General features: G+C 41.8%; 2 protein-coding genes across 2 annotated transcripts; one reads left to right on the top strand and one right to left on the bottom strand.

Moving 5' to 3' along the window:
* The first annotated feature begins 14,279 nt into the window (after window positions 1-14,279).
* On the top strand, window positions 14,280-28,114 carry LOC124803457. Its single transcript, XM_047264646.1, has 2 exons — window positions 14,280-14,651; window positions 27,746-28,114. The coding sequence occupies exons 1-2, from the start codon at window positions 14,280-14,282 to the stop codon at window positions 28,112-28,114; spliced, it is 741 nt and encodes a 246-aa protein (XP_047120602.1).
* Window positions 28,115-44,207: 16,093 nt separating this feature from the next.
* On the bottom strand, window positions 44,208-135,600 carry LOC124802651 (caseinolytic peptidase B protein homolog). The gene is made up of 10 exons (XM_047263556.1): window positions 135,092-135,600; window positions 129,035-129,086; window positions 128,758-128,948; window positions 91,727-91,953; window positions 86,405-86,519; window positions 77,380-77,558; window positions 52,664-52,825; window positions 51,903-52,059; window positions 51,548-51,741; window positions 44,208-44,695 (listed from the first exon to the last, which is right to left on the bottom strand). The coding sequence occupies exons 1-10, from the start codon at window positions 135,420-135,422 to the stop codon at window positions 44,387-44,389; spliced, it is 1,917 nt and encodes a 638-aa protein (XP_047119512.1). The 5' UTR covers window positions 135,423-135,600; the 3' UTR covers window positions 44,208-44,386.
* Between the last annotated feature and the right edge of the window lie 8,579 nt (window positions 135,601-144,179).

Raw genomic sequence — 144,179 nt, 5'->3', positions numbered from 1 at the left:
TCTTTTAACCTTCTTCACACATTGTTTATTCAGGTTCCTTTGGAGAAGCTATTATGGGTCTCACCAACTCTTTCCATTTGTTTTATTTTCTAAACCAGATTAATTCATCTTGGCCTGTACTCAGTTCAAGAAATGTTCATCCTTAGCTTCTCCACTTTCTTGGGCCACAGTCTTACACATTCCATCCCATCAGATCAGGTTTGATCTATCAGCATCTATGATGCTCTCCAAGTCCAGATAATCTGTCCAAGCATACCCAGTTTCTTTGAAACTTTTGTGCTTGTCTGTTACAAGTGGGTCATATTTACATCTACATCTATACTCTGCAAACCACCATGATGTGCATAGCAGAGGGTATATCCCATTGTACCAGTTATGAAGTTTTCTTCTTGTTCTATTCAAATATGGAGCATGGTAATAATGATTGTTAGAATGTCTCTGTGTGTGCAGTAATTATTGTAACCCAGGGACTTGGTGTTTGTGTTGTCCTCATCATCTCATCACCATTCGGGAAGTGCCAAGTGTGAAAATGGAGAGATTTGTAACTTGTACGGGTGATGATGACCACAATGTTGAGTGCCCCACCAACATCATTATCATCATATTACACTACTGGCCATTAAAATTGCTACACCACAAAGATGATGTGCTATAGACATGAAATTTAACTGACAGGAAGAAGATGCTATGATATGCAAATGATTAGCTTTTCAGAGCATTCACACAAGGTTGGCACCGGTTGCAACACCTACAACGTGCTGACATGAGCACAAGCAGCACTTGACCGGTGTTGCCTGGTGAAAGGTTGTTGTGATGCCTCATGTAAGGAGTAGAAATACGTGCCATCACTTTTCCGACTTTGATAAAGGTTGGATTGTAGCCTATCGTGATTGTGGTTTATCGTATTGTGGCATTGCTACTCATGTTGGTCAAGATCCAATGACTGTTAGCAGAATATGGAATCGATGGGTTCAGGGGGGTAATACAGAACACCGTGCTGGATCCCAATGGCCTTGTATCACTAGCAGTCGAGATGACAGGCATCTTATCCGCATGGCTGTAATGGATCGTGCAGCCACGTCTCAATCCCTGAGTCGACAGATGGGGACATTTGCAAGACAACAACCATCTGCACGAACAGTTCGACGACGTTTGCAGCAGCATGGACTATCAGCTCAGAGACCATGGCTGCAGTTACCCTTGATGCTGCATCACAGACAGGAGTGACTGCGATGGTGTACTCAATGACGAACCTGGGTGCATGAATGGCAAAACGTCATTTTTTCAGATGAATCCAGGTTCTGTTTACAGCATCCATTTTTGGCGACATTGTGGTGAACGCACATTGGAAGCATGTATTCGTCATTGTCATACTGGCGTATCACCCGGCGTGATGGTATGGGGTGCCATTGGTTTCACATCTTGGTCACCTCTTGTTCACATTGACAGCACTTTGAACAGTTGACGTTACATTTCAGATGTGTTACAACCCATGGCTCTACCCTTCATTCGATCCCTGCGAAACCCTACATTTCAGCAGGATAATGCATGACCGCATGTTGCAGGTCCTGTACGGGCCTTTCTGGATACAGAAAATGTTGGACAGCTGCCCTGGCCAGCACATTCTCCAGATATCTCAGCAATGGAAAACGTCTGGTCAATGGAGGCCGAGCAACTGGCTCATCACAATACGCCAATCACTATTCTTGATGAACTGTGGTATTGTGTTGAAGCTGTATGGGCAGCTGTACCTGTACACACCATCCAAGCTGTGTTTGACTCAATGCCCAGGCATATCAAGGTCGTTATTACGGCCAGAGGTGGTTGTTCTGGGTACTGATTTCTCAGGATCTATGCACCCAAATTTTGTGAAAATGTAATCACATTTCAGTTCTTGTATAATATATTTGTCCAATGAATACCCGTTTATCATCTGCATTTCTTCTTGGTATAGCAATTTTAATGGCCAGTAGTGTAATTATTCTAATCTATCCTCATGATCCCTCTGTCAGTGATGTTAGCAGCTTGTAGTATATTCCTAGAGTAATCATTTAAAGCCAGTTCTTAATCCTTTCTTAACACACTTTCTTGGGTAGTTTAGGTCTGTATTCAAGAGTCTACCAGTTCACTTCCTTCATGATGTCTATGACACTCTCCCATGAATCAAACAAACCAGTGACCATTCGTGCTGCCCTTCTCTTTATACAGTCAATATCACCTGTTAGTCCTATCTGTCCCACACACTTGAGCAATATTCTAGAACCATTTGCATGAGTGATTTGTAAGCAATCTCTTCTGTTGACTGATTGCACTTCCCTAGTAATCTACCAACAAACCAAAGTCTACCACCTGTTTTATTCACAACTGATCCTACATGATCATTCCCTTTCATATCCCTACAAAGTGTTACACAGAGGTATTTGTATGAGTTGGCCAATTCCACCAGTGACTCATTGATATTATAGTCATAGGATACTACATTTTTTCATTCTGTGAAGTGCAAAATTTTCCATTTCTGAATATTTAGAGCAAGTTGCCAATGACTGTACCACATTGAAATCTTATCAAGATCTGACTGAATATTTATACAGCTTATCTCAGATAGTACTTCATTATAGATAACTGCATCATCTGCAAAAAGCCTGATTTTACTATTAATTTTGTCTTTGAGGCCATTAATATGCAACATGAGCAGCAAGTGCCCCAACAAACTTCCTCTGCAGTACACCCAAAGTTACTTTTACATCTGACAAGGACTCTCCATCCAAGATTACATGCTGTGTCCTCCCTACCAAAAAGTCCTCAGTCCAGTCACAAATTTCACTTGATTGTATTTTGACCATAAGCATATGTACAGTACTGAGTCAAATGGTTTTCGGAAATCAAGAAACACTGCATCTACCTCAGTGGCTTGGTCAAAAGCTTTCAGTATGTCATGTGAGAAAAGTGCAGGTTAGGTTTCACATGACTGATGTTTTTGGAATCCATAATGGTTGGCACTGAGGAGGCCATTGTGTTCAAGTTACATCATTACGTTCAAGCTCAGAATATGTACTAAGATTCTACAACAAATTGATGTAGGGGTTATTGGATGGTAGTTTTGTGGATCACTTATACAACCTTCTTGTAGATTAATGTGACCAGTGCCTTTTTCCAAGAACTGGGCATGGTTTTCTGTTTGAGAGATCTACAATAGATTATATTTAGAAGAGGATCTAACACAGCTGCAAATTCAGTATAGGGTCTGACAAGGATTCCATTGGGGACTGAAGCTTTCTTCCATTTTAACTATTTCAGCTGGGCATGAAGCTTTCTTCAATTTCAATGATTTCAGCCGTTTCTCAACCCCATTGACATTAATATTTACTTCATTTATCTTTTCGGTGGCACGAGGATTAAACTAGGGCAATTCTCCTGAAATTTCTTTTGTAAAGGCACATTTGAAAATGGAGTTGAGCATTTCACTTTTGCTTTGCTATCTTCAGTTTCAGTTCCTGTCTCATTCACTAGGGACTGGACACTAACTATGGTACCACTAAGAGCCTTTACATACGACTAGAATTTCTTTGTGTTCTGCAAAAATCACCTTACATTATTCTGCTATGGTAGTCATTGAAAACATCATGATCATGCATTGGTCTCTTGACAGCCAAACGCATCTCATTCAGTATCTCTCTATCTATAGCGCTGTGCTATGCTTTACACCTATTAGGCAGTAATCTCAGCTTCTTTACAAGTTTCTTCACGCTGACTGCACACCATGGAGGGGCCCTCCCATTATGAACTGTTCTACTGGGTACATATCTATCCAGTAATGGTCAACTATTCTTTTAAACTTGAGCCAGAGTTCCTCTACATGCTCCTACTATATTCAGTCCATTTTGCTCTTCTGGAGTTCCATTTATAGAATGGGAAAATTTTTGTTCCAAGTACCTTTTGTATTTTCACTCTTTATGAATACTGGTAGGCAGTCCAACCCAGAGGGATCATTTAATACTTCCCAACAACGTCAGAAAACAAAATTTGGTGATGCGAGGCTAATATTGGCTGCACTGCTATGTTTGTGGGTGCTGTTAAGTCTCAGTGTACCATTATCTTATACTACTAGGTCATCCTATTGTACTGGTTTTTTCAATAGCTTATCAGCATTTTCTTTACTGAATGGGTCTAAGTTTCAGTGATGGATATTTAGATAGTCAATTATTACTTTTGGAAGGAAGGAGAATTAGGATTTAATGTCGTATCAGCATCCAGGTCAATAGAGATGGAGCACAACTCAGAAAGTTGCAAGGATGGTAAAGGAAATTGGCCACGCTCTTCCAAAGGAACCAACTCAGCATTTGTCTGGAGTGATTTTGGGGAATCACAGAAGACTTAAATCAGGATCGCCAGATGCTGATTTGAACCATTGTCCTCCTGACTTTTTATTTTTAGGTGGCTGATGGTGTTGGCAATAGCTCTCAGTTGTTATTTTGGTCTTCAGGGATCTATATACAAAAATAATATTTCTTTGCATGGCCAGTGATCCCAATAACTTTCACAGGGGTGGACTATTTGTTCAGCTGGACATATTTGTATTCTATCCCATTTTAATAATTTATCCCACTACAACCATTTTGCCACAACAGAGCATTTGGATACAATGTGTTCCTTGACAAATCTTAGAAGGCTTTCCTTGTTTGCTTTTATTCAGCATGGATCTCACTGAAGTATATTCTTAATGGCCATTGCCATGAAGTGAGGCACTATAGACAATTGAATTCACCATGACATCCTAATGATATTATTCTGTACTGTACACTCTAAATGAATGAAGGGTTTACTTGCCATAGCACTCACTGTACTATGTGAATGTTGTCACTGATAGGAGTTAAATTGCATGGGTTTGATAACCAAGACATCGGACACATGGTAAATTGTTGACAACCTAATGCAAGCGCTATGTAGATTGATAATGAAGTGAGTGCACTATGCACAGGTGGAACTTCTTGTATTAGGGGTGATAAAGAACTTTCTGTCTGAGGCCATTGCTGTAGCATACGTGTAACATAACATTAGTCTGATGCCAGTTCATAAGCACTGACATGTACACAGAAGAAATAAGTCATGTGGAGGCTCATGTATACTTCTACATAGTAATATAAATTGTGAGACAAGAAACTGTTTTAATTGTTTAAATGATGAATGCATGTTTTAAAACTATTGTGTAGAAATAGTGGACTCACTAGCAAACATTATAATAATCTCAATATACAGAATTCCAGTGACATCAACAACAGAACTATTCTTATCTAAGTTTCAAATTTTGCTAGAAGTCCTTTTGTAGAGAAAAAAGAAAAAAATTGTAATAGCTGCTGATTTTAATACTGATATCACATGTGACAGTAGCCACACTTCAAGATTCACAGACTTTGTAAAGAAATGTTTCAAATTGAATTTCTTTGAATCTACCAGAGACAATGGACAATCAGCAACCTGTATTGACAATGTTCTAACTAATTACATATATGAAGATGTGTATAAATTTTGTCTAGATCTAGGTATTTCAGATCATTGTGCATTGTTCATTGAGCTGCTGAAGACAGACAGGAATGTTTCACATATGAGAACCCATGTGAGCAGGAACTTTAGCAAAGAAAACTTGCTAGCATTTAGTGAGAAGCTAAAGGAGAAATCATGGCCTTTTGATCATTGTAGCTCAAGTGATGAAAACTTTTAGAAATTCCTAAATAGTTTTCTTGGTGTCTTTAACAAAACATTTCCACATAGGCTCTGCAGCAACAAAATAACAAATAAATTCGAGTGGATTACCCAGGGCATAAAGGAAAAGGCAACTGCACAGAGAACTAAAATATAATAAAGATATTGATTTCATTAAATATGTTATACTCTATAAAACCATATTTAAAAGAGTTTTCAAGGCAGCAAAACAACTGGAAAATAACAGGCTAATTTTAAATTATAAAAATAAGACAAAGGTCATGTGGTCAGTCATTAAATCTGAGTTAGGTGTTAAAGACTGTAACCAAGAAATTTCCAAAATTGACGCTAAAGGAAGTAATATTGTAAGTCCAATTCAAATACCGGAGTACTTTAATGAATTCTTTATAAGTGTGACAAAGTGTGAGGTAGATGTAACAGATTATCACAACAAAGTAAATCCCTTTGGCATAGGTGAAAACTCTGAAAACATTACAAAATTCTTAAAAGTTACTGAGGAGGATGTAGAAAATGCTATTCTAACATTAAGAAACAAAAAAATGTGCATGTTGGGATGGAATACCCACCAAAGTTATTAAAGCAGTACAGAATAAAATTGAAAACCCACTATCTCAAATAATAAATCAGTGTTTTGAAGAGGGCTGTTTCCCAGAGGTACAGAAATATGCCAAAGTCAAACCACTCTTCAAGACGGGATCAAGAGAGATTATGAGAAATTATTGCCCTATCTCATTTCTCCCAGTCATACCTAAAATATTTGAAAAACTTGCTGCTGCACAAATCCAAAACTTCACTGCAAAGTATTCTGTTATTCTAAACCATCAATTTGGTTTTCAGCAGGGGAAAAGCACCACAGATGCAGTTAATAGTTTCATTGAGAAAATAAGTACATCATTAGACAAGAGAAATAAGGTGTCAGGAATTTTCTGTGACCTTGTGAAGACATTTGATTATGTAAACCATGCTTGCTTGAAAAGTATGGCATTACCAGCAGTGCCCTACAATGGCTTAAATCCTACTTATCAAACAGAAAGAAAAGAGTTAGGATCTCTTCAAACGGCACATATTATTTTTCTGACTGGAAAAAAATATCTCAGGGTGTTCCACAAGGCTCCATATTAGGCCCAGTCCTACTTCTCTTCTATGTTAATGACTTGCCATTAAATATCAATTCCCCATCAGTTCTATTTACAGATGATACTTCTGTCTTAGTTGAAGATCAGGATTTGGAAAAAATTCCCAAATCTGCGATCAGTACCCACTATACCTTAGAAACTTGGTTTCAGCTAAATGGGTTGAATCTAAACATATCTACGACTCACATGATGCAGTTCAAAACAGTCAAAATGTGAGCAGATTAAGATTGCACACAACAACCAAGATATAGAAGAACTTGACTCATGTCAGTCAAATTCTTAGCTTTAAATGTAGACAAAAATTTGAGTTGGCAGGCATACATTGAATACCTAGCAAACAAACTGAGCAGCTTTGTGTTTGCAATGCAAATATTATCAACTGAAACTGACTTGGACATACAAAAAGTAGCATATACAAGCCACTTTGAATCCATTATTACAGTCTGGTTTTTTTATGGTAACTTGACAAACATAGTGTGGATACTAAAAATACAGAATAAAATCATTCGAAATATGTGCACTGCAAATCACAAAGAACCATGTTGACCATTATCTAGAAACCTTAAAATATTAGCTCTGCCACCCTTATACAGTTATGAGATTACTATATTTTTGCACACCAGACATGAATTATTTGAGGGAAACCATTTTGTCCATTCACACGATACTAGAAACAAAGAAAATTTTATGCTCCCCACCCACCACCTCAGACTGCATGCCCAGGGACCTCAAGTCATGGAAATGAATATTTGTAATAAATTAAAAGGGAACAAGTTGATGCAGATGAATTTAGGTCCACTTAAAAGAAAGCTATATGAGGTACTAACACTGAAGTGTTATTACTCAGTGGATGAATTCATGCAGGACATACTGGAAATTTGAGATGGATACAATGTGTTACATATTCCAAGAAATACCCTTATAGCATTATTATTTATTGTAGTGCAATAATAATTTATTAACGTAAAAAGCAGTGTAATTGTGTATTATAAATTTTTGACATGTCTCCTGTACCCAAACCAAATGGATTGCAAATGTACGCCATGAGATGAATAAAACACAATTCACAATTCAATTCATACAAAAAAGGGGATTAGTGTGGCATTCCTGACAAGCGGAAATGTGAACTATGGTGACTTTATTACCAAATACATCCAAAGAGGACCAATGTTTTGCTGTTCTTCTCTTGGCTGTTCAATGACAAACAGTGGTAGACATCCATTTCTTCTGCTGCATACTTATAATTGTTGTCAGTGATGTATTGTGTGTATTGCCAGGAGGTATGCTACAGTAATGGTTCAAATTATCCACGTTTGCTTCTGCAGGTTTACTGTTTTCTATGTGTTTCAGTTGTTGTGAGGGATTGCTTCTGTTGATTGTTCTGGAGTGTCATGTCCTTTCCAGGCACAACTGCTTGATGATCCTGTTGAGATAACACTGCCTGCAATTGATTGTTGATATTAGGCACTGATAAGATTGCTGACGGAAAGGAGTCCTCACTGGCTACATTGAGTGTAGGATTTGACAGTGAGGGCAAACATGCCTTATGCCCACCTCCTCCATAGTTGCCACTGATGCACTACCCTTCCTCTATCACAATGAAATCCTATGGGTTACACTGCTTGTGAGCTTCCTTGTGACACAGCTATTCAATAATGTATCTCTGAGTATACTGTGACTGCAAGAGACTTTGTATGTTATACAGGAGTTTCAAAGATGACTTTAATGCTTGTACAAAGTTTTTAAAAAAATTTGAGACTTACAGAAAATGCAAAATAACCATATTCATTTAAAATTATCAAGTTTGAAGTGTGTTTAAATTAATGAGAATAAGAGAGCACTGTGACGATGTAGCTGCTCATGTTATCATAATAACCAAAGATGTACGTATACGGCAGAGATACTGAATCAAATGATGACTGTTTTGAAAATAAGACCACAAATTCTCATTAAGGAAATTCAATGGCTCCTGGAAATAGGAATACACTGAGATAACACTCCATACTGAAAGATGTTGCCATGACATTGTATTCAAAGTGAGTGTAATATTAAGTACGGAGTCTACTATGCTTCAAATCTTTACCATTGTTTTTTGTTTTCATTACTGACTTCTGTGTGTTAGTAAATAAACAGGAAAAATGGTGATATCTGCCACTGATACAAAAATATTGATTGAGGGATTGTGCTCCACAATGTATGGGATTAAAAGTGAAATGACAATGTACAAATAGGTCACAGCAAATAATTTAAATTTTTGAAAAGTGTATCTAATGTATAAATAATAGTTTATTGGGAGCCATGCTGCAAAACTATTATAGAAAAGAGAAAGCATGTCATAATCTCCTTCTCCCAGTGTGTCTGTCCATCCCCTCCTCCTCTCTCCCTCTCTTTGTCCATATCAAGTACCTTCTCTCCCTCTCCTTCCATCTCTTCCTGCCCCATCTGTCCATCTTCTCCTTCCCACACTCTATATGTTAATTTCCCCCCACCTCTCTGTCCATCTCCTCCCCCCCCCCCCCCCCACTGACCTTGAGCCTTTTTTATTATTATTGCAAATTAAGAGTATAAAAATTTATTAGAGAAATGTATAAATATTTTAAGTAAATCAGTCAAATACTTTTTGAAATATTTGTTAACAATGTTTTTCCTTCATATACATTTATAATTTATCTATATTAAAACTTATAGCCTATGTCTATCTGAATCTTCATTAGTGTACCATGTGAAAATTTGAAATAAATTCATCAAGAACATTTCAAGATTTTTAGTAATAATGTTTACCTTTCATATGTAATAAGTATTTATTAATATATTATATGTACTTAAAAATAAGTATATAAAATGTGTGTACTCAACTGAAATGTTGTGTAAAAATTGTAAGTCAATTTATCAACTACTGTTTGAGTTTTGCAAGCGTAAACATACGCTGGCTGATTGCAGTTGTGGCTATGGCCTTCAATCCAAAGACTGATTCGACACAGCTCTGTCCTATTGAAACCTCTTCATCTCTGTGTAACATGTGCAACCTAAATCCATTTTAATGTGCTAACTGTAGTGAAGACTTTTTATGTCCCTACTCTTAAACTGTTGGAACTGTGTGAACAATATATTTCGTGTGAGATGGCGGCAAAGTGCATCATGTGAAATGTAATAGACCTCTCTGGTGCTATTGTACGCTCTGAGTTTTATGTGTGTAATATAGTGTTCCTTGGTTGTTGTGTTCAATGTATTTCACCTGGAAGTTCAAATATAGTTACTGGTACTAAATGTCTTTTACTCACTATTACTTATTCATCTGTGTTGACTCTAATAAGTTATGGGCCTAGCGATGCATTTGGAATAAATACATCCATAATATAGCCGTGAGAAAGTATTGGAAAAGTGAACTTGTAAGAAGTATGATTTATCCTTACAAGATGAATGCAACTCTTTTGCATTATTCTTCTGTACTATTCTTTACGTTAAGAAAGATCAAAGGTGCCGTTAAAATGGGCATGGCACAAATTCCCCAGATTAAAAGACTTATGAGTCACAAAAACTATGTAACGTGGAAATTTGCAGTAGAAGTGTATTTACATTTGCATGAACTATGGGACCTGGTGGATAGGACAATGAAATCCACACATCAGAATTATTCAAGAAAGGAGAGGAAAGCAAAATCAAAGTTGATATTACTGGTTGACTCAGTGAATTATGTTCACATTGAAAAAGCTGTGAGAATGAAAGATGTCTGGGACAAATTATGAAGTGCATTTGAGGATGGAGGCCTTGCAGTTAATCCATATGGCCCAATGGAGTGCGAATCCATAGGTGGGAGTTGTTATTTTCTTACATTTATTGATGACTATTCACGATATATTCATGTTTATTTTCTTAGTTCCAAAGACCAAGAGCGTGACACTTGTGAGGAATATCATAATATGGTCAAAACGTGGATGGAAAAGAAAATTAAGATCATCAGGTCTGATAACAGGAGAGAATATATTAACCAGAAATTGAAGACACTTCTGGCAAAAATCAGAATCAGGCATGAAACTACCATAAGGTACAGCCCACCTCAAAATGGGGTTGCTGAGAGGGCTAATAGGACCATTGTCGAAAAAGTAAGGAGCATGATAACTGATGCTGGATTATCAATAGAATTTTGGGCAGAGGCGGTATCAACAGCTGTTAACTTGGACAATAGATCACTTACAAAAGCATTAGGGTATAGAACCCCCTAAGAGATATGGACAGGAAGGAAACCTGACCTAAGCAATAGAAGGGTTTTTGGGTGTGATGCAATGGCGCACATTCCAAAACAGCTGAGAGGAAAATAGGACCCAAAAGCTAAAAAGTATATTTTTGTAGGCTATTGTGGGAATTCAAAGGGCTACCGATTAATGGATCCATTGACTAAAAGGATAGTTACAAGCAGAGATGTAGTACTCTTTGAAAATGCAAAGGGCTCTGAAGAGGGCAAGACTTCTAAGTTAACTGACCTAGTTCCGAGAACGAAACATTATGTGAAGAAGGAGAAGTTGAAGAACAGGAAGAGGACAGTCAAAGGCAAATGGAGATTATTTATCATGACAATGAGTTTGAGTATGAAAAAAATGAAGAGAACAACGTAAGGCATTCTTCTCGCATACCAAAACTGAAAGAATATCCAGATTTTGAGATGTATTCAGCCCAATCTTTTAATGATGAGCCAGCAACAGTAGAAGAAGCAATGAGTAGCCTGAACTCTCAAGAACGGAAAGAAGCAATGGGGAGTGAATTGGGAGATAGGCACTCCACTACTGGCTGCTGCTTTAAATTAATGGGGAGCCTCATTTCATGGTCCTGTCAAAAGCAAAAAACTGTAGCATTGAGTACTGCAGAGGCCAACTATATGGCGCTATCTTACACCAAACAGGAAGTATTGTGGCTAAGAACATTAATATGTCAAATAAAACCCAATTTAATCATGGAACCTATAATGATCTTCTGTGACAATAAAGGAGCCATTAAGCTAGCTAAAAATGATGTCACTAGTGCTAGGACAAAACATATTGATGTAAGACACCATTTTATTCAGGACCACATAGAGTGACAGGACATCACCGTGGACTACCTGCACACAGAAGACATGTTGGCTGACTTTCTACCATAGCCCTTCGAAAAGGAAAAATCTGAAAAGACTGTGGGGCTATTTGGTTTATCTTGTAAAGGCAAACCACAAAATATATGTTCCAAGAGGGGTGTTGGAATGGTGTGAACAACATATTTTGTGTGAGAAGGCGGCAAAGTCCACCATGTGAAATATAATAGACCTCTCTGATGCTATTGTATGCTCTGAGTTTTATGTGAGTAATATAGCGTTCCTTGGTTTTTGTGCTCAGTGTATTTTAGCTGGAAGTGCAAATATAGTTAGTGGTACTAAATGTCTTTTACTCACTAATCACTCAAAATCACACAATACACAGCTATGATACAAGACAAAAATTGGATGTACATGTTCAAAGCACCAACACAAAGTTATTTCAAAACAGCCTTATCCATCCTAGTATCAAACTATACAATGCCTTACCAGATACCATTAAACACATACAAAACATTGGTCACTTCAAATCTAAACTGAAGTCATACATGGTTGATCACTGTTTTTACACAGTAAATGAATACCTACAAAACTAAATTTTTGTGTTTATCCAACGTAGTCTCATTCAGAAGAACATTTGTATTTTGTCTCTCTGTATATAGCGTAACAACATTTATTTAAGTATTCTTCATTAATTGATATATTAATGTGTGTTATTATGTACAAAGGTATAGTATATGTAAAACTGTTAATATTGACAAAAAAATCCAAATATCTCTTGCACATTGTGCAGCTGTAGATGAAAATGGATCAATCAATCAATCAATCAATCAATCAATCAAATCTCCATTAGCAAACTAATGATTCCTTGAAGCTTTTGGATGTGTCCCATCGTGTGACTCCTTCTTTTAATGTAGTTATACCATACATTTCTGTTCTGTGCAGTTTCATTCTGAGCCTCTTCATTAGTTGTCTAATCCACCCATCAAATCTTCAGCAATCTTCTGTACCAGCATATTTCAAAAGCTTCTAATCTCTTCTTGACTGTACTGATTATTCACATATTTCTGTTCTGTGCAGGGCTACAATCCAGATAAATACCTTCAGTAAAGATTTACTAACTCTTAAATTTGTGTTAAATGTGAAAAGATTTCTTTTTACAGATATGCTGTTGTAGCTGCTGCCAGCTGCATTTTATATTCTCTCTACTTTGGTCACCATCAGTTATTTTTCTGCCCAAACAACAAAACTTACGCCTTTCCTAATCTAATTTATGTCAATACAAATATAAGATATTCATTTAAGTCTGTGTATAATTTAAGACTTAAAGTAACAGCACAATCAAAGGATTGAGTTTGTATAGGTGCATCTAGAAAGTAACTGGAACCCATATCATCAGCAGTTTGTATACTAATTACTTTATGCATATAAGAATTGAAGCTTTTATGTAAGTGGCATTGTACAATGCGTCTGCCTTTCACTCCTACCCAGGTAAAGAAGAAACTCAAATGACAGCAGCATGAAATACAATAGTCACAGTTTTCTCTAGGCTTCAACAGATGTATAGTAACTGATGTGTAGCAAAGTGACACTTTTGTATGCAGTACACCACATAAAAGATTTTAAAAAATTGTTTTTGTTTTGCGGTTCATTCCATATATATACTCTCCTTCTTGATGGACGGTGAAAAAGGAAGAATATGTTTTTAAATCATTTCAGTAATCTTATTTTTTGTCTTTCTCTCCATCAGTCTTGCTATTTTCGCAATATTCCTACAATGGGTGATTTTTTTGTTTCAGTTTATCTTTAACATAAGGAATCATTTATTTCATACATTACATTTTGGTGTTTAATATTTTGTGTTTCTCTCTTCTTTTACAAAAATTGAGGCAGATTTATCTATGACTTAAGTAAGTTAGTAAGTAAGTAATTAAGTAGTAAGTTAAGGCAAGATAAAGCTGTACATCCATCATTTAAACAATTTGTTTCTTTCCTTTCACTAACACAAATGTACTGCCTCTTGACATTCCCTGGCTCTCTGTCTTTGGAGATGACTTATAAGAAATACACAATTACATAAGACAGGAAGGGAAAAAAAAAATCTTAAGAGGTGGTAGTGTCTGATAACAAAATAAGTTCTTTTCTAGAGATAAGATGACTTACGACCTTCTAAACAATCCCTGCCTTTTATCATGTTATTCAAGCTAAAGTGCCAGAAATTCTAGATAAGATCTTACTTCATTTCATAACCATGATAATGACCTCTCATGTGGCACAGTTCAGTCAATGACACCATATAAGAAGGCCACAGAAATCCCTTGGTTTCAGCATTTTATGTTCACTGAATCAAAATAAACAAAATGCCATCAAACTGGAAGAGGCCAGCTGATGTTGCATTTCCTCAAGTTTGGGCTAGGTGTGAAGGCAAAACAACTTTAGCAGATGGTTCTAAGCTTGTCTACAGAATACAGGATGCCACTCCTGAAATGCATGAAGAAATTGTTGACAGACTCATGATGGTATACTTTGTCCGAGATGAGGATATTTGCAAGACAATTAATTTAATGGCAGATAAAACATCTATGGAAGACACTAGAATAATGTGGAAGGAATCACTAAAGCAGAATGTTGGTCTTGTAGCTATAAGAGAATATCCAGATGGTCAAGAAGAAATCATTGGGACCAATATAACATGTGTTGTCAGCAAAGGAGAGAAATCAAATCCTGATGAGGTAAGAGCATTTTGTAAACAAGAGCATTTTGTAAACATATTGGAATTTACAGTTACTGAATAATTTCCATTTTTCATCTCCATTGATTGTAATCTTATTATGACAAAGATCATACTTGGGTTCTTGCAAAATATTTCAATAAACATAACTATGTAATAATTAGGCTTAATGTTTAAATGAAAGTGAATTTTCAGTAATTCATAGGTGCTAAATCCAGTCGCTAGTTAACATTAGGAACTTCTCTGGCTGTTGAAATGATTTACATTAATCACAGTGGTTTGTCTTAGCAAAAAATGTCGAATCATAACATTGTTCACATTCCACTTACAGTAGGTCTGCCTTCCCCCTTTTCATTCAGGCAGCTAATATCCATTACTAGCAAAACATTAACATTACTAAACTTATACATCATGGACTTCTCTATTGCTGGAATTATAGTGGGCTGCTCATTGAAGATTGTCACGTCCCTACATAAAATTATCAGTTAAGTAATTCATGTAAAACATGTAAGTTTACACAGGGATGAGAGTAGTGGGAGCAGGGAAGGAATAGATTGTAGAATTAAATTAAATTAATTGTCTGTTCATTTTGAACAACATTAAAGCTGGAAAGGAACTGATGAAATTTATCTTTATGATGACAGGAGAACACATGGATAGAGAAACATAATGTAAGTGATCACAAATTAGCTGGCTATTCATGGTAGTCCAATACGAATAGAGAGCAGCTTTCAGCATCTGTAGTGGTGGTGGTTAGTGTTTTAACGTCCCGTCGACAACGAGGTCATTAGAGATGGAGCGCAAGCTCGGGTTAGGGAAGGATTGGGAAGGAAATCGGCCGTGCCCTTTCAAAGGAAGCATCCCGGCATTTGCCTGAAACGATTTAGGGAAATCACGGAAAACCTAAATCAGGATGGCCAGAGACGGGATTGAACCGTCAGCATCTGTAAACAGTGTAATTAAAATAATTAAAAATGATAGGTGAGGAAAACAAATTATGTTATGATCAAAATAGGATAAAACACATTGAAAAGAGAATCATATAAATTAAAACAATGAAGTCACTGTACTGATTTATGAGTATTTAGAACTACTGAAGACAAAAACTAAACACAGCTTAAGTAGAAGAGCAAAAATAGTTTGGAGAGCTCTTGTTAAATGATGTGTGGTTTTCCAAACTGCATATTTAATGCAAAAACCATTCAGAAACTCTATGCTGTTCAGTGACAGCAGTCGCGAGATGTAAGGTGAGAATTACTGGAAGACTGAGACATAAATAAATAGATCAGGGCACAGACTGTAGTGAAAGGTGTAGTTGTGATCAAAATGAAAATGAAATAGAGGTGGAGGAGGGCAACACATGTGGCCAGGTGAGTGGGAGCTTTATTCTTCGTTCTTTATTTGCCCATGGATAATTTCTTACAATGATATTGGACACTTCATGTTTGCATAAATCTCACATATACATAGCTAGTTACAAAAAAATAGTACACATACATATATTTTATAGAATTTTCACAGGAAATGTCATAATAGTACGTTATACAGAATTTATACTGACACACTATTTAATTTTTTATTTCAATATAATATTAACACTGTAAGACACACACACACACACACACACACACACACACACACACACACACTCTCTCTCTCTCTCTCTCTCTCTCTCTCTCTCTCTCTCTCTCTCTCTCTCTCTCTCTGATGCTACTGTTAAAATTTTTAGCTCCCTGAATTTATTTCTGCAGGATTCTCTAGGTGATACATTTGCAACGCATGGTGTGGCTCTCTTTTGTAATTTTAGTACTGGAGCAAGTACCATATTTACTCGAATCTAAGCCGCACTCAAATCTAAGCCGCACCTGAAAAATGAGACTCGAAATCAAGGAAAAAAAAAATTCCCGAATCTAAGCCGCACCTGAAATTTGAGACTCGAAATTCAAGGGGAGAGAAAAGTTTTAGGCCGCACCTTCAAATCGCAACAAAGTTGGTCCATTGTAATATGAGACACAATTTAGGTCGAATGAAAGACGATACAGCTACAATAGTTTGGTTTGAGTCGTAAGCTTAGCAGTTAAGCTTTACCAGGTAGCCATTGCTATGCGTCAGGCACTGCGTCCGTATTTATACGGGTACCCTCCCTTTTTCACGTGCTTCGTGTGGTTTGAATCGATTGCTTATTTTGCTTTGATCTGATAAGTGCCGTTTTCTTTGTTATAGGCGTTTACGTCACTCTAAGCTGAAAATGCATTACTGTACTGCGTCATGCATTGTTTGTCGCATTCTGATAGTGAGTGTTTACGGCCTGTCGCCGCCCGCGGCGTGGCTTGCTTTTTGTGCGCGCTACCGCCGCTTACAATTAAAAAAAAGAGAGGAATTGTCTCATTAGCGAAACAATGGCAAGTGACTGCTACTTGTTGTTACTTACACTGCTGCTTTCTTTGATAATGATCAACAAGAACCAAATAATAGACTGCGTTTGATAGGACATGTTCTGAACGAGAGTTAGGCGAAAATTTTTCTCCGTTTGAAAATCTTTGCGGCCGCTTCTTTAGTACATCAAATTCTGCACAGAAATTAGTCATTTTAGATTTAAAAATCCAGTCAGTTGCCGTGCTTCATTTCTGACTGTATCACTATTAGGCATAAGAATAATACGAATATAAACATGACACGATACGTATATTCTTCCACGTTTGCTGTTGTCTCACTGTAGTTTCGTAGTTTATTAGGCAGACAGGATTTAAATGAGATAGCAGCAAACACGAAAGAATACATGGCAAAATGTTTATATTCGTATTATTCTTATGGTGAAGAGAAAACTGCACGTGATTCACTTTTCATCAGGATCCTATTAGCAACAGTCTTGCCAGTCAGATTTTCGTAGTACATTGAAATTCTGCTACTTTCTAAGATGAACAATACGGAATTTGTATTTACTTCGTTGGATAATGTATGAAAATGCAGTGGTCGAAACTCGGGGCGGAGAAAAAAAAGCTCGTCTTCCACTTTTTTTTTTAAATTTATTAACTGACGCAGAGGTTTTGGCGCCAGTATTTATCTCTGTGCCTACAAAGCATGCCTGTGTAGCGCTACATATATTCGACGGCAGAAGTTAGTTGTGGCGGCACCTACCAAGTACCAACATTTTTCAGAACTTCCGCTTGCTTTGCACTCGATTCTAAGCTGCAGGCGGTTTTTTGGATTACAAAAACCGGAAAAAAGTGCGGCTTAGATTCGAGTAAATACGGTAAGTCCTTGGTTGGATTTTAAGGGTAGAGAAAAGACTGAGAGGAAGGCCTAAATGAAGGCAGGTACATGGCATTATAAAACATGGGACCAGCATAGAGAGATATTGTTGAACAAAATAATAGAGCTGATGAGGATGAACTGTAAGCTAAGAGTGCAAAAATAAGCACTTTTAATTTATAGTAAAGTGTAAGTGGCAAAATTATGTTATGCTGCCTCTCATACAGAAGGAAAATATTACTAATCTGTGGCAATGTCATTGTATGTTTCTGAGGGAAATCTGACAACAAAACAATTTAAATATTCTGTTAGCCATTCCTAGTTTCCCTACTCAATTAGCTGGAGACAACAATGGTAGTCCAACAAAGACATGCCTACCCTGTGGTAAATGGACAGTCAGATAACTATACAGTTATTCACATTCTGTAACTTACCTGCATGTACAGTTCACAAACATTTAAAAAAAACAATGTGACCATTAAATGAAAACACTATGGATGGTTTTAAAGAACACTTAAAAGGTATTGACTGGGGTGCAGCTTACATTGTGCCCAATGTCAGCTGTAATGTTTCTACATAAATCTGCATCCATTCTTCAAATCAATTATCCCAGAAACATAATTCAGTACCAGGATGCTATAGAAGAAACTGGATCATTACAGGTATCACAGCATCTTCAAATGAAAAATTAGTACTTACAAAATAATCAGTATCATTATTAACTTGGAAAAACTTTGATATTATGTACAGCAGAATATTAAATGAAGTTAGAAAATGAAATACAGGAATACGTACATCTTGTGTGATATTTACAGCTCAGACAAAATCAAACCTAATGTGAAATATCATTAAATGAGAGATGAGGAAAGGAGCTACAGAAGATGATCCTATTTCTGTTGAACAGGATGGGAGAAAGGGCAATTTATATATGGAATATATTTTAAATACTAATTTTTAAAAGCAGCTGAGAAAGCTGTTGCAAGTAGTGCCGAAGAGAAAGCAGAAAACTGCACCAAAGAAGGAGCTCTAGCAAAATAAAAATTTCTAATACGTTCTCATGACAAGTAAGAAAAATCAGGACATTAAAAGTAAATACAAACATAGTGTTAATCACATTTCTAATAATACAATTAAAAGTCCAAGGCCATATAGGCTGCAATATTTTGGTTAGATGTGTCATTAATTTGGACATTTTTCTGGACAGATTAAAAGATGGTTCACTGTATCCGTGACACATTCTCCTCGCACAGTTTTCCAAACTTTTTCAGGAAGTTATGTACTAAAGAGTTGCCACCCATCTGTCCAGTAATGGGGACATACTCAAGTGGAAAATGTTTTTGTCAAATACTTGAAGTATGTCACTATATATGTTACAGTTTCTGCAATAAAATTTAATTTGTAGATCAGGAGTTTCCATAATTATAACACTACAAGAAGAAAATGACAGCACACCTGTTGCAGACTTTAACTCTGTCAAGAGTGCCTCAGATGGTCATACCTCAATAAAAGGAATCAGGTGGTGAGTTCAGGAAGTCATCTGTCAAACATACTCGAGGTTCAACATGGACTGCCACAGGGATCTAAATTGGGACCACTTCTTTTCCTTGTACACATAAATGACTTACCAGGAAATATAGAGGTAAAGACATATATGTATGCAGATGACACAACTTTTCTGTCTGTAAACCATGTACTTGATAACCTTGTAAGTGATATGAAATTGGCAAAAGAAAATGCAGCATCTGGGTTTAATGCCAATGGTCTGCTATTAAATGAGGAAAAGACTCAGAATATGTGGTTCAGTCTATCAAAGACTACAAAAATAGAAAAACAAAAGGCAAAGTTTTTAGGTATTGTACTTGACAACAGTCTAACATGGAACTCTCATGTTGATCACATAGTGGTTAGGTTGTCAAGAGTTATATATTTGTTGAAGAGGCTGATGTGTTGCGTGACATTTGAGTACGTAAGGACAGCGTACGTTGCCTTTTTTCAATCTGTTTTAAGATATGGGTTAATACTCTGGGGAAACAGCAGAAAAATAAATGAAATTATGGTGATCCAGAAGAAAGCAATCAGAGTGATGGCTAAGGTAGATAATAGAACACATTGCAAACCATTGTTCACTAAATACAGAATTTTAACAGTAATTAATTTATATATTCTTGACAGTGTTAACTACATACTTGCTGAACTACCTAATTTAAGTGTAACAAATGAAAGACATGGCTACTATACAAGAACATGTACTTCTCTGCTGTTGCCACAAAATAGATTAGCTAAAACTAACAATAGTCATAAGTATATGGCAATTAAAATATATAACAAATTGTCTAAAAATGGGTCAATCAAGCCTGACAAATTATTTAAAGACAATGTTCATAACTTCTTGTTAACTAATCCATTCTATTCATTAGAAGAATTTTTAGAAATGCCCAATATCAACTTAAATATGTAAATTTTTTTTTTGTAAAATTAATAGGTTAAGTGAACTGACGAAGTCTATTGCATGTAACAATGCTGAATGACTAATAAAGAATCTGAATTTGAGTTTAGACTGCACACTTTTTCCTACTTTACAACAAGAAGACTTCTCAGCACACTTAGCCACCTTCTGAATTGGCATTCCCATAGCGATGTCATTTGAACATTCTGTCTCTGTCATATGGAACAAATCACTGACAATTTGCTTTGTTGTGGTTACTCAGAAATAATGCTATAAGTTGATGATTGGTACCTACAAATTATGGCTCTTAGGTAACCTGAGGAAAATGCAACAGTACTGAACACAGCTTCTTTGGAGGCAACTGGGAGGGCTGTATAGACCCAAACAGTACACAACCATGTCCACATGATCAATTTTGCCTCTTTAGCATCTGTTACAATTACACTGCCCAACAAAAAAAGTGAATTTTTTTCACCAGTTACAAAATAGAGTCAAATTTACAAATAACCTGGCAGTGCAGACATTGAGTCTTACAATTGTGATAGTATCTGATCTGAGGTAATTGTTTTAAAATTTGGAGGTAGAAGAAATTTTCTTTGAGATATTTGGCTAGCAAGGAGGGGAAAGGGTTGATGTAAAGTTCCTGATTAGCAGGTCTTGCAGCGATGTCACGGATTCAGTTTCAAAATTTGCCATAATGTGTTGTGTGTAATTTCTAGGTGACATGTCCAGCAAAAAGGGGTATTGAGAGATTAGATTGCATGCCGACACTGGGGTTTACCTTTTCTCTTCCATTCTTGATGAAAACCAAAACACAATATTACACTGCACAAGCCTGAATCAGCTGTCACTTAATACATACACACAACTGACATTCCACAACATATCAGGAGAAGGCAGTCACAAATCCCCTCCAGAATGTGGCATTTATGGGTCTGCCTTGATGGAAAAATTTGTTTGTTAACCCCAGACTTTTATGGATGCGCACACTTATTTAATATTGAAGTGTGTCATAAAGCCATTATATTCTCCCTTCAGGCAACCTGGCCCTCAGTTGTTGTAACTAGTCCTTGATATCTTGGATCCTAGATAATGGCACTGGGATGCAGTTGGCATCTGAGCTGGCACCACACATGTTCTTGGGGATCTTGCTGGCCACGGGAGTGGGAGTACCTCAACATAATGCAGACAGTTCATATGTGCACATCCCGCAGCCCCCCCCCCCCCCCCCCCACCCCCCACCCCAACACATACACACTGCTTTGTTGAAAGTGGAATAATACTGCTCTGCCTCTCCAAAGCATTGGTCAAATGGGACTTCTCCCTAAGTCACCACCATACTCTAAAATAATCATCATCTGGGGTAGCGAAGAACCATTATTCATCACTGAACACCAAATGATGCCATTTATCAGCTGTCTATGCTTGCAGGCACCATTTGAAATATAGATATTTGTGTTGTCGTGTTAATGACAGCTGATACGTGGGGTATTAATTCTCTATTCTGGCTGCTGATGCACTCCAACCAATGGTGCAGGGAGATTTTGGATAACAGGCACGTACGTGAAGGGGTCCCAATGGGCTTGATCCACAATACCTCAACAAGGAGTATGCCTTGCCTCACATTCCCATGCAGTCCAACATCAGGCCACCTACACCTCCAAATGCCCCCAAACAATTGGATATTGTACAATTTGACTAGCCAGCCAAATGACGAAGTGCAGGAGACCCCTTTCAAAATCTGTCAGATGGTGACAACACTGCCTCACATGAGTATGAATCATCTCATTGTCCTTCACAGTAATCACTCAGCATTTGATATTGTTCACACCACCCTTATATACCCTACAAGGCTCAGTAACAATAACAAACATGAAAAAGCTAATGCACTCTGGCGGCCTTTCTGTCTCCAATTATTTACATGCCCGTTGTTGGTATGCACGAGTACAAAGTGACATTAACGTATGACCATGTCTTCTGGGTGCTTCGCTATTTTTGTCAGGTATTGCGACAGTACAAATCCCGCCTACACAGAACTGCCACATGTTAAGAAATTGAAATCTGAAAATGATGTTGATGATGATGATGATAAGGTTCGGTGGCCGCACAACAGCACCTGGAAAGAAACACTGATCAGTGGCACAATGAGATCAGGATCTGTTCACCGATAAGTTCAGGACATGTTTGATGCCTGATGATTATCATTTAAGATCTCAATGCATATTTCAAGCTAATAGTCCAATGTTTGCAGCAGAAATGTTGGCCAGTCATATTTTGGACTGTTATACCGTAATTTATCACTGTCAAGTGTTAACTTAGCTCTTTGCTGTATCTGCACAGGCTTCTCTACTCTACTATCCAGTCCTACAGTCAACTTTTCAGTCATGGGTTTTACCTCTCAAGGCAATCATGCCAGGGCACACCGCAACCACCTTGTAAACATCTTCCTCTTCCTCCAGGAGGCAGGAATCAACTGAATGGAACAGCATGTGTTATCTGCTCTACTGATCTGAATCCAAATTGAGTATGCTTGGAACTAGATGAAAAATGCAATGCATCATAGCAGAAATCATTCTCACACACTGTATTACCTCAGAAGGACTGCAACCATAGTGTGTGACAGGCTTGAACAATACTTTGTGGACAGTATGCCATGACGGATCCATTCAGCTAACAGTGCACAGAGTGGAGCAACATGGTATTGATATGTTACCCAGCAGCATAATTTCACTTCACAAATATGTACTTGCAAATTGACTGCCTATAGTTTGATTATTGTTTTATCTTTATTTCACAGGAAAGATTTTCCTTAGCTCAGTAAGCCTCATTCTGTCATTCCCTGCTTTTACAAAAATTAGAATGTTGTGAGTTCATTGCTACAAATGTTCAAAAAATGGCTCTGAGCACTATGGGACTCAACTGCTGTGGTCATCAGTCCCCTAGAACTTAGAACTACTTAAACCTAACTAACCTAAGGACATCACACACATCCATGCCCAAGGCAGGATTCAAACCTGCGACCATAGCAGTCGCACGGTTCCGGACTGCGCGCCTAGAACCGTGAGACCACCGCGGCCAGCTGCTACAAATGTGATTGCTTTCTTGCCAAGTAATGTAAGATTGTTAATAGATTGCAAAACACTTTAGAAAAAATAGAAAATCCACCTCTGACTGTAGCTTGCTTTTAATTATATAGCATGTTTCCATGGTGTTATATGTCCATATAAAGGGCTGAATGCTGACTATTTACAGAAGTTAAGTAACAACAAAATTAATTAAATCACATAAAGTTTCAAGTTTCAAAATAAAAATAAATGTGCAGAATAAATTAATAGCTTAGAAGTAACCTTTTCTGATTGCTTTCGAAACTAGCAGTGTAAATTTTTTGAAACAGCTGAATCCAGTTAACAACAAATATGGCTCTAAGTGATACATTCACGGGAACTGCCCTATACTAACAGATGTGGATGCCAAACTAACAGTTACACAATCATACCATTACAGGGGACTGATTACCTGCATTTGTTATGCTCAAAGATAAAGCTTCCAGAGAAGTAACCTGGAACATAAAGGTTATCATGTGATAGATTGTATGAGGAACAACCTGTTAATGCAGTGACATGGGAGGGGGGTCAGAAAACGAAAAAAAAGGAAAACGTGTGTAAACCCACTGTTGTTGTTGTTGTTGTTGTTGTTGTTGTTGTTGTTGTGGTGGTGGTGGTCTTCACTCCTGAGCCTGTTTGATGCAGCTCTCCATGCTACTCTATCCTGTGCAAGTTTCTTCATCTCCCAGTACCTACTGCAACCTACATCCTTCTGAATCTGCTTGGTATATTCATCTCTTGGTCTCCTTCTACGATTTTTACCCTCCACGCTGCCCTCCAATACTAAATTGGTGATCCCTCGATGCCTCAGAACATATCCTACTAACCGATCCCTTCTTCTAGTCAAGTTGTGCCACAAACTTCTCTTCTCCCCAATCCTATTCAATACTTCCTCATTAGTTATATGATCTACCCATCTAATCTTCAGCATTCTTCTGTAGCACAACATTTCGAAAGCTTCTATTCTCTTCTTGTCTAAACTATTTGTCATCCATGTTTCACTTCCATACATGGCTACACTCCATACAAATACTTTCGGAAATGACTTCCTGACACTTAAATCAATACTCGATGTTAACAAATTTCTCTTCTTCAGAAAGGCTTTCTTTGCCATTGCCAGTCTACATTTTATATACTCTCTACTTCAACCATCATCAGTTATTTTGCTCCCCAAATAGCAAAACTCCTTTACTACTTTAAGTGTCTCATTTCCTAATCTAATTCCCTCAGCATCACCCGACTTAATTCGACTACATTCCATTATGCTTGTTTTGATTTTGTTGATGTTCATCTTATACCCTCCCTTCAAGACACTATCCATTCCACTCAACTGCTCCTCCAAGTCCTTAGCTGTCTATGACAGAATTACAATGTCATCGGCGAACCTCAAAGTTTTTATTTCTTCTCCATGGATTTTAATTCCTATTCCGAATTTTTCTTTTGTTTCCTTCACTGCTTGCTCAATATACAGATTGAAAAACTTCGGAAAGAGGCTACAACCACTGCTTCCCTTTCATGGCCCTCGACTGTTATAACTTCCATCTGGTTTCTGTACAAATTATAAATAGCCTTTTGCTCCCTGTATTTTACCCCTGCCACCTACAGAATTGGAAAGAGAGTATTCCAGTCCACATTGTCATAAGCTTTCTCTAATGCTAGAAAAGTAGGTTTGGCTTTCCTTAATCTTTCTTCTAAGATAAATCGTAGGGTCAGTATTGCCTCACGTGTTCCAACATTTCTACGGAATCCAAGCTGATCTTCCCCGAGGTCAGCTTCTACCAGTTATTCAATTTGTCTGTAAAGAATTCACATTAGTATTTTGCAGCCGTGGGTTATTAAACTGATAGTTCAGTAATTTTCACATCTGTCAACACCTGCTTTCTTTGGGATTGGAATTATTATATTCTTCTTGAAGTCTAAGGGAATTTCGCCTGTCTCATACATCTTGCTCACCAGATGGTAGAGTTTTGTTAGGCCTGGCTCCCCCAAGGCTGTCAGTAGTTCTAATGGAATGTTGTCTACTTCCAGGGCCTTGTTTCGACTTAGATCTTTCAGTGCTCTGTCAAACTCTTCATGCAATATCATATCTCCCATTTCATCTTCATCTACCTCCTATTCCATTTCCATAATATTGTCCTCAAGAACATTGCCCCTGTATAGACCCTCTATATACTCCTTCCACCTTTCTGCTTTCCCTTCTTTACTTAGAATTGGGTTTCCATCAAAGCTCTTGATATTCATGCAAGTGGTTCTCCTTTCTCCAAAGAGCTCCTTAATTTTCCTGTAGGCAGTATCTATCTCACCCCTAGTGAGATAAGCCTCTACATCCTTACATTTGTCCTCTAGCCATCCCTGCTTAGCCATTTTGCACTTCCTGTCGATCTCATTTTTGAGACGTTTGTATCCCTTTTTGCCTGCTTCACTTACTGCATTTTTGTATTTTCTCCTTTCATCACTTAAAATCAGAATCTCTTCTGTTATCCAAGGATTTCTACTAGCCCTCGTCTTTTTACCTACTTGATCCTCTGCTGCCTTCACTATTTCATTTCTCAAAGCTACCCATTCTTCTTCAACTGTATTTCTTTCTCCCATTCCTGTCAATTGTTCCCTTATGCTCTCCCTGAAACTCTGTACAACCTCTGGTTCTTTCAGTTTATCCAGGTCCAATCTCCTTAAATTCCCACCTTTTTGCAGTTTCTTCAGTTTTAATGTACAGTTCATAACTAATAGATTGTGGTCAGAGTCCACATCTGCCCCTGGAAATGTCTTACAACTTAAAACTTCTCTGTCTTACCATTATATAATCTATCTAAAACCTGTCAGTATTTACAGGCTTCTTCCATACAACCTTCTTTTATGATTCTTGAACCAAGTGTTAGCTATGATTAAGTTATGCTCTGTGCAAAATTCTACCAGGCGGCTTCCTCTTTCATTTCTTACCCCCAATCCATAGTCACCTATTACGTTTCCTTCTCTCCCTTTTCCTACTACCGAATTCCAGTCACCCATGACTATAAAATTTTCGACTCCCTTCACTATCTGAATAATTTCTTTTGTTTCATCATAAATTTCTTCAATTTCTTCGTCATCTGCAGAGCTAGTTGGCATATAAACTTGTACTACTGTAGTAGGCATGTGCTTCGTGTCTATCTTGGCCACAATAATGCTTTCACTATGCTTACCCACACTCCTATTTTTTTATTCATTATTAAACCAACTAGCTGGCCGCGGTGGTCTTGCGGTGCTAGGCGCTTCAGTCCGGAACCGCGCAACTGCTACGGTCGCAGGTTCGAATCCTGCCTCGGGCATGGATGTGTGTGATGTCCTTAGGTTGGTTAGGTTTAAGTAGTTCTAAGTTCTAGGGGACTGATGACATTAGATGTTAAGTCCCATAGTGCTCAGAGCCACTGATCATGACAAAATTATCACTGAAAAAGTCTGGGGATAACAAACAAAGTTTTCCATCAAGGCAGACCCATAAATGCCATATTCTGGAGGGGATTTGTGCTTGCCTTCTCCTGATATGTTGTGGAATACAGTTGTGTGTATGTATTAAGTGATAGCTGATTCGGGCTTGTGCAGTGTAATATTGCGTTTTGGTTTTCATCAAGAATGGAAGAGAAAAGGTAAAACCCAGTGTTGGCATGCAACCTAATCTCTCAATACCCCTTTTTGCTGGACACGTCACCTAGAAATTGCACACAACACATTATGGCAAATTTTGAAATTGAATCCGTGACATTGCTGCAAGACCTGCTAATCAGGAACTTTACACCAACCCCTTCCCCTCCTTGCTGGCCAAATATCTCAAAGAAAATTTCTTCTACTTCCAAATTTTAAAACAATTAACTCAGATTAGATACCACCACAATTGTAAGACTCAATGTCTGCACTAAGGGGTGGTCTCCTACAAAGGAAAGTGACTCCAAAAGGAAATTAAAATTACAATAGGAAAAAATACAGAGCACTGTTTTATTGCCATACGTTATTTTTTCTGGAATCACCAAACCAGTTGTAAAATACACGTGCAAACACTTTAATTAAATATTTCATTCAATTTTATGCATGCAGATGTTGTAACTAATAGCAGAAAATCCTCCTTTTTTGTCTCCCTATCACAGTTCTCATGAATGAAACTAACACTTCTGTAATATCCCACATTTATGTGACAAATACAGGCAATAGCTAATGGTTTCAAACTTATAAATCACAAGGAATTTGACATCAAACTAAGTATATGCAACATTGGCCAATACCAAGGGAATGAAAATTAACGAACATTTATTTTTATAGGTGAAAGGCGAGGCAATGAGAAAAATTTGGCGTATGTTGATGGAAGATCTACCAAAGCAACTTGATGTATTTGAGCATTATGGGGTGGACCACTACATGAGTGCTGTGGGACTAACTGTATTACCAAAATACAGAGGACAAAATGTGGGACTTGAGATTTTACGTGCTCGATTTCAACTTGTGAAAGGTGTTGGACTGAAGGCAACAGCAACAGCTTTCACTGCCATGGCCTCTCAAAAACAAGCACAGCGTGCAGGCTATGAGTTGTTGACTGAAATGGTATATAATGATTACAAGGTAGATGGAAAAGTTGTCTTCCCAGGGATGACCACACCATCAGTGAAATATATGGGCAAATACATACCTTGATGAGCAGAACATAAACTGTAATGGTCTTTCAGAAACAAAGTAGCAGAGAAAGTGTGTGTGTGTGTTTTTTTTTTTTTTTTTTGTCAGTGTGAGCACTGTACTGGAAATCTTTGTGTCATGGTCAGTAAGGTTTTTGGAAATGTTGCTATGTTCTCATAAGTAATGGTGCAAAATGAAAATGTATTAAACAGTATGATTCAGTGCATGACGCCAACTTGTGTGACAATGGTGTATGAATGATGTATTTTAATTTTCAGCAAACAAATGTGACTAGATAAAATAACATTGGTAATTTGTATTAAACTGACAAATTTGTATCATTGTAAGCTACATAAGTTCAGAGTAATATTTCACTTTGCAGCTTGTAAAAATTTCTGCCAAAGTAATAAATTACAAGGGGGTTCCCTAAGTTTCAGATAAAACACAAGCACGTAACATTTATACAGTTTTTCAATAAACAATGAAAGCACTCTCTCAGTTCACTAACCCATTAATGCCTTTTTTACTGAGAACTGAAGTTCATGGACTACAATGCTGAAGAAATTTTTATACACTCCTGGAAATTGAAATAAGAACACCGTGAATTCACTGTCCCAGGAAGGGGAAACTTTATTGACACATTCCTGGGGTCAGATACATCACATGATCACACTGACAGAACCACAGGCACATAGACACAGGCAACAGAGCATGCACAATGTCGGCACTAGTACAGTGTATATCCACCTTTCGCAGCAATGCAGGCTGCTATTCTCCCGTGGAGACGATCGTAGAGATGCTGGATGTAGTCCTGTGGAACGGCTTGCCATGCCATTTCCACCTGGCGCCTCAGTCGGACCAGCGTTCGTGCTGGACGTGCAGACCGCGTGAGACGACGCTTCATCCAGTCCCAAACATGCTCAATGGGGGACAGATCCGGAAATCTTGCTGGCCAGGGTAGTTGACTTACACTTTCTAGAGCACGTTGGGCGACACGGGATACATGCGGACGTGCATTGTCCTGTTGGAACAGCAAGTTCCCTTGCCGGTCTAGGAATGGTAGAACGATGGGTTCGATGACGGTTTGGATGTACCGTGCACTATTCAGTGTCCCCTCGATGATCACCAGTGGTGTACGGCCAGTGTAGGAGATCGCTCCCCACACCATGATGCCGGGTGTTGGCCCTGTGTGCCTCGGTCGTATGCAGTCCTGATTGTGGCGCTCACCTGCACGACGCCAAACACGCATACGACCATCATTCGCACCAAGGCAGAAGCGACTCTCATCGCTGAAGACGACACGTCTCCATTCGTCCCTCCATTCACGCCTGTCGCGACACCACTGGAGGCGGGCTGCACGATGTTGGGGCGTGAGCGGAAGACGGCCTAACGGTGTGCGGGACCGTAGTCCAGCTTCATGGAGACGGTTGTGAATGGTCCTCGCCGATACCCCAGGAGCAACAGTGTCCCTAATTTGCTGGGAAGTGGCGGTGCGGTCCCCTACGGCACTGCGTAGGATCCTACGGTCTCGGCGTGCATCCGTGCGTCGCTGCGGTCCGGTCCCAGGTCGACGGGCATGTGCACCTTCCGCCGACCGCTGGCGACAACATCGATGTACTGTGGAGACCTCACGCCCCACGTGTTGAGCAATTTGGCGGTACGTCCACCCGGCCTCCCGCATGCCCACTATACGCCCTCGCTCAAAGTCCGTCAACTGCACATACGGTTCACGTCCACGCTGTCGCGGCATGCTACCAGTGTTAAAGACTGCGGTGGAGCTCCGTATGCCACGGCAAACTGGCTGACATTGACGGCGGCGGTGCACAAATGCTGCGCAGCTAGCGCCATTCGACGGCCAACACCGCGGTTCCTGGTGTGTCCGCTGTGCCGTGCGTGTGATCATTGCTTGTACAGCCCTCTCGCAGTGTCCGGAGCAAGTATGGTGGGTCTGACACACCGGTGTCAATGTGTTCTTTTTTCCATTTCCAGGAGTGTATAAGTGGAATTCTATTTGGAGTTAAGTATACTTCATAATTTTTTCTGAAACATAAGGAGTAAAAGCCAGTTATCAAGCACCATTTAACCTAGTCGGTCTTTATGAAACATAAATGCTACACCCAAATTATATTTTTTCTACTTCTTTGTGGTACCTGATTGTAGCATGTACTGAAACCAATATGCTTTCAGTGCATCACTTGTTTTCATTTCTGCATGTTCCCAGTAAGTGGCAACACATATGCTTGAAAAAAGCTGTTTATTGAAGTCTCTCTTCAGGAAATAAAGGTAATTTCTGCTTGTTGTTAATAATTTTGGACTAGAATCTGTTTATCACATACTGTAATCTGCTAATATACCCTACACTAATGATTAAGTGATTATTTCATCACAACAATACATCCAGTGGCACTGTTGTCATAATATTTAAGAATTTAATATTGAGTATTGCACTCAGCATTTGGTACAATTTTAAAGAATCACAACAATTTATTAAATTTAGTATTTTAATCTTATTTTTTCTCAGTTTGAAGCATTGACCTTCAATACAAACTGCTCCTTCATAAAATATAAGCTTAGCATTGAGGTGGTTAAGTTGTTTGCAAAGGATAAAACAGAAGTTATTTAATTCTAGAGATAAAACTGTGATTGGTAACAGTATAACATATCAGACAACTGAAAACTTGAAAATGCAACAGCTAATTTCTGATACTTAAATTCATTCATTCACTCATTCTTATGAAGGATTCATCAGTTTAAGAAGTGTTAAATGTTGCAGGTTCTCACAAAACAATGATGGTGACGTTAAGTGTTTCCCATCAAATAATAAAACTACTTTCATTGTGTCACAGTCAAATTCAACTGAGAAAACTAATAAATTGTGGGACAGAATTGTTGGCCACTAGCTTACCTTCAGGAGGAATATGTGTAGTACTGTCAATAGATACTACACATGAAGGCACAGCTTACAGCTTTTGGAACAAATAGTTCCTCCTTCAGGGAGGAGAGAGAGACATGTTGGGGTAACATTAAAAAAAAGGAAGGGTAGGTCTCTCAGAATCAGGAAGGAAAGGTTAAATCTGAAAAACAGTATGTCACTTTTAAAGTCTCTTTTCACAATACTAAACATTTCACCTCATGAAGATATGTAGTGACCACAAATTCATATCACAATTTAATATCACTTTAGTATGTGTATAAGAATAGGTCAACTCATCAAGCTGAAGATGAGTATGCCAAAATTTTGGTTAAAGTCTTTCCTCGGAACACACAAATATGCCCAGGTGTAGGCAGCAGGGGGACCAGCTAGGGTCATATGCGACCATGTCAAAACTATAGAACACAAAGACAGAGAGGAGTTAAAAAATTGCTCCACTTCAATCTCAATAGACATAAGAGAAAACAGCTAAAAACAGGGGGGTGGATAAAGGTCTATAAAATACACCATAGAGAAACAGAGGTCCAGAACTAAAAATTAAATGGCCTTCACCATATTACTAAGACAGATAAAAAGTAAAAGGTGGTTGACAGACCGTGTGTCATTCACTAAAATGGCCGATAACTGACTGCAAACCCAAGCGGGAACATAAACTGTTAAAAAATGGACATTCCATCAGGAAATAGTGGCCAGTTAAAACGTGGACGCAATGTGCACAGAGTGGTGGGGGAGCACCACTTAACAAATAGTGATGGCTAAAAAGACAGTGCCCAATGCGTAACCTAGTTAAAATGACCTCCTCACAGTGGGAGGGCTGATAGGGGGTCATCCAAGCCACTGGGAGAGGCTTAATAACCTGGAGCTTATTACCACGAAGGGAGGACCAGTGGGGATGCCAAGGTCTTGGCAGCAGTGTCAGCAGACTCATTTCCTGGCAGGTCAACACGACGACAAACCCAGATAATCATCATAGAGGTCCCATCAAGAGCGAGCAAGTGACAGTTTTCCTCTACCCATTGCACTAAGGGAAGGGCAGTGCACATCACACAGAGGCTTTGAAGAGTGCTGAGAGAATCTGAGCAGAGGAAACAATTGAAAAACCTGTGTTGTCGGATGTACTCTGTGGCCTGATACAGGGAGAAAGGCTCTGCTGTAAATACTGAGCAATGAGCCGGAAGCCGATACCAAAAAACATTGGCGCCAATGATAAAGGCACACCCTACACCATGGTCAGTCCGAGAGCAATCAGTGTACACAAAGGTACTATCACGGAGTTCCATGCAAAGGTCATGAAACTGAAGGCGATACAATGAAGCTGGAGTAGTGTCCTTAGGTTCAAATGAAGGCCAAGGTGAACATGGGCTGCCACACAAACCCAAGGTGGCGAAGGGTTCACACCCACCGGCAAAGTTGCAGGTAGTGTGAAGTTAAGCTACAGGAACAAAAGCTGAAAGTGAACTCCAGGAGGTAACAGAGAAGAGGGATGCACTCCATACCGGAAATCAAAGGAGTAATCAAAGAAGGAGGCATTGGATGTGTGGCCACACATGGCAGAGAAATGGCATGCATAGCTGCTAAGGAGAAAGTCAAATAGTAGTTCAGCAGCTTCTGCATACAGACTCTCAACTGGGCTGGTGTAAAAGGCACCAGTGGCTGAATGGATGCCACGATGGTGGGTAGTATTGAGACGGCATAAGAGGGACATATGTGTAGATCATAAACAAAACACCCATAGTCTAGTTTCAAATGGACAAGGGACCGGTACAAACAGATGAGGGTGGTTCGATCTGTAGCCCGGGAAGTATCTTTGAGGACATGGAGGAAATTGAGGGACCGCATACAGTGGGCTGCCAGGTAAGACATGTGCAAGAACCAAGAGTGTGTCCTATCGAGCATGAGCCCCAGGAATTTCATAGTTCCAGTGAACAGAAGTGCAACAGGCCCAAGATGTAAAGATGGTGAGAGAAACCAACTGCACCAGCACAAATTCATACAGACGGTTTTGTCAGTGGAAAAACAAAAGCCATTGTCAATGTTCCATGAGTAAAGACAATCGAGACATCACTGAAGACACTGCTCAATGAGACAGGCCCATGGAGAACTGCAATAGTTGACAAAATCTTCAACAAAAAGGGAGCCAGAAATTCCCGGCAGGAGACAGGCCATTGTAGGGTTAATGGCAATAGCAAAGAGGATGATGTTCAGTACAGAACCCTGAGGCACACTGTTCTCCTGGATAAAGGTGTCTGACAAGGCAGAATCTACACAGAACTTGAAAACTCAGTCTTTTAAAAATTCCTTAAGTAAATGGGCGCAGGAAGCCACGGAAGCCCCATGTGCAGAGTGTACAAAGGATACTGGTACTCCAACAGGTGTCGTAGGCTTTCTCCAAATCAAAAAACATGGCCATGGTCTGGGATTTCCACAGGAAACTATTCATGACATGGGTGCACAAAGTGACGAGATGGTCAACTGCACAAAGGTGAGCTCGAAATCCACGGTGTGCAGTACTTTGTAAATTGTGAGACTCGAGCCACCACACCAGCCGGGCATGAATCATACATTCCAGTACCTTGCAAACACAGCTGGTGAGAGAGATGGGTTGGTAGCCAGAAGGAAGGTGGTTGTTCTTACCAGGTTTAGGTATGGGTATCACAGTGGTTTCACACCATTGTCTGGGAAATGTGCCCTCTACCCAGATGCAGTTGTACATATTAAGCAGAAAGTGCTTGCCTGCAAGAGAAAGATGCTGCAACATCTGAATGTGAACAGCATCTGGCCCTGGGGTGGAGGATCAGGATGAAGTGAGAGCATGATCTAGCTTGCTCGTAGTAAAGGCGGCATTGTAGCACTCACGATTCTGAGAAGATAATTAATTTCCCTAGCCTCCTCCGCTCATTTCTGATGGAGGAAGACAAGGTGATGGTGGGAAGAGCTCAAAATCTCTGCAAAATAGCGGCAAAAGGTATTGGAGATAGCAACAGCATCCGCCATGACATTGTCTGCTACTGTCAGGTCAGAAACTGGGGAATGGATCTTGGTCTCAGAGAGCCGTCGGAGGTTAGCCCACACAATGGAAGCAACAGTGAATGGCAGTTGCAGTCGGCGACGACGGCTGGTTACTGCGTCGGCACTGGCAGGATACTGCGTAGGCTGGATCGACAAATGTTTGAGGACTCTTACTTCCCCACACCAATTCTTCTCAGTCGAACTATTCTCTGCGTCTTTCTCTGTTTGGTGCTTATTAACTATTTCACCCTTTTCTTCTTTTAGGCAGAATCCAACTCTGCATAACAGTTTCTTTGCCTTGTTACTCTCAGTTGCTATGGCAACTCAATATCTTCTGATCTCGATTTCTGTCATAAAATTCCCACTTTCTTCGGGTCCTGTCACGGTCACCACGTTATAACGTTTTCCTAATGACTGGAGAGTGTGTGGTACTGAGGTGCAAGACTTACATGTCTGTCGCGGGTGATTTATGTATTGTGTGCAGCCAATCTTCTTCTCAGGACAGACGGCTGCATTGATCTTCAGAGTGCTGCTTCTCTGAAGATTTCGTGCTGGTTAGGGAAATTATGCTGAACTACTACTCTACTTTTGAAATGATTTCTTACTCTCAGAATACTTTCATATCAACTTCGCTACATTTTCGTCTTCACAATAAAACAACTACACAAGTTTCACATGTGCTTTCAAGTCTCGGAAATCAACCCCGTCTGGAAAACCTTAGTACTTGACATATATCACTACAGTCTCTTTTGGTTTTAATAACCCTTGTCAAAACAGTTCTAGCTCCTAGCAAGTCAAACAACAGAGTATAAGAGTCATTAGATAATACATATTTCATTTGTTCCCAACAGTCACTACTATTTATTTCACTGCCGAAGAGTAGCCCTTGATTACTCCTTGTACTGGACATACGGCTTCCAAGGCGTGCGTGGGCACCACTTGTCAGCACCGATATACCGTCACAACTTTAGTCTTCTCGTAACACATGCCCATCCTGCACACACATAAACCGTGGCACAGTAGACACATTTCCACTCTCACACACTCCTCCTTAAAACATCGTGTGTTCAAGATGGTGAAATACGAGTGTCTGTAGAATTTCTCCTGAAATTCTCGAGGCACTACAGTGGCCGTGTTCTTCATGGAGTGAGATGAAGCAAGAACAGTACTATAAGTACCAGATGGTAGAACACAGGGTTTGCAAGTAGCCAATATCTTGCGAGTGACCAAATGGCTCTGAGCACTATGCAACTTAACTTCTGAGGTCATCAGTCGCCTAGAACTTAGAACTAATTAAACCTAACTAACCTAAGGACATCACACACATCCATGCCCGTGGCAGGATTCGAACCTGCGACCGTAGCGGTCGCTCGGTTCCAGACTGTAGCGCCTAGAACCGCACGGCCCCTCCGGCCAGCATGAGTGACCAGGTAAGGAACTATTCCTTTAACCGGATCTCTTGGACAGCCCACTCATCGAGATACATGAGACAATCTTGACGAGAGGAGGCAGGATGATCACCAATGCAGTTGATAGACCATGGAGGAGGGAGGCAGACAGTCTTCCTCGTGTGCAACCCTACCACAGGTTACACATTTGGCCAGGTGTCGACAAGGCATTCGAGTGTGGATGAAACGATGACACTGGTAGCAGAGCATCAGGTTCGGAATGTATGATCAGACTGTGATTACTTCGTAACCTGCTGTGATCTTGGACAGCAGCCCCATTATATCAAAGATGAGAAAAAGAGTGCGTGTGGGCACTAAGGAGGCATCTATATTTTTCATCACTCGATGGATGGTAATGACACCCTAATCAGAGAGGTATGTTTCGATTTTGCCCTCAGTCAGAGCGTCGAGCAGCCTGCTGTAAATAACACCACAGGAAGAGTTGTATAGGCCTTGATACGAACAGGATATCCAATGGAGAAACAAAGCGGCAAGCAGTAGTTGTGTCTAAGAATCGGAAGTAGTCTCCAAAAGCAAAGTGGCATTCTGTAAATGAGAGGATTTCACAGGGCTGGCAATTGCATCGACACCTTTCTGAATAATAAACGGATCTGCTGTTGTGAAGGTCTGACCATCCTCAGTATGTGAAACCATGAGGAACCGTTGTGCCACTGGAAGGCTCTTTGAATCGTTAGCCTCATTCCATTTACATTTCATAGACGTTAATTGTGAAGATGACTGGCTTATTGCAGGAAAATCCCCCATGAATGCCAGCATGTCTCTGATGGCATGCTCCTTCCAACTGGGGGCCCCCTTCAGAAGGTGATGGTTCACAACTCCCACACATCTAAACACCTGACAGAGGGACCAATGGCAATTTGTAAAGGTAGCAGCTCAGAGCTACTGATTGCATTGGGAGAATCAGCCATAACACAACTCTTCCATCTGGTGTGCTAGATGTATGATACACGTGAAATACCCTCAGACTTCAAGGAGAATATTATAATTCCAATTCCAAAGTAAGTAGGAGCTGACAGATGTGAATATTGCCAAACTATCAATTTAGTAAGTGTTGGTTGTAAAATACTAACACGAGTTCCTTACAGAAGAATGGAAAACTAGTAGAAGCTGTCATCAGTGAAGGTCAGCTGGGTCCTGAAAGAAATGTAGAAACATGAGAAGCAATATTGATCCTACAACTTCTCTTAGAAAATGCTTACTGGAATACTCTTTTTAAAATTTTGGAGGTCACAGAGATGAAATGCAGGAAATGAATGCCTATTTACAACTTGTACAGGCAACAGACGGAAGTTATGAGTCGAGGGGTATGAAAGGGAAGTGTACCTGAGAAGGGAGTGAGACAAGGTCGTAGCCTACCCCAGATGTTATTCAGACTGTACACTGAGCAAGAAGTAAAGGAAACCAAAGAAAGATTTTGAGTAGGAATAAAAGTTCAGGGAGAAGAAACAAAATTTTCAAGGTCTGCCAATGACTGTAATTATGTCAGAGACACCAAAGGACCTGGAAGAGCAATTGAACAGAATGGACAATGTCTTGAAAGGAGGATATAAGATGAATATCAACAAAAGCAAAAGAAGGATAATGGAATGCAGTTGAATTAAATCAGGTAATACTGAGGGAATTAGATTAGGAAATGAGACATTTAAAGTAGTAGATGAGTTTTCAGCAAAATAACTGATGATGGTTGAAGGACACACAATATAAAATGTAGACTGGTAATGGCAAGAAAAGCGCTTCTCTGAAGAAGAGCAATTTGTTAACATAGAACATAAATTTAAGTGTCAGGAAGTCTTTTATGAAGGTATTAGTCTGGAATGTAGTCACGTATGTAAGTGAAACAGAGATGATAAGCAGTTCAGACAAGAAGAGAATAGAAGCTTTTTAAATCTGGCGCTACAGAGAATGCTGACGATTAGGTGGGTATATCGCATAACTAATGAGGAGGTACTGAATAGGATTGAGGAGAAGAGAAATTTGTAGCACAACTTGGCTAAAAGAAGGGATCACTTGACAGGACACATTCTGAAACATCAAGGTATCACCAATTTAGTATGGAGGGATGAAAGGGTAGCATGGAGATCTGCATCAAACCAGTCTTCAGACAGAATACCACAACAACAAAATCATATTGCTAATAACAAGTGACATTAAAAACAATATATAGAAATATAAGGTCAGAGTCAGAATTCCCGGACTCACGAACAGGGATTGACTTGAGGTTTGTGAACTTACGCCATATATTGCTCAAACTGTTCATTTCTGAGCAAAAAATGTTCTTCATTAATGGGAAGGGTTACCCCAAAATATAAAGATGCATATCATAAACAAATGAAAATACAATCAAATGCATTATTTAAATCAATGATGATGCTTCATGTTCACAAATTTGTTTTATCCATCCAGTGTTCTTAAAAAGGAAAGAGAATATAGCATTTCCAGTTGTTAAATCAAATCCAAAACCACCTATGTTTGACAGGAAATCACATGAACTGAAATGAACAATTTCCACATACAGCCTTTTTCAATAACTTTTGCAAGCACCAATGGCATAGAAACAGGTCTAAAATTGTCTGTTCATCCACTTCTTCTTCTTCTTCTTCTTCTTCTTTTTTTTGCATAATGCCGTTTTGCTATTAAGTACTTTAATTGTTCAGGAAACTGACCATTCCAAAAGCAAAAAATTTCAAATGTGGCTAAGTATTAGGCTGAAATATGCAGAACAGTGTTTTAGTATCCTGCGAGGTGGCCCATCATATTCATGAGAGTTCTCAGCAGTTTAATTATTGATTCAATCTCCTCTTGTCTGTATCAAAAAGGAGTATTTCAAAAAGCAGTCTTGTATTTCACATAGCAGTCTTGTAAAGTCAATTTTGAAGAGTGTTATATGATTTCCTGTAGAAACTAAGTTTTTATTTAATCCACCTCTAATGATTTATTAGTAACACAAACATTTTAAGTATGTGCTGATTTTATATCCTTGATGTTGTGCTGTTGCCCAAGATATGTCCTTTACAACTGAGCAAGTGACTTCCTAATAATATTTTTAAGCACCTCACATTACATTTGTAACGGGCTACTGCAACTTGATTGTGAATATTTCTAACATTTTGATACAATACCCACTTTGTTCTACATGATATCCTTACCCCATTAATCGCCAATCCCGACCACCTATTAATGTCAGTATGCAGTTTTAAACATACTAATGGAAAGAAAATTTCAAAGAGCATGAGAAACTTGGTGAGGAAAGCATTATATTTGTCCTCTACGTTATCAGTGCTGTAAACATCCTGCCACTCTTGTTCTTTCATGAGGTTTAATAAATCCTCTGTTACCACAGAATAAACATTTCAAAATATTTTGAAATTATATTTGCAGAGAAAGAGAGAGAGAGAGAGAGAGAGAGAGAGAGAGAGAGAGAGAGAGACAGTGTGTGTGTGTGTGTGTGTGTGTGTGTGTGTGTGTGTGTGTGTGTGTGTGTGTGTGTGTGTGTACGCGGGCGAGGGGGGGGGGGGGCTCGATTTCAAATGCCTGTTAGTGTTAAAATTTGTGCATCATGATCTGAAAGGCTATTTACCCTTTTACTAATGGAATACATCTCCAGTAATGAACGAACAAAAATGTTGGCTGTAGTTGTGTTACTGTTGCCCCGTACTCTGGTCTGCATTTGATGATGTGAATTTAGATGATCTTCCAACATTCTTTTCTTTGCACAATTACTTATAAGATTAATATTTTAGTCAAGACACACAGCTAATTTTTGAAACTTTAAGGAGTGAACTAAAAAATAATAGGAATCTACATCTACATGATTACTCTGCAATTCACATTTAAGTGCTTGGCAGAGGGTTCATCGAACCACAATCATACTATCTCTCTACCATTCCACTCCCGAACAGCGCGTGGGAAAAATGAACACCTAAACCTTTCTGTTCGAGCTCTGATTTCTCTTATTTTATTTTGATGATCATTTCTACCTATGTAAGTTGGGCTCAACAAAATATTTTCGAGTTCGGAAGAGAATGTTGGTGACTGAAATTTCGTAAATAGATCTCGCCGCGACGAAAAACGTCTTTTCTTTAATGACTTCCATCCCAACTCGCATATCATATCTGCCACACTCTCTCCCCTATTATGTGATAATACAAAACGAGCTGCCCTTTTTTGCACTCTTTCGATGTCCTCCGTCAATCCCACCTGGTAAGAATCGCACACCGCGCAGCAATATTCTAACAGAGGACGAACGAGTGTAGTGTAAGCTGTCTCTTAGTGGACTTGTTGCATCTTCTAAGTGTCCTGCCAATGAAACACAACCTTTGGCTCGCCTTCCCCACAATATGATCTATGTGGTCTTTCCAACTGAAGTTGTTCGTAATTTTAACACCCAGGTACTTAGTTGAATTTACAGCCTTGTGAATTGTACTATTTATCGAGTAATCGAATTCCAACGGATTTCTTTTGGAACTCATGTGGATCACCTCACACTTTTCGTTATTTGGCGTCAACTGCCACCTGCCACACCATACACCAATCTTTTCTAAATCGCTTTGCAACTGATACTGGTCTTCAGATGACCTTACTAGACGGTAAATTACAGCATCATCTGCAAACAACCTAAGAGAACTGCTCAGATTGTCACCCAGGTCATTTATATAGATCAGGAACAGCAGAGGTCCCAGGACACTTCCCTGGGGAACACCTGATATCACTTCAGTTTTACTGTGACCTTCCTGACAGGAAATCACGAATCCAGTCGCACAACTGAGATGATACCCCATAGGCCCGCAGCTTGATTAGAAGTCGCTTGTGAGGAACGGTGTCAAAAGCTTTCCGGAAATCTAGAAATACGGAATCAACTTGAGATCCCCTGTCGATAGCGGCCATTACTTCCTGCGAATAAAGAGCTTGCTGCGTTGCACAAGAACAATGTTTTCTGAAACCATGCTGATTACGTATCAATAGATCATTCCCTTCGAGGTGATTCATAATGTTTGAATACAGTATATGCTCCAAAACCCTACTGCAAACCAACGTCAATCATATAGGTCTGTAGTTAGATGGATTACTCCTACTACCCTTCTTAAACACTGGTGCGACCTGCGCAATTTTCCAATCTGTAGGTACAGATCTATCGGTGAGCGAGCGGTTGTATATGATTGCTAAGTAGGGAGCTATTGTATCAGCGCAATCTGAAAGGAACCTAATCGATATACAATCTGGACCTGAAGACTTGCCCGTATCAAGCGATTTGAGTTGCTTCGCAACCCCTAAGGTATCTACTTCTAAGAAACTCATGCTAGCAGCTGTTCGTGTTTCAAATTCTGGAATATTCCATTCGTCTTCCCTGGTGAAGGAATTTTGGAAAAACTGCATTCAATAACTCCGCTTTAGCGGCAGTCATTGGTAACAGTACCATTGGCACTGCGCAGCGAAGGTATTGACTGCGTCTTGCCGCTTGTGTATTTCTTCGGATTGTCTACCAAATTTTGAGACAATGTTTCGTTGTGGAACCTATTAAAGGCATCTCACATTGAAGTCTGTGCCAAATTTCGCGCGTCTGTAAATTTTAGCCAATCTTTGGGATTTCACGTTCTTCTGAACTTCGCATGCTTTTTCCGTTGCCTCTGCAACAGTGTTCGGACCTGTTTTGTGTACCATGGGGGATCAGTTCCATCTCTTACCAATTTATGAGGTATGAATCTCTCAATTGCTGTTGCTACTATATCGTTGAATTTGAGCCACATCTCGTCTACATTTGCATAGTCAGTTCGGAAGGAATGGAGATTGTCTCTTAGGAAGGCTTCTAGTGACACTTTATCCGCTTTTTTAAATAAAATTATTTTGCGTTTGTTTCTGGTGGATTTGGAAGAAACAGTATTGAGCCTAGCTACGACGACCTTGTAATCACTAATCCCTGTATCAGTCATGATGCTCTCTATTAGCTCTGGATTGTTTGTGGCTAAGAGGTCAAGCATGTTTTCGCAACCATTTACAATTCGCATGGGTTCGTGGACTAACTGCTCGAAATAATTTTCGGAGAAAGCATTTAGGACAATCTCGGAAGATGTTTTCTGCCTACCACTGGTTTTGAACAAGTATTTTTGCCAACATATCGAGGGAAGGTTGAAGTCCCCACCAACTATAACCGTATGAGTGGGGTATTTATTTGGTATTAGACTCAAATTTTCTCTGAACTGTTCAGCAACTATATCACCGGAGTCTGGGGGTCGGTAGAAGGAGCGAATTATTAACTTAGTTCGGCTGTTAAGTATAACCTCCACCCATACCAATTCGCACGGAGTATCAACTTCGACTTCAAACCACTACTGACAGACACAAACACTCCACCACCAATTCTGCCTAATCTATCTTTCCTGAACACCGTCTGAGACTTTGTAAAAGTTTCTGCAGAACTTATTTCAGGCTTTAGCCAGCTTTCTGTACATATAACGATTTCAGCTTCTGTGCTTTCTATTAGTGCTTGAAGCTCAGGGACTTTCCCAGCACAACTACAACAATTTACAACTACAATTCCGACTGTTCCTTGATCCAAGCACGTCCTGTATTTGTCATCCACCCTTTGAGATTGCAGCCCACCCCATACTTTTCTGAGGCCTTCTAACCTAAAAAACTGCCCAGTCCATGCCACCCAGCCTCTGCTACCCATGTAGCCGCCAGCTGAGTGTAGTGAACTCCTGACCTATTCAGCGGAACCCGAAACCCCACCACCCTATGGTGCAAGTCAAGGAATCTGCAGCCAACACGGTCGCAAAACCATCTGAGCCTCTGATTCAGACCCTCCACCCGGCTCTGCACCAAAGGTCCGCAGTTGGTTCTGTCAACAATGCTGCAGATGGTGAGCTCTGCCTTCATCTCGTAAGCAAAACCGGCAGCCTTCACCAAATCAGATAGCCACTGGAATCCAGAGAGAATTTCCTCAGATCCAAAGCGACACACGTCATTAGTGCCGACATGTGCCACCACCTGCAGCTGGCTGCACCCTGTGCTCTTCGTGGCATCCGGAAGAACCCTTTCCACATCAGGAATGACTCCACACAGAATGCACAGAGAGTGCACACTGGATTTCTTCCCCTCCTTAGCCTCCATATCCCTAAGGGGCCCCATTATGCGCCTAACATTGGAGCTCCCAACTACCAATAAGCCCACCCTCTGCAATTGCCCGGACCTTGAAGGCTGAGAATCATCCTCTGAAACAGGGCAGGCAGCTGCATCTGGCTCAGCCAGAGACAGTGACTGAAACCTGTTTGTCAGACGCACCGGGGAGGCTTTCTGATCAGCGTCCGGGGACGTCTTTCGCTGCGTGCCATGCCTTCGAATGACCTCCCAATCAACCACAACCACAACCCACTGCGGGCAGCAACCGGGGCAACCATAGAGGCAGACCGATCTGGGGACAGACAGGACGAAGTCGACATCCCCGTGATACCCAAGTCCGGCTCCCCACAGTGGTGCCCATTGGCAACAGCCTCAAGCTGCGCGACCGAAGTCAGCGCCGCCTGCAGCTGTGAGCGAAGGGATGCCAACTCAGCCCTCATCCGAACACAGCAATCACAGTCCCTGTCCATTCTAATTGATGTTGAACAACAGTTACTGAAACACGAGTCCGTGCATAGATAACGCAAGGGAAACACGCAAAGAATGTATGAACTAACCTGTACAAATGCCTAATGACTGCGCTACAATCTGCCTGAATTTAAGATTACAGTAACTAAAACTTGAAATTACACCTCCTATACGAAACTGACACGCAATTTAAGTAAGAATCTACGAAGTAAACACACAAAAGAAGCTATATACGTATCTTTCTGCACTGTCGATGTGCACAAACTGGGAGCTCAGGCCACATTGGGCCAACAGACAATTAAAATTTTAATTTCTCTAAATTCAACTGCTCCTGCCCAACATTCAGCGAACTGTTCAGTGAAACATTTTGATATGTTAATATTCAAATGGAATACTGTTTTCCATGTACACAATCACTCCCCCACTCTGCCAAGAGCTCTTTGAAAAATATCCAGCTAATATGTAAAACAGTATACACAGCCTCTTAACTGTCACACTGTATTGTGCAAGTGTAAAAAGAATGCCTAACTCCTTGAAGAGGCACCTAAAAGATGTGAATGCTGCATATTATTATTCTAAATCCACATGTTAGAGTAATTAATTACTTCAGCATTTCATGTTGCCTCATACAATTATGTCATTGGATGTTAATGTGTGGATGATTATAATTTCACAAATTCCAGTCAAGATTACAACTATGATGATGATGAAAATGCCTAAATCTATTTTCCACAAGCTACTATATGGTGTGTGCATTACAAAATCATTGTGAATTTCTGATTGATGACAGGGAATGTCCACATATTTTCTTCACTTAATAGGCTTACAGGCCTATTACAGTGTTTATTTCATAAGAACAACAGGGTTATCCCCACAGCTAGATTGTGCAATGTTTTCAACAATGTGTTTTTATAGGTTATCACTTTGCCTCTCACATTTCCCATATTTGTTGACATACTTTTTCAAAATTTTCCAATTATTAAGTTATCTTCATATCCACAATGCACACTTCTGCAGTGGTCTTGGGATTACTACAAGTAAAACCTGCTGTTAAGATAGGAAATATGTGGTGGGGTTATATTGCAGGACAGGTTACATATACAGATGAAATAGCCAGCAATTACTTTTGTCACAAGCATAAATCTTTTAATTTAACAAACTAATACTGTTTACAACAATGACTTTCATTTAAAGTACCGGACATAGTTCGAGAGGTTTTATAACTAAATCAGTGTTTTATGTAAAAATTAATATACGCCAGAGTAATTATTTCAAAAGTATAATCACAAAACCAAATCTTCATTTCCAAAACTCTCCTAGACCAGAACCAGGGTTGTTTACTACGTCTGCATAGGTACGAGCTCCAGGTGCCTTTACACGTAATCGTATAACCCCACTCTCAGCGGTATCAGGCCACAGTGCAACTAGATGGACTTCAAAACCACGTCCAATGTAACCTTTTTCATGGGCTGCTGCCAGCTGGTTGACCACACGACGTTCAACTTCATACTTTATAGACCGTGCACCATAGTGCACATCATATCCATCAGCAAGCAGAGATTCCACCTCACGATCCCATGTCAACTTTATTGCATGCTTATCCTTAGCCTGAAACAATTATAAGACTATTGTGTTTATTTGCTGTTAAAAACAATAAGTATATTTACTGTCTAACAACAAACATTCGCCAGCCGTAATATTACCACCACTCATTAGCATCACGTTTGTTCACTTTTTCATTGAAACAGCTCTAATTTACTAAAATGTAGACTCTACAAATTCACATTACATAGTTCGTTTACATTACAATGTGGTTTGCAAACTGTGGCCTACACACCACTTCATATCAGGTACTTTTCATAGTACCCATTTTTTGACTTTGTGTCTAGGAAACTTCTTAAACCAGTGTAATGAAAATCCAGATCAGTGACAGGGATAAGTGTTATGAATAAGAATGTCATGTTCAATGAGGAGCATTATAAGCTATGAAGTGGTCAATAGTAATTCTGATACTTTGTTTAAGCCTTTCTCTAAAGTAATAAACATTGTCTGGATACCCTGGTGTTGTCTCTAGTGGTGATCCAAGGAATTATCTTCAATTAACTGGCAAAAGTGGACACAACAGTCTAGTTCCTAATCAACAAGACAGATTTAGTAGTTAGCCTTCATCATTATTTCCAAAACAATCAAGATCCCAGAGAGCTGAGGCAAGGCTTCCTTAACAAAAACTGCCACCACTGTGTCAAATCTCGTTTATTTTATAAATTCCAATGCAGGAAAAGTAATTTTATTATAATATATTTTAATATGCTGCACTCTGCAATCATTAACAAGGCATTGATGAGCAATTTTTTTTTTTTTTTTTTTTTTTTTATACTAATGAGCAATGGTCTGTCTTCCTATCTGCGAAGGCATGGACATATCAGAGATTAGGTCTGGTTATTTGTACCAGGCTGACACTCCTTGTAATAAGCTCAGCCAACATTTTGTGGAAGCATAATATGATTAATATTATTGAGGATTCTAACGTATTTAGCACATAAAAGTAGCATACGTGAATGCATGTTGGCAATCAACAATGCTGTAAAGAAAATTAAATGAAGCTTCCTCATTGTTATTTAAGAGGCCCTGCTTATGCACTCAGATTTTCAGAATTAGCTGAATTTCAGAAGGTTGTGGAGAACGCAAATTGTTCTCATATCTTGTAATTTCAAAAGCCATGGTCACAACAACATCAAATGGCCTTCACATTTAACATGAAATTCATTTAATAAATTTCAAATTTTATACAAAACAATATACAAGAACTGGCCTGCATATGTTTCATAATCCACATGACAAGATTGCATTTTTCTGGATGGAGGTGTACCTAGATACCACAACTGGTGAATTTAGCAGGAAGAACAATTCATCTAACTGAAGAACAAGTTTGCATTTTTTTCAGCAACCAATCATTATGGTACGAAAGTTACTGGATTCAAATTGGCCCCATTGAAAAATAATGAGGAACAGTACATTCTCAAATATTTGAAGTTTCTTCAGCATATACTTACCATCCACTACCAATTTACATAACAAGCCAGCTTCTAACAGTAAGGTTATGCGAAGTATTAGCATCCTTATGCCATATTATCTATCACTGATTTCACTGTAATCAACTCACATTCAGCATGTATTAATGATGGTGACAAATGAATAGGACAACCATCACAAAAGCTCACTTCATACAGGAGGGATGGTGCTAATACCTTGGCTTATCAGTAGAATTCCCACTAAATGCAAATGGGTGACAATTATTATTTATGTTTAAACAACATATTAAAAAGGTGATAATGGAATTTTTTAGTTAACATCTGCTACTGCCGCATTTCTTGCAACGTTTTTCAGTTGTCTAATTCCCACACATATGTACTGAACTACATTCTGCATCTCTGTCACTGGAAAACTATTTATGAAATCAACTTGTTGATGCTGTACAGCAACCAGCCACAAATGGGATTTAGATTACTTTATTCAAAAAGTACCATTACCAGTTTCGAATTTTTCACAATTCATCATCAGCTTTTTTCATGCTTTCATCAAAACAAATGATATAATTGTTTATTCAAGGACAACTCACAGGAAACCATTCTATCATTTGTTTTGTTGAAAGCATGAAAAACTGTCTGATGATGAACTGTGAACAGTTCAAAAACTATAATGATACTTTCTAAATAAAGTACCCTAAAGTCAATTTGTGGCTAGTTGCTGTACACCATCAACAATTTATTTCATATAATAGCCACAGTCTCCAACCATGTGTTTATTTGACAAAATTGCATTTATGAAATTCTCTCTGCACACTTTGCCCCAAACAAATTGCAGTCCTCTGAACATGTATCATCTTTGATTGAGAAAGTGTCAAATTAAAATAAATAAATAAATTACAAAGTTTACAGTCCAGAAGCATGAGAAAAACATTAAAAAATCAAGTAAATTATCCACTTGAGGAGAAGTGCTTCAGAAACAAATTAAGATATTTGTAGAGTTTATCTTGAGTCTACAATTTGACTGAATGCTGTTGTTGGCACAAAGACTTTTAAGGTGGAAAAAGAGAGCCCTGAATTACTTGTACAAGGAGGGGAAAGAGCCCACACCATCATACTTACCAAGATCGCAGTCGTGTAATCATGCCCCAGAACAACAACAAAGAGAACACAGAAATCTGCATGATTCCGTCAGAGGAAAGTGCTCATATTAAAGTACCATTTGAACATGTTGTGAGTATGTTAGATTACATTAGATTCAGTTTACATTCCACAGACCCAAAAATGAGACGATTCTCATGGATGAGGAACAAGTCATGAAGTATAACACAAAATACGTAAAACATTTGATTATAATACTCACTACCCTGATCGTTTCTCAGGAGATTTTCAAAATACACGAATACATTACAGCAAACTGAAACCACTAATAGTATTTACAGAATTAAAAAGCTTTCAGAATGAAACATAATAACACACTTTTAATAAATTTATCATACACAAAATACCAAATCTTGACTATTGTGGCCAAGTGCTGTCAAAACTGAAATGTAACAGACATTTTTATTGAAGCTGGTCTAACAGTCCCTGTTAAGATGTTCATCTACAGAGTAGAAGGAGCTGCCTATCATAAAGCCCTTGAAACCCTTTTTAAACAGTGCTTTATCTGAAACCAAGTTTTTAATGGTTGCTGGCAATTTATTGAAAATGTGTGTTCATGAATATTGGATCCCTTTTTGGAACAAGGTAATTGATTTTAAGTATTTATGTAGATTGTTATTCCTGGTATCTATACCATGTATTGAGCTATTGGTCAGACAAAGAGATATATTCCTTGGAACAAATTTCATTAAGGAATAAATATACTTAGAGGCAGTGGTTAGAATACAAAGTTCCTTGAACAGGTTTCTACATGATGATCTGGAATTTACACCACAAATGAGTCTTATTACATACTTTTGCATGCTAAAAACTTTTGCTTAGTTTGACGAGCTACTCCAGAACATGATACCATATGATATAATAGAATGAAAGTAAGCAAAGTATGAAAGTGTTTTTTTTTTTTTTTTTTTTTTTTTTTTTTTTTTTTTTTTTTTTTTTTTTTTTTTTTTTTTGCTATCTCCTACGTCTGACATCATTCTCACTGCAAATACAGGCTTGTTTAGGCACTCTAGCAGTTCTGTAGTATGCCCTTCCCAACTGAATTTATTGTAGAGTTGTAATCCCTGAAATTTAACACTATCAACCTCTTCGATCCGCATGTCTTCATATGTTATACACATGCTGGAAGGAAATCTCTTACAGGTTTTGAACTGCATACAGTGGATCGTTTCAAAGTTTAATGACACTGAATTAGCTTTAAAACATTTATCAATGTCAGTGAAAATTTGCTTAGCAGCCATTTCTAAATCTGGACTCATCTTGTTACTTATTGCAATGTTCATATCATCTGCAAACAAAACAAACTTACCATCTGGTAATGTAACAGATGAGAGATCATAAAAGTACACAAGAAAAAACAATGGCCCCATGTGGAACCTTGAGGAACACCATGTGTAATTAATTCCCACTCAGATGAAGACTGACTGCTTACTGCACAGTTGTTTTGCAACAATACCCTTTGTTTCCTGTTAGTTACAGAAGACTCAAATAATTTCGCAGCACTGCTGGCGACACCAGAATATTCTAATAGAGAATGCTGTGATTCACATAGTCAAAGGCTTTTGACAGGTCACAGATAATGCCAGTAGTCCTTAATTTGTTATCTAATGAATTAAGTACATTCTCACTATACGTGTAAATGTGATGTCTCTATATCAGAACCCTTAAGAAACCCAAATCGTGAGTTGGACAATATATTATTTGCAGTCAGATGCGTAAGGAAACTGCTTGAACGTAACTTTTTCGAGTATTTTTGAAAAAAGCCAGCGAAAGTGAAATTGTTTGATAGTTTGATGCTATCTCTTTACCCCCCTTCTTGTAAAGAGGTGTAACTTCAACATATTTTAGCCAGACTGGAAATGTTCCACTGGTACAAGATTGATTATGCAAAACTTAAGATAGAACTCAACTCACATGAGCACTGTTTGATTAATTTTGTTGATATGTTATCATAACCCATAGAATACTTTGATTTTAAGGATTTTATGATGGATGCTACTTCTTTGAGAGATGTAAGTTATTTTCAATTTATTGAAGTTATTTGTAAAGACTGGTCTCAGATACTTCATTGCACTGTTGACCGAATCTGATAACCCCAAACCGTAAGTAACAAAAACAAAGTATTTGTTTAGCAGGTTTGCAACACTTCATGCACTTGTTGCCAATGTCTCATTTATTTTTAGAGCTATCTGTTCCTCTTCTTTTTTTGCCCCACCTGTCTCTCTCTTCACTATATCTCATGTAGTTTTTATTTTGTTGCCTGATGTAATTATCTTTTTTTCATAATAAAGCTGCTTAGATTTCTGAATTACTTGCTTCAATATTTGAAGTATACTTTGTCTTGCTTTACTATGCTAAGATCAGAGCTAGGTGGTAGATACAGTCTCCTTTTTGTCCCACATGATATCTTCATTCCTTGTGTAATCCATGGTTTATTTTTAGACTTCTGCCTGATTCGAGATACCTTTAGGGAAAACCAGTTTTCAAAAGAGGAAGCATGTGGTTGTAGCATTACAGTACTGCTGACTCCCATTAAGGCAAAAGGGGGGTGAACACTTACAACTACGAAAAAGAGTATCCAGATGAAGGGCACATGATGGTGACAACTCTCACTGCCAAAGAGCCATGGCAGCATTGAGAAATTGGCAAACAGTTATTTGATAACTTTTTTGTTGCTGTTGCATGGTGTACACTCATCACAGTCCCAGAGTAATAAACATTCACCACCTAATGAAAGATAATATTCTGTAACTGGAAGATCAAAGTAACAACAGCTGCATCTTTTCGTCAAGGAAGGTGAAAATCAATACTGAAAAGTTAAAACACATTTGCCATTGTTTTGTATTAAAGTTTTTCAAATACCTGCCTGTTTTTAATGTATAACTCTTGTATATGCCAAGTATTTTGTGCTCCATAGTGCCTTCACGTCCTACAAACTGAATAATGAAGTATTACTGACTGCTTGATATGTTTGTAATGTACAGCAGCAATAACCAATAATTTAGTTTTTGTTCATTTTGTTGAAAAAGCATTGTTAGCAGTTTATAATTTACAAATTATTCATGAGACAACCACTAGGCTTTTATAAAAACACTGACAGGTGATACTGAGTGACTGGTGAGCTGCTGCAACATGACCACTTGGAATATTCATTTTCATCTTTTTCTAATGAAAAACATTTACAGTTTTCTTGATGTTTTCACATTAACTCACTGTTGGTATTCAATATTATTCAAATATTGGGCATTAACAAATATTACTGAGATGACCCACAAGTTTTTTTATCTTGTATTACGTGAAAACAAATACATTTAATCAAACTAAATCAAAATGTGGGTGTGTCTTGATAATTGTGAATAATAATGCAGACCACTGCGAGTTTTTAAGTTCAGACATTTCCAGTGATATTGACTCCTAAATTAAATAATTTTATAAATTATATGACACAAACCACAGTAGCTTATAGGGCAAAGCCACTACTGAATAAGTGATAAAATTTTATGGAACAATTATTGCCCCAACAAACCTTTATGGAGTGGAAACAAAAGAGAAGAATCTAGTCAGCATAGATAAGGTATTGATTTGATGAACTAAAAGTGCTAATAGCATTTGAAATGAAGATATAAGTCTCAGACTAGTTGTCAAAGAGTATACTGGAAGAAACTGAAGCACATGTATAATCCTACTGGGAAGAATTGGTGGAAACATATACCCACAGGTAATGTGTAGTTACAAAACAACAGGAAAACATAGTAGAGGAAGACCACAGAAAATGTGGATGGACAAATCTGAGATCTTTCAAGATGGAACGGTCTCAACTAGAAATATTTTTGATACTTATAATGAAAGTTACAGATCTTTTTATTATCCTTGGAATCCAATCAGTTTAGCCAAGATTCCCATTCCATGCAACACATGATTATTCACTTCTCAATGTGACAGCGATAACTGTCATATTTACTGTTACTGTGGAAACTGGTGGTAATGACCAACCCTCCAAATCAAAACCTGTTTCGCTGAACAAACCAGGCAAGACCGGTCAAGTACCTTGACATGCTGATCATTTGACCCTTTACTTTCTTAAAATGGATAGTCAATTAACACTAACAAAGATCTGTTCAAAAAGTAGGCATAGTTACGTCATTGAAACATAATTTAAATTTTATCAGGGTTTCTGTGAAAAACTGAGAAGATCATCATTATCTGCTTCACATATGTGACATTCTTCCACAGCAATGTTATAAATGCTACATATTGTGTAGTTTGTGCTTACCCGTTTTGCCCAGATGGAGAGCTCCTTAGAAACTAATTTCAGCAGTTCTGTCCGAGAAAATGGTAGAAAATAGACTATTTCATTGATACGACCAAGGAATTCATCTCTCCGAAAATGTCTTTTTAAAATTGGTTGCACAACATTTTCCTTAAAACCACGGGAAATCGTTATTGTTTCCTGAACTTCCTTCTCATCTATAACAGAAGAAAGCAATCATTTTCCAATTTTCAGCAATGCACAGAAGAAATCGATCCAATCAGTGAGATTCTATAACATAAAACCTTACAAATGAGATAAGTTTGTCATGTCATACACCTATGGCTTTCTTTACCTTACAGAGCTGTTAGGAACTTACCAAGTTTTCCCTCCAGTCTCTGATGCATAACATCCTCTGCTTCCCTGCGCAGCTGCAGTGCATGTTGTGCTATTTCATCACTGGCAAGATTTGATGTCATCACAAATACTGCATTTTTACATTCAATTGTTTTTCCTTTCCCATCTGTCAATCTACCCTGCAGAAACAGTTTCACTGTATTAAAGTTAGCATTTTATGTAAAGTAAATTATAAGCAAACTTTATATAACAAGGAAAAGGATAGATTGCTCCTCACCATAAAGATGACTCAGTGAGTTGCAGACAGGCACAATGAAAAGACTGTTACACATGCAGCTATTGGCCAAAGCCTTCCTTAGCAAAGATAACATACACACATTCACACAAGCAAGCACACCTCACGCACACTCGGTCGCCACCACTGGCGGCTCCAACCAGTCTTTTCCTTGTATCTATCTGCAACTCAACGAGTCACCTTTACAGTGAGAATGTAAAATCGAGATTCCACCATAATGTTCAGCAGCCTTTTTTCAATGTGACTTCCTGCTGCTCACTGCCTCCTCCATGTGGTGAGTTTCACAATGTTGTCATATAAATATATATAAGAGTAATTAATTGATTAATTGTTTGCTTAATTCATGACATACAACTACTTCTTTGCACCCTCCCTTTACTTACCTTATTTGCACTTGTGATGGTACTGGTTTTTTCCTTTTTTAAAATTTGTTTGGTTATTTCCAAAACATAACACACTAACAAGATTATCACATGTTCTTTACATACCTCATCAAACAACTGCAGAAGAACAGTGAGGACATCGGGATGAGCTTTATCTACTTCATCAAAAAGGACAACAGCATTTGGACACTGTTTAAGTCTTTTTGTAAGCTGACCTCCATCATCATGACCAATATAACCTGGTGGAGCACCAATTAGCTTTGCAACCTAGAAATGAAAGTATAGTATCACTAAACATCATGTCAGCTCTTTGTTCGGCAGATATAGTAGCACAGACTTTATAAAACATTCAAGATTGCTAACATTTATGGAATATTTTGTCAGTACTTGGAGGGACATGAGAAGCATTAAAAAACTTGAATATGCCGTATTTATCTTCCACAATAATATTTATTTAACGGTTCATTATGAACAGGCTTTGGCTTCCCACTGTAAGATAATCATTGTTAGAAAATCCACACAACATCAGTAAGTGTTCACAGCTGTACAGAGTTTGTTTTTCAAAGATTTGTGACATTTTACAACTATATATTGATGGAAAACACAAGCATAACATGATTCCCAAAGACACTCTGAACAAATAAATGTTATATTACTTTATACTCGAAGAAAAAAAGTATAGGAATGTATAAGGTAAAAGTGTTCTAAAAGTAAGTAATGGCACAAAGTATATCTTCTGGAAATATACTCCAGCTTTTTATAGTAAGAATACTGCTGCCTACATTCTTTTCAGCAGTAAATACAGGATTCCAACTTTAGAACAGAGTGGAATTTATAGGATTTCCTGCAATCTGTGTAACAAATTACATGTATATCAATTAGAAAGGGATATATCTATTACACTGGCTAAGCATGAAAGGAATTCGAGACTGAACGATAAAGACTTCACCTTAGTTGAAACTAAAGACAAAAAACTAACACTACTCAAAATCTGGCTATTAATAAATACTCTTCAAAGAATTGTGACCTCATCATTTATGACCCAACACATTTTCATTATCCACTCTTACTAAAGTAGCAACAGCCAGTTAATATTTTTATCCTCATTAGATAATATGCTTGTTACTCCAGTTCCATACCCACATTTGATAGACTCCATTTTCCCCTCTGCCCTCTCCATTTTGCAGGCTGTTCATCACATTCAGCCTTCACTTGTACAACATTTTTAATCTTCGAGTATACAATAATCCCCCCATGAACCATGGACCTTGCCGTTGGTGGGGAGGCTTGCATGCCTCAGCGATACAGATAGCCGTACCGTAGGTGCAACCACAACGGAGGGGTATCTGTTGAGAGGCCAGACAAACGTGTGGTTCCTGAAGAGGGGCAGCAGCCTTTTCAGTAGTTGCAAGGGCAACAGTCTGGATGATTGACTGATCTGGCCTTGTAACAATAACCAAAACGGCCTTGCTGTGCTGGTACTGCGAACGGCTGAAAGCAAGGGGAAACTACAGCCGTAATTTTTCCCGAGGGCATGCAGCTTTACTGTATGATTACATGATGATGGCGTCCTCTTGGGTAAAATATTCCGGAGGTAAAATAGTCCCCCATTCGGATCTCCGGGCGGGGACTACTCAAGAGGATGTCGTTATCAGGAGAAAGAAAACTGGCGTTCTACGGATCGGAGCGTGGAATGTCAGATCCCTTAATCGGGCAGGTAGGTTAGAAAATTTAAAAAGGGAAATGGATAGGTTGAAGTTAGATATAGTGGGAATTAGTGAAGTTCGGTGGCAGGAGGAACAAGACTTCTGGTCAGGTGACTACAGGGTTATAAACACAAAATCAAATAGGGGTAATGCAGGAGTAGGTTTAATAATGAATAGGAAAATAGGAATGCGGGTAAGCTACTACAAACAGCATAGTGAACGCATTATTGTGGCCAAGATAGATACGAAGCCCACACCTACTACAGTAGTACAAGCTTATATGCCAACTAGCTCTGCAGATGACGAAGAAATTGAAGAAATGTATGATGAAATAAAAGAAATTATTCAGATTGTGAAGGGAGACGAAAATTTAATAGTCATGGATGACTGGAATTCGAGTGTAGGAAAAGGGAGAGAAGGAAACATAGTAGGTGAATATGGACTGGGGGACAGAAATGAAAGAGGAAGCCGCCTTGTAGAATTTTGCACAGAGCACAACATAATCATAGCTAACACTTGGTTTAAGAATCATGAAAGAAGGTTGTATACATGGAAGAACCCTGGAGATACTAAAAGGTATCAGATAGATTATATAATGGTAAGACAGAGATTTAGGAACCAGGTTTTAAATTGTAAGACATTTCCAGGGGCAGATGTGGACTCTGACCACAATCTATTGGTTATGACCTGTAGATTAAAACTGAAGAAACTGCAAAAAGGTGGGAATTGAAGGAGATGGGACCTGGATAAACTAAAAGAACCAGAGGTTGTACAGAGATTCAGGGAGAGCATAAGGGAGCAATTGACAGGAATGGGGGAAATAAATACAGTAGAAGAAGAATGGGTAGCGTTGAGGGATGAAGTAGTGAAGGCAGCAGAGGATCAAGTAGGTAAAAAGACGAGGGCTAGTAGAAATCCTTGGGTAACAGAAGAAATATTGAATTTAATTGATGAAAGGAGAAAATATAAAAATGCAGTAAGTGAAACAGGCAAAAAGGAATACAAACGTCTCAAAAATGAGATCGACAGGAAGTGCAAAATGGCTAAGCAGGGATGGCTAGAGGACAAATGTAAGGATGTAGAGGCTTGTCTCACTAGGGGTAAGATAGATACTGCCTACAGGAAAATTAAAGAGACCTTTGGAGATAAGAGAACGACTTGTATGAATATCAAGAGCTCGGATGGAAACCCAGTTCTAAGCAAAGAAGGGAAAGCAGAGAGGTGGAAGGAGTATATAGAGGGTCTATACAAGGGCGATGTACTTGAGGACAATATTATGGAAATGGAAGAGGATGTAGATGAAGATGAAATGGGAGATACGATACTGCGTGAAGAGTTTGACAGAGCACTGAAAGACCTGAGTCGAAACAAGGCCCCCGGAGTAGACAATATTCCATTGGAACTACTGACGGCCGTGGGAGAGCCAGTCCTGACAAAACTCTACCATCTGGTGAGCAAGATGTATGAAACAGGCGAAATACCCTCAGACTTCAAGAAGAATATAATAATTCCAATCCCAAAGAAAGCAGGTGTTGACAGATGTGAAAATTACCGAACTATCAGCTTAATAAGTCACAGCTGCAAAATACTAACACGAATTGTCTACAGACGAATGGAAAAACTAGTAGAAGCGGACCTCGGGGAAGATCAGTTTGGATTCTGTAGAAACACTGGAACACGTGAGGCAATACTGACCTTACGACTTATCTTAGAAGAAAGATTAAGGAAAGGCAAACCTACGTTTCTAGCATTTGTAGACTTAGAGAAAGCTTTTGACAATGTTGACTGGAATACTCTCTTTCAAATTCTAAAGGTGGCAGGGGTAAAATACAGGGAGCGAAAGGCTATTTACAATTTGTACAGAAACCAGATGGCAGTTATAAGAGTCGAGGGACATGAAAGGGAAGCAGTGGTTGGGAAGGGAGTAAGACAGGGTTGTAGCCTCTCCCCGATGTTGTTCAATCTGTATATTGAGCAAGCAGTAAAGGAAACAAAAGAAAAATTCGGAGTAGGTATTAAAATTCATGGAGAAGAAATAAAAACTTTGAGGTTCGCCGATGACATTGTAATTCTGTCAGAGACAGCAAAGGACTTGGAAGAGCAGTTGAATGGAATGGACAGTGTCTTGAAAGGAGGATATAAGATGAACGTCAACAAAAGCAAAACAAGGATAATGGAATGTAGTCTAATTAAGTCGGGTGATGCTGAGGGAATTAGATTAGGAAATGAGGCACTTAAAGTAGTAAAGGAGTTTTGCTATTTGGGGAGCAAAATAACTGATGATGGTCGAAGTAGAGAGGATATAAAATGTAGGCTGGCAATGGCAAGGAAAGCGTTCCTGAAGAAGAGAAATTTGTTAACATCCAGTATTGATTTAAGTGTCAGGAAGTCATTTCTGAAAGTATTCGTATGGAGTGTAGCCATGTATGGAAGTGAAACATGGACGATAAATAGTTTGGACAAGAAGAGAATAGAAGCTTTCGAAATGTGGTGCTATAGAAGAATGCTGAAGATTAGATGGGTAGATCACATAACTAATGAGGAAGTATTGAATAGGATTGGGGAGAAGAGAAGTTTGTGGCACAACTTGACCAGAAGAAGGGATCGGTTGGTAGGACATGTTCTGAGGCATCAAGGGATCACCAATTTAGTATTGGAGGGCAGCGTGGAGGGTAAAAATCGTAGAGGGAGACCAAGAGATGAATACACCAAGCAGATTCAGAAGGATGTAGGTTGCAGTAGGTGCTGGGAGATGAAAAAGCTTGCACGGGATAGAGTAGCATGGAGAGCTGCATCAAACCAGTCTCAGGACTGAAGACCACAACAACAACAACAAGATTTATTTGTAAGTAATGATCTTAAAAGATTTCTTTGGGGTACCCCAAAGTTATGTTTATGTCTGAAGACATCTCTCCATTGAGAATGAGATGCTGTGTTCTGTTTGTTAGTAACTATTCAACCCAATCACACAGCTGTCTCATTTTTCCATATGCTCTTATTTTGTTCATTAGGCTGCTCTATTGAAATGTATCTAATGCCTTCTAGCCTTCCAGGTCTTGAGGGATAGATAAAATTAATGCCTTGATAACTTGACCCGAGATTTTGGACCTGCTGATAATGTAAAAAAAGGATAAGTATTTCTTTTGACTTAGAACTACAAGTGTTTAATATCCGTTTCTTATCAACAGTGCATGGTGTTCTTCTATCAGTTTTAATCACATATAATGCAACTGCAGTTTAGGTTTAGTTTGACATTAGAATATTAATATATTCACACTCAGGAAAATTAGAACACCTAGACCAACTAGAGACAGGATGTCCATACTAACAGGACATGTAGAAGGGCTACCCACAAAGTACATTACGTTTTGGAATTGAAAATAAATAAAGTATTGGAAAATTTTTATATATTATATAGAGATGAAAGCCACAGTTAAATACTACTTTTCTACATAGTTGCCATTTAAATTAAGGCACTTATCGTAGCGATGGACGAGCTTGGAAATTCCTTCGTCGTAAAATTCGGCCGCCTGCACCTTCAACCACGTGGTTAATCAGTAACCCGGTAGAAATACGATTTTTGTGGATTTCCTGGAAAGAGGCACTACAATAAACTCTCAAAGGTATTGCCAGACTCTGCACAACCTCAGAAGAGCAATACAAAACAAGCGCAGGGGAAAGTTGGCCTCAAAGATCTTGCTGATTCACGACAACGCTCGGGCCCACACGGCAAATGCCACTCGTGAAGTTCTTGAATCTTTTACGTGGGAGTTGTTTCCTCATCCGCCGTACAGTCTCGACCTGGCACCGAGCGACTTCCACTTATTCCCAGCAATGAAGAAGTGGTTGGCTATGCAGCGTTTTGATGACAACGCACAGCTTCAAAAAGAGGTAACCACGTGGTTGAAGGTGCAGGCAGCCGAATTTTACGACAAAGGAATTTTCAAGCTCGTCCATCGCTACGATAAGTGCCTTAATTTAAATGGCAACTATGTAGAAAAGTAGTATTTAAATGTGGCTTTCATCTGTATATAATTAAAAAAATTTCCAATACTTTATTTATTTTTAATTCCAAAACGTAATGTACTTTGTGGATAGCCCTCGTACATTAGTATATTCTGCAGAAATTATTAACATCTGGAACATGTTGGCCAGCGGGTTCAAGTTCATCGATGTCATGGTGCAACAGCACCTACTGGTAATATGTGCCTGTGGCTCTTGTTGTCACTATAAACCAAACAGTGTGACTTGAGCAGATGTGCAGGATACCTCGCAGCTATATGAGCGAACCATAACATCAAATCAGTGAGTCTGAAAGAGGGCGCATTGTTGGCATGAAAGAATGTGATGCATCCATCCGGGAAATTTCTGCCCATGTGGGATGTGCAATGGGTATGAGCAGTATCATTCTTGGAAGGCCAGAGAACACGATAACATGGGTTAGGGTACAACACCCAGACCACCCCGAGTGACATCGACACCTCATCTGAATGGCACTGCAGGACAGATCTGCCTTCTCTTCAGCTCTGGTGCAACAATGGAACAGTTTAACACATCATACACTATTACAAGGGACCGATCATCGCCATTAATTATGGCATGGGTTATGTGCACATTGTCCACTTCTCTGCCTACCTTTGACAAATCTGCAGAAATGTGCTAGACAACAATAGTGGATGAAACAGTGTCACTGGGACTAGGAATAGCATTAGATAGTGTTTTCGGCTGAATCCAGGTTCTGCTTGTTTGAAAATGATGGCCACAGTTTGGTTTGTCACAGACAGGGTGAGTGGCATCACACTGATAGCATCGGTACAAGACTTGCAGCACCAACTCAAGGCCTTATGGTGTGGGATGTTATTAGGTACAACCACAAATCACAGTTGGTATGCATCTGGTGCACTGCGACCAGTGCAACCTACATGAATGATGTCCTGGGTACCGTAGCCATACCCTTTCTGCACAACACTCCAGATGCCATTTTTCAGCAGGGCAATGTACAATCACATGCTGATGCACAAACATGTGCCTTCTTGGTGTCACAGGATGCCAGTCTTTTGCCCTGGCCTGCCTGATCATCAGACTTGTCACCAATTGAAAATGTGTGGGGTATGGTGAAATGATGGGTGCAGCACTGTGACCCAAAGCCAACCACCACAGATGAACTTTGGAACCACGTGAATGCAGCATGGATTGCTATACCACAGGATGCCATTCATACCTTCACACATCGATGACATCATGCACAGAACAAGGTGTCAAGAGCCCATAATGGATACTGCGCCTACTAGGCAATAGGACACATGCTGAACCAAGGTGACAAATGCTAATCATTTCTGTGGAACATACTAATGTACATGTCCTGTGAATATGACTGTTCTATCGCTAGTCATTCAAGGTGTTCTGTTTTCTTCTGAACATGAGTGTAATTTTTGACTATGTCAATGGAAAGGGAATGTTTAAAACCATGGACATTGTTCTTTTGCACACAAAAATGTGAAAATATTGTGAAATATAGGTGTAACTTGGATTTACTTTTATTTCTGCAGATACTGAAGACAAATCCGCATTTGTGATGAATGCCTAGTGAGCGGAATCTTGAAATCTGCACAACAGAAATGACATTAACTTTCACAACATGGTTGCTCTTCCAATAAATCTGTTAAGTTTTTTGAATGACTATTGAAATAATGGAAAATTTAAAAAGTCTGCTGAATCACACACTTTAGGCTATAAGAACCACAAGAGGCAAAGCAATCGTATACTGTAGGCAAAGATCGTGTGTCACCGTTAGTTACAAAAAATGAATTAATGAATTATTCTGGGCCAAAAATTTGCACGCAAACAAAAAAGTGGCTGTCAAATGACAGAAATATTTTGGAAACTAACAATGACCAGTGTGAGCAACTTTGATTTTCTTTTTGTCGTGTATTAATAGGATATGTTAAAGCTGATTAGGTTTCTCGAAAAGTGAATGAGTTCTCACGTGAAACGTGCCTGGAATGGAATAAAATCATTGGAGTATGTACCAATTGAGCAGCATCAATAATACGAAGAATAGCTGGATTTCATGTTGAGGTTAAATCTGCAAACAATGGTCCCACTAATCTTAACCATTGTATGATTCATCGTCATGAAAGTATAGTGGCTAAGGAAATTTCTGCAGATCTGAATTTGTATTATAAAATATAAGCCACCAGTCTGATTAAAAGTCACACAATTGAGTTATCTCTTTACAAATTTATGCAGTAAAATGGAATTGAGTTTCAGCACACTTTTCCTGCATAGAGAAGTGTCATGGCTGATATGTGTACAAACCGTGAAACAGCTCTATCTTCTGCAAAGCAAATTGGACACTCAACTTATGCTGTTAGATATATTTGAAAAATACAAGCTAAATATGTTTCCCCAGGGAAGAACATGAATATCTTTACAGCGAAACATAAAATACAAGCTTTCATAAAGAAATTAAACATTTAGAAGGAGAGGTGAAAACTATCTCGTCTGAAATTTTTTCACATACAGACACTGTTGATAGTAAGTTTGATTTCGATTTGAAACATGTGAAACATTTCTTTCTAAAATCTCAGGAAGAATATATAAAACTGTCTTGTGAATCAGATAACTAAATTGAGTTACTGAGGAAAAAACTTTTGAAGTTTTTGGCTTGCTGTTTAGACAGAATTTATGGTACTGTCGTATTTAAACAGGACCCTACCTCTGCCATTTGCCAACATACGTTTGCGGCCCCAAAATTAAAATTAATGATATCTTTACCTAGATCAAACACTTTTTCTCAAATATTTTATGCACATCAGAATTCACTCAACTGGGATTTCAGCACAAAAATACGAGTGGCAAGTAGTACATTGGTGGTTTTCATGTGCTGTTGGCACTCATTAAATATGTAACATTTAGTGGGGGATGGGGCACAAAGAAATACTCCGGTACAAATGTGGCCACCAACAAAGAAGTTTGAGAAGCACTGGTAAGTCTGTTTCATTCTATAATTCAGAATGGATTAACATTCAACACATTTTTAAAAAGTTTCTATAAATGCACTTCTACAAAGAGGAAAATAAATATTCAGTAATCATCAGATTTGTACATGGTGTTTTTCAAAGAATTATTACGTGTTCTCTGAAAATGGACTGATCCTAAATTTTGAGAAAAAACTATACTCAGTTTTGTACAACAAATAGAATCATACTGACAACTTATGTACCATATGAACAGAAGTCAGTAAGCAGAGCAGAATGCTCCACATTTCTGGGTGTACATGGTGATGAAAATGAACTGGAAGAAGACTACTACTGAGCTCTTCAAACGACTAAATTCAGTTACACTAGACTCTCGCTAATCCGGCCCTCAGTAGTCTGGCCTCTCAGTAACCCGGCGCACATCCAAACACACATGCACAATCAATTATCGTGTGGAACAATGCTTAGTTAAGCAATGCTTTATATACTGTATTTTAGCTTTCTTTACAGTTTTGAATCATGTCTTCTGAAAGGAAACACATTACACTAGACCTCAAGCAGAAACTCAAAATTTTATATAAGTTAAATTGAGGTTCTTCGCAGGTAGCCATTGCTGCTGAGTTCAATGTTGGACATGCAACTATTTATGACATCAAAAAGAAAGAAGATGTTATTCGACAGCACTCCAGACAAATGGATAGTCAGTTGGGAAAATGAAAGGTTATGTGAAAGAGTGAGAATGAAGAACTGGATGTAGCTGTTTACAGATTGTTCAATCAACAACGCAGTAAAGGAATTCCAGTCAGTGGCATGATTATAAAGGAAAAAGCAGCTGCATTTAACAAACAACTTGTCAATAGTAATTTGTTTGCAGCGAGCGAAGGCTGGCTATCAAACTGGAAAAAAAACAACATGGCATTTGACAGCTGACAGGTCACCAGGGCAAGCCGCTAAGCTAACGATAAGGATGCTGATGAGTGTGTAAGCAAGATATGGAAGATAATATAGGAAGAAGATTTAACTGCTAATGCCTTGTATAATGTTGATGAAACAGCACTCTTTTACAAGATGGTTCCTTCGACAACATTAGCTGCCAAGAACGAGAAGGAAGCTAGTGGCTACAAGCAACAGAAACAGTGCGTAACATTAATGACGTGTTGTAATGCAAATGGGAGTCATAAACTACTGCTTATGGTGATTGGAAAATCCCAACATCCATGTTGTTTTCAACACAATGACATAAGTACTCAACCAGTGCAGTATTACACTCAGAAGAAAGTGTGGATGGACAGACAAATATTCTCTCAGTGGTTCCATGAAACATTTGTACCTGCAGTGAGAAAAGAGCTAAAGAAGAAACAGCTTCCACTGAAAGCTATCCTTATAATTGAAAATGCTCCCAGTCAAACTTCAGATGTTTCTCTGAAGTCCAATGGTATACAAGCATTTTTTCTTCCACCCAATGTGACAGCCCTAATTCAGCCCATGGACCAGGGAATTTTGGAATCAATTAGACGTCATAAACGACATCCACTTCTCGTCTCCTTGGTGAACGAAAGTGAAAATGACTATTGAGAGTATGCTGAAGGCATGGAAAGCAATTTACATATGTATCATATTCCAAGCAGCCGAAGCATGGGATAAACTGGAGAGTGCTACTATAATGAAGAGCTGGAGAAAATTGTGACCATCCATTGATGCCAAGTTGGATCCAGTACTGAGTGACAGCGATGAGCCAGTCAATTCAAAATTATCAATTACTTTGTACACTGACACATTACACAACCTTCAAGGAGGAAAAGAAATTGATGATGATGATGATGATGATGATGATACTAAGTGGCTGAATGAGGAAAACTGTGATACGGACCAAACTACAACAGATGAAGAAATAATTAAAAGCATGCAAGAAAGTAACGATGAAAGTGGTGAAGAACAGGACACAGGAGGAGGAGAGCATGAAGATTTCTCACACTGCTGGTGCCGAAGCTGCCGAGGTCTTCCTGGAGTACATTATGCAACAACCAGGTACATGCAGTACTGATGTAATGCTTGTAAAGCGGTTGCGTAATAAAGCATGACACCATCGCGTATCATCATTGCGACAGTTGCAGGGTGTATACGTGCACAAGGAAAAAAAATTCCCGGATTTTTCCCCGGTTAAAAATACACTTTCTCCCAGGTGAAAACACACTTTTTCCATGTTAAATGACAGAATATTTTTCCTTGGAACTGCAAAACTTATCAATCCTTTGAATGGTTGTGGTTTTATACACAGGTGTTGAATTTCCTGGCACTTTAGAAAATGAAACTCAGGCAAAAAGACACGTTTTGGAAATATCTTTGATGTGCAGCAACATGTACGCTGCGTATTTTTGTATTACGAAATTATACATTGTAATTCCACCAAACACCGCATGTTACTTTCCAAATCATTGAAATCAAGATTGCGACGCGCTTTTGTAAGCCAGTCATAGTTCATGCCACGTGATCTCGCCAGCCGATGACAGCGGATATTCAGAGCACAGGACACGTGATGTAGTCAGCCAACAGCAACATCACTGTTGAGTAGCACGAACACACAAACAGGGAAAGTTAATAATTTAAATTAATATACATAATGTTGCTACAAGAAAAGCAAAGATATCACATATAATATTGGTCTCTAAGGTTCGTAAGCTGTAAGAGAAGCTAAGCTTTCGCATATAACGTTGATCTTTTTTGTGCATGTTACACTTTAAGATATATCACACATATGTACCAGTAAATTTTTTAATAATGACATACATGTCAGATCTTCAGGGTTCAAAATTTCTCTAAATGGTTCATCATCAAAGAGTTGATTTTTAAATGAGAGTCAAACGCTTTGTGATTTAAGAAAGTCATGGTACATTCTCGCACATAGTTCAACTTACGTAAAAGGATACTTACTTTGAAATTAACGCTTTTCAAACCACCATTTGCAATATTTTCCCGCGACCTGTTAGAAATAGGTTCGTTTCAGCAGTTGCCAGAGAGCGCAGATAACAGGTGACACTGCACTTGCACAGCTACCATGATGTAGGAAGCCCGTATGTACATACGTGTGAAACATTGAAAGATCACACATTATGTCATAAAAGAAACAAGACATCAGAGGATATTCCAAGAGCATCGGAATTTTGTGAACCATACTAAAATGTGCACATTTAAAATGCATATTTAAAAAGTGCACATTCCTATGTCCAGATTCCCAATGAAGTAGACCTTGACCTGATATTAAGCTTTTCAGTGTGGTTTTCAGGATGTAAATTTTCTTGGAGCACCAGTACTGTATTATATCATGTTTGGTCCTTTATTATGGCATAATGCCATATGTGCTAGAAGATGAAAACATGCACCTGAAATGCAGCGAACAGTTGGAACTAGCCAGTACTGTGGAATTAAACATTTTGTTTCAAATATGTTGACTGCCTCTGCGGAAAAGGTTAGTAAAAGTCAAATTTATTTAACAAACAGACAAAAATAACTTCATTGTTCTGCAAGGTGATTAATGCTTAACTGTCAGAAAGGTAGCAATAAAATAAAATCTGAAACTAATAACATATTTTAGCCTTCCGTAATTATTTGAGTGTATTTTAATTCACTTGATAGATCCTGGCCACATTTTCATTTGACGTGAGAGTAAACGAAGGAGAAACAGCAAAATCACTGAATGTAAACACGGGTCATGTAGAGACTACCCACCATAGCTCAGACTGCTGTGTGCATCAGCTCCGGGTCTACGATATTTGCTAACTGGGTCAATACTAAAAAAAAAATCGAATTTCCGAAAATATGTTCATCTTCTGGCACACATATTTCTAAAAAGACTGAAACATAAAACGTATGTGTCCGAGGAAATGTAAGACATTTTGTTTGGTCTTAAGTGTGCCAAAGTGCATTGCCACGCCTCGTCATACAGCATTCTTCTATCACATGTCACTGTATTTCGCTCTGTGGCATTGAAACGTATATATTTTGTAATGGATGCCTTCAAACTATATTCAGGACAGTGGTAATTGAAATGTCCTGTGGTGCCTCCCCTGCTCCCAGTCAGCTGGTTTGACAGCCAGCCCCAGCCCCAAGTTATCTGATCTTGCGGAGTAACCACGGTCCCATGGAATACCATGATACGGCTGCCCAATCATCAACCAGCCCCCCAGCTTGTTTCACTGTTCACAGTAAGCAGTTTGCTTCATAAGCTTGGAACAGTGTACATCAGATGTAAACTCAGCCACAGTTGGAAACAGTGTGAAACAAGACTCATCCACCCAAATGACTTTCTTCCACTGCTCCTTATTCCAGGTTTTAAGGTCTTGGCACGAATTGCCCTATCACGGGCACTTGCATCACTGATTCATGGTTTCAGAATTCCAGATCGCCATGCAATCCTCAGCTTATAGAGCTCCCTTTGTGTTGTTGTGGGACTGACCATTTTCGCAAGTACAACATTCATTTCTGCGGTGACTTTTACAGCTGTCATCGTGCTATTTTTGATCACAATGTTCTTAAATGACTGCATGTCATGAGTAGCCAAAACACACTTTCATCCACTTTATGACTTAGTGGATGATGTTTTTCCACTTTCCCGGTATAAATCTCTGATATGTTGCATCTAGAAACATGTACATCCCCCCTACCTTAGTTATGGAAGCCCCCACCATACAAGCACCAACAATTTGCCCAAGTTCGGCTTCAGTTAGCTCCGAGATTATGCACTCAGAACTACACCAAACAATTTACATTACGTTCATTTTAGCAGTCACGAGCGAGTAAATGTGCAGTTGAGTCACATTTGAGTAGTAGATTCTAGCTACAGGAATGTGGCTGTTGGCTGTGCAAGCAGTTGCAGCAAGCAGCTAGATGCTACTGGGAAAAGGGGACGCCAAATTCATATTCTTGAGGGAAAAAACCTTGTTTCACAAAGGCTTAGCTGTCTGTCCACATGAACGGCCACCGACAAAATGTGGCCAAAAAACAAGTGGACCACCCTGTTGCTGAACACGCTGCCAAACATGAAATCCCTCACCTCAATAACTGCTTCACAGCCTGTGCGATATGGATCCTTCCCCCCAACATGAGCTTTTCTGAATTGTGTGGGTGGGAACTTTCCCTGCAGTACATCCTACATTCCCGTAACCCTCCTGGCCTCAACTTTCGTTAGTCACTGTCCTGACCCATCCAGCCCCCACACTGTTCCCATTCCAGCACTACACAGCCATCATTTCACCGCCACACCCAGTCTTTTAATTTCTTTTAATTTCGTTTTATTTCTCTCCTTTCCACTACTTACCTCCTACCCCCTCTGCACCTTCTCTCCTGCCCTCCGTTTAAACTGCAAGACTTCACTGTCCACCACTCCCACCATACTATCCCTCCCCCTCCCTCCCCCAGCCTCCTCCTTAACCCTACCCAGTCGCCGCTCCCATCATGCACTGGTGCTGCTGGTGGGTTTGATGTGGACCACCAACAAACAATAGTACCTCCACTATGACAACTGCCACCCATCCCACATCAAACGGTCCCTTCCGTACAGCCTAGGTCTTCGTGACAAACGAATCTGCTCCAGTCCGGAATCCCTGAACTATTACACTAACAACCTGAAAACAGCTATCGCATCCCGCAACTACCCTCCCGACCAGGTACAGAAGCAAATTACCAGAGCTACTTCCTAATCCCCTTAAACCCAGAACCTCCCACAGAAGAACCCCAAAAGTGCCCCACTTGTGACAGGATACTTCCCGGGACCGGATCAGACTCTGAATGTGGCTCTCCAGCAGGGATACGACTTCCTCAAATCGTGCCCTGAAACGACATCCATCCTTCATGAAATCCCCCCCCACTCCACCAAGACTGTCTTTCCGCCTTCCACCTAACCTTCGTAACCTCTTGGTTCATCCCTATGAAATCCCCAAACCACCTTGCCTACCCTCTGGCTCCTACCCTTGTAACTGCCCCCGGTGTAAAACCTGTCCCATGCACCCTCCCACCACCACCACCACCACCACCACCACCACCACCACCACCTACTCCAGTCCTGTAACCCGGAAGGTGTACACGATCAAAGGCAGAGCCACATGTGAAAGCATCCACATGATTTACCAACTGACCTGCCTACACTGTGAAGCTTTCTATGTGGGAATGACCAGCAACAAACTGTCCATTCGCATGAATGGACAGAGGCAGACAGTGTTTGTTGGTAATAAGGATCACCTTGTGGCTAAACATGCCTTGGTGCACGGCCAGCACATCTTGGCACAGTGTTACACCGTCCAGGTTATCTGGAAACTTCCCACTAACACCAATCTGTCAGAACTCCGGAGATGGGAACTTGCCCTTCAGTTTGCCCTCTCTTCTCGTTACCCACCAGGCCTCAACCTCCGCTAATCTCAAGTTGCTGCCGCTCATACCTCACCTGTCTTTCAACAACATCTTTGCCTCTGTACTTCTGCCTCAACTGACATCTGTGCCCAAACTCTTTGCCTTTACAAATGTCTGCTTGTGTCTGTATATGTGCGGACGGATATGTATGTGTGTGCGCGCGCGCGCGCGAGAGTGTATACCTGTCCTTTTCTCCCCCTAAGGTAAGTCTTTCCGCTCCCGGGATTGGAATGACTCCTTACCATCTCCCTTAAAACCCACATCCTTTTGTCTTTCCCTCTCCTTCCCTCTTTCCTGATGAAGCAACCGTTGGTTGCAAAAGCTTGAATTCTGTGTGTGTGTTTGTGTGTCTATCAACATGCCAACGCTTTCGTTTGGTAAGTTACATCATCTTTGTTTTTAGATATATAAATTAGTTATCTTCATTTGTAAGTACAGAGCTCTGTTAACAATACATTGGCACTTGGCACACAGCTTTACACTTAATACTGCTGCTTGCGATGCAGTAACAGAACTTTTCAATTCTTTAATCTGGATATTCAATTTGTAAAAAGAATGGCTAATAAGGTAACTTCTGAAATATTTGGATTTCCTGTCTCTTGCTTTATGTAGAGCAGATAAATCCAATGGGTATGTTGAAGAAGGAGGCAAAGTCTATGTGGACGTTATTTTTGTGCCTTGTACTGGGATTGTGTAAATGACAATAGATAAATAAATCCACAGAAACTGGAATACCAACATGCCAAGGAAAAACTCTATGAACTTACACACCAACCTACTACTTTACACAACAACCAACTGAAAGGCAAACATGCTTTAGAAAACTATAAAATTCTATCGAATTACACAACTGTTTGGTTTAAAGGCATGAGAAGGGACCAACATAGAAGTATACAACCCACTCTCAAGGATAAAATGTAAAAATAAAGCTGCTGTGGAGGCATTGTGGCCCTCCACCGAAGGCAGGGTACTGGGAAAGTTAAAAGTCAGCCACAGAGCGGTTGAAAGTGGGCAGTCCAGCAAGAGGTGGGTGACTGTCATTTGGGAGCCACAGCAACACTGAGGTGGGTCCTCACGACGGAGTAGGTAACCGAGCGTTAGCCACGTATGGAAACTGTGGAGCCGGCAGAGGACAACTGATTCCCCACAAGAGGCATGGGTGGAAGACTTCCACACATTCATAGTTTCCTTAATGACACGCAGTTTGTTGTGCGTGCTGTTATGCCATTCCGTCTCCCAAAGTCGGAAAACCTTGCAGTGTAAGACAGAATGCAGGTCAGCTTCAGAAAGGCCTATTTCCAGAAGCGGTTTCCACATTGCCTGTTTGGCCAGCCTGTCGGCAAGTTCGTTGCCGGGGATTCCGACATGTCCTGGGGTCCACACAAACACCATGGAACAGCTGGATTGTTCCAGGGCATAGATGGACTCCTGAATGGATGCTACCAGGGTAGCACCGGTCGATAGCTTGTAGGCTGCACAATGAGTCAGTACACAGGAGAAACAACTCGCCAGGGCATAAGCGGAAGTGCTCAAGAGCACGAGATATGGCCGCCAGCTCTGCAGTGAAAACACTGCAGCCACCTGGCAAGGAGTGATGCTCAACATGTCCTCCATGAACATATGCGAAGCCTACATGACCATCAGCCATTGAGCCATCGACTTAACCACTTCAGGGCCCCAGAACATGCCAAGAATTGAGAGGAAGTGACAGCGGAGAGCAGCGGGGTTAATGGAGTCCTTAGTGCCATGCAAAAGGTCCAGAAAAAGCTGCAGCCAAGGCGTACACCATGGAGGCGTACGTGAATGGACCACAAGTAGAGGTGGTAAAGGGAAGGATTCCCGTTTGGAGAGAAGGGACCGCATGCGAACTGCAATTGTTGGCCCCGATCTGGGTCACCGATGCGGGAGATGGACTGCTGCGGGCGGGAAAAGGAGACGGTAATTCGGATGCTCAGGGGAACTTTGAATGTGTGCTGCATAACTGGCGAGCAGTTGTGCATGTCTTATTGCAGTGGAGTGACACCAGTCTTCAACAGTATGCTGATCACCAGACTCGTCCTAAAACCCCCTGTTGCTAATCGAACTCCACAGTTGTGCACAGGGTCGAGTAAATGCAATGCTGAAGGTGCTACCGAGCCATAAACCACACTCCCATAGTCAATTCAGGATTGGACAAGGGCTCTGTAGAGCTGCAGCACCGTACAGTGACCTGCACCCCAATTGGTGTTGCTTACGCAATGGAGGGCATTGAGGTGCTGCCAGCACTTCTGCTTAAGCTGACGAAGATGAGGGACCCAAGTCAATTTAGCATTGAAAACCAGTCCTAGGAACTGATATGTCTCCACTACAGTGAGTGGATCATCATTAAGATAAAGTGTGGGTTCTGGATGAATGGTACGGTGCCGACAGAAGTGCATGACACACGACTTTGCGGTTGAAAACTGGAAGCCGTGGGCTAGAGCCCATGACTGCACCTTGTGGATGGCTCCCTGGAGGCACCGCTCAGCAACAACAGTACTGGAGCAGCAGTATGAAATGCAGAAGTTGTATGCATACAGGGAAGGTGAGAGAGCCTGACAGCTGCTGCTAGACTGTTAATGGCCACTAAAAATACAGACACTCATTACATAGCCCTGCAGGACTCCATTCTCCTGGATATAGATGGAACTTTGGGAGTCACCAACTTGGACACAGAAAGTACGTAGTGACAGGAAGGTTTGGATAAAAATCGGGAGTGATCCCTGGAGACCCCACTCATACAATGTGGCAAGGATATGATGTCGCCAAGTCGTGTTGTATGCTTTATCTAAGTCAAAAAAGACTGCAATCAGGTGTTGCCACCTGGAAAAGGCTGTTTGGAAGGCAAACTTGATCGACACAAGATTATCAGTGGTAGAGCGACCGTGGTGGAAGCCGCCCTGACATGGAGCCAGCAAGCCACGTAACTCCAGGACCCAACCCAACTGCCGACATACCATACGTTCCAGCAGCTTACAAAGAATGTTGGTGAGGCTGATGGGCCGATAGCTATCCACATCAAGCAGGTTTTTACTGGGTTTGAGCACCGGAACGATGCTGCTCTCCCGCCATTGCGATGGAAAGATGCCATCACACCAGAGCCAGTTGAAGATGACGAGAAGATGTTGCTTGTAGTCAGATGAGAGATGTTTAGTCATCTGCTGTGGATGCGATGAGGCCCAGGAGCTGTGTCGGGGCAATGTGCAAGAGCACTGAGGAGCTCCCACTCTGTAAATGGGGCATTATAGGATTCACTGCAGCGTGTAGTGAATGAGAGGACGTTCCCTTCCAGCCTCCATTTGAGTGTGCAAAAGGCTGGGAGGTAATTCTCCAACACAGAGGCTCGAGCAAAGTGCTCAGCAAATTGCTCGGCAATTGCGTTTACGTCTGTACATAACTCGCCATTTATGGTAACACCGGGGACAGCTGTTGGGGCATGGTACCTGAAAAGACGTCTGATCTTTGCCCAGACTTGAGAAGGTGCCGTGTGGCACCCAATGGTGGAGACTCATCTCTCGCAACACTTCTTCTTCCATTGTTTGATAAGGGAGTGAACATGGGCACAGAGCCGTTTAAAGGCTATGAGTTGCTCCAGGGAAGGGTGCTGCTTATGCCGCTGTAGAGCTCACCGACGCTCCTTAATTGCTTCAGCAACTTCCGACGACCACCAAGGGACTGCCTTATGCCTTGGGCACCCTGAAGAGCGAGGGATCGCATTTTCTGCCACAGAAGCAATTGTGCCAGTCACCCGCTCAACCATCACATCGATTTTACACTGGGGGGAGGGGGCGTGGGGGGGGGGGGGGGGGGGGGAATTCAGCAGTCACAGCAGAGGTGAAAGGTGAAAGTTCCCCAGTCCGCATTGTTTAAAGCCCATTTGGGCAGGCGTCCATGGGCCAGATGCCAAGGCAGTGACAGGAAGATGGGGAAATGGTCACTAAAACACAGGTCGCCATGTGCTCTCCAGTGGATAAATGGGAGAAGTCCTGGGCTGCAAATTGATAAATCAATGGACGAGTAACTACCACGTGCCACACTGAAATGTGTGGCAGCCCCAGTATTTAAGAGGCAGAGGTCAAATTGCGACAGTAAAGCTTCGGCATCTCTGCTTCAGCCAGTAAGCATGGTACCACCCCACAAGGGGTTATGGGCATTAATATTTCCCAGAAGTAGGAAAGGTTTAGGGAGTTGATCAATCAGTGCGGCTAATACATTCAGGGGTACTACACCATCTGGAGGAACATATACATTTCACACAGTTATTTCCTGAGTCATCCATATTCTGACAGCCACATCTTCAAGAGGGGTTTGAAGGGGCACATGTTCACTACAGACCGAGTTTAGGACATAAAAGCAAACTCCACCTGACACTCGATTATAGTCACTATGGTTCCTGTAATATCCCTTATAGCTGCGGAGGGCAGGGGTCTGCGTTGCTGGGAACCAGGTTTCCTGGAGGGCAATGCAGATAGCAGGTGTAAAGCTAAACAGTTGCTGTAGCTCAGACAGGCGATGGAAAAAACTGCCATAATTCCACTGGAGGATGACATCGTGAGACTGGGAAGGCATGGAACATTCAATGAGGCAGTTTATGCCTCAGAGTCACCTGCTGCCACTGATTTATTGCCTGAGCAGTCTATATACATTGTGTCTGAGGGTCTGGCGAGATCTAGGTCCTCTGCGGACGTCAAAAACGCTACCCCATCCTCAGCCGCAGAGCTAGTAGGTAGCGGTGGTGTGGGTGCCACCACAATTTCCTTTGTAATGGGGGTTTTCTTTTCGGATTTATCTTGCTGCTCCTTGGGTTTCCCGGGCTGGGAGGACTTCACTGGCTCAGTCTCCGGGACTGAGGATGAGCTGAAGCCCTACGACCAGCTGCTTTTGGGCTCTTCAGCCACTGGCAGGTGTCGTCTGTACCACTAGAAGAAACCTGGGAAGGGAGCAACCCAAGGGACCCCTTCCTAGCAAGAGAAGCCCCCGATGGTTGGGGGAGGGGGGAGGGGGGTGTTTGCTCCCAAAGTAGGTGATGCAGCAGCAACAGGGAGGGAAATGCCCCCCCCCCCCCCCCCCCCCACCATCAGGGGGGCAGGTGTAGTCTTGTGGCTCTGAGAAGTGACATGGGTTGGCAGAGATGATGGTGCCAGAACTGTTGTAGCAGCGGCATAAGATGTCTTACGCACAGGATGCAGGTGTTCAAATTTTCTCTTAGCATCAGTGTAGGTCAGTCTGTCCAGGGTCTTGTACTCCATGATTTTCCTTTCTTTCTGGAGAATCCTGCAGCCAGCAAAATGGAGGTCTCCGCAGTTGACTAAGATGGGAGGTGGGGCACATGGAGTATTGGGATGTGATTAGTGTCCACAATCTCGGCATGTGATGCTGGAAGTACAGTGGGAAGATGTATGGCCGAACTTCCAGCACCGCACCGGGGGGAGGGATGTAGGGCTTTACATCACAATGGTAGACCATCACCTTGACCTTCTCGAGCAATGTATCACACTCAAAGGCCAAGATGAAGGCATCGGTGGCAATCTGATTATCCTTCGGACCCCGGTGGACACACCAGATGAAATGTACACCTTGCTGCTCTAAATTGGCGTGCAGCTCATCGTCGGACTGCTAAAGACGGTCTCTGTGAAATATGATACCCTGGACCATTTTTAAGCTCTTATCAGGCGTGATGATTACAGACACATCCCCCAGATGGTCACAAGCGAGTAACTCCGGTGACTGGGCAGAGGATGCTGTTTTGATCAAGACTGACCCAGATCTCATTTTGAGCAAGGTCTCCACCTCCCCGAACTTGTCCTCTAAATGCTCAACAAAAAAGTGAGGCTTCATTGTCATGAATAATTCCCCATCAGCTCTTGAACATACAAGATAACAGCGCGCATAAGATCCGCTGCCATCCTTGGCCTGATGTTCCTCCCATGGTGTGGCCACGGAGGGGAACGATTTGGGGTCACACTTCTGTGCGTTGAATTGAGCTCGTGATCGCTTAGAGACTGCTGGTGTTTCACCACCAGCAAGAGATGGACTACGCTTCGTCATGTGTCATCCGCCCTGATGTCACCCACTCCGACCAGGGGCCCTCCCCACGGGCGCCACCCAGCCGCAGCAAAGGTCACTGGCAGGAAGGCCATTGCCGGGAGTCCCGATGCTCCAGGGGGATGGGCATCTACCCCTTGGCATACGTGGGGAGTTAACAGCACAGGCATCAGCAGAGCGACCCCTGTGTGGTCAGGGGGCTACAACGAACAGGGTACATGGCGGCCCCACCACAACGGACTGGCTACTGTGCTGGATATCAGGTGCAAAGAAGTCCATGACCATCGTCGACACATGCATAGTGCATGATGGAAAACGCACGCAGGAAGGAGTTCTCGCTTAAGAGATGGAGAATGGGCAGGACTGCAATGCGACAATGAGAACATGGGCTAAAGATCTCAATGCACGATGGACATGATGCACCTTGTAAGGTATTGGCTCAGTCTCCAGGAAAATTTTGAAGAATGGAGGTCAAACCCTACAGAGGACCATCACATAAAGGCTGAAACACGTGAAACTCCTTGTAGTCGCCTCGTACGACAGGCAGGAATACCTCAGGCCTATTCTAATTCTCGGACATGCAGGGAGGGGGATAAGTGAACTTTACATCAGATAAGACCAACAGCGGACCCATTACTAAACCTTGTGGGTCTCTACATGTTACATTCCTCTATTTTGAGATGAGTCCATGTGTGTAACACAGTTTGTGAGTGTGACCTTTGGTTTCTGCTATAGAGGTAAGATTCCATCCTTGTAAAACGGACGCCATTAATGTCGTAACACTTTAGTCTCTCAAGTACAATTTTGTGATCCAAATGGTCAAAGACTTGGCAAGGTCATAGTATAAATCAACAGGGTAATTTTTCTTGCTTAGTTCTGCCAGGACTTGTTTGTGAGGTCTTTCATTGCTTTCTCTGTGGATAAGTCTTTATGAAAGCCAAACTGAGAGGCAGTCAAGTCCTGCTCAGATTAATGAGTCTCTATTCCATCACAGGTCACTTTCACAAATTTTTTTGAAAAGATAGTAAGGAGTGAAATAGGTACGCAATACAGGAGGGTTAGCATATTTCCAGTTTTATTAATTGGTGAACATGCAGTATTTTTAAGACTGTCATTGATTGTTTACTGAAGGTAGCTTCAGGGTAACCCTATCAAACCAGTACATTTCAATGCTAACTCAGTTAGTGATGAACTGTCCTAGAGTGGAAGTGAAAAAGAGACATTAGCCCAAAGTGAAGGTGAAGGGAGCATAGTCATGAGTTCTAATGGGGCAGAGTGATCAGTTCCTGGGATTAGTTTATCAAACAATTACAGGATGTGCTGGTAAATCAGCAACGTGTTCATGGAATCAGTGTATCGAAAAGGCTGCCAGCTCACCACACCATTGAGCAGCTTGCAGAGAACACCAGTGAGACTAATTGGGTGATAGCTGTCCATCTCAAGGAGAGAGGTGGTGGTGGTGGGGGGTGGGGGGTTTACCCAGTTTCAGTACCAGGACAATTACAGTTTCTCACCAATAAAACACGGAGGCTCAGTGGCTCGAACATAATGCAGAGCAAAATGTTCGGTGACCGGGCCTGGGTCAGTGTAGACAACACCATTCAGACAGATACCAGGTACACCTGCGAGGGACTGGTGTCCACAGAGGCAATGAACATTTGCTCAAACCCGGGACAGAAGGCTACACCATCCAACAGTAGCAACATACTGTTCTCAGTATTTTAGTTCTTGACATTTTATGAGGTGGCAGACCAAGGCACAGAGCCATTTAAAAGACAATGAGTTGCTCCATCGACATATGTCACTTATGGCATTTTAGCACCTGTCTGCGATCTGTAATGGCCACAGTGATTTCGGGGGACCACCAAGATACCATCTCCTGATGGGAAAGTCCTGACAAATAGCAGATTGCTAAGTCAGCTGCTGATAGAATGGCTGTAGTTGCTCTCTGAACAGCCCCACTTATACCTTCATGTGGTGGGGTGCTAAGGGCAATGGCAGACGTAAAGGCATCCTAATCAGCTCTGCTGAGAGCCCATCTGGGTGGATGCTGAGGCGATTGACATCAAGTGAGGATCAAGATGATCAGAAAATGATACCTAAAACAATCAATTACTGATGAAATTATTTAATTGGGTAGATACAAAATCTACCAACCAGTGGCAGCAGAACACAAATAAAAGACTGTTGTGACTGGCACGCTTTTGGAGCCAGCGGCTCCTTCTTCAGGCATAAAAGTTGAATGGGAAGGAAGAAGGGTGAAGGAAAAGGGCTGGAGAGGTCTAGGAAAATGGGTAGATTTTGGGAAAGTCACCCAGAATGGCAGGTCAGGGGAGACTTGCCATACCCCTCCCACAGTGGTAATCCACTGTCCACCAAACCTACACAATATACTCGTCCATCCCTACACAACCCCTGCTCCCAACCCCTTACCTCATGGCTCATACCCCTGTAATAGATCTAGATCCAAGACCTGTTGTCCCACCACCACCACCACCACCACCACCACCACCACCACCATCACCTACTCTGGCCTGGTCACAAACATCACCTATCCCATCAAAGGCAGGGCTACCTGTGAAACCAGTCATGTGATCTACAAGCTAAGATGCAACCACTGTGCTGCATTCTATGTGGGCATGACAACCAACAACCTGTCTGTTTGCATGAACAACCATCGACAAATAGTGGCCACAAAACAAGAGGACCACCCTGTTGCTGAGCACACTGCCAAACATGACATCCTTCATTTCAATGACAGCTTCGCAGCCTGTGCCATATGGATCCTTCCCACCAACATGAGCTTTTCTGAACTACGCAGGTGGGAACTTTCCCTGCAATATATCCTATGTTCCCATAACCCTCCTGGCCTCAACCTTCGTTAGTCATTGTCCTCTCCCATCCAGCCTCTTCTCTGTTCCCATTCCAGCACTATGCAGCCCTCATTCCTCCATCACACACAGTCTTTTTACTTCTCTCCTTTTCCGCTATCCTCCCCTTCCCCTCCACACCTCTCCATTCCCTCCATCTAACCTCCTGACTGCACATAGCTGCCCTACCCTCTTTTTTCCAACTCGTCCCTCCGCGCTCCCCAACAGCACGTCTGTCTGCCATGTCTACCCTACTATGCCTCCCCCTCCCAACCCCAGCCTCCTCCTTACCCACGCCAAGTAGCCAATCCCATCATGCACCGGTGCTGCTGCTCACAGTGTAGCCTCGGTTGCCTGAGACTGCAGTCATGAGCTTGTGAGTTGCGTTTGCATGAGTGTGTAGGTGTGTGTCTGGCGTCTAATTCTGATGAAGGCCTTACTGGCCGAAAGCTATTATTTATGACAGTCTTTTTGTTGTGCCTATCTGAGACTCAGCAACTCTCCTATATCGTGAGTAGCCACTTTTCTTTTCACAATATTGTTCCACTCCATACTGGATTTCCCATTGTTCAAATCAGATTTATAGTTTATAATACAGTTAAAAAACAGGTGTAATGTGCTATTTATTTTGTAGGTTAATCTTTCTCTGATACTTCTTCCCTATGGATAACAATCAGTTAAAAACTATTTTAGTTCTGCATACGTATACTTTATAGAACCAAAAGTAAAAATCAACAGTATGATAAAATGAGTTTCTAAAAGCACAAGCTTGATTTCAAAATGTTCGGGCAAGTACAAACCTCATGTTTTTCTTGATACTCTGACATATCTAGACGAATAAACCCTCCTGGTTTCCCACGATGCAGGTATGTTGCAAGCTGCTTGGCTAATTCAGTTTTGCCAATTCCAGAGGAGCCAAGAAAGAGAAACACTAGTGGATGTTCTTCATCAGCCCAACCGTTCTCTTTCCGGCGAATAGCTGCAATGACAATAGTACAAAATTTAAGAAGTCTGCGCCTGGAACCCCCACACACATGTACACACTTTTGTCATATGTGAATGAATCTGATCTGGAAATATTTAAGTCTGCACCACTGCACATGGAGTACACCCAGTTGTACTTGACAATGGTATGACTATTGTTTTCCTACTGCACAGAAAAAGTGCACACAAAGGATTAATGGATAAATTATTCTACAGAAAGTTACAATGAAGACAGTGAGCTGAAATCAACAAAAATATTCTTGAGTGTTTTACATGTATGTCATCAATTAACATATTAGTCCATCAGATCATCATATATTTCTCATTGTGACAGCCTGTAGACATCTTATCCATTTTTGTCCATTATATTGAGAACTTGGTAATGCAGATCAATAAAGATACAATAAATGTTTACAACCCTATAAATTCTCCTGCTTTCACTATAAATCTGCTTTGCTGATTTAAGTCATTGCATTTTGCTAAACATTAACTGTTTATTTTCTTCTTCCTAGTTCTAATGTGTGGATTGCTGGCTAAGTGTCATTCCAACACAGGTACCAAACTTAATTGTGTTTTGGTTTGGGGGTATATGCTATTAAACTGTAGAATCTCCTACTCACTGGACCCATGTTCAAGAGGATGACAGTTAAAACCTGTGTCCGGACATCCACATTTAGGTTTTCTGTGATTTCCCGACATTGCTCCAGGCAAATGCTGGGATGGTTCCCTTACAAGGGCATCGTCGATTTCCTTTCTGATCCTTGACACAATCTGGGCTTGTGCTCCATCTCCAATGACATCGATGTCGATGGGATGTTAAACCCAATCTTCCTTCCTTCCTTCTTCTTGTAGATGACTTCAAATGTTTGGAAGGCAATGGCATACCATCTTCAACAGAACCATGCCTAGTATAGCACTTTGGCCTGATTGCAGCTTTACCTTACTTAGGCACAAAAAGTTCAAAATATACATTTTAAAGTTTTCTGAAAGTTAATACCCCCATTTCCTGCAATGAAACACAGAAATTTCATTTACTGTAAGATAAGCTGTAGCTATTATGATATTTGAAAGCTATTTCAATGAAGCTGTGACAGAGCCGCACACACAAACAGAGCTCTTAGTTTCTTTCACTATGAATGTAAGACATGTGCTTTTCTTAGGGAGATACGCCAATAAAAAACAGCCATTTGAACAATCACGTACAAATACATGATGTAAGTTACAAAAAACTTACCTTGTTTGTTTTGTTTTGTTTTAGGGTGCAAAAACTAGGGTCATATGCGCATGTGTCAGAACTGTAGAAGACAAAGAAAGGAGTTAAAAATGTCTACACGTTAATCTACATCGACAGAAGAGAAGACAGCTAAAAATATGGATGTGGAGAAAGGTCTATAAAACATGCCATAGAGAAATGGAGGTCAAGAACTAGAGATTAAATGTCCTTTGCCATATTGCTACGATGGATAAAAAGGGAAACAGCTGTCGCATTGTTCGCTAAAACGGCTGATAACTCAGACAGCAAATACAAATGGGAACATAAGCAGTTAAAAGAAAAAGGGCATTCCATCAGGAAATGTGGACCGTCAAAGGCTGAGGGCAATGAGCACAAAGTGTTGGGGGAGGACCACTTAACAGATGGTGATGACTAAAAAGACACTGCCTGATAAGCACCCTAGCTAAAATGATCTCCTTGTGGCAAGAGGAACGAGAGGTGGTTTCCAAGCTGCTGGGAGAGGCTTAATAACCTGGACCTTGTTCCCATGAAGGGAGGACCAATGGTGATGCCAAAGTGACACTGTCTGCTGACAGACAGCAGCACAGAGATGATCAGAGGGAATGTAAGAACTAGCGGGCTGAGGTACAAGGGCTGCAGCTTTGGCAGCAGCATCAGCGGCCTCGTTTCCTGTCAGACCTACATAACCAGGAACCCACATAAACATCACAGTGGCTCCCCAAGAGTGAGCAAGTGACAGCTTTCCTGGGCATGTTACTGTAAGAGATGTACAGCGTACAGTACACAGAAGCTTTGATGGGCACAGAGAGAGCCGGAGCAGTTGACACAATGGAAAAGCCTATGTTGCGTTATGTACTGCATGGCCTAATACAGGGCGAAGAGCTCAGCTGTAAATACTGAGCAGTGTTCCAGCAGCCGATACCGAAAAGTGTCAGTACCAATGATGAAGGCACACCCAACACCACAGTCAATCCGAGAGCAATCAGTGTACAAGAAGGTATTATCGCGAAGTTCCGTGTGAAGTCTGTGAAACTGAAGGTGATAGAGTGAGACTGAAATAGTGTTCCCAAAAAGTGAATGAAGGCCAAGGTGAACATGGCTCGCCGCATGAAGCTAAGGTGGTGAAGGGTTAACACCAAAGGTGGCAAAAAGTTAAGCTGCCGGAGCAAGAGCTAAAAGCGAAGTCCAGAAGGTAACAGAGAAGAGAGATGTGCCCAATACTGGCAATCGAAGAAGTCATCGAGGAGGGAGGCATAGGATGAGTGGCCATGCATGGCAGACAAATGGCATGCATATCTGCTGAGGAGAGAGTCACAGCAGTAGGACAGCAGTAGTTCACCAGCTTCTGCATACAGACTCTCAACTGGGCTAGTGTGAAAGGCAGCAGTGGTCAAATGGATGCCACAATGGTGGATAGATTAAAAAACTAAAAATCCGCCTCGATTGCGAAAAAAGCACCTAGCGTTAACCCAGGTTTCGGCGTAGATAACTACACCTTCTTCAGAACAACAATAAAACCCACAAGTGCCTAAGAAGACCTTTGTCAATGATTAAAAGAACACCATAGGTATACCTTTATAAATGAAAATGAAAAGGAAAACACAAATAGTACATATGTACAAAGTCAAAACCACTACTTAACTTAGTAGTGTACGCTCCACCTCACACCGGCCTATGTTCGATGGACCAAGACCTGCCATAAACTTCAGCTACAAATGGTCGCTCACTTACAAGCCCAACCCGCTACCTATGCACATGTGCAAGACAAGGGAAGTTACTCGAATGCGCATGTGCATACGAATCCGAGAAAGTTTATACATGGATCGGGCCTAAATAGCCCATATATTCCCAACTGTGGATCAATGTATATCAAAAATTGAAATGGATAGAATAAGTGACAAGCTAAATAGGAGATGAAACCTAAAAATAACCGCACACAGTTGCTTATGCTAGGAAAGAAACATATATGGAGCTACCTATGACAACAGGAGGAACTCTTACAAACTATACCTAAAGCCAGTAGTTAGCCGGGGTGAGGGTGGGGGGGAGGGGGGGGGTGGCTGAGGGGACATAATCTAAAAGACATCGTGGTAATAAAGATATACAGATAAAACGTAAGGCGTTCTTCAAGGGGTTAAAATCACCTTCATCGTAAAAGGAAAATTAGGATAAAAAGAAAGAAGATGAACAGCTTGACCAACCGTGCTTGCCAGTCAGCGCACGCAAGTGAAAATCCACAGATCATCAGATTTACAAGTATGAAGAACAAATGAAAGGTGCGAAACCTTCAAAAAATTTTCTGTTTCTTAGTAGGAGTTGGTCGTTAAGGATATTGTCTTTAGCACGTTGCAGATGTTTAAAGATCTGCATTTCTTCCAAAACATCCAGTTTTAAGCCCTTAACCTCGGCATGAAGTAACTCGATATTAACTGGAGGGCTCGGCGCATGAGCCATTTGCACAAGGTGTTCCGCCTAAGTAGAGCCCTTAGTACCGTCACCGCTTCTAGTAGGAATATGCTCTTTATACCTGAGACCCAGAGCTCATCCTGTTTGCCCGATGTAAAATTTTGGACAATCCCCACATGTAATTTTATATACTCCTGATTGGCAAAGTTTATTGCTCTTATTCTGCAAGGAGTGGATTAAATTCCTATGTAAACTATTGTTAGTAGAATAGGCAACTGAAATTATGGGCTCTGAGTAAACGCCCCAATTTGTAGCTTATATTGCCTATGTAAGGGATAGATATCGTTGCCACTTGTTTGTCATCTAATGTATTCCCTAGGGTGAAGACTTAATAGGTTAAGGGCTTAAAACTGGATGTTTTGGAAGAAATGCAGATCTTTAAGCATCTGCAACATGTTAAAGATAATATCCTTAATGACCAAATCCTACTAAGAAACAGAAAATTTTTTTGAATGTTTCGCACCTTTAATTTGTTCTTCATACTTGTAAATCTGATGATCTGGGAATTTTTACATGCGTGCGCTGACTGGCAAGCACGGTTGGTCAAGCTGATCATCTTCTTTCTTTTTATCCTCATTTTCCTATTACGACAAAGGTGATTTTAACCCCTTGAACACATTACGTTTTATCCCTATATCTTTATTACCATGATGTCTTTAGATTACGTCCCCTCAGCGCACCTCCCACCCCCCCCCCACCCCCTCCAGGCTAACTACTGGCTTTAGGTATAGTTTTTAAGAGTTCCTCCTGTTGTCATAGGTAGCTCCATATATGTTTCTTTCCTAGCATAAGCAACTGTGTGCGGTTATTTTTAGGTTTCATCTCCTATTTAGCTCATCATTTATTCTGTCCATTCCAATTTTTGATATACATTGATCCACGGTTGGGAGTATATGGGCTATTTAGCCCCGACCCATGTATAAACTTTCTCGTATTCATATGCACATGCGCATTTGAGTAACTTCCCTTGTCTTGCGCATGTGCATAGGTAGCGGGTTGGGCTTGTAAGTGAGTGACCATTTGTAGCTGCAGTTTATGGCGGGTCATGGTCCATCGAACATAGGCCGGTGTGAGGTGGAGCGTACACTATTAAGTTAAGTAGTGGTTTTGACTTTGTACATATGTACTATTTGTGTTTTCCTTTTCATTTTCGTTTATAAGTATATAGCTATGGTGTTCTTTTAATCATTGACAAAGGTCTTCTTAGGCACTTGTGGGTTTTATTGTTGTTCTGAAGAAGGTGTAGTTATCTACGCCGAAACCTGGGTTAACACTAGGTGCTTTTTTCGCAATCGAGGCGGGTTTTTAGTTTTTTAATATATTAACCAACAATTGCTGACGTGCTGCGATGTTGAAGGTTCTTAAATGGTGGATAGTATTGAGATGGTGTAACATGGACGGACGACGTGCTGATGCAAAAATGAAATACCTATACTCATGTTTTGAACGGATCTGCTAGGTAAGACACATGGGAGTATCCAGAAAGTTTCCTATTGAGCATGAGCCCCAGGAATTTTGTAGTTTCAACAAATGGAAGCACAACAGGTCAAAGACATACAGATGGTGGGAGAAACCAATTGTGCCACCAGAAATTCATACAAACGGTTTTGTTAGTGGAAAAACGAAAGCCATTGTTGATGCTCCATGAATAAAGAGGATTGAGACCGCTAAAGACGCTGCTCAATGAGACAGGTCCCTGGAGAACTGCAATAGATGGCAAATTGTCAACAGAAAGAGAGCCAGAGATGCCCGGCTGGAGACAGGCCATTATAGGATTAATGGCAATAGCAAAGAGGATGACACTCATGATGGAGCCCTGAGGCACACTGTTCTCCTGGATAAAGGTGTCTAACAAGGCAGTATCTACATATACCCTGAAAAAAAGCCTTTTAAAAATTGGTGAAGGAAACAGGGCATCCAGCCAGGGAAGCCCCACGTGTAGACAGTTCGGAGGATACCAGTCCTCCAGCAGGTGTTGTAAGCTTTCTCCAAATTGATAAACATGGCCAAAGTCTCAGTTTTCCGCAGAAAAGTGCGCTCTAAATCCACACTGTGTAACAGTTAGTAAATTGCGACACGCGAGCCACCATACCAGCCAGGTATGAATCATACGTTCCATCACCTTGCAAACACAGCTGCTGAAAGAGATGGGGTGGTAGCTAGAAGGAAGGCATTTGTCCTTACTGGGCTTTGTTATGGGTATGACAGTGGCCTCAGGCCAGTGTCTGGAGGTCGGCAGGGTGATAATGAGAGGAGCTCGAAACCTCTATGAAATGGCAGCCCAAGGCATTGGAGATAGCAATAGGATCCACTACGACATCATCTGCTACTGTCAGGATGGAAATTGGGAAATGGACATTGATCCCAGAGAGCCATCACAGGTTGGCCCACATGATGGAAGAGGAAGTGGAACTGCTAAAAGAACTAGTGAGTGAAATCCAGTTAGCTTATTCGCTATAGGAAAGAGCAAAGCCTCCAGTTGGCTTTAGAAAGCTGCCATTTGGGTGAGCATGTAGGTGGGGTAGGAGTCAGCAATTGGATGGCAAGAGGGAAATGGTCGCTCGAGTACCATATGTGTCAGAGAGAATGGACCACTTGAGATGATGGGCAAGCTGGGCATTGCAGAAGGATAGGTCCACATGGGAATAGCTGTGAATGGAGTCTGAAAGGAACATGTGTGCTCCCGTGTTGAGGCAAATGACATTAAGTTGATTGAGAAGGTCAGCCACCAAGAGGGCACCTCACTGACCAGTTCTGGGCGAGTGCCAAAGGGTATAGTGTGCATTAAGGTCACCAAGCAGTAGAGGGGTGAGGGAGCTGCCCAGTAAGATGGAGTAAGTCTGCCCTGGTGACACTGAATGACGGAGGGATGTAAACGGTACAAAGGCAAAAGGTCAAGTAAGGAGGAAAAATGCAGACTGCAGCAGCGTGGAGCTGGGTAGTCAGGGAGATGGGGTGACAATGGACGTCATCCTGGATGAGCAGCATGACACCCGCATGAGATGGAATGCCTTCCTCTGGAGGAAGGACAAAGCGGACTGGGAAGAAATGTGAGAGCTCAAAGCAGTCGTGAGGACGCAATTTTGTTTCCTAGAGGCAGAGTACAGGTGGATGCTGTGATTCTAAGAGCAGACTTAAGTCTTCTTTGTTGGCTTGAAGGCGGCGAGCATTCCATTGGAGGAGAGTCATGACAAAGAAAAAATGAAAGGTTGTCACCCTGGCAGCTGTCAAGTGCCAGCCTTCGCAGACTCACTGCTACAGGGCACAGAGGCAGGAGGATCCTGCTGCATGAGGTCTGCAGAAGCATCGGCAGACTACTTCTGTCAGTTTGCGGAGTCCAGGGCAGAAAAACGGTTGGTGGTGCGCTCCAGCGACACGGAGGTCAGCTGGGCGAGGGTATTGTATCGACACAGTCGAGGAGGATCTCTGGGTTGGCGAAGGAGAAGACTGTTTACCTTTGTTTAACTTCGTGGAGCCTTTCTGGTTTGCTAAGGAAGACTCAGATGTTTGTTGGCTGGAGGGATGTAGTAAGTCTTCATGGGAGTTTTCCTTTTGTACATTCTGCCAGCCTGTTTGGTAGCAGGTGACTTCACCCCATGAGGTGAAAGTTTGGTGGCTTGTTGCACTGCTGGATGATTTCACAACCATGGTGCTAAATTTAAGGTCACATGTCTGCATGGCCATGTCCTTCATGGAGCAAAATGTAGCTAGAACAGTACTGTAGGTGTCAAATGGTAGCATGGAGGTTTTCCTACTAGTCAACAATTAAAAGTGACCGGGTAAGGCATTTTTTCCTTCACCCAGATCTCACAGACAGCCCTGTCATTGAGATACACAGGACAGTCTTGGGAGGAGATGGCATGGTCACTGTTGCATTTGATACAGCGGGGAGAAGGAGGCAGACAAACACCCTCGGGAGCATCCCTGCCACAGGTTACAGTTTTGGCAGGTGTTGACAGGACTCTATAGTGTGGTTGTAACGATGACACTGGTAGCAGAACATCGGGCTCAGAATGTACGGTTGTCCTGTGATATCATCATGGCCTGCTTTGACAGAAGCACCAATCTATCAAAATAAGAGTGCATGTGGGCACTAAGCATGCGTCGACTTTTTTCATCACCCAAGCATGCAATGACCCCGATCACAGAGGTATGTTTCGATTTCTGCCTCAGTCAGCTCATTGAGCAGCCTAATGTAAATAACACCTTGGTAAGAATTAAGGGTTCGATGGGCCTCGACACAAGCGGGACAGCTGTGGAGGAGTGAAGCTGCAAGCAATTGTTGTGCTTGAGAATCAGAAGTTGTCTCCAAAAGCAAAGCACTATTTCGTAACTGAGAGCAGGATTTCATAGGACCAGCAATTGCATCAACACCTTTCTGAGTAATAAACAGATTTACCGTAGCACAGGACTGACCGTCTCCAGTATGTGAAACCACAAGGAACCGTGGTGCAGCAGGGAAGGTCTTTAAATTGTTAGACTCATTCTGTTTATGTTTGGTATACGTTGACTGAACATGATTGGCTCATTGCGAGTAAATCCCCCTCAATTGCCATCATCTCCGATGGCATGCTCCTTCCAACTGTCCAACTGGAGGTCCCCCTCAGAAAGGGGTGCACCCACCTTACGTGATTATTCACACCTCAGGTCACACCTCCCGAACATTTGACAGAGGGACCAATCGGCAATGTAGGAAGGTAGCAGCTGAGGCAGTCACCCCTCCCTGGGTCTGGTCTACCAGTGGGTAAGTGTAAACCCTAACTGTCAACCCAGGGCCGGGAATTACAAGTTACTCAGTCACCTGTCACGTGTCAGATGTGTGGGCTTGCCTCCAGGAGCGCACAGGGAAGAAGAAGAAAAAGAGGAACCTCAAACACCGAAGTGGAGGAAGGATAGGAGAAAGGGAATGAAGAAAAGAAAGAAGGAATGAAAGACAGTGGAGAGACTGTTCTGATATTGGTGACTGAATATGCAGAACACATCTCCAACAACATCCCAGACATGTTCCCCAAGGGAGGAGAAAAAGAATAGCAAGAGGATAGACATGCAGCACGGAAGAGAAAAGATGCTACAAAGACCCCGTGGTAGCCAAGCATGAACCCACCAAAAAGTGGTGAGACCCTGGGGGGAAAATACCATACCTGATGCAGTTGTGGTAATAGCACCTTCTTGGCCAACTATATGTTCCTTTAGACGCTGCTCTAAAGGGAACTTACGGCGTTCCTCAGCCTCTTTCTTCCTCTGTATCTCCTCCCACTAAAAAGAAAAATCAGTTTGAATACATGTACTGTGTTAGTCTTGCAAAGCAAGGAATCAAGGTACAGTTACAGCTAAAAATAATCAAATGTATTTTAAAGTGAGAACTCAACTGCATGTTTAAGTCAGGAAGATATCTATTTTTCAAGCTAAAGACAAAAGAAGAAGTGGACCAGGTTAAAAAATAATTTTATTGACCTATTCATCTTTTTATATGTCTTTCTTGTTTGTATCAATATTATTTAAGGACATGAATAGCTGATGGCTACAACAGCAGTTACCATTATGATTGTGTAGCAACTAAACACGATAGAAGTCCCACAAAGCTCTAGGAATGCTTTTCATGCCATGACAAGGGTACTCTCATAAAACCAACAAATATCAAACTGAAATGAAAATCCTATTAATCTTGATGAGGAACTCTTGTTCCTTAACCAATATTTCCATGATGAATGGCATGTCTGCTAAGATTAACACAATATTAGAATGACTCAAGAGACAACACTATGGATATGCTCAAAAGCATGCAACACTGCTTTTAAAACTTCAAGAATTTACATTAAAGAATGGAAAATCCAGGATGGAATAATGACAATATCACAAAGTAAACTGCAACCCACTTTTCTGCTTTCTATGTGGGTGTGACAACTAAGAAGCTGTCAGAACGCATGTATGGACACCAATAAACTATGGCCAAGAGACAGCTGGACTACCCAGTCACTGAATATGGTGCCTAACCCAGTGTGCAATGACTACTTCACAGCCTGCACCATCTGGTTCCTTCCTATCGACACCAACTTTTCTCAGCTGCACAGGTAGGGAACTATCCCTGCAATACATCCTATGTTCCCATAACCTCCCTGGCCTCAACCTTCACTATTCCCTGTCCTTCCTCTACCTACGCTCCTCCCACTCCAGCAACACATAGCCTTCTATTCCACCAATGCATCAGTTAGTCTTCTTCCCCTCCTCTACCTATCTCCTTTCCCGCGATCACTCCACTTCATTTCAGTATGTGCTTGGAACTATTGATTTCATCTCACTTAGGATTTGGTAGTAGAAGTATTAACAAGCAGATCGTGATCACTGCTCAGCCTCCCTAGCTTGAAGCGTCAAAACATGTATGTTTCTGAAGTGTGTTTTAGACTGTTGCTGAGAAGACTGTGTATCTTCTGACTGCTAATTTCAGTGTGTTTCTCCTTAACGCTTCAGATATTTAAGAAATTTTGTGTAAGTTTATTCCTTTGGTAACGAGCTTCATAAACACACTTGGATAGTGACTGTGTGTATCATGTGGCTGCACAAGCTGTATTTAATCATACTGGAGCCGCAAATTATTGTCACCACCTGTTTGTTATGTTTACTGCCTTTAGACAGTTCTGTACATAGTATTTATTGAGATCTTTTAAGGTCTTTGAGTGAACCATTACACTTTATTGCCTTGTCGATTAACCAGCTGTTTTGCCAGCATTCATGTTTGTAAGTTTCATTACAAATTATCACCTCTTTTCCCTAGATTATTTCCAGGTATGCTTAAGTTCGCCAAGAGTACTGGGCTAGTCCTTTCTATAAATTATAATCATTTTTATGGTATTGTTACCTGGCTACAAAATGGTGTCCATTTTTTACGGGAGGGGCATTCATCTTTGTTTAATACCTGCCTTTACTTAGTATGTTTTGCCTTGTTTAGTTTACGAAAGGTTAATGTACCCTTCTGGTGTCTTAAGATAATTATTACACTGTGTTGTCTTGTTGTGTGAAACAGCATGATATTAACCCTGTAACTGGGGGTTTCCATAGCGATTTATCACAGTAGCTCTCCTGTAATGCGCTTAATTTGTCAGTGAAATAATTGCTGCTTTCCCTGCAATATCAGGGGCCTTTCCAACAGAAGGCTTATTGCATGGCTCTGTGATACATTTGGATGCACACCAGCTTAACTGTTTATTCTGATCTGAAATCTGAACAAAGTTGCCAGTGTTTTGACATTGTGCGGTCTTTCATCACTTAAAGGAAACTGGATCTTGTGACAGGACCTCCAATTTCAGTAAACATTCATGTGTGTGAAAATCTGTTTGTGTCTATGTTCTGGAGGGGCACAGCCTTTGTACTTGGGGTGACCATTTGTGAGGAGCCTTGAATTTTCTTGAGAGATAGGGGCGCGTTGTCAGCCACTGGGTGGTTCGTTTAGAAGCAGTGTTTGTTGTATGCTTTCCTGCCTGTTAAGATGCCCCTTTATTAGTAATTTCCTCTAACCCAAACATTTATGTTTCCTAATTCGTTTAGTGCATCAAACCATTCTCAGGACTGAAGACCATAACAACAACAACTACAACAATAATTCGTTTAGATAAGTACTGATGTGTCTGAATAACCTGTTCTGAAACCAGAGTTAATGATTTCTAGTAACTTTTCTTAAAGCTAGCACTGAAATTTGTTTATTTCTTCAAACAACAAGGATTAATATTATTGTTGTTTACTGTAAAGTAGGCATTTGGGAGACACTTTAATATTTAGTTCCAAACAAGGATTAATATTTTTATAAATGACAATTAATTGAAACCCTCAGCTGCCAACAGGTGTTGTTGATATACCTCGATGGGGAGAGCTGATAATGTGTGCCCTGACCGGGACTCGAACCAGGGATCTCCTGCTTACATGGCAGATGCTCTATCCATCTGAGCAGCTGAGGGTTTCAATTAATTATTTATTCTAGAGAAGCTGCATGGTCATCAATGGTACCTGTTCTTTCGAGAACAGTTACTATCTTCATATAAAATATTTTTATAATTTACTGTAAAGCAGGCTTTTGGGTGATACACTAACATTTGATACCAAACAGAGTTATTGTCTTTTATAATTTTTTTCAAAGGAAAAATCACTGTTCTGCATTAACCTGCCAGGATAAAAGTTTATTAAATGCAATTAAAAATTAGTTGGGTCATGAATGATGTTCGGTGTCGTGTTGTATCAGTCCTGATCCCAAGGCAACCAGGCATGGAGGCCGGATATCAGCTACGAAAACAGAGAGCTGAATGGCAAATTTAAATGGCACACCATCCATAATGACAGACAAATGCAGAACAAAATCAAAACCAGCATAATACCAACTATGCAAGATGCATTCAATGAATGCGAAAGTAATATCTTACTTGATGAGTTGTCAAGGCAAAGTCATAAAAAGCATTAATCCTGTGTATAACTGGCTAGTGCAACAGTCATCTGTCTAGATACTTGTTGGTTGTGGCGGCACCCAAACAGAAGATGATAAAATCAAGGCTGAAATACTAAATTCAGCCTCTCAAAAGCTGCTCCAACAAAGAAGATCACATTGCAGCTCCTACTTTGGTCAGTTACACAGATATGAAACCATCAGTTAGAGAAAAAAAATGAACATAGTACTGAATATGAGCATAACTAACTCAACAGAGGAAAGGGTGCTGGATCTTGTGGGGTGCATGAAAGATTGTGTATCGAATACTGCATGTACAAGAAATTTTTTCACTTCAACTGTGTATCACTACAGTGACAAAGTGTGCCATGTAACTGGAAAAAAGTACACATCTTTCCAATCCAGAAGTGTGGCGGAAAAGCAGCACAGAACTACAGATCTATTTCACTGATATCATTAAGTTGTGGAATTACACAAGTTATTTTGTGTGCATGATATTACTGCAGACTGAACAACTCATCTGTAGAAATTAATAAATTTTTGCAAGCACTAAACATGTTCTGCTTGTTCACAACATTCAGAACACAGAAGGTAATTCAACTCAGATTGATGCTATATTTCTTGGCTTCCAGAAAGATTTCGATTGAAGACTTCTTACTGAGCAAACAGAAACACGTAAATTGTTCTTAACTGAGAGACAGTTTCAAATGAAAGTAGTGTCAAATACCTAAGGTTAGTGTGACAGGACTGCTATTGTGCATAATACATATAAATCAACCACCAGGTAAGAAGGATAGCTCACAGAGGCAAACCACAGATTTCATTACTTACAGGGATGTAACATCAATAGAAAATTGTTATGAACTGCAAGGAGACTTTAAGGTGACTAGCACATGGTGCAAATATGTAAATCAGTCTGAACATAAATAAAAGTAATAAAATGTGTGTAAAGATGTACAAAGACCTGGTAATGTCTCACAACATGATCGGAAATCAATCACAGCCATCAACTATAGAAGACTATCTTGCCATTGTGATTCAAGTAGGAAAATCCAGATAAATCCAGCTGTTATGCCAGCAGATACCCCACTCAGATATATCGGAAGAATCCTAAGTGTAGTTCACACCTGACTGAGGTAGATTATAGATTATAAGTTTTATTTGAGCAATTCTGGAGTGTTATTTCATGACCTGGAATCCTTAGAACGTCGGATCGGTTGAACAGGAAGTGAAGACAGAGAGAGAGAGAGAGAGAGAGAGAGAGAGAGAGAGAGAGAGAGAGAGAATTCAAGTATTGTCTTTTATAGGATACATACATTTCATTCGTGCCATTTTAATGCTATGCAATTATTTCATGAATAATCATATTTGTGGTAAAACACACACCTTCAATTTCTTTTACTTTGTTCTCTTCTGCCAAGTTGTTTTAACTCAACATTGCTTCGCCTTCATTACAACCTTAAATTCATCTGAAAGGCACCCAAGTACTTGTCTTGACTGTAGAACAGATCAATACAAACTAAATTACTGACAGCCGGAAAGCAATTTCTGCAGGATGATTCTCTGTGACACCGTATAGTGACCGGAATCAAACAAAACCACAAACAATTCAAGAACCAGTGGAGACTGGACACCACAAGCCACCAAAGGGTAACAGGTGGACAATGTGAGACAATGGAGACGGCATGACAAAATAAAAAGTCCAGTGGACAAACCAAGATCAAAAACTATGATGCTGTCAATTCAGAACCATCACAACGATGCATAGTGAGACCAATACAAGTGCTGGGAAATCACATTGATTGTGGGGCTGCTGCATTGCTGGCTTTCAAGGGAAGCCATGCGTGCAGATGGGCGGGCACATGGGCCACGTCTAGAAGGTGTCGCTTGTAGCAGTGAATCAACACTTGCAGATACAGTCTTGCCGCCTGGCGACTGTCGTCAGCAATTTCCACGTCATCCATTGGGCCTTCAAATGCATCAGGCTGGGACACCAGGCACACGGTATGAAAGCTATTAACTTGTATTCACTAACCTTGGCAGCATGTGTCTCGAGGACATTGCGCATCTGCTGTGTACGAGCATAGGCAGCTGGTGGGTGTCCTCGGTCATTCTCCTGCGTGGGGTCGGCACCATGCTGCAGCAGTAGCTCCACAAGCTCCTGACTATCAGCCAAGACGGCATAATGCAATGCAGTGAAGCCACGGAATGAGGCTCGGTTACTCAGCATGTCATTGAATTCATCCTCTCGCTTTGCAAGCACTAGGCACAGATATGGAATTCAATTAATAGTAAGCAACTGTTGTTCAACATTATTCATAAAATGAAGAACTGAAAGAATTTTATCAATTGCAAGGTACAGCTTTATATTTTAAGTGAAAAGACAAAAAATAGTAATTATTTGTTTCATAACATACACTTACTAATAATCTGATTATGGTAAATGAGATACAACAAAAATTAGTAACATCACTCACTCATATAAAACTTTAGGCTAAAGAGATTGAGTAGTGGTTTAAAATTAATAGTTTTATTGATGAGAACGAACATTTATATTTATATACTATGAGTAATGATCAATGACATTCTTCTTAAATGAAGAATTTGACCTTCATGAACATTCCATAATAAGTGCCTGCTGCCTCTTATTACACAAATTCAAGCATCATTTTGATCATTTGCTAAACAAATTGGAACACTGCATTGAAAAGTGTATCATTTCTATGGTGGAGTCTTAGGCAGTTTCTTTTTCAGTAGACGATTATCAAGAGGGAGCACGCAATTACCTTAATTGAACAATCAACATGATTTTTGTGAATAGTTTTGATATGCTGTATAAAAGGATTATTTCATAGATGTATGGTAGAGTATTATTGAAAGTTCCAGGTTTTTAGATAATGAAAATCGGGATTCTTTTGGATGTATAGCACACACAACTTTTCTGATTGTTTTCTAGAGTATAGGTAAGTGTCCTCAAAAAACAATGCCAATGATGAAAAGTAACAATCATGTGCAATTTCCCATGAGTCCATTCCAGTGGCATTGGATAATACTTGCACTGCAAAAGTAAACCTACATATTCATGAGGTAGGTAATCAGTATCAGTTGGCTTCTTATCTAATAGTCCTGGAAATCTGGTAAATCCCACTTCTGCTATATCATTATCTTTACAGCTTAAGTTAATCTTCTTACAGTTCCACTTTCATGTCTTGAACTGTTCCATTTGCATTTCTGAAGTGTTTCAAGTCAACCTGTTTATCTGGAATCCTGTTTCTAAGTGTATTAATGATGCAGTCAGTTTTTTTTCTGCTTGACAATTTTCAGTTACTGTAGATGTATCATTTGCTAACAGAACACATTAAGAGTTGACGTATTAAAATAAGACAAAGAGGGTAGGACCAAGACTAGCGCACTGAGGAACACCTTGTGTTACTGTACTTAATTTTGAAGGATAATTTACTCACCTGTCTAGTATACTGGTATACTATACCACACTGTCCCTAACCCATACTTATCAGTTTTATGGATCAGCAGAGTGTGGATTACTGGGGCAAAATCTTGTGTGAGGATGGAGAAGATTTCTGGATTTCTGCTACTTTGTTATCCTTGTATAGTGATGCACTATTTTTCTCAATGATTTTATTACTCATGTTTTTTCCTTACTGGAAACCAAACTGGTATTCCAAAATAATTTTCTACACAAAAATCTGATATCTGGGTAGCATCTATCTTCTCACATACTTTTGACAAGACAGGAAGAAAGATACGGTGATAATTACCAATATCTTCCTTGCCCATTTCTTGTCAAGTTGTTTCATTGCTGCATATTTTAATGTTGTTGTTGTACTTATTGCTGTTTTTGAGTGGGCCTCTGTATGAAGATTGGTTTGATGCAGCGGTCCATGCTAGGCTATATTTTTTCTTTTTTTCTTTTTTTTTTTTCAGGGCGCACAACTACAGTGGTCATTAGCACCCAGACTAAATTATGAATGCACTGCGAGGCACAATGTTAAAACAGCAACTAAAAAGGACAACACTATAAAAGGCACATTAACAAGCAAGGGATTAAAAGGAAACAGCATAATAAAATTTCCTTAGACAGGTTCATCAAGTGGATAAAACGAAGAACGCGAGGAGCTGCTCCTGGGTCACCTGCTAAAATTTCATCCAGAGTACATGGCAGGCCAAGATCAATGCGCAGTGTATTAAAATTCGGACACCACGTTAAAATGTGGCGTACCGTCAGCAATTGCCCACATGGACAGAACGGCGCCGGCGCAGCCATAAGCAGATCGCGGTGGCTGAACCGGCAGTGTCCAATCCGTAACCGGGCCAAAATGATCTCCTCCCGCCGAGAAGGGCGTGAAGAGGTCGTCCAAGCCGTGGGGAGAGTTTCAAGGCCCGAAGCTTGTTTTCAGTAAATGTACACCAATTGGCATGCCACAGCGATAAAATGCACTGACAAATGACCCTGCTAAAATCAGATGAAGGCACACAACAAGAAGCTGGCCGAGGCTGGAGAACCGCAGCCTTGGGCACGAAAGGGTGAACCGGATACGGATCACTGAGGAACTGGATGGCGCTCACTGAATCCGAGCAGATGACATAAGAAGAACATCGGTGGCGGCGGATGTAAAGAACAACCTGATAGAGGGCAAATAGCTCAGCTGTGAAGACCGAACAATGGCCATGGAGTCGGTATTTGAAACTGTGTGCCTTGACAATAAAAGAACACCCAACACCGTCATTGATCTTAATGCCATCCGTATAAATGAAGATCATATTAATGAACTTCGAACGAAGTTCGATAAACCGTGAGCGGTATACCGAAGCTGGGGTAACCTCCTTTGGGAGCGAGCTGAGGTCAAGGTGAACGTGAACCTGAGCCATGAGCCAAGGTGGCGTTTGGCTCTCGCCCACTCTAAAGGTTGCAGGGAGGGGAAAATCAAGTTGCTGAAGGAGGTGACGAAAGTGAACTCCAGGGGGTATCAGGGCAGATACATACAACCTGTATTGACAGTTGAGAGAGTTGTCAAAAAAGGAACGATAAGATGGGTGGTCGGTCATTGATAATAGCCGACAGGCATACCGACAAAGCAGTATATCGCACTGGTAGGTTAGTGGCAATTCACCGGCTTCAGGATGAAGACTCTTGACGGGACTAGTATAGAGCGCTCTGATCGCAAGATGTAACACCCGATGTTGTATAGAGTTGAGGCGGCGTAAGATGGATGGCCGTGCAGAGGAGTATACAAAGCTCCCATAAGCCAGCTTTGAGCGGACGATCGACCGATACAGGCGAAGTAGGACGGTTCAATCCGCTCCCCACGACGTACCGCTGAGAACACGGAGGACATTTAGGGAATGGGTACAACGGGCAGCCAAATATGACACATGTGGAGACCAGCTAAGTTTCCTGTCAAATGTAAGACCTAAAAATTTTGTTGTCTCCACGAATACGAGAGCAACGGGACCGAGATGTAAGGACGGTGGGAGAAACTCTTTGTAGCGCCAGAAGTTAATACAGACCGTCTTCTCGGCACAAAAACGGAAGAAATTTGTGACACTCCAGGAGTAAAGACTGTTAAGACAACACTGAAGACAGCGCTCCAGGAAACATGTACGCTGCACGCTGCAGTAGATGGTAAAATAGTCCATGGAAAGGGAGCCTGATACATCAGCTGGGAGGCAATCCACTATTGGATTGATCGCTATGGTGAAGAGAGTGACGCTCAAAACTGAGCCCTGTGGCACCCCATTCTCCTGGCGAAAGGTGTCGGACAGGACAGAACCTACATGTACCCTGAACTTTCGATCCATTAAAAATGCACAAATGAAAAGAGGGAGGTGACCATGACGGCCCCATGTATGCATGGTGCGGAGAATGCCAGCACTCCAACAGGTGTCGTAAGCCTTCTCCAAATCAAAGAACACAGCCACTGTCTGGCACTTCCGCAAGAAGTTATTCATAATGAAGGTCGACAAGGTAACCAGATGGTCAACAGCAGAGCGGCGCATGCGAAATCCACATTGTACATTGGTAAGGAGGCGTCAAGATTCGAGCAGCCAAACCAAATGAGAGTTAACTATTCGTTCCAGCACTTTACAGACGGGTCAATAGATTTGCGCCAGCATATGGGAACATGACCTTCAATCCAGATGCGATTGTAAGTACGAAGAAGGAAACCTTTATCCGCACGAGAATGGTTCTTCAGCATCTGAATATGAACAGAATCAGGCCCTGGAGCGGAGGACCGTGACCGGGCAAGTGCATTTTCGAGTTCCCGCATGGTGAAAGGGACATTATAACTTTCACGATTCGAGGAGCGGAAGTTAGGTGGCCTTGCCTCCTCTACCTGTTTTCGGGGAAGGAAGGCAAGGTGGTAATGAGCAGAGCTTGAAACCTCTGCGAAAAATCAGCCGAAGGCATGGGAGACATTCTCAGGGGCCACAAGGACGTCATTCGCGACCATCAAGCCAGAAACTGGTGAGTGGACCTTAGTGCCAGATAGCCGGCGCAGGGTACCCCAGACAACAGAAGGAGTAAAACTGTTGAAGGAGCTTTTGAAAGAAGCCCAGCTGGCTTTCTTGCTTTCTTTAATAACACGATGACACTGCGCACGTGATCGTTTATAATTAATACAATTTGCCATCGTATGGTGGCATTTAAAGGTGCGTAAAGCACGTCATTGAACACGTATAGCATCTCTACATGCTGCGGTCCACCAGGGGACTGGTACGCGACGTGGAGAAGAAGTAGTATGAGGGATGGAATATTCAGCAGCAGTGAGAATGACTTCCGTGAGGTGTGCTACCTGACTATTGCAGCTTGTGAAGTTTTGATCCTGAAATGTCGCCCTGGAATAGAAGAGTCCCCAGTCTGCTTTGGAGATGTTGCAACTAGTTGAGCATGGAGATGGAGTATGATGCAGGAGATGGATAACACAAGGGAAGTGGTCGCTCGAATACGTATCAGAAAGAGTGTACCACTCAAACCGACGTGCAAGTTGGGTAGTACATATAGAGAGGTCTAAATGGGAATAGGTGTGAGTTGTGTCTGAAAGAAAAGTAGAGGCGCCAGTATTGAGGCAGACAAGATTGAGGTGGTTGAAAAGGTCTGCTAACAGGGAGCCTCTCGGGCAGGATGCTGGAGAGCCCCAAAGGGGATGGTGGGCACTGAAGTCTCCAGTCAACAAAAATGGTGCAGGTAGCTGAGCAATAATATGCATCATGTCTGCCCTAGTAACGGCAGACGACGATGGAGTGTAAACAGTACAAATGGAAAATGTGAAAGTGGGGAGAGTAATTCGAACGGTAACTGCCTGGATATCGGTGTGCAATGTGATGGGATCATAGTAGATATCATCCCGGACCAGCAACATAACCCCTCCATGAGCCGGAATACCTGCCACAAGGGGTAGGTCAAAACACACAGAGGTATAGTGTGCCAAGTCAATATGATCGCATGGGTGTAGCTTCGTTTCCTGGAGAGCTACTAGGAGCGGCCAGTGCAAGCATGGCAGCAACTTTAAGTCCTCTCAGTTGGAGCGAATGTCGTGAATATTCCAATGAAGAAGTGCCATCATGCGAAGAAAAAGAAACAGGAGAAGCAAGAAGGGGTCACCTCGAAGGCCGCTGGGGGCCTGGCTTCGAACGAGCACTGCTGCTGCTATCAATAGGCGGAGAGTCATCGTCCATTTTCTCAATAGGTTCGTCGGCCACCATGTTAAGATGGTCGGGAGGGGGAGCTTCCTCCGCCGGTGAACAGCCAGATGTTTGGCGACCAGTGGTGTGGCCAGGCGAAATGGATGACGACCTGGGGCGGCAACTGCTGGGTGGCGCAGGTGAAGAAACACGCCGTGGTGGAGAAGGAGAACTTTTCTTCCTATGAGCCTTCTTGGAAGGTCATTTAGTTAAAGTACTGGTCAATGGCTAGGAGCTTGGGGTATGTACGAAGTCTTCACGAGACGGTTCCTCCTTGAAGGCCAGTGCATCTGACTTCTGGGTCTTAGTCTTGGCAGAAGCTGATGAAGGTGCTTGTGTCTTAGGGGTGACGGGAGGAAGAGGAGACGTTGACCGGGCGATCTTAGCACTGGCCGAATGGACGAACGTAGCGCTAAAGGTCAGATCGCATGTCTGCATCAATACCTCCCTGGTAGGCCGAGGAGAGGCGAGGACGGTACTGTATTTCCCCGCTGGGAGCAGCGTGGGCTTCCTACTAGCAAAAAGCTTGCGAGCAGCTGAGGTGGACACTCTCTCTTTGAGCCGAATTTCCTGTATACAGCGTTCATCCTTGTAGATGGGACAGTTGCGGGAGGACGCTGCATGGTCACCCTGACAGTTCACGCAACGAGGAGACGGAGGTGGAAAGGCACCCTCATGGGCGTCCCTGCCACAAGTGACGCATTTAGACGCATTAGAACAAGACTGGTGGGTGTGGTTAAAATGCTGACACTGGTAGCAGCACGTAGGTGTCGGGACATAGGGGCGAACAGAAATAACCTCATAGCCCGCTTTGATGCGCGACAGCAGCTGAACACTATTAAAGGTCAAGAAAAGTGTCCGGGTCAGTACAAGGTCATTGTCGACATTTTCCATGACCCTAAGGACAGCCATCATGCCCTGCTTAGCGAGAAAAGGCTGAATCTCCTCGTCAGTCAATCCGTCGAGTGATCTAGTAGATACCACACCACGCGACGAATTCAAAGTGCGGTGAGCCTCCACCCAGACAGGGAACGTGAACAGGAGTGTGGCCCGAAGGAGTTTTTGTGCCTGAAAGGCGCTTTCAGTTTCCAACAACAAGGTACTGTTACGCATCCTGGTACAAGACTTGACAGGTCCGGCTATGGCATCTACGCCCTTCTGAATAACTGAATAACAAAAGGGTTGACAGATGAAAAATCTTTTCCATCCTCAGATCTAGAAACTACAAGGAACTTTGGGGCAGGCAGTAGTACTTTTGTCACTACTGGCTGGTCAAGTTTCCGTTTTTGGGCAGAAGTCGAGAGAGATGAAGAAGAAGAAGAAGAAGAAGAAGAAAAAGAAGAAGAGAAATCCATTGCAGAGGAATTCCCCATGATTGGCAGCGTCTCTGATGGCGCGCTCCTTTCTTGTGGGGAGCCTCTCAGAAGGCGCTCCCACCTTAGGTGAATGTTTACACCGCAGGTCACACCTCCCGAGAAATGGACAGAGGGACCAATCGGCATGGTCAGAAGATGTCAGCCAGCTAGGGCAATCACCTCTCCCCGGGCCTGGCCTTTACCAGGGGGTACACATGGGCCCTACTTGTCTACCCAGAGCGGGGAATTACGCTTTACCCCATCACTGGCTACACGTGCGAACATGTGGGTCGGCCTTCAGGCAAGCACAGGGATGAAAGAAGAATAGGGGAAAAAAAGGGAGAGAGGGAGAGAAAGGATAGACTGTCTCAAACGCCAAGGCAGAGACCATAGGGTGGACAAGAAGGCAAGGGGAAGAAGGCAAGGGGAAGAAGGCAAGGGGAAGAAGGCAAGGGGAAGAAGGCAAGGGGAAGAAGGCAAGGGGAAGACGGCAAGGCAAAAAGTAAAGAAGACAGTGAGAGAGGGAGAAGGACAAAGAAAGGAAACAAACAAAGGAAGGAAGAAACAAGAATAAGTGAAAAACCAAAATGACCACAAATGTAAGTCGTTGAACCACCCATCTCCGGATGCAGGCGCAAACTACCCCTTGAGGGGGAGGGACTCCTTTTAGTCGCCTCTTACGACAGGCAGGAATACCTCGGGCCTATTCTTACCCCGGACCCATAGGGGGGCTAGGCTATCCTGTGCAAGCCACTTCACCTCTGGAAAACTACAGCAACCTACAACTAACTTCAGGAAGTGTGGTGGAATTTATGTTATTTTCTTGAGTTTGTTATTGGGGGGAGGGGGTAGTTAATTTGCCACTTGTAGAGTAATAAAATGGAATAACACAAAATGAAGAGTGTGATACAGGCCATACTGTAGCAACCGATACTAAGTCCTGATGTAAACACAAACTTTCACAACTGAATAGGCACATATTGTAACAATATTAGTCAATGGAATTAATGAAACCTGAGATACCTGGAACTAAATATTAATCAAATACAGTAAAAATTATGATGAAATATTGTTTCCATCTGAAAATATATGTTACAAATGTTAAAACTTGTATTTACAAAAGTCGTACACAGAAATCTGCTTTTCATTATTGTTCAACTATGTGTAAAGATCCAGGATTTATGTTAGTATCAAAATTAAACCCACATTTAAAAAGTTATAAACATTTCAAAATCAAACATTATTATGAAAATATATTTCATGTATTTTGATAAAGATAACTATGATATGTTGGTATGTTAATTATACTGAAAACATCAGAACAAATTATAAGTTCAAATTCTGTTACTTCTGAAACACATTTCAACTTGTAATTGTAAACTGTAAAATTACTATCTGAAACAATTAATGCTTTTATATTCTGACTGTTAAACTATACACACGGACCAGGGCAGTAGCCCTGACATAACTAGTATTGTCTCAGATTTTGTAGAGCCAATCTTATGTCATCTTTGTAGAACAAATAAATAAGTTATTAAGCTCATTTTAGTTTCAGATACATCATTTATTAGAATTCGTTAACCGATATGTTTCAATCCTAATCTTACAGAGAGCTTAACACTTTCTTACAGGTGGAGATATCTGAAGCGATGAGAGAGACACCCAAATTACGATCATCAGGAAACAGAAAGTGAAGTATCTATTCTTGGGAGACACAAAAGAGAGATATATTTTATATTTCCCCTCCACCTATGCAGAAGGCAGAATCACAGTTATATCCTTAATTATCTGGTGGCTGTTGAGAGAATCACTGCATACAAGAGCTTCTTGAATGGAGCTAATTTTGATTTATATGAAGGTTCTAACAGAGCTAAGCTCACCACACAAAGTATTAGTCACCCTTTGTCCACACACAGATGAATCGTTATTGAGCCTTTGCAGATGATGCAAAAATCAAGTCAGGTGCTCAACCGTGCACTCACTGCACTACATGATCATAAGGCAGTGGTGATCAGCAAGACATCTGTGTATCAAGTGAACTCTGTGTGTAAACATGCGTAAAAGCAAGGATGTGACAGAGCGGTAACAAGGGGGCAACCGTGTTTGGCCATGCCTATGGCCTTACAGTGTGTGACGTTACTGGATTTGTTGGTGTTTCAAAGTGGTGGTGGTGGTGGTGGTGGTGGTGGTGGTGGTGGTGGTGGTGGTGGTTGTTGGGATGTTTAAGGGGGACTAAACAGCAAAGGTCATCAGTCCCCCATTCCAAAAACAGGCGAGCAGAAAATCGGCGAAGCAGGTAAAAACCAAAGGGGGGAGGAGACGCCCCCCAGGCGCTAAAACAACACAAATGCAGCAACAAACACTACAGACAAGAAGAGTACAGAGGAACACCAGACAGAAAGGAACAGAAGAAAATAAGACGGCCGGAGACTGGTTGACTGACCACAAGAACAAAAAAAAGGGAAAGAGTCAACCATCCGACGACACACCAAAAACGCAACAAATATGGAGAGACGTGAGGACAAAAGACACAGAAAGGGAAAGGTGCAGGACCGCCCTAAATTGAACCATAAAAAGTACTGCCATGGATAAAATTTAAAACGTTGTCAGCCATGGAGGCATCGTCACATAAAACCAAAGGCAAAGTGCCTGGGAGATTAAAAGACTGCCGGAGGGTGCGCAGTCGGGGACACTCCAGCAAAATGTGGGCGACCGTCAGCCGGAACCCACACCGACACAGGGGCGTATCCTCCTGACGCAAAAGATGGCCGCGCGTCAGGTAGGTATGGCCGATGCGGAGCCGACACAGGATTACAGAGTCCCTGCGAGAAGCCCGCAGGGAGGAGCGCCACACATCGGTCGTCTCCTTGACAGCCCGCAGTTTCTTCAGGGATGTCATGCCACGCCACTCAGTAGTTCACATCCCAAGCACCTTATGGCGCAACCCCAGCTGCTGATCGAGAGCCGTGAGGCCGATTTCCAAAGCTGGGGCGTCGATCGCCCCTTTGGCCAGCCTGTAGACACGTTCGCTCCCCGGGATGCCAACGTGACCTGGCGTCCAAATAAAGACCACCGAACGACCAGAGCGGGTAATGGCGGAAACAGACTCCTGAATAGACGACACCAGAGGAGAAGAGGTATAGCAGCGGTCGATGGCCTGGAGGCTGCTCAGGGAGTCGCTGCAGATGACGATGGACGTATCTGAGCAGGAACGCATATGCTCAAGAGCGCGGGCAATATGGCCACCAGCTCTGCAGTAAAAATACTGCAGCCAGCCGGCAAGGAGCGCTGTTCAACATGGGCAGCATGAGCAAAAGTGTAGGCAGTGCGACCATCAACCAGGGAACCATCAGTGAAGACAGTCTCACAGCCCGAAAATGGGGCGAGGAGCGCAAGAAAATGACAATGGAGGGCCACAGGCGGAACCGAGTCCTTGGGTCCCTGTGCCAAGTCCAGACGGACGGACAGCTGGGGCAAACACCAGGGAGGCGTAGGTGCACAGACCCGGAAGGGAGGCAGAAGAGGGAATGACCCCAGTTCCGACAGCAGGGACTGGACGCGGACAGCTATGGAAAGCCCAGACCTAGGTCGCCGTTCGGGCAGATGGAGGACCATGGCAGGGAATAGCAGGCGATGATTGGGATGGCCCGGCGAGCAATGCACGTGGACAGCATAGTCGGCGCGCAGTCGATGGCAGCGAATACGCAGTGGGGGAACCCCGGCCTCCACCAGTAGACTATCCACGGGGCTCGCATGAAAAGCGCCAGTGGCAAGCCGAACCCCACAGTGGTGTATAAGGGTGATGCAGACCCATAGGCCAGGCTCCCATAATCAAGCCGGGACTGCACAAGGGCTCTGTACAATCACAGCAGCGTGCAGCGATCTGCACCCCAAGACGTGTGGCTAAGGCAGCGGAGGGCGTTGAGGTGCCGCCAGCATTTTTGCTTCAGCTGAGTAATATGAGGAACCCATGTGAGCCGGGCATCAATCACGAGTCCCAAGAAGCGGCAAGTGTCCACCATTCCAAGCAGGTGGCCGTCGAGGTAAAGTTCAGGATGAGGGTGGACCGTCCGACGCCTGCAGAAGTGCATAACTCGAGTCTTGGCTGCAGAGAACTGAAAACCATGAGTCAGAGCCCATGATGCTGCCTCGCGAACGGCGACTTGCAGCCTGCGTTTGGCAACTCCTGTAGTCGTGGAGCTAAAGGAGATGCAGAAGTCATCGGCATACAAAGAAGGAGACACCGACGACCCCACGGCTGCAGCCAGACCATTAATGGCCACTAGAAATAAGGAGACGCTCAACACCGAGCCCTGCAGCACCCCATTTTCCTGTATATAAGACGAATTAGAGGCGGCACCCACTTGCACCCGGACAGAGCGGCGCAATAAAAAGGTTTGAAGAAAAGCCGGGAGCTGACCACGAAGACCCCACTCATGCAACGTAGCAAGGATGTGATGCCTCCATGTGGTGTCATACGCCTTCCGCAGATCAAAAAATACAGCAACAAGATGCTGACGTCGGGCCAAGGCCATACGGATAGCAGATTTCAGCCGCACCAAATTGTCCGCAGCAGACCGGCCCCGACGGAAGCCACCCTGGGATGGAGCGAGGGGACCGCGCGACTCAAGGACCCAACACAAACGCCGCCCCACCATATGTTCGAGCAATTTGCACAAAATGTTGGTGAGGGTAATGGGACGATAGCTGTCCACCACCAGTGGGTCCGCACCGGGCTTCAAGATGGGGACAATAAGACCCTCTCGCCATTGCGACGGGAACACGCCCTCGCTCCAAATGCGGTTGAAGATGGTGAGGATGTGTGTGTGGTAGTCCCGGGAGAGATGCTTCAGCATCTGCGCTTGGATGCAGTCTGGTCCTGGTGCCGTATCAGGGCAGTCGGCGAGAGCAGCGAGGACTTCCCTCTCGTTGAAAGGAGTATTGTATTTTTCAGAATGACGCGTGTGGAATGATAACGGCGTCTGCTCGGATTGCTCCTTTAGAGAGCGAAAGGCGGGGGGATAAGTGGCCATCGCAGAGCTCTGAGCAAAGTGCGCAGCAAGGTGTTCAGCAATGGCGGCAGCGTCCTTGCAGACATCGCCGTCCAAGGAGATCCCAGGGACACCCATAGGGGTCTGGTATCCATAAATCCGCCAGATCCGGGACCACACGAGCGAGGGGGAGACACGGGAGACCAAGGATGAGACATACCTCTCCCAGCACTCCTGCTTATGCCGTGCGATAAGGCGACGGGCCAAGGCACGGAGCCTCTTAAAGGCGATGAGGGTCTCTAGAGACGGTTGCCGCCTATGACGCTGGAGAGCCCGCCTATGGTCGCGAATAGCCTCAGCAATCTCCGGCGACCACCAGGGGACAGCCTTCCTCCGAGGGAGTCCAGAAGAGCGGGGGATGGCAGCCTCGGCTGCCGAAATGATTGACGTGGTTAAGACACGGACCACCTCGTCAATGTCACCCTGTGGGGGAGACTCAATGGTTGCAGCAGAAGTAAAAGCCGGCCAGTCAGCCCTGTGGAGAGCCCAGCGGGGCAGGCGCCCAGAAGAATGACACTGGGGCAGTGACAAATAGATGGGAAAATGGTCACTACCACACAGGTCAGGATGCACCCTCCAGTGGAGGGATGGGACAAGCCCGGGGCTGCAAAGAGAGAGATCGATGGCCGAGAACTAGCCATGGGCCACACTGAAATGCGTGGGATCACCGGTGTTCAAGAGGCTAAGGTCAAGCTGAGCCAACACATGCTCCACGGCACGACCGCAGTCATTGGAGACAGTCCCACCCCATAGAGCGTTGTGGGCATTGAAATCGCCCAGAAGCAGCAATGGTGGCGGGAGCTGAGCCAGCAGCGCAGCCAAGACATGTCGGGGGAGCTCCCCATCCGGAGGAATGTAAACAGAGCAAACAGTAATGGCTGGTGAGAGCTCAACCCTGACAGCGACGGCCTCTAAAGGCGTCAGAAGGGATACTGGCGAGCTACAGACAGCATGGTGAACAACGAGGCAAACCCCACCTGATGCTTGTTGACAGGCAGCACGGTTCTTATAGTATCCCTGATAACCACGAAGGGCGGGGGTCCGCATTGCTGGAAACCAAGTTTCCTGCAGAGCAATGCAGAGGACAGGGGAAACACTCAGAAGCATCCAGAGCTCAGGCAGGTGGCGGAAATAACCGCCGCAATTCCACTGGAGAATGGAAGCAGTAAGGGACTGGGAGGGCGTGAAGGCGACTAAGGGGCAGGCGGCGCCTCAGAGCCAACTGCTGCCACCGGGGGAGAGTCAGCTGAGGCCATAGGAAAGGCCCCCGAGGGTTCTGTGAGGGCGAGATCCGCGGCAGAGGCGAGGATCTCCACCTCATCCCCGGAGCCAGGACTATGTACAGCAGGCGGCACTGAAACCGCCGGAACGTCCTTCTTTTTGGACACATTTCGTTCCTTCTTCTCGCGTCTGCCCTTAGGGTGAGAGGGCTGGGAGAGCTTCTCTGAAGGAGCGTCGGAGGCTGACGACAACGCAGAAACCCTACAACCAGCAGGTGGCGGAACCTTCAGCCACTGGCTAACATCCGGCTGGGTAGGAGAAGAAACGGAGGAAGGGAGAGCCCTGAGGGACCCCTTCTGCGAGAGAGGAACCGGCAGAGGCAACGCCGGTGGAGAAGGAGGGGGAGGGATCGAGCCCCTCAGTTTTTGAGCAGACGTCACTCCCGAAGTAAGCGTGGGGGGAGCAACAGAAGAGGGTTTGCCCCCAATGGCTAAGGGGCAACAGAGGAAGGCGTGCCCCCAGACATGAGGGGGGCAGACAGAGAGGCATGGCCCCGAGGGCCCACTGAAGGCGGCACAGAGGAGGCGACAACCGCCACTCGCGAGGGCGACGATGACGTGGCTGCATTATAAGATGTTCGAAGGGAAGCAGGATACAACCTTTCAAATTTCAGTTTTGCCTCTCGATAAGTAAGCCGGTCCAGGGTCTTAAATTCCATTATCTTCCGCTCCTTATGAAGAACGGGGCAATCTGGCGAGCATGGAGAGTGGTGTTCCCCACAGTTGACACATACAGGCGGAGGCACACATGGAGAATCAGGACGAGAGGGGCGTCCGCAATCTCGACATGTGGCGCTGGATGGGCAACAGGAGGACATGTGCCCAAACTTCCAGCACTGGAAGCACTGCATCGGGGGAGGGACGTAGGGCTTGACGTCACAACGGTAAACCATTACCTTGACCTTCTCGGGCAAGACATCACCCTCGAAGGCCAAGATAAAGGCACCGGTGGCCATCCTGTTAGTCTTGGGTCCTCGATGTACACGACGGACAAAATGCACTCCACGTCGTTCTAAGTCGGCTCTCAGCTCGTCATCGGATTGTAACAAGAGGTCACGATGGTAAATAATCCCCTGGACCATATTTAAGCTACTGTGGGGAGTGACGGTAACAGGGACGTCACCCAGCTTATCACAAAAGAGCAACGCTCGTGACTAGGCTGGGGAAGACGTCTTGAGGAGGATGGACCCATTCCTCATTTTAGACAACCCTGCCACTTCCCCAAACTTATCCTCCAGGTGTTCCACAAAAAACAGAGGCTTCGTCTTAAGAAAGGAGTCACCATCAGTCCTGCTGCAGACAAGGTATTGCGGTACATAAGGCTCCCGCTTGGCACTAGATCTACGTCCCTCCCATGGCGCAGCCAACGAGGGGAACGACTGAGGGTCATATTGCGCAGCATCAAAGTCTACTCTGCCTCGCTTAGAGACGCTGGTGGCCGTGCGACCACCAGCTTGGTGTGATTTATTGCGCTTCATTGCGCCACATCCGCCCAGATGCCACTTACTCCGAACGAGGGCTCTCCCCAAGGGCGCCACCCAGCCAAAGCAACGGGTACCTGGCCGATATCCCATTGCCCAGAGTCCCCGTGCTCCAGACAAGATGGGCACATACTCCTTGGCATGCATGGGGAGGAAACAGCTCTGGCATCTGCAGTGCGATCCCTGTGTGGTCAGGGGGCTACCACCAAGAGGGTACATGACGCCACCACAACGGACTGGCTACCGTGCTGGATTTTAGGTGTTGAAAGGGTCCACAGTTGTCGTGGGTGCTAAGAAGGGGATTGCGCACAAGACGAGAAGGAGGTAACCCAGAAGACGTTGGGTGTAAATCCGCCACACGACAATAAGGAACATGCAAGATGGTGGTGCATGATGGACCAATAGAAAAACACCATGTAAGGCGTCCTTCCCCAAATGGCACGCACTAACAACGGAAATTTGGGGAAAAAAAAGGAGGTCAAACCCAAGAGGGCACCAGCACAGCAGGCCGAAACGTTTGAGACTCCTTTTAGTCGCCTCTTACGACAGGCAGGAATACCGCGGGCCTATTCTTACCCCCGAACCCGCAGGGGGAGTTTCATGGTGGACTGTTCAACATAACTACAAGCAGTGGTGTAGCACACATGGCTATGAAACATGATGTGGCCAAGGCCAGACTGTCCCTGGCAGCTAGTGACAGTGGTCATGAGTGTGAGAGTTGCATTTATGTGAATGCATGTGTATACATTGTCTATTTTGGAAGAAGACCTTCTGGTCAAAAGATTACATATATAGCAGTCTTTTTGTTGTGCCTATATGCAACTCAACATCTCCTTTACACATATTGGAATGATAGTATCAATCAACTCAGATTTCAATTTGATGCACTATTTACAATTCAAGATAAATTCTGCTCAAAATAACACATAACATTTGATGGGGGATTTCGGAATAAAGTGCAGATTCAAATGAATGTATGCATATACAGAGTGATTTTTTCCACTGTGTGCAAACTGCAGGGACTGACCGATGAGATGATATGGAACAAAGAAGGTCTAATGAACTTATGTCCAGATGCACGGTTTCTATGCTTACAGACCATTTGTTCAATCAGACATTGTGACAGAGACTGCAGGGTAGTATGCACGGTACCATGCAGCCACAGTTACATATCCATGGTTTCCTCTTAGAGAGTGGTACTGTTCCTCAGATGTCGTCCTAGTGGCCTCTCCTGCCATAGCAATTGGCAGCATGTCCAATTCACTTCTCTTGCTGCCTCACCTTGCAGTGGATGTGATAAGCATTGTACACAATGGTTCCACATTGGAATTCAGAGATTGCTGACATGGTGTTTACTCATAGAAAAGCAAACGGCAGCACGTGGCGGGCAGCAAGGTTATATAAGGAGAATTATCCCCACCAAAAACTACTACAGCATTCAATGTTTGCAACACTGTTTCACTGTTTGTCTGAGACAGGACTCTTTTGGGAAGCAGCAAATCATGAAGGATGTACCCAAAATGTTCAGACACCACCCTTGGAGGATAATGTGATTAACACTGTTGATGGAGACCGCCCTGTCAGTACCAGGCAGTTGACCCACCAGTACAGGGTAGGCCAGATGACCATGTGGAACATTTTCCATGAAAACTGTTACCACCCTTATCATTTACAGTGTGTGCAGGACTTACTAGTGACACATTTTCCACATCAGAGCACTTTTATCACTCATTTCTCCATCAGGCAATCATGATTCTGGGATTTTGAGGTCACCTTCACGCGAAGCGGTATCTTCAACTTTTATAATGATCACCTGTGGGATATCATGCAGGGCCACCATGGTATGGCGACAGTGAATCGTCAGCATGGTGCAGCCAGAATGTGTGAGTAGGGATAATTGACAACCATATTTTAGGACCAGTCTTCCTTCCATGTCACCTAACATGCCGGAACTATTGGTGTTTTTAGCAGATGACTTTGCATCACATGCTGGAAGAAGTGCCATTCATGATTCCAAGGGTTATGTGGTTGCTACACGATGGTGCTCCAGCCCACTTCGCCGTTAACATCTAGACGCATCTCAATCATGTCTTCCCTGGTCGATGGATTGGATGAGGGTGTCCAGTTGCATGGCCTGCTTATTCACCGGATATCAATCCATGCAATTTCTTGTTATGGGGCTATCTTGAAAGTATCGTGTCTGCAGAGCCCATTCCAGATGTGGAGACACTGGAGCAGCATATTCATGCTGCCTTTCAAGCTGTTCAGATGCAGCCTGACCAATGTGATCATGTGAGACAGAACATGTTACGGTGAGTACACGCATGCACTGAGGAACAGGGAAACCATTTTCAATACATACTGTAACTGTGGCCGCACGGTACAACGCAATCTCTGTAACAATTTATGATTGAATAAATGGTCTCTAGCATGAAAACCATGCATTTCTGGACATAAGTTAATCTGACCTTTTTTGTTCCATATCCTCTCATTGATCAGTCCGTAGGATTTGTACACAGTGGAAAATATCAGCCTGTATACTCTGCTTAGGTTTAGAATAATAGTTGGCACACTATTTACCAATTTGAACAAGAACACTAAGAGGACAAGACTGCACTCAAACACTTATGTGGGAGTGGTGGGGAAGGGGTAGCAACATGAAAAGGCTTGCATGTATTGAAAATGGCTGATATTAGTGTCAAATACACAATTTTCAGGGTTGCTAGTGATAATATGGCTGATGAAATTTATCTCAAATTTTAGTGGAATAGAACATTCTATAAATATTTAGAATCTGTTATGAGGAACTGAAATGCAAGACATTTTTTTCACCTCATTATGTTCTGAGAAATCATTAATCTTCTTACACACAGAGAGATAAATCTATTAATTAGAACCAAGTCCATACAAGTTCTTGGCACAGTATCTTAAACTTGTCTACAAATACCTCAGCTATTACATACAACTTGTTTAGTAAGATCAATTACAGAAAAGTATCTGCAATTTACTGAAATGCACTTCACAACTTTCAAGGTGAAGCTGACATAATCACAATGTAAAAACATAATTTTGAATGTGGAAGATGTGTTTATTAATTATAGCTTTGTAGAACAACTTGAAAACAATGGAGTTAAATTATAACATTGCACCACATATTGAAAAGAATGGAGACCGATTATAACAGCACTCACACAAAAGAATTAAGATTTTTCTTTCACTGAACACTAATACTAATTTAGTATAATTTCAACCTTATTTATAGCACTGTAACATCTGGACCCTCCTTTTAACTATGAAGGTCACTCCAAATGAAATGCACACTATTTTTCCAAAAATACAGTTTTCATTCTGCATGTGTGAAAGTTTTAGTGTGTAGATACATCCTTCCCACTTGTTTTCAAACTTAGTTCAACCTGTTACCGTGAGTGTTGCCATCACAGCATGTCTTCAAGATGGCTGCTACACTTGACGTTCTTCAGAAGCAACATGCTGTCATAGAATTCCTGTGCTGTGAAAACGAGACAATGGGAAACATCCACAAGAGGTTGGAAAAGGTGTATTGAGATGCTGCTGTCGATTGCAGTACATTTAGTCGGTGGGCAAGCAGGTTATGTGATGAAAGCGGGCACGCCAATATTGAGGATTGTCCTCGCAGTGGCAGGCCTCGTACTGTACACAATCCAGACAATGTGCAGAGAGTTAACGAATTGGTGTCTGCTGACAGATGCATCACAGTGAACGAATTGTTACGCTATGTTGGGATTGGGGAAGGAAGTGTTTGCAGAATACTGAAAGTGTTGGCGTTAAAAAAGGTTTGCGCCAGGTGGATTCCCAGGATGTTGACAGTGGCTCACAAAGAAACAAGAAAAACGGTATGCAGCAAACTTTTGGAACAGTACGAGAATGGTGGAGATGAATTTCTTAGAAGAAGTGTGACAGGTGATGAAACATGGCTCCATCATTTTCCACCAGAGACGAAGAGGCAATCAATGGGGTGGCATCATGCAAATTCACCCAAGAAAAAAAAATTCAAAAGCACACCTTCTGCTGGAAAAGTTATGGCTATGGTGTTTTTCGATTCCAAAGGACTCTTGCTTGTGGACATCATGCCAAGTGGAACCACCATAAATTCTGATGCATATGTGACAACACTGAAGAAACTTCAAGCTCGACTGAGTAGTGTTCAACCACATCAGCAAAAGCAGTATGTTTTACTACTGCACGACAATGTACGGCCACATGTCAGTCAAAAAACCATGGAAGCGATCACAAAATTCGGATGGACAACACTGAAACACCCGCTTTACAGTCCTGACCTGACTCCATGTGACTATCATCTCTTTGGGAAACTGAAAGACTCTCTTCGTGGAACAAGGTTTGAAGGTGACGACTCCCTTGTGAACGCTGCCAAACACTGGCTCCAACAGGTTGGTCCAGAATTTTACTGTGCGGGTATACAGGCGCTCATTCCAAGATGGTGTAAGGCAGTTGAGAGGGATGGAAATTACGTGGAGAAATGAAAATATTGTTCCTAAAGGATGTATCTACACACTGTAAAACTATCAAACATGTAGAATAAAAGATGGGTTTAAAAAAAAAATAGTGTGCATTTCTTTTGGAGTGACCCTCGTATATAAAGAGGTGCAAATGTCCAAGCTGACAATGGAATAAAAAAGAAGAAGAAAAAGGAGAAAGAGTCAGTCTGCTGTACTTTATGAAGTATTCTAATGTGTACTAGGTTTCTTTTAGTTCTCAAAAGTTTTTGATTCCTTCAAGCTCTCATTTTTGTTCATCACTAGACCAGGGTAAAAGAGAGCTGTTGGCAAACCTCACTGAAACATACCATATCAGATGATTATAATATTAACAGATGTTGAGGTTATAGAAGAACACTGAATAACTAGGTCGTTCTGACATTCTATTTATTTTAATCATATAATTAATTATGAATTGTTTACACCACATCTTCAAGATATGAACACCCACCTACATTAGGAGGGTTGTCCGTCGGGCTCACACAGAAAGCTCTGACGTGATATGCAGAATCTAATCACAAATAAATATATTGTGCAAATAAATCGTGTGATGCTCCCATTATCTAGTTGGGTTAAGGTGAGTGATTTATAGAATTTAATGAGAACAGTTCTATCTGCTCCCCAGGAGGTATTTATAGGGAGCATAATGAGTTAAGTTTCTGTGTACAAGTAGTCTTTAGCTGCTTGATTTGTGGCACTGCAGTTAGCTTTCTATCTAGCAGTAAGACCAGGAAACAAATCCAGATGTTAGAGCATAGCCTGACTCTGGGTGAAAATACCTGGATTAACAAAAATCCAAAAACAGGGACTTTACCAATGACATACAGTGCCTCAGATTTTTAACCCATTGCAGTGTTCTACATTAAGCCATTTGGATATGACATTCAAAGGAACAGAGTGATGTGGAGCTGTAATAGATGCACAGATCATTGACATGCAGCACCAATAAAACATTAGGATCTGTACCATTCACAATTTTGTTAATTGCAATGGTGAAAAGGGCAGTACTTGAAACAGACTACTGGGTTATTCTATTTTCTTGTTCACATAGATTGTTAAGGACTGATCCAATGCCAATGGAAGACAGATTTGGGCAGTGATAAGGATGTGTTGCCTCCATGTAGGGTCACAGGCCTTTTGTAAGCCCATAAATAATGCAGTATTGTGTAAATGATGCACAAAAAGCTCTTCGACTGCAAATCCCCATTACAGAAGGTGATCAACAGTGGATCAGGCCCGCTGGAATTAGCCACGAAGAAGTGATGGTAAATGTCTATATTAGAGTTGTTGGAATGGTTTTATTAACCACCCAGTCCAATAATTTGCACAGTGCTGCCACTAACTTAATCACTCAATAATTGTAGCTGTCGATACTGTGAGTGTTTCTGCTAGGATTTAAAACTGGTATAATTTTACTTTCCTTCCATTAAGTAGGAAAAATTCATTCTTGCCATATCTTGTTCAATATTGATAGTATTCCTGATTTCCTATTGTTAGAGAGGTGTGGGAGCATCTTGTATTGTATCATTCTGCCCCTAGTAACGTCCCTCTGTGTTTTGCTATTGTGCTGTTAAATCCTGAATTAATATAAAGAGTGTTGTATGTTTCTAAATTCAAGGTGCAGAAGAAAGAGTTATTACATCCTACTAAAGTTCAGTGACATATGAAATCTGACAAATTTCTGCATAATGAATTTTTAGGAGTTCAGTGACTTCATGGCGATCACTCAAGAGGACTTCATTGACTATCATTGTCATTTAATTGATCTTAGCTGGCGAGGAGTATTTATCTATTTATGTGCCTTAATCTGTGCACAATTGAGTAGTTTGTGGTACATGCAGTCATTGAAGACTTTTAACTTTTTCTATTGTTTAAGATACTATGCTTTCACTATTTTTCCATTTGAATCATAAGCTGATAGTCAAGGGGAGTCTTCTACAGTGTTCAAGGGGCCATTTTCTCTATTTAATTACCTAAGCTAGTTCTTTGGACCACCTGGGAATAAACTGGGACTTAGAGGTTCTAGAAGAGGGAGGTTGTAAGTTACTGTTCCAATATTTCCAATATTTAAATTACAGTCAATATAAATTTGTATCACAATCTACTCAGATTGCAGTTCACATGGTTAATTAATATTCAAAAATACATATCAATAATGTTTAACCATGTTATGAATGGGAACTACCAGTGACACTCTTTGATTTTGAATACATGACTGCTGGTGACCTGGCGACAACTTAGAGTGCATGACTACAACTGGGGAGAGTCTGACTTTGGCTGTCTGAACACAAATGGTGTGATAGTGACTGAGTAGCGAAGACTAACAGACCAGCTGCTAACGAATGACTTGTATTTTTCATGGGGCCTAGACTCATTTGACAAATTTTCAACAAATTATTTGCAAAATTTTAAGATATTGAGTAACAGAACTTCCAACAATGATACAAAAGACAGCAACTATACGAAAACTTATACACACTTAGAAATTTGTTTATTAAAGGTATGGGTTTTTCAAATGGCTTTAATACTGGGTTGTATGTTTATTGGGAGATTATTAGATGCATAAATTTTCCCACATTTTGTAACACAGCCATTCAAAATATTTTAGAAAATAAATTTTATTTCTGAAATATTGTATTAACTAACATACTTTCCAAGTAATCATATACACTTTTAAAGACAGAAAAAAATATATCACTACAAAATGATAATACTTTAGTTTTTGCATGGCTTACATTACAAAAATTTTGCACTCACATGTAACTTACAGACACATTTGTGAAGGATACATTATCAAATGGAAAAAAACTATGTCTTTAAAATGAGAAATATAAAGTCTTATTAAGATACTTACTGGCAGGGTCAGAATTTTGAGTGTACATATTCTTACAGTCTTAAGTGTAAAATATTTCTTTAAGTAAAATGTTCCTATACAGAATATTTATCCTGTGGTCATTAAACAAATTTAAATTTTACTTTAAACAATAAGGGTCAGGGAAATTCAATTTTGTAAAAGAAATTTGTCATTTCCAACCACTATTGGACAAAAAAGAAAAAAAAAGAAAAGAAAGAAAGAAAAATGTGGTCTCAAGATGGTCCTAAACTGACTGAAAATAGTTGCTTAATAAAGAAAAGTTCATCTATATAAAAATACTAAAAGTTTGCTAGCAAAAATATTGTTTATGTTACAAGTGGTATCAGAGCTAGTGGACATGCTCGACTTCTCTACATTTTAAGGTGTAGTAGTTTTTAACTGCTTGTAGACTGATATTCATAGCATCTTGCGCAGTTTGATTTGGTTCAGCATGATTTTAGCAGTGGAAGCATATGTTTGGCATTTGGCTCATTTCAAAGCACTATGTGGCAGCTACCAATCAAGTTACAAACATGGGACAACAAGATGATGGGTACTATCACACACATCATAATAAGCATGCTGTTAAATCATTTGTGCTAGGTTTGAGCTACATAATGCATGATAAAAAGCACAGAAAGTACCGTCTGCAACACTAAAGTGCGTTAGCACCCCATTTTTCAATAGCGGAATGTATAGTTCATTTGAGAAGTTTCAATAATCTGTCTCTGATGTGTGTATTTGCACTAGCCCACAAAAGATGTGGGCTTTAAAATAGCCTGAGATAATGAAATGCATGAGTAATTGTTGCATCAACTGTTTAATATTTTGGAACTGTGTATTTCTACTAGGTGGAAGATACATACGACACTCTTAACACGGTAGTTCAGTGGACTCCAACAGCTACTGCTTCACGATCAGTATTCAGTGATATCTGTTCACTATAGGTTGTAATGCATTCCAAAATGGACCTGAGAATATGGACCTGGCTACAACTGTCCATGTGGGAGGTAGAGGCAGTTGTAGACAGAAGAGGCAGCAACCTCGCCCCCAGTCCACCCATAACATAAGCTACACTGCAGAAGGTTGACAGAAGAGTGGAACAAGCAGTTAGTAGAACACTTTCACAATCATCACTCGTAGATTCGGCCTTATACAATAGAAAATGTTGTTGTGCCAAACACCTACATGTTAGGAGAGGGAATGAGAAATGCTGGCATCTTCAATGTACGAAACATGAGGGAGTATTTTGTGGCATGAGAGCATATTTATGAAAGGGAGGTTAATTTCGTGTATGAACACACAACATTTGTAGTTAATGGTATCATATAAGTTAATATGACTGTTGTGTGTTTACTGCATGAGAGTGGCAGATGAATGAGATCCATAAGTCAAAGACTGCTGCATAAAAAAGGGGAGCAAAGAATGTTTACAAGTAGTGTAAAGCCCAAGTCCTTGTGATGGAGAATATGACAGAATGTTTTCCTGTGCTGTTGCAAAGAATGGAGTGGGTAGGGTTTCAGACACTGTGTGTAACTGGAGATAAAGCTGCTAGCACTGTGCCAGGCAAGGGATACTGTTATAAAAGCCTTTTTAGTGCATGCATGTGGTCTCTTGCCAAGAGAAATGTGGGAATGATGCTGAAGTGCAGGGAGACACTGGAGCAGGAGGGGGAGGAGGAGGACGACACTGTGACAAATGGACAGCGAACAGGATATCTATTCTTAACTGATGACATGCTGTGTGTGCAATAAAGGAATTTAAAAATTTTTCACTTTTACAAAGACCTTATACAGTTGAAAATGTTGTTGTGTGTGCTTGTATAGCCATGGAAACTGTGGGCATTACAAAAATATTTAACATAGATGGTGAACAATAATCTGATTGGCCAGAAGAACAATTTAAGGCAGCCAATAGTGTGGTTGGCCACACCCAGGGACATACCTCTGGAGAACAAAAAGATCAGGGTGTATACGGGGACAAGAAAAAAAAAAATTCCCAGATTATTCCCGGATTTCTCCCGGATATCCCGTTTAAAAAATATGGTTTTTTCCCGGGCGAAAATACACTTCTTCTGTGCTAAGTGACAGTAGGTTGTCCCCCGGAACTGTAAACTTATCAATCCTTTGAAGGAGCAGAGAAGTTTTGGAGAGACTTCTAATAAAAAAAAGGAGAGAAGTTTTGGAAAGACCTTTGATTTGCAGCAACATATACGCTGCATAATTTCGTATTACGAAAGTATAAATTCAAATTGCACCAAACACAGCGCGTTAGTTTCCGGAGTGTTGCAACCGAGATTGCGATGTCCTTTTGTAAGCGAGTCATATCTCAAGACACGAGATGTCGCCAGCCGATGACAGCAGCTATTCAGAGCATAGGACACGTGTTATAGTCAGCCAATAGCAAGATTACTGGTTACATAGCGCGAACACACAAGAGGAAAAGTTAACAGTTTACATTAATGTACACAGTACCGTATATCTACAAGAAAAGCTAAGCTTTCACATATAATACTGGTCTCTAAGATTAACACGCTACAATAGAAGCTAAGCTTTCACATGTAATATTGATCTCTTTTGCGTGTGTTATACTTTAAGATACATCACACAAATGTGCCAGTAAATTTAAAATTATGACATAAATGCCCCGGCTCGAAATTCTTGTAAGTGGCTGGTCCTCAAACTGTTCAGTTTCGAACGCTCTGTGATTTAGGTATCCATCCCACTTTCTCACACGAAACATAATTCATCTTGCGTAAAAAGAAATTTACTTTGAAAGTAACACTTTTCTAACCACCGTTCGCAATACTGTTAGAAATAGGTTCGATTTACCAGTTGCCAGAGAGCGCCAGAAAATGCATTATTGTGTGTGTGCAACTGCAGTGGTGTAGGAAGCACGCATGTTCGTGTGTATAAAGCACTAAGAGAGCTTAAATTACACCATAAAAGAAACAGGGCATCAGAGGATACACCTAAGAGCATCGAAATTTCGTAAACCATACTAAATGCATAATTCGGCTTGAAGTGCTAATTGGCTTTTTCCCGATTCACACTGAAGTAGGTTCCATCTGATATTAAGCTTTCCAGTGTGGTTTTTGGGATGTAAATTTTCTTGGAGTACCAGTACTCTACGATCTCATGTTTGGTTCTTTATCATGGCATAATGCCATACATGGCAGAAGATGATAAAGTGCACTTGAAATTTATCGAACAGTTGGAACTAGCCAATACTGTAGAATGAAACACACTTCGTTTCAAATAAAATGATTGCCTCAGCGGAATTTCTTTAGCAAACTTGCAAAAATAACTTCATTCTTCTGCAAGATGATCAATGCTTGCCTGCTACTAACTTGGAAAGAAAATAAAATCAGAAAACTGAAATTAATAATAATTCGTTAGGAAACAGTAAAAACCGAAAATGGAAACCAGCAGCAATGGGAACGAAACTCAAAAAATTGGAGAAACTAAAAGCAGAAGGAAGGCTTAAAAATCCACTACAGAAAGGGGTTGGTTCTCCCCAAAAAAAAGGCTTAAAATGACTGACGTCATTTCGCTGGCACTAATAAACTCGAGAACGCGATCGGCCGAGCGCGTGTCATCTGCTAAAATTGATGATATATCAGGCGACAGCTGTAGACGGGCGCGTAACGGAGTAAAATAGGGGCACTCAATTAAAAGGTGTCTTACCGTCCACAGCTGAGAGCAGTGGGGACTGAGTGGGGGAGGATCGCCGCTTAAAAGATGTCAATGGCTAAAAAGACAGTGCCCTATCCGGAGTCGAGTTAAAATTACCTCCTCCCGACGACGCGTTCGGGAGGAAGAGGTCCAAGCACAAAGAAGAGCTTTCACATCCCGCAATTTATTATGGGGAAGTGTCGAACAATGTGCGTGCCATAGAAGAACAACACGACGACATAAAACGCTCCGTGAATCGGCGAAGGGAATCGATTGAATAGCTGGCCGAAGAAGAGAGACTGCAGCCTTGGCCGCAATATCGGCCGCCTCATTTCCACAGATACCGTGTCCCGGGAGCCAGAGGAACGCCACCGAGACGCCCCCGAGGTGGAGCAAGCACAGACAGTCCTGAATCCGGTGGACCAGAGGGTGCACAGGGTAAAGAGCTTGGAGACTGAGGAGAGAGCTGAGAGAATCTGAGCAGATAACATACTGTATCCGCTGATGGCGGCGGATGTAGTGGACAGCCTGGAGAACAGCGTAAAGCTCCGCAGTATAAACCGAACACTGGTCGGGAAGCCGAAATTGATTTGGGGTGTCGCCAACAATATAGGCACTCCCTACACCTAACGATGTTTTAGAGCCATCAGTGTAAATAAATGTGGCTTCCTTCACTTGTGCACATAGAGCAGCAAATGCCCGACGATAAACAAGTGAAGGGGTACCATCCTTGGGAAATTGACAAAGGTCACGGAGCAGGCAGATCCGGGGACGGAGCCAAGGCGGTGCTGTACCCCAAGTTGTCAAGAAGGTTTTAGGAAAGTGGAAGGAAAGAGAATGGAGCAGTTGATGGAAGTGGAGTCCCGGTGGTAGTAGGGAGGAGGGGCGGCCTGCATACCCTACATCAAAGGAGGCGTCGAAAAAAATGTCATGGGCTGGATTAGCAGGCATGGAAGACAGATGGCTAGCATAACGACTCAGAAGGACTGCTCACCGATTGGACAGCAGAGGTTCAGCAGTCTCAGCATAAAGGCTTTCCACAGGGCTGGTGTAAAAAGCTCCAGACACTAAACGTAATCCACAGTGGTGGATAGAGTCGAGGCGACGAAGGATAGACGGCCGAGCAGAGGAGTAAACTATGCTTCCATAGTCCAATTTCGAGCGCACTAAGGCGCGATAGAGAAGAGTAAACTATGCTTCCATAGTCCAATTTCGAGCGCACTAAGGGGCGATAGAGGCGGAGAAGGACCACTCGGTCCGCTCCCCAGGAGGTACCATTCAGGACACGGAGGGTGTTGAGCGATCGCAGACAGTGAGCCGAAAGATAGGAAACATGGGAGGACCAGCACAGTTTTCTGTCAAACATAAGACCCAAAAATTTAGCGACGTCCGAAAACAGAAGGTTGACAGGTCCTAGATGTAAGGAGGGTGGAAGAAACTCCTTACGTTGCCAAAAATTAACACAAACGGTCTTACTGGGAGAAAAACGGAAGCCGGTTTCGGTGCTCCAAGAGTAGAGGCGATTGAGACATCCTTGAAGACGTCGTTCAAGAAGGCTGGTCCGTTGAGAGCTGTAGTAGATCGCAAAATCGTCCACAAAGAGGGAGCCCAAGACATCAGGAAGGAGACAATCCATAATTGGATTTATGGCAATAGCAAACAGTACAACACTTAGCACGGAGCCCTGGGGTACCCCGTTTTCTTGGGAGAAAGTACGGGAGAGAGTAGTGTTCACCCGCACTCTAAATGTGCGCTCTGCCATAAATTCGCGAAGAAAAAGCCGCAGCCGACCTCGAAAGCCCCAAGAGAACAGCGTGCGGAGGATGCCTGTCCTCCAACAGGTATCGTATGCTCTCTCCAGATCAAAAAATATTGCTACTGTTTGGCGTTTCCGGAGAAAATTATTCATGATATAAGTGGAGAGAGAAACAAGATGGTCAACTGCAGAACGATGCTTTCGGAAACCGCAATGGGCAGGTGTTAAAAGACTGCGGGACTCCAGCCACCAAGCTAAACAGCAATTCACCATACGCTCCAAAACCTTACATACACTACTCGTGAGAGAAATGGGGCGGTAGCTAGAGGGGAGATGTTTGTCCTTTCCAGGTTTCGGAACAGGAACGACGATAGCTTCCTGCCATCGTCTGGGAAAAGTACTATCGGTCCAAATTCGATTATAAATGCGAAGGAGGTAACGCAGACTATGGGTTGATAAATGCAGCAACATTTGGATGTGGATACCATCCGGTCCTGGGGCGGAGGAGTGAGAAGAATAGAGTGCATGTTGGAGTTCCCGCATGGAGAAAACAGTATTATAGCTTTCGCGATTTTGAGAGAAGAAAGCAAGAGGTTGCACTTCCGCTGCACGTTTCTTCGGGAGAAACGCTGGCGGGTAATTTGAAGAGCTCGAAATCTCAGCAAAGTGTTCACCCAAGGAGTTAGAAATTGCGATGGGGTCCACTAACGTATCATGCGCTACAGTGAGCCCAGAGACCGGGGAGAAACTAGGCGCGCCTGATAACCGCCGAATCCAACTCCAAACTTCCGAGGAGGGAGTGAAGGTGTTAAATGAGCTAATAAAGAATTTCCAGCTTGCCTTCTTGCTATCGCGGATGGTGCGACGGCACCGCGCACGGAACTGCTTATAGCGGATACAGTTGGTCAAAGTAGGATGGTGGCGGAAAACGCGAAGACCACGTCGCCGCTCACATATTGCGTCACGGCATGCCTCGTTCCACCAAAGAACTGGGGGGCTCTGGGGCAATTCGGAGGTGCGTGGTATTGAACGTTCCGCAGCTGTAAAAATAACGTCGGTAATATGTGTGACCTCATCGTCGACGCTAGGAAAGTGACGGTCATCGAATGTCGCTAGAGACGAAAAAAGTGTCCAATCGGCTTGGGCAAACTTTCAGCGTTGCGGGCGCATATAGGGCAGTTGAGGCTGCAGTCTAAGGACACATGGAAAGTGATCACTCGAGTGTGTATCATCAAGGGCGAACCATTCGAAGCGCCGAGCTAGCGGAACAGTACCGACTGAAAGGTCGAAACGAGAGAAATTTGTCATGGAGGCAGACAAAAATGTAGGGACTCCAGTGTTGAGGCAAACTAGATTCGTCTAGCAATAGTGAGCCACGTGGACAAGGATGTGGAGATCCCCAAAGCGGGTGGTGGGCATTGAAGTCCCCAACCAGCAAATAGGGGGGTGGAAGCTGACCAAGAAGATGAAGGAGATCAGCTCATGCCATTGGTGTGGACGATGGAATGTATACAGTACAAAGAGCAAAGGTATATCCAGAAAGGGAAAGACGGACAGCGACAGCTTGGAAGGAAGTGTTTAAGTGGATTGGGTGATAATGGAGAGTATCATGGAAAAGAATCTTGAGTCCTCCATGGGCTGGAGTGCCTTCAACAGAGGGGAGATCAAATCGGACGGACTGAAAATGGGGGAGAACAAAGCGGTCATGGGGACGCAGCTTTGTTTCCTGAAGACAGAAGATGACCGGCGAGTAGGATCGTAAGAGGATCGACAATTCATCCCGATTGGCTCGAATGCCGCGGATATTCCAGTGGATAATGGACATAGGGTGAACAGAAAATGGAGGAACGTGACCAAGGTTGCCGTCAACTCAACGACTGCTCAGAGCTTGCGACCGACAGCATGGAATGGCATTCAGCCGAAGGCAGAAGATCCTGATCCATAGGTTGTTCAGGAGCAGCTCCTGCCACCAGCGATCGGCCGGTTGATCAGCCGCCAGCAGTGCGCCTCGGCGACACAGAAGACGGCCGAGGGCGATTTCCGCCAGGTGGTGCTGTAGATGAGACACGCCTTGGTGGAGAAGGAGATGAACTGGGTTTCTTATTAGCCTTCTTGGAAATATGATGTTTAGATGAAGGAGGAACCAATGGTTGTGAAGTTGGGGTACGTTAAAAATCTTCACGAGTATGCTCTTTTTTCGAAGTCTTGGTGTCTGACTTTTGAGCTCGAGATTTAGCAGAACTCTATGAAGGGTGAGCCGTAGAGTGGGCAGGCGAAAGTGGTGAGGTTGAACGGGCGATCTTTGCGCTGGCCGAACTGACGACCATGGCACTAAAGGTGAGGTCGCAAGTCTGCGTGGCCGCCTTCTTTGTTGGCTGAGGAGAAGCAAGGACAGTGCTGTATTTTTCTGTCTGAGGCATGGTGGGCTGTCGACTGGCGAATAATTTTCGAGCAGCAAAGGTCGACACCTTTTCCTTCACTCTGATTTCCTGGATGAGCTTTTCGTCTTTAAAAATGGGGCAATCTCGAGAGGAAGCAGCGTGGTCACCCATACAGTTGATGCAGCGAGGGGATGGAGGTGGACAAGCACCCTCATGGGCATCCTTGCCACACGTAACACATTTAGTCGGATTGGAACAGGACTGGCTGGTGTGATTGAACTGCTGACACCGATAGCAACGCGTAGGGTTTGGGACATAAGGGCGAACGGAAATTATCTCATAGCCTGCTTTGATTTTGGATGGGAGTTGAACTTTGTCAAATGTCAAGAAGACAGTGCAAGTTGGAATGATGTTCGTGTCAACCCTTTCCATAACTCTATTAACAGCCGTTACGCCCTGGTCAGACAGGTAGTGCTGAATTTCGTCATCAGACAATGCATTGAGGGAGCATGTATAAACGACTCCATGTGAGGAATTTAAAGTACGGTGCGGTTCCACACGGACAGGGAAGGTGTGGAGAAGTGAAGTACGCAGCAATTTTTGTGCCTGGAGGGCACTGACTGTTTCTAACAACAAGGTGCCATTCCATAATCTGGAACAAGACTTTACAGGACCTGCAATTGTGTCAACACCTTTCTGAATAATGAAAGGGTTGACCATGGAGAAGTCGTGACCTTCATCAGACCGAGAAACAACAAGGAACTGTGGCAATGATGGAAGAACTGTCTGTGGCTGAGACTCAGTGAACTTACGCTTGTGAGCAGACATAGTGGAAGGTGAGGAAACCATTGCGGAAGAATCCCCCACGATTACCAGCGTCTCCGATGGCTCGCTCCTCCCTTGTGGGGGCCCTCTCTGAGGGCACTCCCGCCTTAGGTGATTGTTCACACCTCAGGTCACACCTCCCGACAAACGGACGGAGGGACCAATCGGCACTTTCGGAAGGTATCAGCTCGGGTAATCACCCCTCCCTGGGCCTGGCCGTTACCAGGGGGTACGTACGTGTCCTACCTGTCTACCCGGGGCGGGAAATTACGCGTTACCCCGTCACCGGCTACGCACGAAAATGCGTGGGTCGGCCTTCAGACACGCACAGGGAGGAAGAAAGAGAAAGGGAAAAACAAAGAAAGGGAAAGGAAAGAAGAGAGGTCTCAAATGCCGCAGCGGAGAAAAGAGTAAAGAGAAGAGGTAAGGAAAAGAGAAGGACAAAGGAAGGACGAAGACATACAAGCAGAGAAGGCGAAGAATGCGTTAAATGTACAAGCGTCCATCTCCGGACGTAGACACAAACCATACTCCCAGAGGGAGAGAAAGGGAAGGAAAGAGCCAGAGGTGAGGGGAGGGGGGGGGGGGCAAGATGGGGGATAGGGAAGGATGCGGAAAAGGAAGGTATGCAGCCCGGAAAGGAAGGAGGGGCACATTAGCTCGGGGTCCCGTGCTCGCTACGCACGTGTCCCCAAAAGAGTTGTGGACCCCCTGGGGGGTGTGAAAGGCTTGGGGGTAGTTCTCCGATGCAGAGGCTCAAGCATAATGTTCAGCAAAGTGCTTGGCAACTGTGTTTGTGTCAGTAGAGAGCATGCCATTTATGTTAACACCAGGCACACCTTTTCGGGTCTGGTACCCAAAAAGACCTCTGATCTTCATTCAGACTTGGGAAGGTGATGTATGGCACCCAATGGTTGACAAGTACCTCTCCCAACACTCCTGTTTCTGTCGTTTTATAAGGAGGTGAACGCGGGCACGGAGCCGCTTAAAGGGTATTAGGTGCTCTAGGGAAGGGTGCCGCTTATTTTGCTGTAAAGCTGGTCAACACTCTTTAATTTCCTCAGTGACTTCTGGCGACCACTAATGGACTGTCTTCCACCAGGGGCACCATAGAGAACGAGGGATCATGTTTTCTGCCGCAGAAATTATTGTTGTAGTGACCTGCTCAATCACAACATCGATGGCACCACGTGGGGTAGATTAAATGGTAACAGAAGAGGTGAAGGCTACCCAGTCTGCCTTGTTTAAAGCCCATCTGGGTAGGCATCCATGGGCATGACACCGGGGCAGTGACAGGAAGATGGGGAAGTGGTCACTACCACACAGGTTGTCATGTGCTCTCCAGTGGATAGATGGGAGAAGTCCTGGGCTGCAAATTGATAAATCAATGGCCGAGTAACTACCTAGGCCCACACTGAAATGTGTGGTGGCCCCAGTATCCAAGAGACAGAGGTCAAGATGGGACAGTAAATTTTCGACACCTCTGCCACAGCCAGTAACCGTGGTGCTACCCCACAAGGGGTTATGGGTGTTAAAATCTCCCCAAATTAAGAAAGGTTTAGGGAGTTGATCAATCAAGCAGCCAATGCATTCAGGGGTCCTGCACTGTCTGGAGGGAGACAGTTATTTCCTGCGTCGTCTGTATCCTGACAGCCTCAGCTTCAAGAGGAGTTTGAAGGAGCACAGGTTCACTACATATCGAGTTCAGGACATAAATGCAAACTCCACCTGACACTCGATTATATTCGTTACAGTTCTTGTAGTATCCTTTGTAGCCTCGAAGGGCAAAGGTCCGCATTGCCATGAACCAAGTTTCCTGGAGGCCAATGCAGAAAACAAGTGTAAAGCTTAACAATTGCCATAGCTCATCCAGGTGGTGGAAAAAACCGCTGCAATTCCACTGGAGGATGACATGATTGTGAGCCTGGGAAGGCATGAAACAATGAGGCAGTCTACGCCTCACGGTCACCTGCTGCCACTGACTTATTTCCTGAACAGGCTGTATCCATTGTGTCTGAGGGTCTGGCGGGATCTATGTTCTCAGCGGGCGCCAGATTTTTCACCTCATCCTCAGATGCAGAGCTTGTAAGCAGCAGTGGTGTGGGTGCCACCACAATTCCTTTGGTCTTGGGGGTCTTCTATCTGGATTTTTCTCACTGAGCCTTGGGTTTCTCTGGCTGGGAGGGCTTCACTGATTCAGTCTCCAGGACTGAGGATGATCGTGAAGCCCTACGACCAGCTGCTTTTGGGTGGTTCAGCTACTGGCAGGTGTCATCTTACCTACTAGCAGAAACCTGGGAAGGCAGTGACCTAAGGAACCACTTTCTAGTGAGAGGAGCTGAAGAAGACTTACGCTTCCCCGGCTGAGAAGTGGGGCTGGTGTCCCCAATAGTTGGGGGGACAGTGCTCCCAAGGTAGGTGGCACAGGAGCAACAGGGAGGGAAGTTCCCCCTACCATCAAGAGGGCAGGTTTATCCTTCCAGCTCTGAGAGCTGACTGGAACTCGCAGAACTGATGGGGCTACAATTGTTCTTGTAGCAGCAGCATAAGAGGTGGTCATAGTCACAGGATGTAGGTGCTCAAACTTCCTCTTGGCTTCAGTGTAGGTCAGTCGGTCCAGGGTCTTGTATTCAATGATTTTTCTTTCTCGTTATAAAATCCTGCAGTCTGGTGAGCAAGGGGAATGATGGTCTCTGCAGTTGACACAGATGGGAGGTGGGGCACATGGAGTATTGGGATGGACATCCACAATCATGACATGTGATGCTGGAAGTACAGCGGGAAGACATATGGCTGAGCTTCCAGCACTTAAAGCACTGCAATGGGGGAGGGATACATGGCTTGACATCACAGCGGTAGAACATCACATTGACCTTCTTGGGTAATGTTTCACCCTCGACGGCCAAGATTATACCTGGTTATCCCTCAGACCCAGATGGACGCTTTGCATAAAATGAACTCCTCGTCGCTCTAAGTTGGCGTGCAGCTTGTCGCCAGACTGCAAAAGAAGGTCCCTGTGGAATATAATACCCTGGACCATATTTAAGCTCTTATGAGGCGTGGTGGTAATGGAAACATCCCCCAGCCTGTCACAAGCGAGTAACTCCTGTGACTGGGCAGAGGATGCCGTTTTCATCAAGTCTAACCCTGACCGCATTTTGGAAAAGCCCTCCACTTCCCCGAACTGGTCCTCTAAGTGATCTACTAAAAACTGTAGCTTCATTGAAACAAAGTAGTCCCCATCAGTTCTCGTACATACGAGGTGCCGGGGTGAATAATGTTCGCTGCCATCCTTAGCTTGGCATTCCTCCCATGGTGTGGCCAGGGAGGGGAACAACTTGGGGTCATATTTCTTAGCATTAAAGTTAGACTTTGCCCGCTTAGAGACTGCTGGTGGCGGACCACCAGCAAGAGATGTAGTACGCTTCATGGTGTGTCATCCGGCATGATGCCACCCATTCCGACCATGGGGCCTCCCCACAGGCGCAACCCAGCCACAGGATGGCTATTGCCGGGAGTCCTGATGGTCCAGGGTGATGGGCATCTACCCCTTGGCATACATGGGGAGTTAACAGTGCAGTCATTAGCAGATCAATCCCTGTGTAGTCAGGGGGCTACAACCAACAAAGTACATGGCAGCCCCACCACAATGGACTGGCTACCATGCTGGATATCAGGTGCAAAGAATTCCACGGTCAACGTTGGTGCAGAAAGCGACACTGCATAGTGGGAGGAGGAAAATGCACCCAGGAAGGTGTCCTCGCTTAAGAGGTGGAGGATGAGTGGGACTGCAATGTCACGATGAGACAGTGGGCTGAAGATCTCAATGCATGATGGACACGATGCACCATGTATGGCACACTTCCCCAATTGGCTCGCTGTTCAGGAAAATTTTGAAAAATTGAGGTTAAACCCTACAGGGGACCATCACATTAAGGCTGAAACATGTGAGACTCCTTTTAGTTGCCTCTTACGACAGGCAGGTATACCTTGGGCCCTTTCTAACCCCCGGGCCTTCAGGGGGTCAAGGAATTACTGAAACATTCAGGGAATTCTTAATAACAATAAGTCGGGGGATGGGGGGAGGAGCTCAACTATTCACTGACGGAAAGAAATGTTCAGAGGTGTTAGTTAAAAATTAACCTGAGATTCTGTTTCAGAAATGAGTGGTTGTGAAGTCACGTAAGAAAAGCCAAAGAACTACACTGAATTTCTGTAACACTTCTCTCTAAGTCGAGGCAACCTTTGGCACATCTGCTGACTTCTAGAATCTTCATTATTGTCAGTGTGTTGTTGTTATCAAAGTCAACTGATTACATTCCAGTGACAATAGTTCAATGTGTGTTGCTTCTGTGGTGTTCCCATATACTTGAAGTTATGTTACTATAACACGGCATGGCATATTAATGGATGTGTCTGCCACTGCGAGGAAAAAGGAGGAGGAGAGGGGGGGAACCACATCAATTGGTACCATATAATTACTTTTTAATATCGACATCTTTTTATCTCTATCTGCTCCCCTTCTATTTATAAAGTTTGAAGTCTCGTTAGGGGTTTTCAGGTCATGTTTCTAAGACAGAAAATGACTAGGCCTCTAATGAGCCTAAGTCTCCAGCTGCACCAGCAGATGAATGCCCAGTGGTATCCTGTAATTAGTGTCTGAGGAAGGTAACCGCCTTTTCCTTGGACAAACTTGGGTTTGAGAATCAGTTCTTGGTTCAAGGCATGGGGCATACCTATTGTAATGGTTGTGAAAACCTATGACATTGGTAATAGATAAAGTCATTTTTATTTCAAATGGGCTTTAGAGTATGATAAGTGTTCAAGTGTTTTGAATTCCTGAATTTTCTTTTCTTTACAAAAAGTTGGATGCAGAGGATGTCGATCTGGGCAATTTAAGCACTGGAGCGATTGTTGGCACTGTTAATTGGCGCATCACTATCAAATACTGTATCGGTAGATAGTTTCGAATGTACACCAGTCCTGGCACATTGGTAATGACAAATGCATCCCACAGGTGGTGAAATGTATGGTCAGATGATGCATCTGTATACCATAACTTTTATCTCCTCATGAAGCATGTTCTCTTCAGACACTAGTATGAGAGCTCCTGTGCCGACCTAGTTGTCCTCAAGTTCTTTCTGTATATGACAAATAATATGCACATCCCAGGGCTCCTAGTTTTGGAAACTACAGAAAATCTAAATCCGGAGAGCAGAAGAGAATCTGCAGCCCTCTCCTCAAATGCAAATCTGGCATTTCAACTGCTGTGGCACCTATTTCAGTGCTACACACTCACATGCCCCATATCAACAGTTTTTGTGCTATCTACCTATTTGGCCAGAAGTGATCTACCTTCATATACATATTACATTCCATACTGGATATCACAAGGCACATGCGGCCACAATGTACTAATAGCAATTAGTTCTAATTACAAATATATGCTACAAAACTGTGAAAACTACTCAAATACAGGTTACACAAGGTTCACAAGTTACTAAATGCCTGAAAAATAATTTAAATAAAATTAACAATATTATGAAAAGTAAAGTTTCTACTCGCCATACAGCAGAGATGCTGAGTCACAGATAGGCACAACAAAAAGACTGTCAGAAATAAATAAAGCTTTCGGCAATTAAGGCCTTGTCAACAATAGATGTACACACACACACACACACACACACACACACACACACACACACACACACACACACACACACACACACACACACACAGGTTTGTGGGGCGCTCAACTGCGTGGTTATCAGCACCCGTACAATTACCCAATCTTTGCTCAGTCCAATTTCGCCACTTTCCAGGATGATGATGAAATGATGAGGACAACACAAACACCCAGTCATCTCGAGGCAGGTGAAAATCCCTGACCCCGCCGGGAATCGAACCCGGGACCCCGTGCTCGGGAAGCGAGAACGCTACCGCGAGACCACGAGCGGCGGACAGTGTGTGTGTTGTTGATGAAGGCCTTAATCGTTGAAAGCTTTATTTATTTGTGACAGTCCCTTAGTTGTGCCTATCTGTGACTCAGCATCTCCATTATATGGTAAGTCGCAAATTTCCTTTTCACAATATTGTTACATTCCATCCTGGATTTTCGATTGTTTAGTTAAATAAAAGTATGCTGTTACAGAAGAAAAAAGACTGATTACCGTCCACTGTGTGAAGTCCTTTCTCAAGAGCAGTGCGATAGGCACTAAAAAATTCATCTCCGGCATTGGGATCTGCACCAGACTGCAAGAGAAGCCGTGCCACATCTACCCAACCATTGATGGCAGCAGTATGCAACAATGTCCATCCAAGTGTATGTCGGCGATTCACATCCAGGCCTTCAGATATCAGCCTGCACACACACACTCAACTGTGATAAAAGATTTGGAAATTATAAAGAATTAATAGGTATTCTACAAATATTTCATGATGTGATACCTTTTAACTTCCTGCAAGTTACCATACTTAACAGCTCTGAATGCATACTTCTCTGAAACAAATAATCAGTTTGTATAAGAGAAAATAAAACAAAACAAAATAATAAAAACAAGTACCCCTACATATAACCCCCCCCCCCCCCTTCCGCACACACACTTTGATTTATGCATACACTCAAAAAGGCACCACAACTAATGTCTGAATTACATGACAGCTGACCTTTTATAGAATTACAGTTTTGCAGGTCATGAGTATGACAAAAAAACCTTGTCAAACATTACTAAATATCTTCTATGAAAACTACCAAGGACAGATAATTTGAAGCACAATTGTAACGAAAATATATTAGATTTAGTTGTAACAAATAGCCCTGACCTCTCTGAGGATAGTCATATTGAAATTGGTATCAGTGCCCAAGAGGCAGCTGTAGCAACAACAATTATTAAAAGTACTAAGGGCAGGTATAAAAATTAGGAAGATTTCCATGTTGAGTATGCTCCATAAAGAAGCAGTCAGGCCATATCTCAAGGAGGAACACAGTGAAAGTATACAGATGAACTGTTTCTCTAATGTAAAAGAATAGCTGAGAATGGAACAGATAGAACCAAGCAGAACAGTTCATTATGTGAGGTATCCTTCACAGAACACAATAACTGCAAAGAAACTTCTAAAGAAGCGGTGATTACTGCATAAAAAGTGTAAAACAAAGCATAAAGTTATAGACAAGGAGAAGCTAAATGAAGCCCAATTGGTTGTAATGAGGGCACACGTAAGGCCCTCAATGACTACCACAGCAGAATCTTATCAAAAGATCTCTCACAATATCCAAGTATACTTTTTTCGTATGTAAATTCTGTCAGTGGCACTGAAGTTAATGTCCAGACACTCACTGATGACACTGGAACTGAAATTGAGAGTAAATGTTCCTTTACAAAGGAAAGTACAGAAGTAAAGACTCAAACTCAAGCACGACTGAAAAGGCGAGTGAAATGGATATTAGTGTCATTGGTGTTGAGAAATAGCTGAAATTTCTAAAATTGAACAAAGCTCCAGGGCCGTATGGAATCCCTATTACATTCTATGCAGATAATGTGGCCAAGTCAGACTCCTCTTCTCACCATAATATACTACTGTCGGTCCCTCAAATAAAAAATTGAAGTCATTAATCTCAGGAAAGTATTCATGTCACATCCACCCACAAGAAGGGTATCAGAAGTGAACCACAAAACTATCATTAAATATGTATGATATCTCTCTGTTGTAAAATCTTAGAACATATTATGAGCTCAAATGTAATGATCTTCCCCATGCTAACTAGCACGGATTCCAAAAATATTAATCTCATGAAACCCAACTTGCACTTTTCTCTCACATGACATCCTGAATGCCAGGGATCGAGGCAGTCAAGTAGATGTAGTGTTTCTTGACTCAGTAACACACCAATGCTTATTACAAAAACCATGACCATGTGGAATATCACGTGAAATCTGTTAATGGATTACGGCAGGGTGGATGCAGTTTGTTACCTTGGCTGAGGGGGTCATTGGCAAACGTAGAAGTAAGTTCCGATGTGCCCCAACAAAGTGTGTTGGGACCATAGTAGTTCATGTTGTATGTTAATGACTGTACTATGATTTGAACACTTCTTTTATCAAAATGAAGTCAAATGAGTTAGTTTACAGGATATGTACAAACGTTTAGTGTTAACAGTAATGAAAACACTATTTTTCCGTTACGCTCAGGCTATCAGTTTTCAAAGAGAAACTCATCAGTGGATTACAAGAAGGTGTCCAGGACAAATGATTTTAGCTTATATCTGAAACTTGCTTTGCTACCTGTCAGACATTTTATGTTATTGGGCAAATGAGCAACCCTTCTGAAATCCAGGCTATGACATTCTAAGTATATTGTTTCCACTTATGCGTGAGACTACTCTTGGGTACATTACTTTTTTGAATACTTTCGAAAAAGATGTCTTAAGGACACTGGATGATAATTATTTAGTCTTCTTGTCACATTTCTTGTAAAGTGGTTAACAATGGGATTTTTTAATTTTTCTGGAAAAATTCCCTGTGCCAGTGAAGGTTTACATGTATTACTAAGGACATTACTTATTAAGTTACAATTCTTTTTTGAGTTTTGTCTGAAATTCTGTCAGCAGCATATGAGCTTTTGTTTTTTAGAATTTTTATAATTCTGTCAATTTCAGTGAAGGCTGTTGGTGCTACTTCCAGTTGCTTAAAGTTTTGTGGAATGACGTATTTAATATATTCTCTCTCTCTTTTTTTAAAACTGAACCATTTAAACCTATTTTTGCTGCTACATATAGAAAGTGATTGTTAAAAGTACTCACGACTTGTGAATTATGAGCCACAACCTTGTCATTTAATTTCATTGTTACAGCACCTTGTACTCTGACCAGTTGTCCTGGCTCCCATTTGACATTATCCAAAACAATTTTAATCTTATGATCTGCATTATTAATTTCTGTCAGCATATGCATATTTCTGGACATTTAATGACTTTCCTTAAAATATTACAGCAACATCAGATCTTTAATTATTCTGCCCTTTAAAGAAATTTTCTTGTTCCTCCTACATGAAATTTAATCCATTTAGATCCATGACAATGCTTTTAACTTACTCATAAAGCACTGTATCCTGTTCTCATTAATATACATCTACATAGATACTCCGCAAGCCACCGTATAGTGCATGGCGGTGGGCACCCTGTACCACTACTTGACATTTCCTTTCCTGTTCCACTCACAAGTAGAGTGATAGAAAAAAAGACTTTCTGTTGCCTCCATATGAGCCCTTATTTCCTGTGTCTTATCTTCATGGTCCTTACGCACAATATATGTTGGTGGCAGTAGAACTGTTTGGAAGTCAGCTTCTCTAAATTTTCTCAGTAGTGCTTCTCGAAAAAAATGTCACCTTCCCTCCAGGGTTTCCCGTTTGATTGAATCCCAAAGCACCCCTGTGATGTTCAAACCTACCAGTAACAAATCTTAGTTGCTTTGATGTCAGTAAGTCTAACTGCTTTGTATGAACCAGCCTCTGGAAAGTAAGCTGCCATTAACTGTGCATCACCAACTGGGTACATGTTAATTGTTTCAGTCTGAGCATTTTCTATAATAGTATTATTGATCAGTGTCTTACTATCTTGCTGCACCCAAGTTGGAAAACTGACTGAAACAAAAAATGGGCAAGGTTTGTAGCCCAACTACAGATTCATTTCTGGAGCTAAGAAATGTCTGCAGTGCCTTCATTATGCTCTGGGCCAACTCAGGTAACAGTGCAGAGAATTGAAGTGAAAGACGCTTCCCAGGAACAAAAAACTCTCAAATCATGGTGAAACCAAATTGGTGGATAAATTATTCTTGGAAACTGCAGCTATTGATGGAAACCCAAATTATAATTCTTGTTCATCTTTCCTGTCTGTATCTTTTTAGAAATCTACACTGAAATCTCCACAAACTATGAACTGTTGTCTTCACTCCCCCCCCCCCCCCCCCCCCCCGAACACAAAGATGAGATTAAGTTGCTTCTCATTCAACCAGGCAGACTTGAAGGGCTGTCAGACCAGTGTTGCCAATTCCAGTTAACTAAATAACCAACAGAATTGCTTGAATTATCTGAAATCACCACCCGCTCGTTCAAAATTCCATCCAGGCTTACTATTTGCAATAGTAGCAATAGCACTAGTATTTACTTAGAATAACTGGAATTATAGTAAAAAAAATATCCATGTTGATTTTAATTAGGGATGTGTCATGTACTGATTCCAACCGCATGATTCCCAGAATCTCCAGTTCTCCAGGAATCAACTAGTATTGGAATCTAGCGATTCCAGCACCTTTGGCATCAATTCTTTGTTATTATTCTTTTTTATGTTAGTGTACTAATTTTATCTTCAGAGCAGTCCAATCACATGAAAATAGATACAGAAAGGAGCAGAATAGCAAACTATAACCAGGCAACAGGTTCTATACAATGCTGGTGACTACTTTGAAGGACAGTAACAGGTTCAAACATGTAACTCTTTTGTATTGGTTGTGAATAAATAGTTGCCACTATTTAAGTTCCAACTCTCGTATAAATGTCATGCCCACTGTGCATTTGCCAGGCCCACATCAATCTCAGACACTGATGACCAAATCTCCGTTTCATATGATGTCGACTGATCCTATACACAGCAGCATCACTTGATAACAGAGAGACAGCACTTCTACCATTATTCATGAGGAACTAAGGAATCTCTGGACATAGTACTTGCACAGATGGAACAAAATGGCACAATTAAGGATCTAGAGTTGGAGGATGGCAGGCTCACCTGTTGACTGAAGCAACGACTCAGATCCTTATTTTACTGTAGTAGAAAAAATACAACCTTATCAGTTCTTTATACAAACTTGTATGTCATTATAAAAATTTTAAAAACAACAAAGGAGCCAGTGTTTTCATCTGTTGGTCAGATTTAGGACAGCAATATAATGACTGCAGCAGAATATTCTATTCTAGTGAAATCTACTATGATTCAAACTACACTGCAATCATTGTCATCTAAAAAGATAATCAAGAATGAATGTAACTTCCTATTGCCAAAATTTCAACATTTGTATTACTTCCAGAAAATATTTTAATAAGTACAATTAATTATAGGCAGGCTCTTTGTGCAAATATACTTACTATCTAGTTAAAGCAAGTATTTTAAAAACATTTTGTCTGTGTAGTTGTATATAGCTACATATGAATGAAAGAGTGGCCTAATCATAAATGTGGTAGAATAAAAATGTTTACAATGAAAATATGGCACAAAAAATGCCACAGAATAAAGGTGTCAAAGTATGTTCTCTGTTTTACAATTGGCTACTTTAGGCTTACTTCTGTTTCTGAATGTTGAGGATGTCTACTACAAACATTATTACCTTCAATGTGTGTAACATTACCTCTTCACTTTTCAGTAGAGTACGCACTGTGTCAACTTCTTTGCCAACTGCCTTCGAAATCCAGCTCATGTGGTCATTCTATACAACTGCTGTTTTTTTTCATTGCAAATAAATTATCCCTTACTGAAGCATACTACTGCCAGTGATTGATACCATAATATTTAACATATACTGTCTAGTTGTTGGCACATTTATAATGAACATAGTTTCATACCTTGCTATTGAGGAACTTAGAACCAAAAATCAAGTAGTCACTCCGGTAAATATTTCACGCAGGTCACTAATACAATATTTTGCTTAATATACATGAAAATATCAATATCCTGATTAATGTCTGTGTGTGAACATTTATTCCTTCAGGCTGGAAATAAAACTCATTGTTGAATATAAAATAATTTTGTGCTGTTATGATCCTGATCAGAGAGAGAGAGAGTGTGTGTGTGTGTGTGTGTGTGTGTGTGTGTGTGTGTGTGTGTGTGTGTGTCTATATATATATATATATATATATATTGCCTTGTTGTTTTAGTCCTTACATAGTGACCTTGATTGTTTCATTTCTCAGAACGCAAGTGTACATTTATGCGACACAACATGATATAAGGCTTGCTATGTCCGGTAGTCATGTTCTTGATCCTGTCCAATTCCTTTGAGTTTTCCAGGTTCATATTGCCTTCAAAAGCATAATTTTCGTGACGTACTCGCTGCAATGTATCAGAAAGAAACCACAACTGACTACAAACAAAGACTTCAAACTGTTGACTATAAGCTACAAACTTCTCATTATAAAAGAAGGATGCATAGTTGATGTAGAAATTATTTTTATATTTTCTTTTGTGCTCGTGTAGTTGAGGGATCGTTTGAAATTTGCTTTGTTTATGTGTCGTAAACAGTATTAAAGCCCAGTGTACAGCAACATAATCTTACGGAATCCTGGGATCTTATGACGCTTAACAAGAAGCTTAATTACTGCGCTCGCAGCTACAACGTGCTTCAAATCTTGTTACCCAGAATATAACTATCCTATTGTATAAAGGTTTAAGTATTAACATAGCATACAGGAGAGACTTGTCAAGACCGTATAGTAAGTTAAAACACAATTGGTTTACCTTGCAAGTTATCATGCCGCTCAGCACAGAGCGCAACAATCGCGCTTAGGCTACCAGATAGAAAAATCAATGGCCCACGAAAAGTTTTTTCTGAAAAGTCACTGAACTTCAGCTTCGATGTATTCTTCACCACATCTGACATTCCCGTACGGGTTTGCGGAACACACAAAGACCAACAACACACACATCTCTGTTGATTACAGACTTGAAATTGACACCTCTTGGTCATAAAATCTTTACGCAATCCGTGTCTAGAAAATATATCTTGCAAATTTTTCGCGACATGCTGTAAATACAGCATATCGACTTTTATGACACGCGACAGTGCCATGAACAGCACTATTTACACATAACAATTGGAAATGACGATTTACATAACGACTAAATTTTATGACATCACACACGTCACCCCAAATGTCATTTCCACAATTTTCAAATATCGTCTGCACCTTGCTGGTCTCCCGCCTGTTCATTAACCAAACGTCTTCATTGCAAGATACATCATATGCCAAAGATATTTCAAGAACCACGATGGTTACGAGAGATACAGAAATATTACATCAGGCGAGACAAATTTCTCTTCTTTGTTAATTGCGCATAGTTCCCGTGAATACTCATCGTTTGGTATCTAAACTTAACAGAAGTTCTTGAACTTTTTATCTCTACGTCTTGATTGCACGACCGAAGAAACAAAGAAAAGTTTCAGAGGCGAAATACCATTGTGTATGACGTCTATAGCCAAAACTAAGCATGCAGCTGAAATCAGTCGATTTGGTTGTGATGACAAGCTGATCTTAGCGTAGCCCGCGGTGCAGTTTTGGGGGAAGGCAATAAAATGGTCGTGAAGCCAACGAATGTGAATGCTAAATAAAAGTTGTAGTAACAAATTGATGTGTAGCGTAGCCTAATATTTATGTTCGCGCCATATTTAAACTGCCAGTTTCAGTCGAATGCAAGTTGTAACGTACTCATTTTAGTTACTCGTAAATAAGTCAGTCAAGATATATGCTGTGCTGTGGAAACTGGTCTGTGCATATTCTAGACCTACATATAGGGCACACCGTGCCAACTTATGCTCTGAGTTAGAGTCCTGCATGACCGAGTAAGCGAGCACAATATACGAGGTGGGACGAGCACACCCTAACTGGATAGGCTACCCGCACTAGTTCTTGTGACCGAGCATAGAAGCCGTGACCGAATACGTAGCACATAACTTCAAACACATTTACACGTGTTATTATCCGTGTGACACTGCAGCCAGTACGGGCTTCTCATTTGTGGTGTGTCTCTCTCTGTAATCATGCAGCGCGAGGAAGCCAGTGTAGTAAGACATAAGATTGAACCAATGTTTACACATTAAAGAAACGGGAAGGTCTAAAACGCCAAGTATGGAGTACATTTCTGTTGGTTGTAGATGAAAACAATACGTCTACTGGGTACGTATCGCGCATAAACTACTCCACTTTATTGTTTTCCCAGTCGGGAACCACTCATTTAAAGAAACACAGTTGCAAGAAACCTCACAAAGATCGTTTCATTGGCCGTCCTTCCGTGATCTTAATATGCTTGAAATAAGTGAAAAGCAGGAAATTCTTAGCAATGTGCGACAAATGTGTGCTACGTACCTAGCTACAACATGCAATGACTAACATAATCGTTTTTGCATAGTTAGTGGAAAGTGTATTATAGAGAAACAGGAATGTTGTGACTCGTATAATATTTCATTAACGTAAAACACCTCGTGTTTTTGGGAACGGGGGTCGGGTTGTTTGGGGGGAGAGACCAAACAGCGAGGTCATCGGTCTCTTACGGGAACGTTTCGATGATCTCGATATCAGTTCTGTATTACTTGTCTCTTTTGTTTATTATCATAGATCCTTCAAGTACTGTGTCATCACCACCCACAAAGAGAGATCGTTTCAAGGAATGGGGGAACAACAGATCATCCACAGCAGATGAAGTAGATCTGTACATTTTAATACACCCCGGAGATGATGATGGCATCTTAAAGTGGTGGAGCAGATATGAAACAGATCTGCCAGATTTGGCTGCAGTTGCAAGACGTATTTTATGCATCCCAGCAACAAGCGCATCTAGTGAAAGCTGCTTTAGTAAAGCCGGAATGTTACTAACAAATTGCCGCAGCCAATTAAATCCGGAACGCGTTAGTGATTTACTGCTGATCAACAATAACTATAATTCTGTTTATGTTGCAAACAATTGAAAAGTACTACAAGCTACGTCTGTAAATGATAAATGTTCTTTGTATGCTTTCTTTATGAAGATGGTTGTCTTCTAGATTACAGGGAAAGTACTTATTTAATGTTTCCTATAAATGAAAGGGAAAATATATCATTTGTTTGGAAATGAGACTCGTCTTCTATCCGCGATTGTATAGAAATATCATTTTACTTTCCAGATGCTTTATGAATTTAGTTGTGTCACGTACCCGTTCTTGGAAACGTTACTTTTGTATTAAAAGAGAGAGAGAGAGAGAGAGACAGAGACAGAGAGAGAGAGAGAGAGAGATAAATACACTGTGTGTGAGAGAGAGAGAGAGAGAGAGAGAAAGAGAGAGAGAGAGAGACATTGGATTTGTACAGTACAGTACAGTGCAGTGCAGCGAGCCGGGGCGAGGCGAGGTGAGACATCAGCGGTGACCGGTCATGCTCGGTTATCCGCGTATCCGGAATCCGGACAACAGACATGGGGCGAGTACGTGACCGAGCCGAGTCGTGTGGGGCCGGACACGAGCGGATCGGTCCCCCCGTCAACAGGCGAGCCGTGACCGGTCAAACACTGAGTGTTGCAGCACTCTACTCTGAGTGTAATCAGCCCCGCTGCGACATGGACGCTATCAAAGCTGCCTACTTTGATTATTTTCATTCTATCATGTCATATGGCATAATATTTTGGGGTAACCAGCCTTTAGCCAAAACAATATTTACTGCATAGAAGAGAGCTATGAGAATCGTAAGTGGTGTTCATCCAAGATGGTCTTGTAGAAATCTGTTCCGTAAGTTACAAATATTAACAGTCACCTCTCAATACATATTTTATTTGACGATTTTTGTTTCTAATAACCAGTCTCTTTGTAAATCTAATAGTGAATGTCATGATCATGATGCTAGATCAAAAAATGATTTACACAGGGATCTAAAACATTTGAGTGTTTTGCAAAAAGGTGTTCATTATTAATGTTCACATTAATATCTTATCTACTTTTAAACGTAAATTAAGAGAATACATAATGGACAATTCCTTCTACACTCTTGATGAGTACCTGCAGATAAAGAAATGATTGGTATTTACATTCTTAAAACTTTGTTTTAATGTGTTTTGTTATAACTCATCTCAACTGTTTAAGTTGGACAATGTACTATATTTTCTTTTTCAGTAGTTGTTTTATGTTACTTGAACTATGCCTTTGATTTGATTTTAACTGTCAAACTAACCTAAGGATATCAATCACACACATCCATGCCCCACAGCACAAATAGATAGCTCGAAATATACAACACACAGACTATATAAGATGCTTTATGAAGATAGAACAACTGATCTTGCAGGTTAGGACAGGTGGTTGACCATAGCCTTGATCAAGGAATCATCCTGGCATTTGCCTTAGTGAAAATCACAGAAAATCGAAATCAGGATGGGTGAACAGAGCAACTCCATTCTCCCGAGTATGAGGCCAGTGTCGGAACAGCTGCACTGCCCCATTTGGTTGGTCCCTATCGTACACTAAAGATCCAAAGAAACTGGTACACGTGCCTAATATCATACAGGACCCCTGCTAGCATGCAGAAGTGTCGCAACAGGACGTAGCATGGACTTGATTAATGTATGAAGTAGTGCTGGAGGGAATTGGCACCACGAATCCTGCACAGCTGTCCATAAATCATAAATCCATAAGAGCATAGGGGGGGGGGGGGGGGGGGGAGGGGTGCAGATCTCTTCTGGACAGCACATCGCAAGGCACCCAAAATAGGCTCAATAATGTTCATGTCTGAGGAGTCTGGTAGCCAGCGGAAATGTTTAAACTCAGGAGAGTGCTCCTGGAGCCACTCTGTAGCAATTCAGGACGTGTGGGGTGTCGCTTTGTCCTGCTGGAATTGCCCAAGTCCATCGGAATGCATAAGGGACATAATGGATGCAGGTGATCAGACAGGATGCTTACATATGTGTCACCTGTCAGCGTCGTATCTAGAGTATCAGGTGTCCCTTATCACTCCAACTGCACATGCCCCACACTATTACAGAGCCTTCACCAGCTTGAGCCATCCCCTGCTGACATGCAGGGTCCATCGTTCAATTTGAAACAGGACTTGTCTGACCACCCAACATGTTTCCAGTCATCAACAGTTCAACGTCTGTGTTGACAGGCACAGGCGAGGTGTAAATCTTTGTGTCATTCAGTCATCATGGGTACCCAAGTGGGGCTTCAGCTCCAAAAGCCCATATTGATGATGTTTTGTTCAATGGTTCACACACTGACACTTGTTGATTGCCTAGCATTGAAATCTGCAGAAATTTGCGAACGGGTTGCTCTTCTGTCATATTGAACGATTCTCTTCCGTCATTGTTGGTTCTTGCAGGATGTTTTTCCGGCCGCAGCGATGTAAGAGGTTTGATGTTTTACCGGATTTCTGATTTTCACGGTACACTCGTGAAATTATCGTACAGGAAAATTCCCACTTCACCGCTACCTCAGAGATGATGGGTCCCATAGCTAGTGTGCCGACTATTACACCACATTCAAACTCACTTAAATCTTGATAACCTGCTATTGTAGCAGCAGTAACCGATCTAACAACTGCGCCAGACACTTGTCTTATGTAGGCCTTGCCGACCGCAGCGCCGTTTCTGCCTATTTACATATCTCATTATTTGAATAAGCATGCCTGTACCAGTTTCTTTGGCGCTCTGTGTATAATGTTCATTGATTTGTTTCAGCTAACTCGTAAAATAAAACGTAGTTCAGCTCTTCATCGCTGAACACACTAAAAGAACATGTTAGAAATTAAAAAGGTTTGATTTAATGTAAACAGATCCATGTGCCATTGTAATGACTTACATACTAGAACATCGATATTTGTTGTCCTCTTGCGCTCAGTTGTCTGTAATATTATGTTCATAATAACTACTTTAGATCTGTATATCATAGAGATGGGCAAACTCGTTCATCCTTGGGAACTAGTTCACTGCTGATCGTTCTTTTTTGGGAACCGTTCATTTTTACTCGTTCACCGTTCATTTGTGTTTGGTATATGGTTCTTATGAAAAACTGAAAACTAGTAGTGTAGGTGACTGGAGGGCACCAAGATGGGGCTCTTGCCTCCCCCCTGGAGTACAGAGTTTTTATTCATTACAGAATTCTCACACACTTGTAGAAGTAATTTTCGTGATTCTGCAGAACCTCTCGTTTAGCCAACCGTAGCCTTGTGTGGCTGATCGCATGGAAGTAATATAGGGTGGCGCTCGGAAAACCGGCCCTGAGTACAGACTGCTCGCCAATTACGGGCGATGTGTTGCCTGCTATGAGCAGATACAACAAACAGACAAACATGTAATAATTAGGCAGTGAAGAAATAACAAGCTATGCAAGCAACAATTTCGAAACAATCGATGACAATGTGTAGAGACCTGGAGAAGAGAACATGAAAATCTCACGCGACACGCATGGGCTACAGCTCATGTAGTCGTGTAAACCTGTTGATGGCTGTATCCCAAATTAATAGACCACAAGTGTCTTGTGTAAAATTCTTCGTTTCGACTTCCACTACATAGCTATACTATGTTGTAAACAATAATCGTTTATACACTATATATACTTCACATTGTCTCTTGAGTTTGTATGCGAAGTAGAGACTTTATGGAAGCATAAAATAAAATGTGGTTTTATCATACTTGCGTCACACGCTTAGTAAAAATTAGGTTTTTATGTTGCATTATTAACGTTAAAGCAGCAATAATAATAATAATTAAGTTTGCAGTAATAAAGTTTTTGGTTTGAAAGCTCCTTCTGAACAAATGTTTTTGAGATAATAAGTAAATACGATTTTATGGCAATCTATGTCTTTTCAAATGGGGAGGCACCGCTTTTCCTACTGAGCCAAAATGACCCACAACCCACTTTTTTTTTTCAAAGAAACCAAACTAGCAGGTAATGCAAATTGGAAACAACCAAACTTAAAAATAAATGTGATGTTTTGTATATGAAAGATACACGAAAATCGTTTTATATGAATTTTCTTACACTAAAAATTGAGCATATTATTGAAAGTTAGCTGCTAAATCAAGTCGATGAAACCAAAAAAATATATGAATAACAAAAAAACGTGCCTTGTTATAAGTATGTCTTCTGCCATTCATCGATATAATGAAGTGAGTTGATATGCCCTTTTGTTACCTGCAAAGACGTATCTATTACATACAACGTAATTTTTATGTCATTTATGTAACCATAAAATACTTTTTGATTACCGGTCGTGGACAGTGAATAGCCAGAACCAAGTGCAAGAACAGTTTGCAACACATGTAAAATAGGCGAGCGCAGTGAACGAAATGAACAACTGGATACTGAATTGACTAGGAGCAGTCGGCAGTGGAACTGAGAAGAACGATGAGTGTGGCCGAGAGAGACTGAGACTGAGACGAGCACGCAACTGAGGCTGGAACGAGAACTGCCGAAGTGACCGCCGGGACCGAAGTGAACAAGTGAACTATGAACTGATCTTTCCTCATTCCCGGGAACTATAAGTAGACCACTGTGACCGAAGTGAACTATGAACCGATCTTCTTCGTTCCCGGGAACTGTAAGTAGACCGTCGCGACCGAAGTGAACAATGAACCGATCGTTCCTCGTTCCCGGGAACTATAAGTAGGCCACAGCGACCGAAGTGAACTATGAACCGATTGTTCCTTGGAATTCGTCCCTTGGCCCTTTTGTTCATCTTGGTGAACTGTTCCTTTGCACCCATTCGTTCGCGATCTACCCATCTCTAGTATATTGCAACTGAATGAAACAAATTTTTGTTTCCAAATGCATTTCGTCTCTATTGTTTGAAGACATCTTCCATGGCAATTTTCTTTGATATAGATCTACATTTGTTCTTCTTCCAGTTTTACAGATGATTTTCTTCTCCTCTCTGCCATATGCAATTTCATTCTCACAGCCATGGAGGTAAAAATAAGAGGAGTTGTCATGACGTCACAAACTTGAAGCTGACCCAAGTGAAGATCCACCATGTTAGCTACCCCAAAACATTCGCTTCTGGTGGTTTGATTCTCTGTAGTTGTGAATTGTTTTGATAAAAAAAATGCCAGTTTGTGTCACTTACGGGTGTACTAATCGTTCTGATTGTAGTCTAAATTTTAAACAAATCATATTTCATTCGTAAGTGGACTTATTTAAGCGCTATTTTCCTATATATACTTGAAATTCTGATGTGCTGTAAAGTTTTAAAGTATGGTTTTATTTCTGTGGTTTGACTTTAGATTTCCAATCAATCCAACGTGAAGAGCTCTCTGGAGGTTAGCAATACACTTGGTTTTCATTGTTTGGTTATTCCCAAGTAACTGAAAAGTCCTGGTAAGAAATATCCTGGAAACGGGGACTAATGTTTTAAAATGCGATAATTTAATATAAAAGTAATGTAACTACATGTAGTTAATTAAATCTTCAGTAAAATTACTGGAACACCTGTTACAGTGGTTAAATTATAAGTACTTAAAGGGTTACATATATTTTGTTAAAGCAAAGTTCCCTATCTAAGTCCAGGCTATTTAGATCATTACTTTAACCACTATGTTGTCGTCGTACCCTGTAAATTGCTGTTGTTTGCCACACTAAATACCACTTGATAGGTACAATTTAAAAACAAAGCAGATGTGTAAACTACAATGGGCCTGACAATCTTAAATTCCTTTTTTTTCCTTCGTAATTTAACGAATCTTTCACTTTGTTGACATGACAGCTGGCTTGTTTATATCATCCCTGCATACATCTATGGGACACAACAAGTTTCTTGCAAACTTGAACATTTAAAATTTGACTTGAAAATACAACCCCAGATAGCACAGTAAGCCGGTTTCAAACTTGTTTCCAGATGTAAAGTTCAAATATATTAGCTTAATCAAAGCTGGAATATTCAGACCTGTTAGTTGGATTCAAGCTTGAAACAAACATCAAAGTTGGCAGAGTTCAAGCTATATTTCAAGCTTGACTTATCAAGTTTGGCTCCAGCCGTATCTACACACGTGGAATACAGCCTGGTATTTACAGCTTGTTTTATGCTATATAATTATTAATCTGAATTTATTGAAGCGAATTAATTAAATAAATATCAGAATGGAAATGGTGTGAAAAAATTATCAAGACATGTAGGTTTAAAATTTTTTATTTTCAAAGTGTTTAAAATTGTTTTATTTTAAAATTTAATTATTCTGAAGCCCCTCCGGCCCCAGCACACAGACCAGAGCAGGATCAAATATCGCTGACTTCTGCCGGTATAATGATACTGGAACAGGTAAAAGAAAATGTTAGCCATACCTACACATAAAAAATGTTAAAAGTTGAAACTGATCTCGTGCTCAGCTACTAGAGTACTAGTTTAAAATGACGTCTTTTTGCTGAACAACTTGTAATATGCATTCTTAGCTGGTAATCCATTTCACTTTCATCCAGACTCAATTTTTCTATGTAAAAGAATATGATATTTGTTTACGTTACATAATAATATTTAACATTTGTAATATTAACGTACCACTAGAGAAAAATGCACCAACGTACCTGTAATACACTATATTTCTTCTTCAGACCCAGTTTAGCAGTGAGGCAGGAGACACCACACACTTACCGAACAATTTTCCAGTATAAAACAAACTTCACAACAGTCAACAATCATTAACGCGCATCACAAAGGTAAAATGGCCGTAAACATAGCACAGTCAGTGCAAGGCTTATAAACGCTTGTGGCGCTTCCCGTGGACGTCTATGGAAGCTATGCTGCGCGCGCATCTGCTGTACAGCCTTCCAGAGAAATTACAGTTTATTTCAAGCTTGGGAAAATTATTTTAATTCAAG

Source organism: Schistocerca piceifrons, chromosome 6, assembly GCF_021461385.2.
Source record: "Schistocerca piceifrons isolate TAMUIC-IGC-003096 chromosome 6, iqSchPice1.1, whole genome shotgun sequence".
NCBI lineage: Eukaryota > Metazoa > Arthropoda > Insecta > Orthoptera > Acrididae > Schistocerca > Schistocerca piceifrons.
The sequence above is the reverse complement of the archived record's forward strand: the minus strand, read 5'-3'. Positions and strand labels throughout refer to the sequence as shown.

Excerpts from the sequence above, each read along its gene's own strand:
- LOC124803457 (XM_047264646.1), top strand. The coding sequence starts at position 14,280 with ATGCCATCAAACTGGAAGAGGCCAGCTGATGTTGCATTTCCTCAAGTT. Across the intron at positions 14,652-27,745 it reads AGAAATCAAATCCTGATGAG|GTGAAAGGCGAGGCAATGAG; the intron begins GTAAGAGCATTT and ends TTATTTTTATAG.
- LOC124802651 (XM_047263556.1), bottom strand. The coding sequence starts at position 135,422 with ATGGCACTGTCGCGTGTCATAAAAGTCGATATGCTGTATTTACAGCAT. Across the intron at positions 91,954-128,757 it reads AGGACTTCACACAGTGGACG|TGCTTGCAAAGCGAGAGGAT; the intron begins GTAATCAGTCTT and ends ATCTGTGCCTAG. Across the intron at positions 52,060-52,663 it reads TTCTGCAGTTGTTTGATGAG|GGTAGATTGACAGATGGGAA; the intron begins GTATGTAAAGAA and ends CTGTTTCTGCAG.